At 47.9% G+C, this 124,239-nt stretch overlaps 1 protein-coding gene across 1 annotated transcript; it reads right to left on the bottom strand.

The window, feature by feature from the left end:
- Positions 1–11,135: 11,135 nt before the first annotated feature.
- Positions 11,136–102,705, bottom strand: LOC126539431 (very long chain fatty acid elongase 7-like). The gene is made up of 8 exons (XM_050186262.3): positions 100,860–102,705; positions 33,159–33,330; positions 22,352–22,542; positions 19,845–19,925; positions 16,893–16,949; positions 16,130–16,235; positions 15,070–15,206; positions 11,136–14,610 (listed from the first exon to the last, which is right to left on the bottom strand). The coding sequence occupies exons 2-8, from the start codon at positions 33,214–33,216 to the stop codon at positions 14,191–14,193; spliced, it is 1,050 nt and encodes a 349-aa protein (XP_050042219.1). The 5' UTR covers positions 33,217–33,330; positions 100,860–102,705; the 3' UTR covers positions 11,136–14,190.
- Positions 102,706–124,239: the final 21,534 nt, after the last annotated feature.

The raw sequence follows: 124,239 nt of genomic DNA, 5'->3' as shown, positions 1-124,239 counted from the left end.
ACATGATTGAGCCTGCACGGCCCCAAGGGCGGGCTAGAAGTATGGCCTAGCCCTGCTCGCGTGGCCAAACGCTCACGCAACCAGCGCGCCACATGCTGGAGGTCATCTGCTGCATATGCTAGGGTGAAGTACAAGCATGCAGGCTTCATGCAGGCCTGTCTTCCCACACGCCTAGTTTTGAAGTGCTGAAGTTTTGTGCTCTGAAGCTGTTACCAAGATGGGATTACCAAGTAGCACAGCTACAAGTTCTTCTAGTGTTGGAGGTCGCCTGATCTGAGTTTTGAAGACACAGCAAATTTGAACTGACGAAGTGAGCAGCAGCACAAAACGATCGCATTGCAACAGCAAGTGCTTGCGATTATCGAGAGAGATCTGGGCTGCTATATTGTATGTGTTCAAAAAGCTGACATTTGGTTTCACCTCACGCGATTGGCTTAGATTGGCCTAGGCCGTGATAGCGGCATGGCCTGGGACAATCGCATGAGACGAAACCAAACGTTGGCTTTTCGAATGCAAACAAGATGGTGGCCCCGTTCGTGTTTCTGCACTCATGACACCATGCCTGTTTAGTGAATGTTTACTACAATTTATACAACCTAAAGAACTACAAGCCTTACTTCATGTAATTGTATTAATAGTCTTTTGCTATCAATGGTTCATGTTCCAGGAGAAACTACGGCATTTTTCTTGGAGCAGAACAAATGAGAGATATTCCAAACAGTAGTCTGTCACTCTAGACATTTGTATTTTTTTATTTATTTATTTCATACTGCAGACTTAGTTCAGGTCCAAGCAGGGTGGTAAAACACAACAATAATAGAATGCATCAATCAATCAAGCAGGGTGGTAAGACACAACAGTAATACAAAGCATCAATCAATTGAAACAGGCAACGAGTTATTCCAGTCTGTTATAGTTCTGGGAAAAAAATACTTGAATACATCCATACATGCAAAATAAGGTGTTAGCGAATTCGGATGATGGTGTCAAATAAGCCTAGATGTTGAAGTAGACATATAGGATGCAGGATTATTTGATAAATCCTCATTAAAAAGCATGATAAGAAATCGAATTCTCAAGTTTTTCGTTTGCTGTTCAAGGATTTCGATGCCATTATTACGCATTATATTTTAGGGGGAGTCATATTGAGAGAATTTAGAATATATGAATCGCACAGCTTTCTTTTGTACCCTTCTGAGACATTTCATACAGTATTTTGTTTAGTAAACGAGTCCTGAACAACGCATGCAAATTCAAGTTTCGGTTTAAAAAATGAATAGTAAGCAAGCAGTTTTACGTAAGGTAGGGAATTCGTAAGTTTATGTCAAAAGAAATATAATTTACGCAAGGCCGAAGAGCAAATATCAGTGTGTAAATTTCATGATAAATTGTTAGTAATTGTGACACCCAAATACTTATGTTTTTTTTAGCATCTACCTTAGACGCATTAGTTTCTACTTTTGAGTACACCATTTGTTCCTGTTTGTTTATTCAGCAGATTCATGTAGCACTCAACATTACATTACATGTATGTGTGAAGCATGATTGACAGCACAGGTAACCACCATTTTATTATTTTTTCTCTTGCTTTGCTGTAGCTTTCGATCTTCATCATCACTCTGTGCCATTATTCGTCCGTATTACTCCTAATTGCAGACAGCAATAAATCTATACAACTGCCCCAATGCATTTGGTAAGAACATCTTTTGCTCCTTCAGCAATTCCCATAGTGCCTTTCGAGCACATTAATGTGAAGTTGGCATAGAAAGTGCTGAAAAAAAAAATGATCTGTAGCAACAGTGGCTACTAGTCGTAATGTTGCTTTTAATTCCAGGAAAAAAAATTGTTCGCGAAGTTCATGGTTGAGTTTCTTTGTTGACTGTCTCAAAGCTTCTTTGCTTTCACAAGAGAACCTCGTTGTTTTTATTGCATGGTGTTTTTCTAGTCTCTCTAATCACATGTATCAATAATATCCAGTTTTCTCATAAAAGTGAACTTCTGCATACTAGATAGCTTGAGAAATGATACAGGAAGATTAATTCCAGTGGCGGATGATTGCGGTGGCTGTGCATATCTCTTGGTTGGATTTCATAATTATAGGCACATTATTTCTGAAGATTCGGCTTCACTTTTCAGCAATGTATTAGTGGACACTACTAGACAGTGGTCCTTGTGGCTGTAAGGGTAAATCGGACCAGAACAAGTTGGACAGCTCATGCCCAGTATGGGCGAGTCAGTCTCCATGTCAAGGTCACCCCAATGGAGTATGTTTAGAACTTCCCAGAAGCCATTCCCGGTGTGATCATTGCTATGGATCATTCACATTATGGCAGTCTTCTTTTTATATAAATGTAATCTTCATGGCAAGAAATAATAGTAGACAAGTTATTTTATGTTTTCCTTCATGTGGAATGCTTTTTGGGCTTTGAAGGATTAGGAATGTACTGATAGGACATACTTTTCCTTTGTATCACTTTCTGTTAAATGATGGTAGAAACCATTTAAACTTTGGAAAGTCATCTCTGCCATCTCTGACGCCACAAACTTCAAAGAAGCTGTCACCAGTTAACTCCACTCCTCTCTTGTGATGTAAGTCATGCAACCCCCACTTAGCTGCCTCCAGGACGTTCGTTAATAAAATGGAGGCAGCCTCACCCTTTCCCTTTTGCAATAATACCCCCTCCCTTGCCACCGCAGCGCCGAATTTTCATGTGTGATAAACGTAGTTTCATTCATTCATTCTTGTAATGCCTTCAGGCCCTGCGAGTATGGAAAAAGTAAATAAAATATTTTGGCTATGTTACCAAGGAGTTGAATGCCTCATGATGTCACGACACATTGCTTGCTCCATTCCTGTGATTGTTGTGACTGCCACATGCAAGCACTGCCTGAAGAAACAAGCAAAGCACTTTTTTTTTTTTACAAATGTTTTTAAGAGCAACACTGTTGTACCTAACTTTATTGCTACACAATGTTTGCAAATTTTGCTCTGTGTAATGGCGTGATCATGAGACTGATGACGTCCGGTACAGCATTGCGAGATGACAAAATGTTTTTCAACTTTCAAACTCTCTCCATGTGGCCGTTTCCCAGTGAGAAATCTGGGGTAGAGATTTTGTAACTTTGAAAATGTATGTCAGTGCTCCTGTAAAGAGTTTAGTCTAGTGAAGTATGTTTCGAAATTGTGGTTTGCATTTGTTTGTTGGGAGAAGGTAGTTATTAACAGGAAATAAAAAGCAAGGGCAAAGTCTCTCTTCTTGAATTTTGTGCCTGAATTGCCTTGCTTGTATGTTAGCATGTCTTCATTTATTCCAAAGCATATTCATATGTTTGGACACATTTTCATTCAAAAAAACATTCTTAAAAGGCCCTTCACTAGGTCTGGCCATATTGAGCTGACTAGCGCAGTGCATATATTGTGTGCTAACGATCGTGTCAGCTAAGTGTTACATCCCTACACACCTCGGAAGGAGCTTAAATTTCAAAGCAAATGCCATTTGCCCTTCTCGCAGCACCGCACTCCCAGCCAGAAAGCTGAAGTCAGTCGGTCAAGTCTGCCTATCTACATGGTAGTGCCATAACGTCACACACAGTGACATCTAACTTCAAGAATTATTCAAGGCAACGTCAGTTATTTGTGTAATCGGTTGCTTCAATAGACAAATTGAAGTGAAGAGAAATAGTAAAACATACATACCGAATGTCTGCATGTTTTTGTTTTGCTTTGTACTTTAGCAAGAGAGATGTACTTCCATTTTGTCTGCTTGTTCCTACGTCGTGGACTCGTGTGCATAGAGACTGAAACTGTCATTTTCGACAATGTTCCGGCACCACAGTCGTGCTCTTTCATCCTCTTGCATCTGACACGGTGCTCGGGATTGTGGCACTGGCTTTTACCTTTAATCAGGTGTTTTCGTGCAGAGTGTGAAATCGTCCGCTGTGTGAAATGAGACAAATGCAACAGCTCGACACTGGAAGTTGCGCCACTCGGCAAAAACGAGAGAGAGAGAGAGAGAGAGAGAGAGAGAGAAGAGAAAGGAAAGAAGGCGGGACCCATGATGTATCCCGTCACACGATCCCCCGGCTCAAGTATGGGAGAACGCAGGGAAGGAATTGTTAGCGGTAATGCTCGCGTCCTGAAATCACGGATTCGCAGCACTTCAAATATTTCTATCTGTGCTGTTAATGAATTAATTTGAAAAATTCCTGCAGTAGAACACTCCTTAGAGGGCACCCAACAACTTCCACCATGTGACCAAAGTCTGCTATGTGGCCTGGTGAGGGGCCCTTTAAGATCCACTGAATTGAGGCTTTGGTTCCCTACAATGTAACATAATACACCTATATCAGTAAACATGCAACAAAGCAGCATCCATTATGAAATTACCTTTGTTACATTCGGTATTTGTTATAAGTACTTATTCGTTACGTGCCGATATTGATCAGAAATATTTGAGGTTTACTTTATTATGTATGATAACTCGTTGTTCAAGGTCTGACTTAATTAAAGCCAAACTGCAACGAAATTTCAGTATGGTTAAACTTGTTATAAATGAATAAGTGAGTTAGTATATACCACTGAAGCAATCTTGGAAAAGCGTGGGGCTGACAAGTGCATTTTTCATTGGCACGTTCTAAGGCACCTAGGCAGAAGACTGGAGCACCTTGTTGTTAGTGGCTACGGTGCAAGTCCCAGCATGCCAGCTCCAAGATTTTTCGGTGCACTATGGGCGCAACCTATTCTCAAAGGTGGTGTTTCTGTCTTTTAGTGTTGATGTAAAAAAATTGCTATTTGTGCAAGCTTTTCTTAATGTTTCCACTCGTATTTGAAATGCAAAATTCTGCTTAAAGGCTCCTTTATGTCTACACTATCTTGAAACTAGGTTTCTTAGTGGTTCAAAATTTCGCTGCAGCTTACTTCTAAGGGCAGACATGGGCCTTAGACCAAAATTCTAAAAAAGAATCTTTATTCTTTAAGGTATTGGTGCTGAGAACTTGTGCATATATCTAATGTTACATGTTTATTTTGAATATGATTATGGTAAGAGCTGCAAGACTTCACAGTTAAGCACCAGAAGAACACTTTCAAATTTCAACTTCAAGATCTTGCAACTCTTCTTCTAGGGTACACAAATCAATAAGGTTGGTCTTGCTGCATTTTTTGGATCATACAGAAGCCATTGATTCCATGTTTAACGAAATCTGAGGATCTGATATTTTGCCGAGAATTCATTGCAAAAAATTAAAAAAGCTTGCAGAATATTAGAGTGGAGATAAACAAAGATGGACTCCATATTCGAAATAAGCACATAAAATTATGTATATGTAGAAGTTGTCAGCACCATAGCTCGAAGAATAATGTTCTTAAAATTTGTTTGGTCTGGAACACTTGTCTCGCCTTAAGTAGTCTTGAGAAGGTGCTGTCAAAATCTCACGATATTGCGAGGCGCTAGTACAGGGACTTGAAGGCCATCTTCCATTTTTGCAGATTTTCTGGCATACCAAGACTGCTCACAGTAAGACGGAACATTTCTGGTATTTCAGATGTGCATGTAATTTACCGGCCGAGGTTAATTTCATGATCTATTCCCATGCCTTTATTCTCGTGTGGGCATCATGAACAAGCTGCCTTCTGCTACATTCCAAAAATTATATTACAAAAAGAAAAGGGGAAAGAAAACTGACTACATTATGGCATAGAGCTCATGCAACTCTTACTAATGAAGTCGCACATTCGAGTGGCCGTTTTTGAGCACTCTGGCTGGATTAATAGCTGTTACAGGCTTATAGCTATATTACGGGTATAGGTGGGTATAATAGTGATAATTAAGCCCAACTATTGCCATTTGAGCCCATTCATGCTCACTGGAGACAAGTCAGTGGGGAATATGGCGTAGGTTATAGGAATAGCAGGGGAGAGTTATTAGTAGCGTTTGCAGAACGGAATAATTTGCGGATAATGATACCTTCTTCCACAAGCAGGATAACCGAAAGTGGACGTGGAGGAGCCCGAATGGCGAGACTAGAAATGAAATAGACTTCATACTCTGCACTAACCCTGGCATCATACAAGATGTGGACGTGCTCGGCAAGGTGCGCTCCAGTGACCATAGGATGGTACTGTCTCGAATTAGCCTAGTCTTGGGGAGGGAATGGAAGAAACTGGTACATAAGAAGCCGATCAATTAGTTAGCGGTAAGAGGGAAAATAGAGAAATTCCGGATCAAGCTAGAGAACAGGTATTCGGTTTTAACTCAAGAAGAGGACCTTAGTTTTGAAGCAATTAACGACAGTATTGTGGGCACCATTGAGGAGTATGCAATAGAAGTCGGTGGTAACTTCGTTAGAATACTGGCAAGCTATCGCAGGAGATGAAAGATCTGATTAAGAAATGCCAATGTATGAAAGCCTCTAACCCTACAGCTAGAATAGAACTGGCAGAACTCTCCAAGTTAATCAACAAGCGTAAGACAGCTGACATAAGGAACTATAATATGGATAGAATTGAGCATGCTCTCAGGAATGGAGGAAGCCTAAAGGCAGTGAAGAAGAAACTAGGAATAGGCAAGACTCGGATGTATGCGTTCAGAGACAAAACCGGCAATATCATTACTAATAGGGATAAGATAGTTCAAGTGGCTGAGGAGTTCTATAGAAATTTATACAGTGCCAGTGGCACCCACGAAGATAATGGAAGAGGGAATAGTGTAGAGGAACTTGAAATCCCACAAGTAACGCCAGAAGAAGTAAAGAAAGCCTTGGGAGCTATGCAAAGGCGGAAGGCAGCTTGAGAGGATCAGGTTACAGCAGATTTGTTGAAGGAAGGCGGGCAGATGGTTCTAGAAAAACTGGCCACCTTGTATACGCAATGCCTCATGACCTCGAGCGTACCGGAATCTTGGAAGAAAGGCAATGTAATCTTAATCCATAAGAAAGGGGACGCCAAAGACTTGAAAAATTATAGACCGATCAGCTTACTGTCCGTTGCCTGCAAAGTATTTACTAAGGTAATCGCAAACAGAATCAGGAACACCTTAGACTTCTGTCAACCTAAGGACCAGGCAGGATTCCGTAAAGGCTACTCAACAATAGACCATATTCACACTATCAATCAGGTGATAGAGAAATGTGCGGAATATAACCAACCATTATATATAGCTTTCATTGATTAAGAGAAAGCGTTTGATTCAGTAGAAACCTCAGCAGTCATGGAGGCATTACCGAATCAGGGTGTAGATGAGCCGTATGTAGAAATACTGAAAGATATCTATAGCGGCTCCACAGCCACCGTAGTCCTCCATAAAGAAAGCAACAAAATCCCAATAAAGAAAGGCGTCAGGCAGGGAGATACGATCTCTCTAATGCTATTCACAGCGTGTTTACAGGAGGAATTCAGAGACGTGGATTGGGGATAAGAGTTAATAGAGAATACCTTATATCATAAAAAGCCAACAAACACTGACACCAAAGACAACATAGGGAAAATTAGTTTTGCTACTAAGCACAACTAATTTCCCCTATGTTGTCCTTGGTGTCAGTGTTTGTTGGCTTCTTATGATACGAGTAATAAAAATTGGGCCCCTCGGTTAACCCCCTTCTTTCTGGAGAATGCCTTAGTAACTTGCGATTTACTGATGATATTGCTTTGCTTAGTAACTCAGGGGACCAATTGCAATGCATGCTCACTGACCTGGAGAGGCAAAGCAGAAGGCTGGGTCTAAAAATTAATCTGCAGAAAACTAAAGTAATGTTTAACAGTCTCGGAAGAGAACAGCAGTTTACGATAGGTAGCGAGGCACTGGAAGTGGTAAGGGAATACATCTACTTAGGGCAGGTAGTGACAGCAGATCCGGATCATGAGGCTGAAATAATCGGAAGAATAAGAATGGGCTGGGGTGCGTTTGGCAGGCATTTTCAGATCGTGAACAGTAGGTTGCCATTATCCCTCAAGAGAAAAGTGTATAACAGCTGTGTCGTACCAGTACTCAAGTACGGGGCAGAAACCTGGAGGCTTATGAAAAGGGTTCTACTTAAATTGAGGACGACACAATGAACTATGGAAAGAAGAATGATGGGTGTAACGTTAAGGGATAAGAACAGATTGGGTGAGGGAACAAACGCGAGTTAATGACATCTTAGTTGAAATCAATAAAAAGAAGTGGGCATGGGCAGGCCATGTAATGAGGAGGGAAGATAACCGGTGGTCATTAAGAGGAAGCTTTAGCTCTGGCCCAACTCCGACACGGCCTATTCAAATGCATGTAAAACGCAAAAACGTTTTTCTGAGATAATCCCGACCGATTTTAATTAACTTTGTTGCATTTGAGAGAGAAAGGTAAATTCTAGTGACTGTTGGAAGCGGAATTTCGATACAGGGCCTGCATTTTGACAAAAAAATATTCAAATACTCGACCATTTGAAAAAAATAGAAGCAAGAATTTTACAAATTCATAGCTCTGCATCGAGAACAGATATCACGGTTCTGTAAACGGCATCCATTAGATCATTTAAAGTGGACAAATTCGATATGTCATTTTACATCGTACGTGAATTTGTTACATTGGGTACAATGGTTCTGCAAAAGCTGTATTTCCATAATACAAATTTTTTTTAGATTCATGTATAACATATCAATTTTGTCCGCTTTAGATGTACTGTTAGATGCGATTCACAGAATTGTATTATACTTTTTCGTTCTTGAGTGACAGAGTTGTAAACTTCATAGTTTCGTTTTCTGAAAATTTTAGATTTTTGATGATTTTTAATAAAATACTGACGACCTAACTAAAAAATTCGAAACGAACAGTCACTTTATTTTAAGTTTTTCTTTTAAATGCAACAAACCTCGTCAAGTTTGGTGCAGTGGTTGTCGAGAAAAACTAATTCTCCTTTTACATGTATTTAGATAGAAGCACTCGAGCTAAAGCTTCCTCTTAAGGGTTATGGACTAGATTCCAAGAGAATTGAAGTGTAGCAGGGGGCGGCAGAAAGTTAGGTGGACGGATAAGATAAAGAAGTTTGCATGGACACAATTAGGAGATGGCCGGGGTAGTTGGAGAAGTATGGGAGAGGCCTTTGCCCTGCAGTGGGCGTAACCAGGCTGATGATGATGCTCACAATGAAGCATAGTTGCTGCCTCACCTGACCTTGCTAGTACTTCTGAAGTGCTCAAAAAGACCATTTGTGTGTGCCACATATTTGAGATGACGCCAAATCAAACACTTGCAGCACTGCGAGACGTTGGTTCACCTGGTCCTGTGTGGTAATACATAGTGAAGTCAATATGTGTAAGCTCGATGTTGCTCTTAAAGCATCACTACAGTGTTTCCCTACTGCAGATTAAGGCCATTATAGTTGGACGTACTACAATGTTACGGTATATGCCCGTTAAGACGAGCCGGTAAAGCCAAACTTTTGCATATGAGAAACGGTGCGTGAACTGATTTATTATTTTTTTTTTATGTCCAATGCAAAAGGGTTCTGCTTAACACAAACAGCTAATTTGGTTAAGAGGAAGCTTTAGCTTGAGGCCAACTGACATGTAAAACACGCAACTGCTTTTATGAAAACTGCCAGACCAATTTGAACGAAACTTCTGGCACTTGAAGAGAGAAAAATAAGTTCTACCAGCTATAGCATGCAGAATTTTGATTTAGGACCTCAAATGTGTTACAAAATATGGAAGCACGAAGTTTACAAATTCGTAACTGCACCAGAAATAGGTATCACATTTCTGTAAACTGCATCCATTACAGCATCTAAAGCAGACAAATTTGATATACAAAATCTTGCTACAATGTTTACGATGGTTTTGCATCCTGCTTGCAAACAAATGGTGCATTCCCGAGTGGTGTATAATGCATGAATTTTGTCTGCTTTAGATGCGTTATTAGGTACAGTTTGCAGAATTGTGATCACACTTTTTATTACCGAGTTAGCGTTTTAAACTTTCTTTTAACACTTGCATCTGAAAAGACTAGCATATTATCATGGCCCCTTGGAGTTTGCATTAGCGGGAGTCTGCTGTATTCCAGGGGAATCCGATAGTGTGCTTGCTCAACCACCACAAGAATTGGTGTTTTGATTTGTTGCATTTAGTATTCGGAAATAGTTCATCTTGCTGTCTAATGTTGAGTGTAACAAGAAAGTGTTCCACTAACTTAGAATGTCACTGCAGGTAACTCATTTTTGATTTCAAATTTTTTATTATGTTAGCATTAGGAATGTCAAAGTGGAAGAAGGTGTGTGTGAAGCCGGTCTTGTGGTAGAGAGGGGATGGGAGAGCTTAGAAGAGCATGTGTGTGTGGTGCAACTGACTGATCTGCTCTGGATCGCCTGTTGCACTTTTCTCCTCAAAGAAGTAGGGTGTATGCCGAGCGAGCTCCTGAACAGTACTTTGCAATGTGGTGAACATAGTTGAAATCGTAGATCCGGCACCTCAAAGAGGTGCGAAGCAGTGCCAACACATTTAGTGCTGAATCGCCAGTTAATTCTGTGGCAATCTGAAATCGGCCAAATTGTATTGCTGCAAGTCGTAACGAAATGAGTCATTCTTGCATTGCGAATTTGTCATAGATGCATGAAGGGCGAAGTTTAGGCAAATGCTTGTACTGCCAGCAATTCCCCATTCTCGGCAAATGGTTATATCGTTTGTGGCCGTGTGCACTAGAATTGAACCTCTGTTGCAATGTTACTATAAATCTGTGGGTTCAAGTACAGCAAGGTCCACGCCTAGGAGGAATGCTGAATTTTTTGTCTCGGTGGCTGTGGCATTCTGCTGCTGTACGAAAGGCCACAGGTTCAACTCCTGACCATGGCAGCTGCAGGCTGTTGCATGTATGTTATAGAAACCCAAGTTCTCAGTCAATTGCCAGCCCTTCATTAGGGCATCTCTCATAGCCCTATGAATCGCTAGACGCCTGCAGATACATATTTTCATCATATACTACTGCCTTACAAGTTTTATTGATCACTTTAGGATTCAGCAATAATTGAGTGTTCTCTGTAAGAGTAGACTGCAGTGTTCACCAGCATTTATACTAATAGTGGTTGTATACTGTTGTTACCACAGAGTACCAAGTTTATAGCACTGTCTGCACCAACCAGTTCATTAGAAACCACACCAAACACAAAGGTTATCAAAAACAGTTTAATCTCTCTCAAGAAAAAAAAAGGGGGGTGGGGTAGGGGGGTGGGGGTAGGTTGGCCAGGTCAGCCCCCCCCTGCTTTGCTATTGCAACATTCTGCTTTTGTAACGGCCTTGCATACCCAGAGCTTGCCGAAGCAGGGGCCCCAGTTCTTTATACCGCGCACTACTGCATCACCTAAACAGTCTATGTAGGCAAGCGGCTTTAAAACCATGCTGCAAAGTACGCTAATGGTCATGGTCTACCTCCGACCACCTAAGAGCTGCAATCAACCACACTGCTTTACAAAAAATGAAGCAACCGTTAGTTCCCTTGCACGCAGGGCATCAACAGTCTACAACCAGAAACCAACATAGTTGGAATGGTATAGAAGGCCGAAGCTTGACAAGCACTGCTGAGAAAAACAGTTTTGGCCCAGCATATTGTTATCCCCCCTCCCCAACCCTTAGAACATTCCCAGAGGTCCCATCTCTCAATGTGTTCTCTCTCAAAAAATGGATAAACAACAAAACAGTTGCAGCCAAGTTTTGATTGCAGCAGTTTCGCTCACTCGAATGCATACAGGAATGCACTGTGATGCATAGTAACTCCAAAGCCTTGGCTCCTTCCATTTTGTTTATACACTGTGTACAAAACTATTCATTTGCTGAAGTTAAAAAAAAAAAGAAAAAAAAAACATGAATCTAATATAATAGACAAGACTGCAACGCTCACTCCCCCATTTCCACTTGCAAGTGTGTGTGTATGTAGAGCAGGCAAGTTCTTTTTTTACCTCCTTTCTCCTTTTTTTTTCAGCATTTGTATCTTTCACATACACACACACATTGCTTATGCAGTTGCACAAACCCCTGTCCAATGTTAAGGCCAGTGGCATCAGTGCGCTGGCCAATGTGTTACACCTGACAGTTACGCACGTATAAAATTAGTGCTAGAAGCTACACACAATCAAACTTGTAGAATGAACAAATAAAGAGAGGTAGGGGAAAGGGGGCAGGGAGGGTAATAGAACTAATTCAGTGAAAGCAGTCGTATGCAGAAAAAAAAAATAATAAAAAACTGAAATGGGCACAATTCGGAGGCACACAGGCTTCCCCAAGCAGTGCTAGGGGTTCCGTGGCCTCACCCTAGAGTGTCCCATCACGCCTACTCTCAATTCCCTCGTTAAGTACACGCAGATACATGACACCACATGTGAGTCAGTCATTTCTTGGCAGAGAGAGTGAGACAGCAGGAGATGTGTGCGGAGAGAGTTAAGTCCCACACAAGAAGTTGTTCTCCGATGACTCCCAACAACGAAGCATCACGCCTTTGGTCCTTCTGGCGGCGAGTTGAGGACGAAACAGCTCCGAAGTATGTGCGACGGCATTTAAAAAAAATGCGAACCATTTGGCGAAGAACCAAACACGACGAACACACACGCACATCTGACGCAGGAAACGACAACTGTGTGCCACGCTGACGCGCACTCACAACATCGCAGCACAGCAGGGGTGTGGGGGCTTGGGGGGTAAGCGCACAGGCAGAGTGCCGTACGTCTCGAGGGCCCCTTCCCATTTTTCACCTGCACCCCCTGCCCCACAAGTAGTTTTTTGTTTTTCTCAGCTCGCAGCAAGTCCCTCTTCCTGTCGAAGAGCGCGAGTGGGATACAGGTCTGCACTGCACAAATCGTTTTCCTGCCGTCCGCACGCACAGAGACGATCGTTGAAGAGAGCGAGAAAGTAACAGGAAGGACACTTGCTCCTCGGCCGTCATGCAAGTGAGTGCACTGACAGGGAGTTGTACGCAACCAGACAAATTAGAAAAAAAAAATGTGTATTTCACACCATGCACACCGCATCACGCACTTAAGAAAACACAACGAAGGCGCGGACGACAAGACGGAGACCTTGCAGAGGGGAGCGGGTAGGGTCTCGTTGCAGAGATGACACGGTGATCTTGTTCTCAAAGGCCTTGTTACATTTTTTTTTTTTTCTGCTTCAGTTGCATGCGCAGAGCCAGAACATGTGGCCCTTTCGCTCCTGCGAAGGTGCATCTCGGCGGGCATAGGGACGGAAGGGGGGGATGGGAGGCTGGCTTCACTTTTTTTTTTGCTTCCTGAGTGCTGGGGATTGCCACAGTTCTACACACTAGCCTAGGCAAAGCTTGTCATCCGTCACGTGGGTAGGGCAAGAAGACTACGCTAACGACAGGTGCTGGAACCCCTGCCAGAGTTAACCTGAAGGAGAGCAAGCTACAAGCTACCTTTAAGGACAACGCAGAATGACAGCTACAAGAGCTTATTTGCACGAGTGGCATGGTCCTGCAGCTGATGCACAGATCACCTGCCTTTTTTATTCACTTGTGTTCTGGCTTGCTAGAGTTCCTGTCAAGTGCAGCAGAAAAAAAAGAAACTCTGGTTTCTTTTTTTCACACAAGAAGCCTAGGGTGTTGATAAAAACGTGCGGCGCACACGTTGGAATGGCTCTGAATTTTGTGGCTGGGGTAAGGGGTGGGGACAAGCACTGCTGAAGTTGTGAGCTCATTTAGTTTTCCGGAACGACGAGGCAAAAAAAAAAAAAAAAAAAAAATGCAACAGCGCACAGTCTATCGGGTGATACGAGACTGGTATTTTCACACAAGAAACGGAACAGGGGAAAAAGAAAGAAAAAGGTGTCGGACATGCTAAAACAAGGAGCAACAGAAGTAGTTGAGTGCGTGCGACAGCCGCCTATTGTTTCCACAAGAGGTACACATCATCACTGCATGCAGAGGGAAGGGGGCCTTTCTGTGGCACAGTGTGTCTCTAAAGTGGCCAGTGTCTCTCAAAAAAAAAAAAAAAGAAAAAGGCACACCATCGCTCTGCCTCATCACCTCCTCATCCAGCTTCTCTCTTCTTGGGTGCTTTTTTGATTTTTTTTACGACGCGACAGTCGAAACAGCAGCAGGATGTGTGCATGTGAGGGTGAAGTTGGGAGAGGTGGGGGAATGCAGCCAATGGAGTGTGGGGTGGGCGAAGGTAAGGGGGGCAAACGCTGTGTGCTTGTGCGGCTGGCCTTCGCACGTATCACTCGTGCTTCTTGTCGTGCTCCTCGTTCTCCCAGTCGTGCAGGCCATTGATGTGGCAGTAGCCGTCCAAAAAGCCACCGTTCTTTTGCCGGCCGTTGGCTGTGTGCTTGACAAAGCCGTTGGTTCCGTTCTTGGCAGTGGCCTCTCCATTGAGCTTTCCGTTGACCTTGCCGTTGGCGTCTGTGGTGACGGGTGCTGCGCCGTTGGTGCGGCCGTTGGCAACCGCCTTTGAGCGACCCCTGCCGGTGGCAGCGCTCTTGAGCCTCTTGGCGAAGTAGGTGTTCTTGTAGAAGTCCCAGAAAAGGAACCAGAACATGATGGCGTGGAAACCGATCCACCACATGAAGCCGCGAGGGTAGTTGCAGTCGGGCCGGAACAGGAGTTGGAATGAGTGCACGAAGATGGCAATGAACTGCACCTGTAGGTAAGCAAGGTGGAACACAGGAGTGAGGCACTGGGCTAGGTTTAACACTGAAGTATTGCATGCAGGAATCAAAGCATTATGGATCTTCATCATGATGGACTCTGCTCATATTTTCAATAAGCTCTGGAACATGCATTGTCACAGTGGAATGGAACCCCAAAAAGCCCAAGTTGGTTAAAGAGTAGAGTAGTATACACACGTTTAGCACAGGTTGTCTACAAGTGGCAGAGATAATTATTCCTTTTAATATGGCCTCATCTGGAATGCTGATGCTACTCCAGTTAAAACTGGGGACATCACCCAAGTGTGTGCAAGGCAAGAAGTGGCAAAATGTCATGCTGCTTTTCAGCATCCATGCAAGAGAAGCAACACAGAGACCAGAGAGTGCCAAACACTTCTTGGCACAAACAGACTGGTTTCCTTTACTGTAGGTAGGCACAGCAGAGGGCGTACCATCTGAATGGTTGTCATATGCTGCTTCCACCAAAGGTACTTGGACATGTGGGGACCCACTGCTGCCAGTCCATAGTAGAAGTACATCAGGATGTGCACAAAGCTGTTTACAAAGGCAAAGAAAGTGCTGTGGCCACCTGTGGGAAGAAGAAAAAGAAGTTGCTCGTGAACAAAACAACCGACAAGGCTTATGATATTGGGGCCAAAGTGAAGCTCAAATACGAGAACTGCAGTGACTAGTTTCTTGCATGGGGGTTTTGTTTTTAAACCCCTTCTGTGCCACACTATTATACTGAATTCTGACCAATAATCTTCTTTCCTGCTGAATCTTTCATGAAACACAATGTAGAAGTATTTTAAGCATTATTTTATGTACTATTTCGACAGCACTATACTAAAAAAGAAGATGAAATTTATTGCCAGCATGAAAATGAATATTGCAAAAGATAAAGTATCACCAATGAGCCGAGTTCCTCCTTAACCCACTTTAACAGAAATGTGTGCAAGAAACCAGCTCGTCCTATGCATGGAAGAGTCTAAGTAAAGATTTCAGATATAATTAATATGTAAGCACATGGGCGAAAGTACCATCAACAGTCTCCTGACAACTGACAATCCCAAGTGCGCAGATGTGTTGTCACATGCTCTTTCTTTAATTTCACACTTTTTTCCATTGGACCACACATTTACTAGGTTACTTTAAACGCTATTAATAATTTCTCGACATCCTCCTCAACTTTTGCAATGATGTCGCAATGATTGGGTAAAGTTCATTAAAAGATAGCCAATTGTCAACTCACTTTGTAAACATTATTGCAAAATGAGAAGAATGAACTCGTAACTAGCATGAACAATGCCCATAAACATAGTGCAGTCTGCATAAAACCCTTCATTATTCCAAAATTCTTGGCAACATTCGGCTGGGACAGCTGGTCTATGACAAGCACAAGTCTTATTGCTCATTCTGACAGTCTTCAGAGCGTTGCTTGCCATGCATGAAATGGAGGATGCATTCCGAGTCGATGATGCTGTGCACTGAAAGTTTAAACAGCACACTCACCTGGTGTAAACTTGACACCCCACCACACACTCATGGGCATCATTCCATGGTGGATGACGTGCAGTGTTGAGATGTGTGTGAACTTCTTTCGTAGCACAAAGAATATCTGCAGAGCACAAGCAAACAATTGTACATTGCAAGCCTTCCGGGCAGAGCACCTTCCCAAAATTGATTTACCAGCTGAACATGCACGGCCGTTTTCAAAAGTTTATTAAAGCCGCAAGATCCATGATAAAACTAAATTGTGGATAACTTCAATTTTATTTGTAGCCTGGCTGCATACAGTTGAATTCAGGGATGCAGCATGGTGGATGTTCATGGTAACATTGTATTAACAGTAAAGTACAGATCACAAAACAATTCCCTCCCCCCTTTTGCCTGTCCATTAAAACAAAAATAAAAAATACTTGTGTCCTTTTTCATACTGTCCATTTTCTTAGTGGTTTACTTATGATGGGCAGTCAAGATTTATTCAGTGTTTTGTAAAAGTTTTGTTTGCAAGGTGACAGCAGTTATCACTGATAAACAGCACGAAAGTGCACAGGACCATTAGGTAGTTTTGATTGTCACGTCTGCTGGGTGGCTTAACAGGACAGTAATATGTTTTTGAACTGTACAGGCATACGCCGTCTACACAAGTAGACTGTTTCATAGAAGTGTTTAGCTGCAATGTATTACGATTTTGTAAATGCTTGGGAACGTGTCGCCAATTTAACCTAGTGAAACTCATCTTGAACAGCTTGACTTATGAAAATGTACTCACTGTGTCAATGAACTCAACAAATTTTGAAATGTAGTACCACCAGGAAAGATGAGTCATCTGAAATATGGAGAAAAAGAAACCCTAAATGAAATTGCACTTCAAGATACTAAAGCCACCTAACTCCACAGTGCCAAGTGAGCTACAACCTTAAACAACAATGAATATACATAAAGCCTTAGCAGTGGTTTACATGTGTAATTTTGCTCAATTGTAACACAGTATTTTCACATCATATTGAAGTGTCACAGGCTTACGGTAAAGTGACATGGGTTTGCAAAAGGTCCTTTTACTAGACCAGAAAGAACAGGCAGAGATGCAAGAGTGAAATGAGCATATGTACACAGAATCGCCTTTTCTTTTTTCACTGAAATGAATGCCACCACTACACTAAAGAAGAATCTAGTACCGAGCCTCAATCTAAAATCAAAAGCTTCTGCTAAAAGACCATGAAAAAAGCTATTGCCATTCTTTTTATCAACATAAAATGAGAAGGTTCTCAGCAATGTGCTAGCTTTCAAAAATTCCAGCTGAACCAGTCTCACAATGAATGTTGACGGTAAAGCAACTATAGCATTAAAGCAATGTATATATAGTGGCAATCTCGTTGCCAACCACAACGCCAAATTATACCAACGCAGTATATCTTGTGATCACTTCACCCCAGCTGGAACTTCAAACCATCGCTAGTATGGTGTGCTGGAATGGGACAGAGTGATTCGTACAGCAAAACAATGGAAGAACCGGGGGGGATGCTTCTGTGATGATGCCACCAGTATGGCGCTGCGATCGGCCGGCGTGCTTAGCGTGCGAAATTTAAACATGTGCAAAACTTTCTGCGTTTATAAATTAAAACGCTCTAAAAAAACTCATTTGAATTTATTATAATTTCAAAAAGAAAAATACGAACTATTAGGATACACCACTAATGCTGCCTAAGCTTGAACGTCTCCAGCCACAGGTCGTGTAGTGTTCCCGATTGTCTGCTCAGGGTTTTGGTTGCAGAAGATAAACACTCGTCTACTCGTTCTGTTCGGTAAGCATGAATATGTTTTTAGCATTCCGAAACACGCGAGGGTGAGAAGCCTGGAAGGAGCACCTGCACTGCGCCTAGCGGGTTGGACGGGGTTCTTTTCGTGTTGCATGAGCCAGAAAAGCGGTAACCAGGTGTCACTGAAGAAAAAAAAAAAAAAAAAAAAAAAAAACTGCTCTTCGACGAACGCAGTTGCCATCATTTGGATACGGAGCCCATAAAAGGGCACCGAAGGGCAAGAATACAGCCAATGTCATCAATGTGCCCCATTTGAAGCAGCCCGGGGTTGTTCTGATCGTTATGCAGGAACCTCAATGCACATAGACGCATACACAAAGGACATTTACAAACCCAACGCTTGCTGTGCACATAACGAATGTGTGCAAAACCACAGGAAGCAATCGGCGAGCTCCGCCATGTACACGCATGACCTCCGCGACAACCGTAACTGCTAATCCCAGAGGCCCTGCGTTGCACCATTCTTTTTCTTCTTGCCAGCAGTGACTCCAGGTTGCAGTGACAGAGGGTGCTGCAGTAGACTGGCGTGCTTCAGCAACTCTAGCCGTCATCACAAAAAAGAGGCACGTTTTGGTCGCTGGACGAAACATTGCCCTATTCCAAAGGTCTCTGTTGTGCATGGGGCATTACTGTTTTAGTATACTTAGTAGACTACACCACCCTTGTCATCTTGGCACATCCCCTTTAGGGGATTTAGGAGTGTCGAAGTTTTCTGTTCGGGCACATACTCGGTGGTACATACACGCTGGCACATATCCAGTGACCCAGGTTGGCTACTAGGCCTGACAGTAGCCAGAAGCAAGTTGCCTGTTTGGCCACATACACAGTAGTGCATGTCTGCTCAGCAAGACAGCCCAGTAGATACCAAGTGGCCCAAGCTAGAGTCACGGAGTTAACTTTCTTGCTTTTATTGTTAAATTAATGCTAATCGCACTAAGATATCTAGCCTTTATAAAGGTTTATCACTTAATTAAGGTTCAAGTTACAGGTGCGCTGTTGGCCACTAATTGAAGCCTTCCTATTGTAGCCAATAGCATTTTACTAATAAACGAGTGAGGATCTCCGAAATTACCAGCATGACTTTGGGGGCCATTTCATGGGAACCAGGGACTCCCACAGAGGTCTAAAAAAAAAATTAAATTATGGGGTTTTACGAGCCAAAACCACTTTCTGTTTATGAGGCACGCCGTAGTTGGAGACTCCGGAAATTTGGACCACCTGGGGTTCTTTAATGTGCACCTAAATCTAAGTACACAGGTGTTTTCGCTTTTCGCCCCCATGGAAATGTGGCCGCCGTGGTTGGGATTTGATCCCGCGACCTCGTGCTCAGCAGCCCAACACCATAGCCACTGAGCAACCACGGCGGGTCCCACAGAGTTCACGGTGCTTAAATTGAAACGATTAGTTTCATTCAAGAAAGCAAGTAATGCCATCACAGTTTCCTTAGAGGTTCATGCAAGCACAATAGAACATGACAGCTTAATAGAACTTCTTAGGCAAGTTGGTGGGGTTTACTAAATGTTATTTTCTTGGGCACTAGATTTAACATACGGAACGAAGGACGTGTGTGTCCTTCCTTTTGTATGTTCCACCTGGCACCCAAAAACATTGTTTAGTAAACATAGCAGCCCGTTGCATGCTGCTTCCAATAAATCGCCTGCATGTAGCGGTAATTCTTTCCACTGAACTCTCTTGTGGATGGACATATGAGGCATTCAGAGGGAAGTTTTAACCTGTGGGCTTTCATAGGCAACACCTTGCTTGATTCCCTTCAGGCGGCATAGCACATGCTATGGCTGTAACTACACTACATATCAGAACATTATCAGAATTAATCACTATCACATATTGTTGCCTGGAAAATAAAAGAAAAAAAGCTGTCACACGGAAGTCTCAGCGCTCACCAATATTGCTTCCCTACTCTCTGTGTAGTCAACGGGCTGGCACTTCCAGTTGTAGTGGCCAAACCAGCCGTAAATGCCCAGCTGCAAAGAATGACCAAAAAAGGCATGTCACAAAGGGCGGCATCACAGTGTCCTGAATTGGAAGTACACAACAAAGCAGTCTCAGTAATTAGATGCTCATGCACAAACTTGAACACAGCCTTGCCTCATCACCACAGGCAGCTCCCCAAGTACACTGCAGGATGATAGATCCTTCCAATTATCTCCAATTAACGTTGTCCAGCAGGAACCAAACCCACCCCTAGACTTGTTTAGTGTCATCCTCCCAATTTATTCCTCTGCCATCCTTCAACTAGGTGTGTTCAGAAAAGAACAGTCAGTGTTGGAGGGGGGGTCGTGACATAAAAAAAAATTATGTGGCATTCCTCCACACATTGGATCGGCCTTATTTTTCCATTACATGCCTTTGCTTCAGTATTAACGAAAATGTAGCTCACACAATTGCACATGTTTGGTCTTTGAGAGAGTTAAAAAAAAGAAATGTTCTGTTTTATACTTTTCATACCTACTTTACACAATTTCACTAATGTAAACAAAACTCGTCTGTGCAAGCCCGCAGCACAAACAAACAGGACAAAGGCTCTTGAACAAAAGGGCAGAAAATGGACCCTTTTGACAATTTTTCATGAGTCTTGTTATCTTGAGTTTCTTTTAAAATTATTTCTGTACATACTTCGCTACATGCTAAATGAGCAACAATAAGTATTTAGTCTCTTTTACAGACCATTATCTTTTATTCTGGTGGCAAAACTTGAAACATTGTAAAAACATCGTAAACTTGACAGTTTTGGCATTCTAATTTAAAAAAAATTATTTTCCATGTCACATGAACTTCCTCAGGTTACTTATATAAAAAAATTATGGGGTTTTACATGCCAAAACCACGACCTGATTATGAGGCCCGCCATAATGCGGGACTACGGAATAATTTGGATCACTTGGGGTTCCTTAATGTGCACCTAAACCTAAGTGCACGGGTGTTTTCATACTTCATCTCCATCGAAATGCGGCCACCGCGGCCGGGATTCAATCCCGCGACCTCGTGTTTAACAGCGCAACACCATAGCCACTAAGCTACCACGGCAGTTTACCTATTTACTGTCACCGGTTATCTATTTTATGAAGTATTATCTTGTTCTAAATACAACAATGCAACAGATTTCTGCTGGTGGTGAGTAGTAAAGGGACTATCACGACAGAGGCATGCAGAAACCAAGCTAACAAGAGGCATCATTTACTGCATTTTTAGTAATGATTATCAAAAGTTTTGTACAAGTCCTGGGGTCCTGACTTTATGATAACCAATAGGTTCTGCGGGAGACGTGCAAGAACTTCAGGAATGTTATGCATACATTAAAAACAAAAGCACGTTGTGCACTAATTTCTGTGAACCATATTAGCCACCGAGTCTAAATTTTTTTTTTTTTTACTGTGTTATTGTACGTACATTAGCAACTGACAACAAAACTCTTGCAGGCTTTTCACAGCACTGTGAAATTCCCAAGAAAAACCAACAGTTAGTGCAGCTTGCTTTTTATAAAAGTGTGCTTGATTGTAATTGTTATGCATAAACACTTATGTATTGGCAAGAAAGGTTTCATTTAGAATAATGTCGACAGCAAATTTTGCCTACTTTTCCACAAGAACAGTTGCATGGGACATTGACATCATAGATTATGGCTGAGCATATCGCAACAAAATGTCACTGTCGCCAAAACTCTTGGCTATGTAATGTCATCACAGTAATATGGTATCGGTATAAATATCACTTTTCTCTATAAGAGAAAAATACTGAAAATTGTTGCATTTCATACATTGTAGACACCAAAACATTAAGTTTTCTGTGCTTGTGTTCGTGCTTTTCATAAAAAACCATATTACTAAGCCGATTTGTGTTGTGTAAGCATTGGACCCCTTAACATCATTGTTCCATAACCGTGCAGGTGAGATAGTGCTTAAGGAACCGTGTATGTAAAGTTAGAGCTGGTATAATTCAGCGATTCCCTTCACTTCATTATATTCCTTTCTCATTTACTGCTCAGGATTGGCTGATCCTGGTAACATAGGCGAACTGCTGCTTGGATCACCGACGAAAAAAGGAAAAGAGCTGGAGTAGAACCACTACATCTTGGCCCAGGGCAGTCAGAGAGGAACAGGTGAGGTAGGTAGCCTTGTTGATTGTCTCACATCTCACATTACGACCCTGCCCTGTCCAGCACGCCATCTCCTCACTTAACTTAAAATGTCTCGATACGACAAGAAGCAGCATAGCAAATCCCCAACAGCGGTGCTGCTGTCTACTAGTTCACTTTGTAACTGTACCACAAAGATTTTTTTTTTTGACTGTGGTTTGTACATCAGCAACCGACAACAAAAGTCTTGCAGGCTTTTCATAGCACTGTTTCAAGGCAGTCTGTCGGGAATTGCACAACGGTTGGCCCACTGACCAGAAGGAATATGGCCAGGCTGACAGCAACCATGAAGAAGTTGTACCCGACCATGACCCAACGCAACTGCATCGGCTCCCGGTTCTTCATCAGGGATGGGCCCAGCACCTTGACAAAGTAGGCGTACGACAGGCAGATCGTCAGTGTCGGCCATGGGCTCTGCATGAAGAGCCATTCCTGCACCCTTGAGTCTGAAACAGAAAAAGATGGAATAGACGGATGAGAAGAGGCCAACAACAACTAAGATGTACTAACGTCAGCGAAAAACCCTGGCAGAATGCATTGACTAATGTTACTTCTGAGTGCGTAAGTATTGAGAATGGCTACGCCGTAATGACTGTGCAGTCATGCACATGAGAAGCACAGCCGTGTGCTGATTGTGTATATGTGTGCTCGTTGGTGTTAGTCTTTTTTTTCATACATTAGCAAGTGTAGTTATGCTGCTGTGCCAGGTAACCCCATTCTTCACTCTACTGATGCCTACATTGTAGCCATGTGCTAGTGCCACCATTTATGTCCGTGTGAATTACCCACAACAAACAACAGTGCACCATGATTAATTCATCAACTGAAGCTGCTATAGTGAACAAGTCATTAGTCTATACGACTGGGCAGAAATAGAACAGCACGCTTAACAGTCTTCCAGATGCTAGTATCAAGTGAAATATGTAGCCAAGTGAAGAAAGCTAGATAAAAAGCAAGGCTTTTAGACTACTTATTGACAAGGTTAACTGCCTGTACCTGATGCAAAATTAACATCAGGAGTCACACATCAGTTGTGCATTTCATAATGTCCTTTTATAGCTAATTTTCGCATGCCTAGGTATTGCTTACTGTAACTACAACACAAACTCTCATCCAATTTTTCACACGTTTGCACATTCTGAAGCAATGTTTGCATGAGACATGACGTGACACTAGGGAAATGTTTGCCGAGTTGGGCAACAATTTTCCTCAAATGAGAACAGCCGATGGTGGCGTGAGCAAAGGCTCTGTCCATGTTTGCATTGTGTGTTTGCCAACTACGCATATGGCAGCATCGTTCTACCAACACAGAGCTCTATATGCCAGCATAACTGGCACTAGGTTACCGAGTGGTTCCACAAGGTAAAACAGTCATCAGCGAGAATTATTACCCTCTGGTTAGTAATGGTAGTTACAGGGCTTAGCTATATGACTCTTCTCAGCTGACCTTTGACTGCTTTCAGAGGCATGTTATTTCTTCATTGACTGGTGACAAATAACACTGTGGTCTGTTTTCATGACCATGATGCAGCTTTACTTGACCACAGCATGACTGCAGATGCACTGGCCAGCTTACTGAAATGTGTCATTGATTGTCCCGTGTTACATGTTTTGTTCATAGTGGAAGCAACACTATCATGCTCAAATACTGTGCTGCACTGCATGCTCCAATGAATGTATAAGAAACTCCGATGTAGAGACCACAACTCCAGTGAAGCACACGGTGATGCATAGGAAAATCAACCACGACTCCTTTCTTGCCAGAGGTGCTCCTGCTAAAGCTTCCGTGATCATATATTGGCAGCCTCAATTTTCCACACGTGTAAACACAATGTTTCGTCATGGAAACTACCAGTCTGCAGTTCCAATATATCTCGGCCTCTTGAACGGCGCATGAGGTACTGCAAAACAGGTGAGATGAGCAAAAAGATCACACGAACGAAGTTTCCAGACAAAACAGACGTCTAAGGATGGCCGCAAGCCAGTGATCACTATTACTAGCGAAGAGAAATAATGGCGCCGGCTACAAGAACGGGCTCGCCCGATGCGGTAACACTTTCCGGTAACGCGCTGCCACATGACTGCGCCGTCGTCGTACGGGCACTGTCTAGACAGGAGGCTGTTTCACACCACGAGCAGTATGACGCTCGGATCAGCAGACCACCACGCGTGTCAGCTGCAGCCGTCGAGATACCGGCGGCCTTTCACAAACGCACCGCACATTACCTTATCCCGTATCGACGTTGCAGTAAGGAAACGCGACACAAGTGCCAGGGCACTTCTGCTGCTGCGCCGAGGAGGATCCCGTTACTTTGATAACGAAGCCGCGAGGTTTTGGTCGCCAGTGCAGCAAAAGGCGCGACCTTCGTCATGTGTGCAACGCGCCTACGAATCCGCTTTTTTGCTCTCATCATTTATAGTCGCGCGGCTGCTTTTCTTTGTCTGGTTCGCGGATGAAAGCGGAACCGGCCGGAGGTCAAAGTCGAGGCCAGCTGGAAGGAGGAGGTCGAGCACCCGCAGTACCTTATCCGCGCGGGACGCTTTGTCTGTGCGCAGTGACGCCCTCGTATCGCGAGATATTCACATGGGCGACGGGAATCGCTACCGGCGCGCGAACGGCTTCCCGTTAAAAACCACCATCGATTACAAAAAAGGAAGTTAATTGTCAACGCGAATTACGTGAAACGCGCTTCCCAGCGTTTCGGTCTGTCCGTGGAAATAATCGGCCAACAGTTACGATCGAGTAAATCGGTATACGGCACTATAGCGAGCTCATGCGTAGTACTATACTGCCCATATACGAACGGAGTCATCGCACTAGCAGGATCCCGGACACCTTCGCAATCCCCCCACACGTATGGTATCACACAGTATGCCCAACACCAGCAGAATTCCAGGCACCTACGGGATCCCGTACACAGACAGGATCCCACACACCGTCAGCGATTGAGGTGTCGTGCAGGAGCTACGGCAGCACCGATGGCGTCTTGCTAGTTCGCGTGCAATTAGCAACGTTCGTGTTAATGACAGTGGCGCACGGCGGGAGATACAGGGCATTCCCACCTCTGCTAAAAGCTGACATATGTATAAATAACTGTCCTCGTGTACACGCCGAACATACAGGTACTGCTCGTGGCAAGTACACATCAGGTGCACGTCTGCAGTGACGGCAGCAAACGGCTAAACGGACAGTTCGGCGCGCCCGCAATGGCGGGGCAGTTTGGGGCCGCGGGAATTGCCTCCGATATTGAGCATGCAAGGCAGAGTGAGAGAACTTTTTCAGAGCCAGGAGGTTCAAGATGAAATGGCCGAACGATCAAGCGCAGCGGGAGGCATTCATCGAAAGAACCATTCGAATGAAAAACGCTGGACACGTGCTTTGGAGCCGATAAGATGAGCTCTCGCAGAAACTGCAGCGCTAGTGTAGCGCAACAGTAACTTGACTAGCATTAGCGACATCGCATGTGCTGACAACTTCAAATACGCGCGGGCGCGAGAGAGATAAATGAAGTGACGTTTACGCCGCTTATGACGCGTTCCGGACGAGCTAACTCTAAACGTAACTTCCGAGATTCGGGAGGCGCACGTTGTGCTGGTTGAGCGCGCCGCCAGATCTCGGAGGCTATGCTCAGAGGTACATCGGAGCAGTTCAATATGCTTTTCGCCTGCCCCTATATGAATCAGCGGAAAAGGACCGTAAATCTAGGGAAATATGGCTGGACGTCTGTGCACAATGAGAAACGAAAGGGTTAAAAGAAAATAAATACGGCGAACAGTAACAATTAACCCAGCCGATTCGCTGCCCATTTTCAAACTATAGAGTTTTATTTCGCATAGCGATACGTGTGGGAAAGTGGCTCGATGATCAACATAACACATCTGGGCTAGATGGTGTTCGAAACTGAAATTCGAAGTTCTTGCACTCAGTCTCATATTGTTTTGCGCCTGATCACCAGCGCCTGTATATGTCAGGGCGACGTCACAAATTTCAGATAATTTTCTCGCATTTGGGCCGTTGTGGCGCGGCAGAAATTGTGGAACCTCATGTTCGGCCTTGGCAACCTTCAGAACACAACGTAGTCCGTAAGCTCAGCCTTGGGAACTTTCAGAACACAATGTAGTCCATCTTGCAGGCCAAAAAGTTAACTACAGGTCCAAAGGGACGCCGCATCGCCACCCGTCTGCCGTTCTTTTTTTTTCCGCACTGGTAAGAGTGACCTTATTGGCATTGAAGAAGTTTACTTATTTATTTATTTCCAATACTGTTAGTCCTTCCAGGCTGTTACAGGGTGGGAAGGGTGCATTCAATCAATACAGCACAGTTACAACTCTTTCACAAGTTTCTACTGAACAAATATTATCAAATACGCGTCGGTCAAGATTATTCCATTCTATAATTGTTTGAGGCAGAAACGAATATTTGTAAACGTCAATTCTTGGCACTAGATCCAAATTGGATCTATTGTGATACAGCTGGTAAAGATACTTAAGCCTGGCAATTTTTCGGCGAACAGCCAAAGTTGGTGGCTCTGCACGTGCAAGAAGTTCTGTTACTAATAATTAAATAAATGATTTAAATAATTAAACGAATAAAACTTTTTATCTTTAATGCCCTTTAACTAGACATAACCAATGTACCCAGCAGTTAAGCATTCTCCCACTTCTCTATGCCAGGAATGTAGCCATGTTAGTCGTGCATTATGGACTGCCGATAAGTACGTCAGAGTTGCACAATTTTATGCCAAGACACTGCATACTCTGCTGAAGTAATCTCGGTGGCGATGCGTCGTACATCTTCTAGTCAGTACTCAAGAGATTACGGAGTAATTAAATATCATTTTACCGCAGAATCGCCCACATCCTTTTTTTTTCTAGTAAGGATATCTGACTGACCATTTCAAAGCATGTGGAAAAGCTTGTCGCCGGTTGCAAGCATTAAAAGAAAAACGATTATTTTGCCATCGCTAACGAAAAGTACAGCACGTCGAGTGTGATATTGCCTTCAGTAAAGTGATCGCATGCAGCAATACTGGGCGCGCTCAACTGAACTGGATGGAGCCGCACTTAGTATGCAAGGGGCTCAGTTTACATGCAGCTCTATGCCCGACGTTTTTCCTTGTGACCGCTGGGCAGAACTGGCAAAAAAAAAAAAAAAAAAAAGGCGCGTTCGCGTGCAGGAATACTGAACACGCCTGGCTGATTTGCATTGACGTCATCGCCAAAATGGGGTCGAGAAGCTGCGTAAACAAGAAACCTCACAGCACCACAGACGCGCCATGGGCAGAGCGACAAATCGTTAACAGAGATAATCCGTTAAAAATAACCGCCATCGTCAAAAAAAAGCAAAGTATGATAATATGGTGCACTGATTTCATCCTGGCCGCCATGTTCGGGTACTAGAACGGTGAGAAGCCGCATCCGTGACGTCACGTGAAAATATACACCAAAAAACTTTTTTGCACATTTTAGGATGCCAGTTTTGTGGGACAACGATAATGGTCAACCTTGCGCGCATTTCCTTTCTGCAACCGAAACGTAAATTCGGACTAACTGGACTTGCTTAATAGTTTTAAATCACAGCACATTAGACAAGGGACGACCGTAGGAACAAGACACAGCGCCCTCCCTTACGAAAGTCGTCATACAAGTCTCATTGCCGAATTATGTTGCATTGAATAGACATTCTGTCGAAATACAATAGAATATCTATTGAAACAAATAAAATTCAACAGAACATCAATTGAATACAATAAAATGAAATCATAAGACAACATGCTTTCAATAACTACTTTTGTAAGGGAGTTGTGATTCTGCGCAGTGTAATCGTACGTGTGTTCGCGGGAAGCTCAACTGCTTCCAGATGGGTGACGAAGCGGATAAACAAACGAAATGGCGGGGCGACATTTCCCCCATGCAGCATGGCGAAGCATTCGTGCAGAGGGTGCAGGCGCTATGTCCTTACAAACAAATGGAAAACTCCCATTACGCGGCGTATAAACCGAGACAAAAAATTTTGCGTGGTTTTCTTCGCAGATGTAGCTATCTGGGAACGAAAGTACTCCTCCATTCAGCCGTAATGGCCATTGCCGAACTCCCTTCGCCAAAATCACGATTTAACTTTTTTGGCGCAAGGGAGACTGTGCGACATGGAGCGCAACTTCCTTGATGTCTTTAAAGACGAAGGAGTTAAATGAAGTTCACGGGTGCCCGTGCGACAGGGGCATCAAAATTACTTTCTCGTATTTGAGACGCTGTGGTACAGGGAACGTTTTTGAAATTCGCGAAGTTCAGCCTTTGACTCCTTAGAAAGCAATGCAGTCCATCTTTAGCGATAAATAATGAACTACTCCTTATTAACTACATTAGTAACTATTAATAAGCTAATGTAGAAGCGCAGCTTACTAACATTTATTTTCATGTTTAGTATTCTTTTTAACGCGCATCCAAGGCACGGTACACGAGCTTTTTCATTTTTCATTCCGCCCCCACTGGAGGCATCGAACCTCGTCTGTGACGATTATGTCGCGACACCTTTATCGGCCGTTTAGTAAAACACAGTCACAGTTCCGAGCGCTTTTAGGAGACATGGCGCCCCCGCAAGATGTCTCCACCGTCGCAGCTAGTCCCATTCGCGTCTTTCACTTTAAACTACGTCCACGCTAACCTGACGCACTTTTTCTCTTTGCCAGGGTGCTGCTCTGGACATTGTCACGTTCCGCCATATTGTCAAATTATGTAATGGTGGCACTTCGAGCCAGAGAGGCCGTAGCAGCCCTCTCAGCCAATCAGAGCTCACAAGATGGCGAAGTCGACAAGATGGCGGTATTTGTCCGTGTCCAGAACAGCATCCCGGCACATGTGGTATAACCGATACCTGACGGGCAAATTCGGCTTCACTTCAAAGCCTGCGTCGTTTTGGGTCGGTGTCATTCGCAGACTAGCGACATGGCAAAGTGGCACTCGCTGCAAAACGGACTCGACAGCGAACTCGCTTCACTCGATCCAACAACGGTGTGCACGCATAGCAACATTTGTAAGAGCTATAAAAAAAAAAAAAAAACACACACACACACAGCTCGGAACGATAGACGCCGGTATGTTTTTCGTACACGTGCCATTACCACGGCGTTTGTTTAAGCAATAGAAACAACAAAAAAGAATCGTTTCGCTATTCCCTTCAGCATCGGTAACCGTCGCGTCTGCGTGCCTGTTTGACGTGCGGTTGTCACTCCTGCCGCGGGATGCTTTCAGGAGGAAAAACGGCGCAATGCGCGATGTTGCTGTTAGCACAAAGCTGTATTAAGTTTCGGGACGACATAGCTGGGCTACGGTATTAAGTACCGTGGAGTGTCACAATATAAACCTGAATACGAAAGGCAATCATGGGGACACGTAATAAAGTCGCATGCAATACGATTAAAAAAAAAGAAATATTTAGCAGACGACATAGCGAGCCGGAGGCGCCAAAACTTCACGATGCCCTGCTCGCACGTGACCACCTTCTGAGTCACGTCACGACACATGCCTGAGAAACGAAATCGAAACTGCTTCGCAGAAAAGCTACTATAGTTACTATTGAGGGCGCTCTGAGGCGTGCTAGTTTTCTATGATATGGAGGGGCTGAAGGCCTTTATTTAACGAAAAAGTAAGAGAAAAGGATAAGGAAGGTCGTAAATGACACGTGAGTATATAGTTTTTTTTGGACTCCTGAAAACTTGAGCATCCGAATGCACTAAGCGAAGCGAATTGGACGTGCCAACGTCCAGAACAATATCTTCAGGATTTCAGGGTGCTCGGAGCCCTTATTTGAACTCTCCTTAGAGCTGTTTTCCGACCGACGTACGGGGAACTTGTTATCGGCTTATAGTTGGTCTAAATGGCGTAATTCACGCTAGTGAGCAGCAGTGCTTGAACAAAGAAATGTCTCGGGGTGCAGCCACTATTTCGAAGAAGCAGGCGCGTAGACAGGGAGGGTGACCCGGTGTGCCACGTGTGAACGATACACGCGCGATTTCGAAGTGCGTGTTTATACGTTCACCGGGCTGGTAGACGCAAACACTCGTGACCAGATTTTGCAAAACGAAGCGAACGGGAAGCAAGCGGGTAAGTGCGTTCGTTGTATGGCGAATTCGCTAAAGGCGCATATGTAATAGGCAAAACTGCTGCTGCCGCCGCCGCCGCGAAATACCGCGTATGTGCGAATTTAGTATTGCGTGTTTTGTTTTTCCCGGAGATGCGGTATTCGCACATGCGGACTTCGCATTCCCGTTTCAAGTGCACCGATCGCGTCGATTGCGATTTTCGCATTTACGGGCACCTAGCTAAATGCTTGAATCATTGTCGGTAAAGTGAAGCAAACCATAGAACGTTTTTCGTGCTTGAGCTCATTAATCTATCGAAGCAAATTAACAGAAATGGCATTTTGGATAGTCTTGACTAACTGCACAGACACGCACAACAATGAAGGAAGCAGCGTTGCTCCGTTCATTGTAGTACCGTGTATCCGTTTCCGCCGTTTCACCAACGAAGATAAAAATTACGCCGGCAGGCCGTCGTGACGCGTGTGGTAACCGGCGTTGTTATTGGTTCCCCCGTCCACGCCGCATGAGCGATTTCTCGAAACATCGAAAAATTGCAAAGCGCGAAGAGGTTTGGCAGCTCGCCCGCCGCCGAGTCTGCGTAAATCGCGCGTGGCGAAATCACCAAAATAGCGCCACACGAAACACGCATCGAAGCTTTTCACCAAGCACGTGCGCGGTTACTAAGCGCCAACCCTGCCGAGGTGACGCAAAGGTAGAGGTTTTGCGACAAAGCGCAATCGTAAAACGAAGAAAAAAATGAAAAACTGCAAACCGCAGCCGGCAAAGCGGATGTTCACCTGCGCCGAAGCGAGCCAGCTCCCTCCGCGCAAAATGCCAGTTCCGCAGCACACAACGGACGCGCGGGTGTCTCTCACGAAACGACTTGCGTCACACGCAAAGCGGCCGGCTTCACTTGCCGACAAAGTTAGCGGTGACTAACGAGCGCTGCAGCGAAACTGGCCCACAGGCACGGATCCGGCCTTTTCGCTCTTTTTTTTACGGCGCAACGATATTCGCAACACGTTTGCGGAACGAGTGCAATTTTTGATTTCCGATTTATAACATGGAGAGAGGGATCACTCGGACTGGTGCCAACGATTAATGCATATTCAAGCTGCCGTTATCTCACGAGAGCTCAATAGCAACGATTCAACAGCCACGCGCTAGCAGAACTGTTATCTCAAACCTGAACAAGGGGGAAAAACATCGGCTACGGACAAGAGCTATAACATGGGGGGCGTGAGATTTCTCCCTTATCCATTCAAAAGCTGGCCAAAAGCCCAACGCGCCGCCCTTGACTTTCTGGAAGCGCGGCACCTCTTAATACATGCGCGATCTTCTTCCACACATCGGGCTATCACGTTAAATGCTGCATGATCCGCGAGAGACGGCGTCTTGCACAATGTGCGCTCTCTCGCGAGCGTGCAGTAGTGGGCACGCGACACCGACGCAAATCGCCGAGTTCGCACGGACTCGACGCCGCATTAGGACCCAACCCACCTGCACGCACAAACGCCGCCACACAGCAGCTGCACATCGCCGAAGTGCTCACACCGGACGCGGCGACAAACATACCGCAGCACGTATTACATAGCCCGCTCGTGGTGGTGCCAAGTAGCCACAGCTTTCGAGAATGAATGGCGCTTCCGCGCGAAGCTACGCGCTGGACACTTACGCGGGAAGGAAACGGCCGAAACAGAAGGACCGTCGTTGGCGGAGGTACCGTTCCCTTAAAACGACATTAACGGTGCTGCAGGAATAAAAGGCGTATACGCTACCAATGCTCAGTCAACTGGCTGCAGAGATCGGCGAGCTAACCCACCCACAGGAGGAAAGGCGGAACACGATAAAGTATTATATATATAATAAAGGAGGTGAAACGAACAAGGAATCTGCAGCATTCGAGGGCATACTAAACGAGGTCACGGATTCCTCTCGTGCCCGCTCGCAAACTCGAGGGAAAGAACGAGCGGGAGACGGAAAAAAAAAAAAGAAAGACAAGGGTGCCATCCGCCCTCCGTAAGAGATCGACCGAGCTACTTAGGGTTAAGCGGGTAAGAGGATACGTCCACTTAACGCGAATTGAGACGGCACCACAACACTCGACCACGACCGACCAGGAGGGGGTGGAGAGTTCGGCCTTTTGGCGACGACGCCCGCTACTTACGTAACCTGGATGTGTATCGAAGCGAGCGAGCGGGCCCGTCGTGCGGGTCGGCGCGGCACACACGCGAGAGCATCGGAAACCACGGTGCTGCTAAAGCGAGGCAGGCCCGGGCATCGAAAAATAGCGGAGCCCAGACTCAAACCCTCCCATGTTTTTCGGGAATAAACGCACACGCCATGCACAGCGCGGCCTACCGCGGAGCCAGCCCTAAGGGGCGGTTGCTTGCCGCGAGAGATGGGAGCTCAGCGCAACCTTCGGTGACCGCGGCGCGGATGACGCTCCCGGCAGCAGCAGCAGCGGCGGCAGGATTTATTCCGAGCACCGCGCAATCCTCCTCTTAGCGCATCGCGAAGCTCGCTACAGTGCGAGGTTAAATGTACGAATACAGGCTTGTTTGTATGGTGGCTGGTACGAGTACCGGCTGTCTGCGTTCTTGTCGGAGTTAGCAGCGAAACACACGTCGCGCACGTTTATTTGTCCTCTGCCTCGTCAAAATCGAACCAAAGCGACTACTACAGTTTCGGGTACCCCTCCACTCCCAAGCCCCCTGGCCGCCCGGCTCTTTAACGAAGCGTCCTGCAAGGACGTCGTTTGCACGCGTCGAGATCAGCGGGCGTGGAGGGAGGGATGGGAGGAGGGTGCTCGCTTGGCCGTAAGTTTCGCGGTCCGCACTTTTTTTGTTGTTGTTGTTTGGTTCGTGTTTTGGTTTCCGTAGGCAGGGCCAGAGAAACCGGCATTAGGCCTAGGCGGTCGCGGTGCCCCGTGCCGAGGGATGCGCGCGAATGAATGGAAAAGGTCACGGAAACGGGCTTACCTCCGCTCTCCAAGGTTTTGTTGTAAAAATCCCGGATTTCGCTGAGCAGGTGGTACATTTTGGGGCGACACTGGATAGCCGACGCACAGTCCACAGTGTCAGAGGTGGATCTCGGGAGAGACCGGGTGGCACTTCACGAGTGTCGGGTCACGTGACCGAGCGGCGCCGCCACCTGGGAACGGTTGGGAGAAACAGAAGAGAGACCCGTTGCAGCAGACGACACCTGAACGGCCGCAGCGGCAGAAGCGAGGCGCGGCCGGCAAAGGGAGAAGAGGCGGGCGTGCCGGTGGCCGGGCTCGCTACCGCCGTCGGCGCGGTCTTTATTTTCTTATCTCGATTGTTTCTTTTCTTTCTTTATTTTTGCTTTCTCTTCTTCCTCTTTTGCTTCTCTAACTGCGCAGACAGGCCGCCGCCAGCCGCGCTTAGCGCTCAAACGTGCACGCACCTGGCTTGTGTTGGCGGCACAACGGGACGGTAGGGACACGAAAATCAATTCGGTGACGGCAACAGACGACAACGCGCTGTCGGCCAATATGAATCATCCTAATTCAGTTACAAATCGATCAAGAGAGACCGCTGCGTCGTGTTTGTGTGTGTGTGCGAGCACATGACACGGGGAAACAAAAGAGACGACAGAAGCGCGGATTGCGTTTTTCTTTTTTTTTTTTTCGTGCGTGTGTTTGCATAGCTTGCCTTCGTGCGCGTGGGACGTTCTCCTTGCGGGATCTACGGTCATTACTGCTACTGCCTCATAAAAAACAATAAAACAAAAATGGAAAATGGCCCTTCGGAGATGAGGTTCATTTCGAGAAAGGCGACAACACGGCAGCTAGTAAGGAAACTATTAACGATACGGGGAAGAGGAAATACTGGCTTAACGAGGTGTGTAATGTGGTAGAGGGCACTTAGAAGTGCAGTTACGAGAAGAAAGAAATAGCTTCCAACGCGTTAACGTTCCGGTCAGCGAAAAGACAACTTATTCCGCGATGACATTTTTCTGTTTTTATGCGTTCTCAGCCCCTCGCAGGAGCACTTCCTTATCGTTCCTCTGTGCTTTAGGTGAAGACATCTTTAGACAACGCTTGCAGGCTATTGTCTGGGGGCGCGATTCGCGGGGGAAGGCCGACGCATTTATGTAGCACATAGTTGTCGCATTTCGCGCATGCTTCCAAACTGTACAGTCGTTAACAATGCGAGAGCGGCATACCGAGTTTGTTTTTTAAGCAAGTTATTCATGATGCGTGGATTCGAACCCGACATGTTGATATGTCACAAGTAACTTTCCCAGTTGAGCATTCGGTCAAATTTAAATACCTCAATTCGTGTTAACCACTATGGCATATTTTCCGATGAAGTAGAGTCGCGGATTCGGTGAGATGCAGAAATGTACATGTTATGACTAAGCGAACCGCCATCTGAGTGAAATTGGCACTAGTTGAACTTAAATGAACTGTCAAACGTAAAACGTGAGCAGACGATACTAAGACGATACTCTCTCTCTCTTAATAGAAGGCATTTAGGAATTATTGCTGCCTTTAAATGGAGCCGGTTGCACTTCTTTCACATAAAATTGCAGATACTGTAAATGTAATCTTCAGGAATAAAACAATCGCACAATACGTCCTAACATAAGTCCTATTTCGTTCCTTAAAGAAAAGAACTGTCTGCGACTACTAAAGACATGGAACACAGCGTCGTTACATCAGTCTTTCTGCAATCGCACAGGCGTGAAGAGAAGACATATCACGCTAGACGATATTTGTTTCATATTTCGTACTTGCGCACATGATCCGAGCTAGCAGAAACGTAAATGTCGCGTTATACAGATATCGCAGAAGCCGCCTACTTAATCGGCCGTTTTTGTTAATTTTTCTTCTATTCCTTTTTTCTTTCCTTATTTCATTTTTTTTTCGGAGAGATTAAACTGTCGGATCACTTTTATAAAGTTTATTCCCCCTCGGGGTACTTGGCACGGTTGCATAGGTCATGACAAAAAGCAGTTGTGCTGGCGACCTTTATATTTATTTATGATTTATTTACTTTTTTAGTACGTTCTAGCGTGCCGTTAACCTCGTACCGTATGTGTAGCATCTTTCAGCACCGCGGAAAAATGAAGCGCTGTTAAGTGTCGGTTGAACCAGCAATACACTTCCCCACCAATCTTCATTATTATTACTTTTTTTATCCAGTGCACATACCTCGTACAAGATTTCTGCTAAATCGCTGCGCCTCCATTACTGTTCCGCTTCAGTTACGCATTTGGGACATGCGCGACACCAATATATAGGGAGTCAATCAGCGAAAATTTTCGCTAATTAGTTAACGTGCACACTGCGATTTGTCTGTAAGTATTGTCCGTCTATTCAAGCATGGTCTGGTTGATATGACATAACTGCGCTAGTTACCGCAGTCTGAGTGTACAGCAGCCTGCCTTCCTCCAATAATAATAATAATAATAATAATAATAATAATAATAATAATAATAATATCTGGTGGTGTACAAGATTCCGTGATCGGAACCGGAAGCAGACGAAGATGAAGCAGGATAGCGAGACTGTCAAGGAAGAGAAGAGGAAGACAGCAGGCAGGAATAGAATATGGCGACTAAGGATGTGTTTCAATTTCCAATTGTAGCTAGCGTCGAATACATAGTATGCACGTACGTCATTCAACGATACTCCGCGGCTTCCGGTTTACGGCAGCGCCATGTTGGGGAACCTATAGGCCTATGCCAGCCTATGCGCGCGCCTGTTGATAAGGTACCCCAAGATGGCGGAAGGTAGTGCGGAAGCCGACGACAGCAGCGGATGTGACGACACGTGCATACTATTTATACAGTTTACGTTTCCTGCTAAGAACACATCTTCCAGCCGACAAAGGAACGCATTTGGAAGACATCTCTGCGATTCGACGCTACCCTGCGTCGTCGGTTGCCATGTGTGTTATCAAACGCACGCATAACAACCGCGACGCGTTTTCGGCTCCTAAATTAGTTCCGGTGCACGCAGCTTGCAAAAGCATAGCCTTCGAGATTTGCTTCTGACTCTCAGAGGCAACCGTCGCTGAGACGTGGGTTTGGACACCGCATGTGCGAACCTACACTTTAAAAATAGTTTACACCATCTGGGCCGTATCTTTATCACACGACGACAAGTGTCGTCTGTCTTTGTTGCGTTTCATTTCTTGAAACTTCTGTCCTCGCTACTTTCCTGCTAAGAACGGTACGCAACGCTGATAACGCGCATGCCGTTCGTGAACTGGAAGTATTGAGCGCGCAGCGTTAATGAAAGGAAAGACACACAAGAAATAATCATGAGCCATTCCACTCTGTCAAGGTGGATGACCAGCGAAGCTGTTTAGCACCCGACTCAGAGGCGTCATAGAATTTTGAACAAAGGTGCGAACATATTTGCTGTCCTGATCGGCGGTCATCGTGACGATGAGCACGCACACGCATTCTCGTATCACTTCTGTTATTAAATGCAACCCTCACGCAAGACAATGAATGGCTCATAGCCCCTTAGGCAATGGTTCATACCACTGTAAACTAAAAAAAAAAAAAAGATAACGCGGCCTTCTCATTACGACGACAGAAGAGAAATGAAATTCTACGCTGGAATGATGAGCGGCAACGGAGCCAGTTGAGGAAGCAGACGACGACGACAAACGCGAGAGCTAGTTCGGGGGTTGTTCGCAAACGACCGAAATGCCCTAGCCATACACAGCTTCATTGTAACAGATGACGATTATGTTTCTGGGACAAAAAGATACGCCCCAAAGGGTGTAAATTGTTTTGGGGGCTATATATCCCAAACACAACGTAGCTTGTGTTTCCAGCCAGCCGTCGCACTAAACCGCTGACCGCCGTGGAAACAAAATAGCTTTGAATGAAACCGTGGCAAGGTTTCGAAAAAAAAAAAAAAAGGTGGGAGTATCCATTCGGCGACAGTAACTGGTGCTCAAATCTATGCCCCAGGGATAGTGGCCTTTGAGTAACAAAAACAGATCTCGAAGGCTATGTTTTTGCGAAGTGCAGGTGCTGGAAGTAATTGTGGAGCCAGAAATACGTCATGGTCGCCACGTTTCAAACATTTCCTATTCGCAGGCAGTGCACGCAATTTTCAACTCTGCAAGAACGCTAGTTGCACAACAATACAGAACAGTTCGCCCTGTACAACAATGATTGTGAAGTGGTGTTGTTTGTACGAGAGACAGGGCTTTGGCCTGAACGAGTAAAAAGAAATGCTGCGCAGAACAATATACTAAGGCACAGAGCCGAGCTTTCAAAATGATTGAATGTTTAACTCACGTCATCTTTTGTTGAGGAAAAAAAAAGAAAAGAATGATCTGTCGATTGTTGCCGTGCTAATTTATTCGAAGAAACGAGAAATTTATTTAAAAAGGATAGTTGCGAGGTTGGCACAGTATATCTGGTGCGCAAACGTGGAAACCTGAAAGGTCAAATTAGGAGCACGTCTAAAAGAAACAAGAAATATATGTATTTCTTTTTTTTTTTCGGAACTGAATATCTCATGTTTTGTTTCGCCATCAAATTGTTTATTGCTTTGGACTTTCAAGCCGACATCGATCAATCAACCCATTCACTTGAGCTTTAGACACAATGTAGGAATAAGGAGAAGGTGCTGGTTTTGTAATCATCAACATAATGTCCTTCTTTTTTCAAATGGCAAAGGTTATTTGATTATGATTAAAGAAACTCACCCGAACTAGCAAAGCTGCAGAGACAAGTTCGTCCTCGTTTACTATGCAATATAAGGGAACTCAGCTATTCAACAGTTTTGAATCGATTAAATGACTGACTTAATAAAATGGGAATAGTAGAAGTAAATGTTTCACAGGCCGGGCTCCATCAAAAATGTGATCCCCGGGAAGGCCTAAAAAAAAATAAAAAAATGAGGAAACCGAAACCTTGCCACCAAAGTGATAATTTTGGGTACCTATTCACGTTCTTCAGCTTCCGGTTCCCTATGTTAGCGAAAACATCTTAAACTGCTAACGCCGAGGGAGTCCCTTTGTCCTTTGACAACGTCACCATAGTGGGCAACCTACCTAGTCGACAGCGGAGGTCGTACAAGACAGCGAACGAGGAGCTGTGGTAAGCTCCGCTCGCCTGCCATTACAAGTTTCTCAATGCATGCGTATCGCGTTTTTGCACGTGTGTGCGAATAGCGATTTTTGAGACCGAATCGGATACGAATCGAATAGTGCCAGAAGCGAATCGAATCGAATAATTTTCGGGTAGTTTTCGAATAATGAATAGCCGTTATCACAATTAATATAGAACGATGTTCACATCCCAGTATTCTTAAAGTTAGCAAGTTTCTGCCATTACATACACGTTATAAAGAGTTGTTTATTAAAAGCACAAATGAAGCACTAGGAGCAAACAAGTAGTTTCTTAGCATGCACAGGACTTCAGAGAGTGCAAATGATCACTGTAGAGCCTGTAAAGTATGGTTACCTAAGTGACGTAGCCTGTTTCACTCCGAAAGTTCTCATGTTTTATGTCTATTATACGACCGCGGGAGTGAAAATTTACCGCACTTTTGCTCCAGTTTTATGCTTATTTGGGCGCAGTCGAAGTTTTGGAGTATTCGAAAAGTGTTCGAAAAATATTCGAATTTACAAATAGTGACTGTTCGGTTCGTAGACAGAATCCAAATGGACACTATTCACTTCGTTATTCGAAAGTTTCGAATATTCGCACACGCCCACGTTTCCTTTTTTTTGTGTGTGTATGTGTGTAAGCTGCCAAAGTGCGGTACCACTGTTCAGTATACCGCACTGAGTATGTACGCAATCTGCTTTTGTCCATTTTTTTTTTTCACAGATAAACTTTCATTTGTAGTGTTCAAGCTCTACATGTGTACGATAAGTTCTTACGTCGTAATATGTATGCGTAAAGCTCGCTGGCACGCCATAGTTCTGATCCCCCTTCTCATTACTCGTTGTGTTCAGTGTATCCGGCTTAGTGCAACTTATAGACTACGGTCTTTTTTTAAAGCGAATCTCTCCTTACATACCCGCCCGTCCCCCCTCCCCTCACTCCCATTTCAACATAGCTTGTGAATGACGTAGCGCATAAGTATAAAAAATTGCAGGATATTAAACTTGTGACCTTTCGTATGCGTAAACATTGCACAAGGTTAAGGACTGTATAGGATGAAAGTAACCCGCCGTGGTTGCTCAGTGGCTGTGGTGTTGGGCTGCTGATCACGAGGTCGCGGGATCGGATCCCGGCCACGGCGGCCGCATTTCGATGGGGGCGAAATGCGAAAACACCCGTGTACTTAGATTTAGGTGCACTTTAAAGAACTCCAGGTGGTCGAAATTTCCGGAGTCCTCCACTACGGCGTGCCTCATAATCAGAAAGTGGTTTTGGCACGTAAAACCCCATAATTTAATAAGGATGAAAGTAAACGCAATTGTGCGCATCGCCGTCGGATGTATTTCATTTAATTACCAGCTGCACTAAGGCTTCGCTTCACATATGTTCCAATATGAGCGTTGGATTTGCATAATTTTTTTCATCTTTGCAAATACTTCCACACTGCGGAGCTCTCTGTTATTACAAATTGTAGAGCCCATGCAACCATGTACAATCGAGTGCAAAAGTCTGCGATACCACGGTCATATGGAAAAAAGAAATTAATTTCTTCTAGCACGGCTGTGCAACGTGAAATTATATTAAAACATGGCGGTGATCAAGCAGGCGCCCGTGAGCAGTGCACTTGATTTCAGCCTAGGCTGAAAAGAAAAATGACATTTAGCGGCAACTCTGGTCCTTAAGCGTTTGCACTAGTCTGTGCAGGCACACTGAGGAATTAGACTTGCAAAGCTGTAGCAAAGTGCATCGAGGTACATTCTCCTTGCGATGAGTACAGCGTATGCTCGACTGCCAGTAGAACTAAGACGCGCCGGTTTGCTTAGTCGGGTTCATCGATCGTCAGCGTATTAATGCTTTTTTTCCTTCTTCGAAGCATACAGAGCAGGCAACTGCCGGAAACATCTCACCGTGTAGGTTTAGTGATGACAATGCTGACGTTTACAAAGCTACTGCGTCAGTTCGCAGTACTTTGGCTAGTACGTCGAGCTGTCAAATTTCATTACTCTCACTAAATTCTTCGAAAAGGCTGCCAGGCGACGTAGAGGGAATGAAATCAGCAGGAACGCACGCAGAATCTTTAAAATGATTTCGCTTGGGTTCTTATTCCGCCCACGTAGCATCTGCTGATTAACCTGCTGGTAAGTTATTGCGATTAAAGCATTTATAAAGAAAAGAAAGACAAAGAATAAAAGCACAGTAGAAGGTCAGCGGATGAGTCAACGACTAGTTCCTCCATTCATAGCAGTGAGAAAGATCTCAAGGATCGCATGTCACTGAACTCCTTGCGCGGGCAGGGAATCACGATGGGTGCGCGCGTGCATGGCCTCCGTGATCTCACGTTGTGTTAATCTCGGAGGCCACGGTGGGTGTTGTGTCACAGACTCTCTGAAGGACTGGGATTCGTTGTCCCTGTAAATTATTAGTCCTTAATAGAGATATCACGTGGGCGGGGAAAATCGCTGGCTCACTCACAAATACGATCCTCCACTAACCCACTCAATCTGTACGAACAGACGCCCTTGCTCTCCATGATACCTCACTGTCGTAACCAAAGCGGGCTCGCTGACCCACTCACTCGCTTACCGACTCACTCGCTTACCCACTCAATCTCTAGACCGTTCACTCGCTTTCACTCGCTCACTCACTAATTCCGGTGACGCACGAAGTTGTAGGGCTCGCTCGCCCAATTACTCGCTTATCAGCTCACTCATTGATTGCACGTCCGCTGGCTCGCTCGCTCGCTCACTCACTCACTCACTCACTCACTCACTCACTCACTCACTCACTCACTCACTCACTCACTCACTCACTCACTCACTCACTCACTCACTCACTCACTCACTCACTCACTCACTCACTCAAAACAGTCTTTTTCGCCTCCCTTTTTCAGCGAGACGCTTCCTGAGAGCGGCATGATTCGCACGTTTCCGTGCTGGCTTCCGCGCTACTTCCTCCAAACCGGTGGTGGGGGAGAGGAAGAGAAAGAGGGGGAGAAAAAAAACCAAGAATGGGTAAGATGAGAACTTTAGAAGCGTGTGGTAGCCGTCGGTCTCGTCGTCTTCGGCTATGCCGGCCCGATTCGGCGTGGCACGGCGACCTCGGGCGACCCCGAAAAAAAAACGGCTCAGCGGTGCTCGGTGCGACGCTGCCGCGCGCCATGCCGTCTGGCAAACGCCGGGACGACACACTAACCCTTGCGGCAAACGGCGGTTGCTGCTTCTACGCGCGCTGCCTGCGACGAGCCGTTGCCGCTACAACGCGACGCCGACAGTATGCGCGTTCGTCTCGCTAGTTGTGTGCAGCGCAGCGAACGCTCGGGGAGCGTGCGGAGTTGGCATGCAGTCACAAGTGCGCGGCAGAAAATAGTGCCGAGTCTTTCGTGTGCGCAGTGAAATGAAATGTAATGAATGAATGAATGAATGAATGAATGAATGAATGAATGAATGAATGAATGACGGAACGACGGTAAATGTGTACGAAAGAAAATAATAAGAGAGCGAGGGAGTGAAAGAAATGTGCCGTTGTTCGCACTGCTGGCGACAGCGTTTGAAAACCAATATCGGGTGCCTTGCCTGCTCTAACGGGTGCGTTTACCATAGGTCAGAGTGTCACTACATACGGTCTTCCTAGCATAATGCACGCGCAGGGACCTGCATTAGAGGGGTCAAACTGTCTCGCAAGAACCCCTCTCCCATCCATCCGTCAACTCGTCGATTTGCGTACCGCCCTCCCCCCTCCCCCAACCTGCGAGGAGAGGCTATGGCCCACCTGCCACCCTGTTTGCGCACCTCTGTGCTTCATGCGTACATGGGTCAACGAAACTACGTCATGCTGTGTGTGTAGGTGCGGACAAAAGTAACTGGAACACGGGAGCTGTGGCGGAACTGCACCCCATTGCAGCCTCAGGGCTAGCAATTGGATCACGCATGTGTGCCGGGCGGCAATCATTGCCACTTCACACATTTCGATCCCTCTCTTTACCCGTGCACTGGAGGTCGTTCGCAGCTTCTGCGACTGAACACTCGTCAGCGTGATGTCGTTGATAGCACAGCTGTTTCTGTAGTTTGCACGCGCGCCTCTGGGACACAGCTGACGGGTGTAGCTATGCTATGAGCGACATCGCGTTAGCGACTGTTAGCAGCAAAAGCTGCGAACGACGCTCCATTCCACGGGTAAAGAGAGAGACATCGAAAGGTGTGAAGTGGCAATGAGCGCCTGCCTGCTCACATGCCTGATGCGACTTCTATAACTTACCTCCGAGGACGTACTGGGGTGCAGTTTGGCCGCAGCTCTCGTGTTCCAATTAATTTTGTCCACACCTGCACGTGCGGGTCACATACAATGCATCCAGCCACTACATATGTCTTTGTGAAACCAATGTGACTGCTTGTAATCTTAAACAAGTGTCCGTGTCAGTGCGATTGTTCAATGAGGCGTTGCATTCACCCGCGTGGGAAACTCCCGCGTGCATTACGCTGGGCCTGTCCGGAAGAATCCCAACTTTTTTATCTATTTGTTTATTTTCAGCCAGTCACCGACGAAGAGGCCAATCATTCCCGCTTACTCGACAACAGCAGTAAAATAAAGGCCGGCAGGTAGGTACCATTCGATCACTACGTGCACGTCAATAATATGCCAATAATTAGGCGCACAGCAACATCAACAGCGGCAAGTATAGAAATGAAAGATGGAAAATATAACGAGAAAAGCAAGCAAGTTACTAAAATGCCGAATATTAAAGAACACAATATTTGAACCTACAGCAAAGTGGCTTTTTGACGATGTATTCGCTTACGAAAAGAGAATATCTTAAGCGCTATTGTTGCGTCTTTCTTGAGAATCAGACGAGCAGTTGTGTTCACGCTGAGCGGTCGCGAGACGCCTGTTTCCTGCGTCTCCGTATGTTCTCCGTCTGTTCCTGCGGGCAGGCGACTGCAGCCCGCCAGCTGTCTCCTTCCAGATACTCGCTGTTTTGATTCGCGAACGCCGCGAAGCTCGCTTCAACGATGTAGCGCGCCGTCACATACGGCTAACCACGCCCACCAGTGACAATATAAACGCGCGCGAATGTACCCGATTCAACGCATGTCGTTTGATGGTTATTATCTTTCCAAGCATACGTTCCGGGGATGAATCTGTTTGCTTTCCTGCGTAGGCTTTTTTTAATAGGAAGCATTATTTCGCGGTCGATCCGCTGTGGTAGCTTACAGTGGCATGGCGTTGCGTCGCTGAGCTCGAGGTCCCGGGTTCGTTCCCGGCCGCGGCGGTCGCATTTCCTTCCGGACGAAATGCAAGAAACGTTCAAGCAGACGGGAGAAGCGTAACCGCGGTGTACTACGTTGTACGGCAGGCATTCACAAATCCTGACTGGGAGCTTACCACTGTCGTTGAAAAGAAAAGTGTACAGTCATTGCATTCTACCGCTGCTAACGTACGAGGCGGAAACTTGGAGGTTAACCAAAGAAGCTCGAGAACAAGTTAAGGACCGCGCAAGGAGCGATGGTACGAAAAAGGTTAAGCGTAACGTTAAGAGCCATAGAAAGCGGTGCGGATCAGGGAGCAAACGGGGACAGCCGATATTCTAGTTGAGATTTAGAGAGTAAAGAAAGAAAAAATGGAGCTGGGCAGGTCATGTAATGCGTAGTGCAGATAACCGGTGGACTATTGGAGTTACAGAATGGGTGCCAACTGAAGGGAAGCACAGGTCGAGGACGGCAGAAAGCTAAGTGGTGTAATGAAATGAGTAAGTTTGCAGGCGCAAGTTGGAATCAGCTAACGCAAGACAGGGGCAATCGGAGACCACTGGGAGAGCGTTCGTCCTGCAGTGGACATAGAAATAGTATGATGATGATGAAGATGGCGATGATGACGATGGTCACTGTACTTTGTTCTTCCAAAGCCGTGCATTGCCTCCCGGGTGTTGAGCATTTCAATCCCCGCTGTTGCAGTTATCGCGACATAAGAGTATGAACCTCATAAACCCCATCACATGTCTCTCGTGCCGCCTTGGACGTACGCTATGCATTTCTTCAGTCGCCGCGTTCACTAGTCAGCGTAGCCGGGGCCAGCTGCATATGCCTGCATGCAAAACAGGCCTTGTCAGCGGAGGCGGCCAAGGCTGCAGACACACAGGCGCAGCTGTGCGACTCTGTCGTACGAGGAAAGAAGGATGGGAGGAGAATAAGCTGGGCGAGCGTAACGACCCACGAGGCAAGGATGAACCGTTAGACAAAAGGAGGAGTCGGTTGCGAGCGTCTCGGAGCAATCTGGGCAGCTGTTGCCATTGTTAGAGATGGATACGGCAGCCACTTCGCAGGTGCTAAGAGGGTTCTCTCAAAGAGGAAGGCCCTGCAGGATTCCTCTGGCCGGCTGGCCGAAATGAACGCGCGCATGTCCAGAAGGAAGTGTTGGTGTGCAGAATCGTCTTGATGAACCACGGGAAGCGCAGGCGTTTCAAAGCAACGCACTCGGCTGGGCACCGACCTGGTGTGCTATAGGGAGTATTCGCGTGACCTAACGCTCACGATTTTGTTGTCCTGTTCGCGGCTTTCACTGCACGGCTGTGGATGAGCTAATCGATCGAGATAAAGCGCACATTTTCACCGTGCTGGATATATGGCGGCCACGATGACGTCAGTACCTGCCGCCATAAGTGGGCATGGTCTTAAGTAGCCTAACTTCACGAAACACAACAGCGAAGAAGGGAGGCACACGCACCAAGCGCTGCATAAAGGGCGTGTCTGAGTAACAAAAACGGATCTCGAAGGCTACGCTATTGCGGGCTGCGCGCACCGAAAGTGGTTGTGGAGCCTAAAACATGCCGCGGCCGCCATGCACTGTAGAATTACGCCATTTTTGTCGAATTCGCCATCTTGTGAGCTCTGGTTGGCTGGCAAGGTTGACTGCGCCGTCTGTGAGCGACTCAAAACGCCAGCATGGCGGAATACGAACGCGTTCACGCCAGTGTCGTCCGAGCAGACGACGCTTGTCTAGTTCGCGTTTAACCTTAGCGCTGCACACTTAGGATTATGGATCACGAAATTGCCCTATCAGCCATCCTGCTAAGTCGCATATACGTTGCAAGGCACGCTAGGTGACAGTACAGTGAATATATGCGAAGTGACAATACAAGCATTACAATGTGCTTCCAACAGTACCGTATATTAAAAACAGAAGAAATAGTTCTCACTATCAATAGAATGTCATTAACATCTGTATGACTTTACACAGAAAACTAGCATGTGCTTTGTAAGGTCGAACGACCATCGAAACTACTTGCTTTTGCGCACTGCCGAATGCCTAATAGCTTTCGCGCCGTCACGCTGTTCACGGGGCGGATATCACAGACATTATTGCTTACGTAAACACCTCTTTATTTTTCGTTTACTTTTTTTATCAGCTCGAAAATTGAAGCATCTGCTCTTTGCCATTTTGTGTGTGCTGCTCTCAGGAAAAAAAAAAAAAAAAAAAAAAACGTGCTTGTCGAGTCTCTTTGAGACTCGTTGCCCGTCGTTCGAGCGTAGAGCGTTAATTAGCTGCGTCAAGGTTTCCGTCACAAGTGAGCGTGACATATGTCCAGCACAACTTGGACTCGCGCCTAGCTGTCGCCTCACACACCACGTCACGGAGCTGCTTCCTATTTCCCATAAACTCATCAGTTTGTTATGACGCAGTGTTTATAGCATAGCTCTGTATGCTACCGCCATCGCCCCTGGCATGCGTTATGTGCGCATGCTCGGCAACCGGTGTGTAGGTATAGTGATCGCGTAGCTGGTGTGTGAACGCAGAGCAGTGGGCAGCACCGGCTATCATAAACTGGTGTAATGCTTGTCCTATATAGAACGATTGAATAACCCTCCCTGGTTCAACGATTCCAGCAGGAATCATTTCGGGAAATATATACGACCGTCGAGAAAAACAAACAGCAAAGCTATGCTCAGCAATGTGAGTGTCAGCAATGTAAAAAAAAAAAAAAAAAAACACATAATTTGTCGACTTTGCGCGGCAAGGAAATGTGGCTTTCGCTAATATTTCGCACGTGTACATGCCTATAGGCCTCCGCTCTTTATTTTCGTAGCCTGCTGCCTAATTCAGGTAAACTGCTTTGGGTGGCTCCAGAATGGTCTTCAAGCATTGTGTGGTTATATTTTACACCATTACGAGTGCTTATTGAGAAGTCTGAAGAAGAAAAGGGATGCTTGTATAAAACACAACCGCCGCGGTGGCTAATTTAAGCACGAAGTCGCGGGATCAAATCCCGGCCGCGGCGGCCGCATTTCTATGGAGGCGAAATGCAAAGAATGCCCGAGCCCTGTGTTTTGAGGGCAGGTTAAAGATGCCCTGGTGGTCAAAATTAATCCGGAGTTCCTCACCATACAGCGTGCCTCATAATCAAATCGTGGCTTTAAAGCACGTAAAACTTCATGCAGAAATTTAAAAAGAAATGCTTACAGCATATTGGGCTTTCGGTAGTTCACGAGAAATGCCTCCGAATAATTGCCAAAAACTGCAGCGGGATTATTGTTTTCCCGTCTTTTGTAATTCGTATCCACCTGATATGATATTCTTTCGCTTCGTCGAAAAAATTCGGATTAGAAAGGGCTTAAGCGTCTCTGCAGCACCTTCTATCTCCCAAATCGTTAACGGATGTCCGATCCCGCCAGATGGACTATTCCACGCGAGCTGCAGCCCGACTGTGCTGCAATGTCTAGTGGCGATCAAGCACACCGAGCCGTGTATTCAGTCAAAGGCACACAGCTCCACGTCCAACAGTCCCGACTCTATAGCTCGGACGGCGACAATTCGTATTGAGAAAACAGAAAAAAAAGTTTCCGTCCATCGACAATGTAGAGAACGAAGTTACAAAGGAAACGACTGCGGATTGTTCGGAGATAAGGCTGCGCAGCAGGAGAAAAAAAAGAAAGAACTTCTTGTTTCATAGAGAAACCATCTAGCGTAATGCTATGAACTATACTGAGGATAACTTTTATTTTATAAATCTCCTTCTACCTAGTGTATTTCCGCGAAACTCGCTCGATTAGCCATTGACGATTAGAAGGCAGTATACGAACAATGACCACACGATAAGAGATCACACGGTCCTTTTAAACACCGAATTTCAACCAAAGTTTGTGAAGGTTTTGTTGGGAATAGAAGCGAGATTTATTGTCTAGTGCGTAGCGCAATGATTTGAGAAAAAGAACGGACACGGATCGACGCACACGCAAGCGTCGCGTTTGTCGTGTATCAAGTTTTCTGCGCCAAGAACTAGAAGATGCGTCGTAATTGACAACAGAGGGGGTGAGGGCAGTGAGTTACAACTGGGAGCTGTTTCAAAACAAATCGTTCCAAACTGTCTCACCGGCGACGCACGTGCTGCCAGTGCTACCGGCATTTTCAAGCAAAATCGTGCCCATTGTACTCGTCAAGATGACTGTGGCGTGCGCGAGCGAGACCAAGCGTAATTAAAGCGAATGGATTTACAAACTATAAGAATCAAGCTGAAGCTAATTTTTCAGTCTTCTCGCTCGCAGAACGATCCTTCGCAGACAGCTTCCAGTTTATGCGGAGCAGTTCAGGCAATAAGTAAATAAATAAATAAATAAATAAATAAATAAATAAATAAATAAATAAATAAACCACGCTTTCGTTCTGTAGCTATAGCGGTAGTATGTCAAAGAGCATACGCATGAAGAGAAAACTCGGAAGCTATGTATACGTCCGTTCGCCCTCCCCACCTCCGAAACTCCTCTCTCCAGCTGGACGCATCACGTGGCTTCGCAAGGAAGCTGGGGAGTGTGCGTTGCGAACGTGTTCGCGTTTTCTGAGTGACAGTAAAGATTCGCTCTTTCTTCCCGGTATACGCATGGCGTTTCGCAATTGGCATAGAGGGGCTGTCACGGTATATGGACTGACGACAGCATGGTGCCATCACTCCTTTTGACATTCCTCTTTGTTACTTTTTTTTTCTTTCTTTCTTCCTACTGTCGTGCGCTTGGATGGCATGTTCCATCTTTTACTTTCTTCTTTTTTTTTCTTGTTTAGTCGATCTTTGCTGAGAAAGAGGGGTTCGGCTTCGTCACAGACGCGTGGCGGTGAGATAATATCAGCGAGGTTCCGCATTCAGTTCGTTCGCAACACGCAACGTTTGGCGCCTTGCCCGCAATATTTGTCGGGCGTAGAAATGAGCGGTATATATATATAACTCGCCAGTCGTAAATCTTCGCGCGTCGCCGTCGACGGCGTCTTCTATATGCCTCCGCGACGGAAGGCAGCAATTTGCACCGATTTTCACGCCTGCTTCACGCTCTATAGGCACCGTGCATCGACCAGATGGCGCTGCGACACCGCCTTTTTACTTGAAAGACAGTTGATTGAATGCAAAATAGAGGATGCAAAAAGCGCCAGGGAGTTTTACATAGACGGCTGCCTGAGAACAAGGGCGTATACAAGTACGAATATTTGCAACTGGGTGTTACTTGTGTGCGCTGTGGAAAACGTCCGGAGGCCACTCGGATCCCGCATATTGCGTTGGAATGCGAAGGTATCCAAAGAGTAGGAAAGCAGGGAACCTCCACCTTCCCGAAGCGCTTGGTTTCAAAACTGATGAAATCGTTAACTGGTCGAAGGTAGATATCTGCGACGGAGACGACTCAAACATTAGAAAAAAAAAGAAAAAGAAAGAAAGGCTGGAAATATATGGAACAGGGATCGTCACAGGCATAGGTATCTATACGAGATAAAACAGAGATCAGGCAGTGTTAGATTACGAAATTATGATGCGTGAGCAGCTCACACAGGTTATATGTAGCTATATTTGTCACCACCCCGACTTCGATGGGATACCGTTAGAACTCATCATCATCATCATCATCAGCAGCAGCAGCAGCAGCAGCAGCAGCAGCAGCAGCAGCAGTACCACCACCACCACGACCACCATCATCATAATCATCATTTGTCAGCCACATCCCGTAGCCGACAGCACCAAGGGCTGTGAAGAAAATTCAACGACGCACCAAACGACGGGAGGCATACGCTCTTCATCGCTCGTCTCAGCTCACGCCTGTTCGCGCTTTCTTATCTTGAGCTCTGCACTATGCCGTGTCAGGTGCACGGACCACGTGCTCTTCGACATTTGCAGATCGCGGACACTCTTGCCTCGTGACAAACGATCGGGGATGATTGCTGTCATCGGTTCGATTTGAAAACTTCAACATTACGGACACCCCTATACGTTTCGCGGCTTGAGGAACGCAGAACCACTACGTGTTCTCCACTTTCACCTGAGGGTTACGTCGGCAACCTTGTGCGACAACTCGGCGCCTCGTGCTGATACCAGCGTCAGATACTTGCGAACTTTAACAGCCTTCACGCAGTCAGCGCCATTCGATCTCTTCGTCGGCGCTCACAACAGGCTTCGAAATCGCCTCGTCTTGGCACGGAACCTCCGTCGTGTCCGTACCGTCATCGTACCGTCATCGTCCGTACCGCGGCTACCTCATTCTGATGGGGGCGAAAAGCAAGTACGCTGGTGGGTTTTAGATTTAGGTGCACGTCAGGGTTGGAGGTACTACGCGTCCCGTACGTTATGAGCGATTTCGGGAGTATTTAATAGCCTTGCCTGAGGAAGTGCATCCGGGTACCGGTGCAGCACCTATGTATTAGGATATATAATGAAAGTTAGAGCGATCAACATCTTCAGCGTACTGTTCCGCGCATGCGTGGACTCTTAATTGAACATAATGAAAGAAACTATAGCTCATCTATATTTTGCATCACTTATGTTGATAGATAGGTTGTAAAATGTTAGTAAATGTCCGTCCGACGTATTAACTGCCGCGGTTGCTAACATTTCACTACCTGTTCTTCTTTTTTTTAAGAGTGCAGCTTAAAAACAATTAATCGACACCCCGCATGTTAAAGAAATACATCTGTAAGGGAAACTACTACTAATGCTACTACTACTACAACTACTACTACTACTGCTGCTACTACTACTACTACTACTACTACTACCACTACTACTATTACCCAGACATGCGGTTGAAGCGGCTTATACAGAACTATAGCGTGTCCCGGAGTAGGCGATCGAGACCGGCATGTTTCGCGGGTCATTGGCAGAGCGTCCGAAATTGCTGCGGTCGGGGGGCGATGATCAGCGCGCTGCGTGGGCATCGTTAAACGCTTCCCGGTTGGCGCACTGTACAACGGCGCGCGCGAACCACTCGACGCTCCTCGAGAGCGCCGGCGTTTGCGCTTCGGCGCGTCCGCATTCATACGTGCATCAAAGTTCGCGCGCACCGACGCCGCCACGTACAGAGACCGTGACCCGGAAAAGTCCGCTCGCCGTCGCTCCCCGCTCGAACGCGTGCGCTTCCCCAATTGAGTGCCCGTACGTTCTCGTCCGGGCAAAGTTGCGTGCAGCGCGCGAACTATACGTGGCCTCCGAGATTAAGCGGTGGGTGCCGCCCGATCTCTGAGGCTATGCACTACGCGCACAGTATTCTGTACTAGCGTACTAGAGGAAACCCTAGCGCTGCAGTCATTCGGCTACCACGGGTAATTGTGGGAAGTATTCGCGGATTTGTTCGATATTCGTGCTTGTGGCTTCCGACGAGTTCACGCGGCTTTTGTCACTACGCTTCTCTATCCGGCTTTATTTGCCAGAATTTCGAAGCAATTCTGTATTCTTCTAAATGCGGAAGGCGACGAGACTCCGCGTAGATGCTTAATCACAGCGAATTGTTGCATTTATAAAGCAATGCTTTGTTGAAAATGAGCAGTTTGCAAAGTCACAAAGCCGTTTGAAGCCAGAAGGACTAAGCTTAGGCAAATCCGTGTATTAAGCATCATTCCCATCTAGTTAAGCCAATCCAGTAACGTAGCTATGGCTAAATCGCTATATTTGCAGCTCCCGTAGACGCTAGCGCCAGAGTTCCCTCTGGTATATTTTTTTTTCTTTTAAGAAACTCTGTGGCGCTACGAAACCCGCAGAGGTGCCGAAGCACACGGGTACGCTCTCCTCCCTACCTGCGCGACGCAAAGTAGTGCGCCCACGTCCTGACGCCTTTATCCGAGACTGACTTCTTTGAGTGTGTAGATAAGCTTGCCAGCCAGCAAAGTGGTCACAGGGGTTGCGTTTTCGCATCGCCGCAGTAGCTTTTGCCGGGATGTTTGAGATTAGTGAAATAGGACAGGTTTCCGAGCTCTCTCGCGGCTCACCAAAGTCGCCGTCATGATGACGTCGTTGTAGGCATGTTGACTAAAAACTTAGAAAGCGACACGACAGTCACGAAGTGCGCGCGGGAGACCCAAGGATAACAAAAAATAAATAAATAAAATGGTGTGTGGGAGGGGTGGGGGGGTGGAGGAGCGAGGACGTAGTTGTGAGAAAGCCACGTACGCATGCCAGCGGAGCACTTGTAACGGTTGAAACCGTTTCGTATACAGCCACTCCTGTTTCCGAAACACTGCACGGAACAGAATAGAGGGGAATGCGCTCGAGTCTCCGGGCGGCGCGCGCGTAAGGTGATGGCGGAAAGGTACTACGAAGGCGGAGTTCGTGCGCCTGATGGGAGGAGGGACGGGGGGGGGGGTTGTTGTTGAGGGGGGTAGCCGTTAGCCAGGCGCTCGCTTCAGTAACGGCTTTTATATCTGGGCTACGCTCGGGTACACACACACACACACACACACACACACAAACACACACACACACACACACACACACGTACGCACATGCGCGTACTAAGTCGTCGTATTTGTTGATGTTGTTCTGGCCTCGCCGAACACCGACGTCTGCTGGCCCACCTTCTCCAAGGTGGCGGCTTGGAATGTGGGCCACCGGGCCGGGAATGCCCCGCTTTTTTTTCGGGCGCGCGCTTCGCACGCAGGCATACGAACGGGCGTGCGTGCGCGGGAGAGGAAGAGATAGAGAGATGAGTGAAGAAGTTTATATAGAGGCAACAAAACGGAGTACGGATGGGAGAGAGTGGGAGAGGAGGGTAGATGGCGCGATCAGCCGCCGGGTTTTGTAGTTATTCCACATCCTGTGCGCCTCGACAAAACGGTGCAGCTGTCCGATGTTTGGCCGCGCACGTTGAGGCATGGTCAAGTGCGCAGGTGCGCGCGACAAAGTAGTGCGCAGCGTCTGAACGGAACTTAGCGCCATCATCGTGGTGCAATCTAAATTAAGCTCAGTGCAGCGCTAACCTCTGTCCCTCTCCTCCCACCGTACGCATTTGCGAGCTGTCAGTCTCATTACTTTGTGACAGTGTTTACTTACTCCGACGTTACCCGCCGCGGTAGCTTAGTGGTTATGGTGTTGTGCCGCAAAGCTCGAGGTCGCGGGATCAAATCCCGCGGGATGAAACCGACTGAGCGCATGCATATATACACGAGGTGCCAGAGACCAGCGCTTCTTCGACTGCGTATTTCTTACTGCTCAAAGGCAAATATTTCTGATCGAAGCAATTCGCTGTAGCACGAAGCCATCTGGTTGCTTGGTTGTTTGCTTGCCGTCGGCTTGGCGTTGCCAGAAGCACACGTCGTCGTCGTCGTCGCCGCGGAAGAACACAGTTCATTCGCGGCGCGCGCTCTTGGACGCCGCTGCACGAGTTTGGTGAGTCAAGGCGTACGCCGACTCTCTATTAGTCGTCGCGCGCTCAGTGGCCCAGTCTGTAGCTGCCGAGGAAACCGAAGCGGATAAGAGAGGGGAGACGCCGATGAAGACGCGAACAAAATAAAAGGTGTGCTGCTACCGAGCAGGAACCGGGTCTGCGTCGCCCGTGGCCGTATAAAAAGATCCGGCAGGTCGGATCTCTTTTCCTCCTCCTCTGCGAGGTGCGTAGCGCGAGGCTCACGTGTTGTGTGCGTGCGAGAGACGGTCTACAGCAGGCCGCCGCCGCCGCCGCTGCTGTGAACTTGACCTAGAGCCCCGAGCGCACGGGCGACTCGCACCGGCGCGGCACTTCGTCGAGGGTGGCGCGCGGAGCACCGGTCGGATGACGGGAGCACTTCCGTTGCATGACGCTTCTAGCGGACCCCCGAGAGTCTGCGCTCTCTTCGCGTGGCACAGCCACGTCACACCCACCATTGCGTGAGCTCGCAGCGGCGAAAAAGGGGACCCTCTCTTATGACGTCGTAAGTTGCAGCGTCACCACTTATGTCGTCAATACGCTTTTTGTAAGTCCCAGCACCTGTAGGTCACACTCATCGTCGACCGCGTGGCGTCACTGCTCAGGCCTTGCGGAGCTGTTGCTTCGCGGCGCGTCACAGTTGCGTTGAGGGGGCTAAATGAGGTCATACATTAGAATGTTACGTCACCTGACGTAATCATGTTCTGAACGTCCATCTTCCGATCCACCATACATTATTTCGACATCCCCAAATACAAGCAGAGCGCGGAATTAGTGGTCGCCCTTTAGGAGGGCGTAATCAGCACTACGCATGTCACGGTCTGCTTGTGACGCTAGGCTGGTTGCTTTCCTTTTTTTCGAGCAATCTGACATGTTGTCCCTGAATATCAAAACTTTTAACAATAGCATGTGCTAGGGTATTGTGCTCCGTAGTGTACATACTAGCGGAATAAATCTGTTTGCTTGACGTTCTTTAACGAGCCCCCATCTGGCTAGGCGAGTGTTTTCGCGAGGTGCTCAGTTACAGGTCGCCAAAGCCACTGCCACAGCTGGGGACGCAGAGACGACATCAGACTTAAGCGCTTTAATAAACACGTCGGAAGTGCACGCGCTACGGCAAGATTAACGCAGGGTGGAATTTCGTTGATGGTACGCCTCGAAGGCGAAAACTTAGGCTCAAGTATTTCCGAAGACAAAAGTATAAATGATCGAGAAAAACCTGAAGAGGCCGCCAAAGTATCACGCGATAAGCACCGTCGCGTACTTCCCGCTTTCTCGCGTGCTAGCCGAAGGCAGGCGTACATGGCGCGCAAAGCAATGATCTCAGCGCACGCAACGTCTTTTCTCGCTAGCTTTGAAAGCCGACCGTGCTGCTTGTGCACCATGTAAAAGGTGCACGGGAACCATGAAGTGCGCTTAAAGGTTCCTAAAGGGATACTGCAGGATCAACAACACTATATCAAGTATCAATTTAGAAAGTCTATTCCCGCTCGTTTAGCGGTAAAAGGTCGGCTATTAGCAGAGAAAGTGAATGCCCAACTTTATTTTTCTTTAGACGAAAGCGCTTGACGTCACTAAAGACGTGGACGGAGCATACTCAATCAACACGGATGTCAACCCCGAAGTGATCCTTTGTTCGCAGACACACACGCATTTTTATGGCATTCCGCTTACAAAGCGAACGTAATCTTTTTTTTTATTATTATTATGGGGTTTTACGTGCCAAAACCACTTTCTGATTATGAGGCACGCCGTAGTGGGGGACTCCGGAAATTTGGACCACCTGGGGATCTTTAACGTGCACCTAAATCTAAGTACACGGGTGTTTTCGCATTTCGCCCCCATCGAAATGCGGCCGCCGTGGCCGGGATTCGATCCCGCGACCTCGTGCTCAGCAGCCCAACACCATAGCCACTGAGCAACCACGGCGGGTGAAGCGAACGTAATCATCACGACATATAAAATCACAGACAACGGAACAAGACTCGCGCGGACTTCTGGCTGAAATCTATATGCACCGCGGAACCTTAATGTTCAATATACGTCAGATTTCCACACATTCTCTCGTATTTGGGCCCTTTTGTGCGTATAGGAAATGCTTTCCAAAACTTGTCAGGGTGAGAAATCGGTTCCTTTGGAACGCAACGTAGACCTTCTTTACCTATAAGCACAGTTAACTTATAGGCCGGAGTATAGACGCCGTCAAAATCCACGACGTCGCGACGTGGTCTTGCGGGAACGTCCGTGGTCGGCGCCGCTGTAGTCGTCTTTTGTCCTCGAGTCTTTTCTGGATTTATGAAGCCTCCTTTCAGAGTAGTTCTGCCCATTTCTGTATCGCAGAAGCGTAACTTAAAGTCTGTGTCGTCACCACCGCGAGCTGTTGCGGGAACTTAACGGTGGCGGCGCCACTTCTCCTTTGTGTCTTCCGGCTTCGCAAGCGTCCTGCCACGGTAAGAGCTTAAGCAGCTGAAGTCAATATTTATCTCTAGTGTCCCATTTGAAATATGGGACGTGCAGGCTACGCCCACAGATGAGTTGACATTACTCCCTTGCTTCCTAAGAGTTCGAAGGCAGCACCTATACGCCGACCTTTACATCACCGGCACCACTCAGCCAGCGTGTCTGGCCCCTCGCGTCCTCTCTCCAAGGATTCTGGTGTCTACGCGTCCACGCTTCCACCATCATGTTGCCCATACGATGTGTACACAGACAGCCGCGCAAACGGCCGACCTGTCTTCTTTCCTGCTTCCGAAATAACACAACCGCCGCCCGCTCGCCCTGCCGGCAGCGCAGGCTCTGTAATCGCTACGCGGCGCGGGACTCTTTTTTTTTTTTTCTTCTTTTCATCGCGCCGAAAGTACGGCGACGCGTACAAAGCAGGCCGCGCTCGCTATTACAGCCGTCCACAGCCGCCGTTGACGTCGTCGCCACTGCTGCGGGCGTTTCCGCAAAGGCGACGCAACCGACGCCAAAGCAAGCGAAAGAGGGAGGCGCAAACGGGCGCGTCTTTTACCTGCCAGCCTAGCTGCTCGACACCGGCACATTGCGCGCGCGGCATTCACTCTAACCCGCTTCGCACGGTCGCGTTATACTTGTTTTCCTAACCGGGAAGTGAGTGCGCGGGGTTCCCGCTTCTGCTGCTGCTCAGCGAAGAACGCTACCGCCGTCAGCCCGGCGGGAAGCCGACGGAACAAGAGCGTTTAAGTGCATAATGTAACAGAGCCCCGACGACTGCTGGCTCGAGGCTTAACCGCGCTTGCGGGTACCCACCGGGCGGGAGATTGCCAAATCGAGTGGGATGTATTTAAAGCAGCAACAGCGACGGCGGCGGTGTGCGCTTATTGCTGTAGGGCTTAAGGGCGCTGGGCAGCTCTGGAACGCCGTGCCGCGAATGGGCAAATGGCTTTCGCTGTCAGGTGAGGCCCAGATGGACGTATATACAACCCTTATCGGGATGGACTCCACGTTTTGTCGGCCGCGTAAACGAGGGGGAGGGAAAACGCAGGCAAAGGAGTTCAGGGCTGCGCTTGTGTTGAGAACCAAGAATGCACGCACGAACGGTCTTTCCAGCGAGCGAGCGAGCGTGTGTGTGTGCGCCTGTACGAGCGGAAAGTGGACTGAGCGGAAGATACAAAGTGGCTGGCGACGGCTGGTGACCCAGTAATGCGCGCCGATACGCGGTGCCGACGGTTTCGATTCCGTGCTGTTCGGTGTTCGGCGACTGCATGCCAATGAGTGCTGAGCCAAGAAGAACAGGGGAGGGCTTGCTTGCGCTGGAATAATCTTCTCAGCATCTTCATTGATTCAAGAGGAAGCGATCAGCTATGCTGCTGTGGTTTCCAGCGTGTGCCATTGCTTTGTGTTCGGACGGGATGCTTGGTGAAGGACATCCAAGCTCGCAGCCCAGATGTGTAGACTTTTCCCGTCTTGCGGAAGAATTCTTTGTAGCGGGGCTCTTAAATACAGCGCGCAGTGGGCTGAACCAGGTTAGGGTACGTTAGGTTAGGTTTCGAACAGATGTATAGCAGACGTGAAACAATAGCGCTTCGTCTGTTCCTTTGCCATCAACCCCTTTTCCCTCTTGCGTCCACAGTTATATTCAGTAACGCCGTTTTGTTTTGCTTCAAGTGCAGTCAGGCAAACATCGCCGGTCTCCGGCTCGGGAACTCTGTCCTGCACCGGTCACCGGATGTTATTCTTCAGCGAGCCGTTATAATTTGAATTTCACTTTCCTGCCTTCTCGCTTGAAGCAGCGCGACACCGCATGAAGCAGCAGGACCAGAGGCTACACGAGGACGTGTGTCTGCTCGCGCGCATGGACGCACACACAAGGCCGGTGCCTGACGACGTGTGCACTTCAACGTAGGCTGCCGTCAGCACTTCCGCTATGACCCACTGACTCCGGATATAATATGTAGCAATTGGCCTAGCGCTCTTTCCTATACTAGATGCCTGCCGACACGCCTCCAGCATCTCTTAAACCGTCTCCCTCGCCCTCTACCTTCAAACCGACGTCCTGTCACAAATCAAGAACGCGCGCGCACGCAACCACCACCACCGCCACCTTCCACGGTTCCTGGCTGCAGCCTTCAGATATGGTTGCCACCCGCACGCAACTGGAGCACGCTTCGCTTGGCGTCTGGCGCGAGCTCGTTATCGCCATCACGCATGGCTGCCGCCGCCGTCCTGAAGCTCACTTCCTTCCTTGCATCGCGTCTTTTTTTTTTTCTTAAGGAGCGCGGGATAAAGTGGCCCAGTCACGCCCTTCCTATGCGAACCTTCGTTCCATATAGGCGAAGAAGCAACCCGTTCTGGCCTACACCAAGAAAGCACGGTGTCGTTGTAAGGATATAGTCAAAGTATGTCACAGTATTGTCAGCATAGGTTAATCGCCCAATACGTACGTTTACGCGAATTCTACGAATACTGTCGGCTTGGTAGGCTCGTCGGACTGATTCGTGAAATGTCCGGTCGTCCAGTTCATGGCGGGTTGGGCTGAAGCAACGTCGGCGCGCGTTGGCTCGGCTCGGCTCGACCCGCTAGGCGAAATGCATGCAAAGCCGGTCGGGTCGGTTTGGATCAGCCCGGCTTCCGTCTCGACCACCTCGCGGCGAGTTCGCATGAACGGAGCTTATGTCGAATGCACCGGTGAACCGTTGCATTGGAGCCGTTGAATGTACCGGTCAAATGCACCGAAGCCGAGCGTCATTAAATTCGGTCAGTTCTTGGGACCACGGGTCACATTCTGTCGCGGAATAGTTCGGGAGTGTGCCTAAATTTTCCGCGACAGTTGCACTGTCCGTCACCTTCTCTGACCCTCAGTAGAGCTATTGTGTTTGGCTCTACCTTTGGGAGTCATACTCTACACCCTCAGCAACAACACCCAGTAGTCCCGGGGTACGCTAAAACGGCATAATCGTAGTAATATTCAGGTGCGAACCACTTATCGCTAACTGAATGTTCGGCGCTAGGTTAGGGTTTACATGATAGCCTCTTTCGGACTCGTCAAGCGTGCGAAAAACGACCGCCATATTACACTCACTATACGAAAAGCTATCGGTCTGTGCACTATAATGGAAAGTACTGCGTTCCTTTGCATTGCATGCTTTTCGTAGAGCCGCTGAAGCATACGTCGTCGCGTCTCCCAAGAGCCTTGGCGCGGCCGCACGCCTTCAGCACGCGCGGCGCTGCATGAAATTAGTGTGCGACACGCGGCATAACTGTACACAGGGTGCTCGAGTCAAGGTCACTGTGCGCTCGAAACAAGGCGCGCTGTGGGGCAGCGAGCGCATACGTGAAGCGCGTGAAGCTAACGAGGTGCGAGTAAAAAATTAGGGCAACGAGCAAGAAGCGGAAAAGTTGGCGAAAATCGGAAAGTGCGCGGCGCACTAACTGTGCACGTGCCACGCTTATGCGAGGTTAGCGGTCTTATTTCCACGTTATGTGCAAGCGTCGCAGTAAATGCACCAGTGGCGGTACTATCAAACAGGTAACTTCTTCCGATAACTCGCTGGGTAATGTGCGTATATACTCCTCAAAACAAGGCCAGCGATGCATCGACGTTGAGCGACTTCCAGGAGACGCGTAGCGAACATGTGCGAGGCAAGCAGTGTAATTCACACGGCCGGACCTCCTCCCTTTATTAGAGAGTTTTAGATTAGGGGGATTCATAGAACCGGAATCGTTTACAGACAGGTATAACTGTACAATACAGATATAAATGTTTTGATGAAGAGAGGGGAATATCAAGGAGAGTTAGGCAAAACGCTAGAATGATATATACATGCATATAATACATGGTTAGCTCACTAAACCAGGCTAGGTGACTATTTGTCGCCTCCCCGTTTCGAAGGGGATGCCAATAGAGGCCATCATCGTCGTCATCATCATGAAGCGTACAGTAATGCTTATTCCCAGGAGCTGTGGAGCGGTGTGCCAACACCGGGCCGTATAGATGCGGTGAACAATGAGGTGCAGTGCTCTTCAAAAGTTACCATGCCACGGTGCAGCAGGTATACAGTATATGGGGAACAGTGCCGGCGCGGACAGACTGAAGCCGTCCGGTCCTTCGACGATACTCCACGTTTCGCGAACGCGAAGAGCACGTCTTTTCCGCAAGGCATCGTAGCTTGCGCCGAAGCGCAGGACCTGGAAGCGCCGGACCTGACGTCATCGACACTATCGAGACGTCACAACGCAGAGCAAGATGTGCCGACGTCAAGCAGCGATAAGACTGGGGAGGACGACGTTGCTAATAGCAATAAAAAATGACAAACAGGATTGCTGCGCGTTCTTCTTCTTTCTCTTCATCTTTCTTTTTTTTTTTGCGGTCCCGCCGGAGCGATTGCAGGAACGCAGCGAGCCGACGTATAGTGACGTCATGACGTGTCCCCGTTCTGGGTACTGAAAGCGAAACTGTTTCGTGAACACAATTACTATAGTAAACTATTTAGGGAGTTTTGAGCCAGTATCTTTTCTAGTGTTTGGATTCTCATTTAAAGGAAATAAATAAATAAATAAATAAATAAACAAATAACAGAAAAGAAGAAGAAGAATAAGAAGAAATACAAGTAGAAAATATGGCTCCTTTAAGATCGACATCTTTAAAATCGTTAGGCTTGGGTATGACGTTCTGGTCCGTTCCCTGCTTCCTCGTAAAAATGCTTCTGATACCGGAGTTGAGCGAATGAGCTGGCGGTCATATAATTTCACTTCCTCCTTACCGTTATAGCCTCCATTGTGATATATATATGCGGATAGTGAAAAACCGGCTGCCATCGTTTCCACTCTTGGCCCCCCGCGCACTTATGTCCACGACTTTTCGAGAAGTCGATCCAAGCGCGGCCACTGACCAACAGGTTGGCCAACCATCGGCGCAGCGCTTCCAGAAGCCACAAGCTTCGACAGACCGCACAACTGGAGAAGGACCGACGACAAGGCCATTCCTTCTTTTTCATCGCTCCTTCATTGACTCTCTTGGTCTCGCGTGTGCGTACTTATTTCTGCAGACGCTTTCGTATGGGCAGGCAAAAAAAAGAAAAAAAAGAAAGAGTCGAAAAACAAGAACGACGTAGAGGAAGGTGCTGTCTTCTTCCCCGGACGGCGGAAGAACTGTAACGGTACCGTACGTATATTACGGTCCTCCGGGCCCCTTCGTCTATATGCGACCGTATTGTGCGCTCCCCCTTCCCTTTCTGGTTCGTTTATTTCATCTTTCTTTTTCGGACGTTTTCCCCCATAGATTTCCTCGTTCCGAGTTCACCACGCTCGTGCTTGTGGCTGCTATACAAAGGACGCGCGCAATACCTCGAAAGAAGAAGAGGCCCAGAACGGTTTCTTTGCTTCCACGCTGGGATGCCGTATATAAGGAGTCCCTTTTTTTTCTCGGGCGCTTGCTATACCGGGCGTCCGCTACTCACGCTTCGCCTCCGGCTCACTTTATTATTTAGTTATTTCTTTATCATTACTTTAGCAGGTGCACAAAAGGTGTATATACGCCGCTCGGTTTCGGTATCGTGGTGACGTTGACGTATGGTTAAGAAGTGTACTACCAGGCTGTGTGTGCGTGTGTGTGTGTGTGTGTTCGTTCGTTCGTTCGTTCGTTCGTTCGTTCGTTCGTTCGTTCGTTCGTTTCCCCGCTTGAGCCATGCGAGCGTGACGATTTCATCGGCGAGTCGTTGGCAGGTCTGCATGAGTTGTGGACGCCTCGTCGCGTTGAATGATTGCCTTTCCGCATGTACGCGTGTGTTAGGGGGAGAAACAAGAAGAGAGAGAAAAATAACCGACCCGCTTTTCGCAAATCTCGCCTGCATTCCCTTTGCACATTTCGAGTAGCGTCGACGAACGAGTTCCTTCTGTGTGCTCCCGCGGTTTCCTGCGCGAACTTCAATGGCTTGCTCGTTTCCAGCCTGCGTGTTCTCCCGTATCGTCGTGAGACTCAGTGGAACGACGTGTCAGGATTCCTCGCAGTCACGGGGCTTGGCTACGACCACCACCTAATACGTCACGCGTTGGGCCTCCGTGTCCGTACTCTGTTCCTTCTTCGCATTTATGTGAAGCGTACGGGATAGAGACGACGTATACACCTCAGAATAAAGGACGCGACCACCGTAGAAAAGGCCTGCGGAAGCTGTTGTACTGCGCAGTAGCTTCGTGACGTCACATACGCCGTATTGTTGTCGTATTCACACCTTCCGCTGTGCAGCTGGAGATAAGCCAACCGAGATAACCCGTAGCTCTTCGCCGCGCCGGCGGGACGACGTCATGACAGTCTCGATGACGTCAGTGCATGTCGAGTGTTCCAGAGAAGCGTGTAGCTGTTACCTGTGCGCGCTTTGTAGATATATCTTGTCTATAAATCCCGCATCCGGTGCAATGCGTAGTATAGGGCCTACACGTGGTGCTGCAGCTCTTGGGTAGGCTGCGTTCCCACAAGTGGCGAGGTTATTTAATCGGAGTGTAGATTTGGGGCGAGTCGATGTACACAGTACAGAGTGCAGCACAACCTATACGGTTCAGCGTGGTACAAGACAGGCATGGAGCAGCAGCGTTTTTTATGTCCAGTTCATATCTTTGTGCCTTTCTTGTTTCTGCGCTGTATCTTGACGTCATAAGGTATTTGAACTTTTTTTTTAAAGGAAATGAAGCCAGTGCCAGAGATTGTTAAATATTTTGAATACCATGTTGGTTGTGAAACCCTTGACGGAATGCGGATCACAACTCGAATATGCATATAGTTCTTAACTTTGGCCCGCCGCGCTGCTTCCGCGGCCGAGAAACCACTACGGAAAGCCTTGCCGTGGTATAATCCGATTTTCGCTCGTCTTCGGCCACTGCTGTAAGCACTCCGAATCATCTGTGGTCAATAACTCACTGCACGCAGAGCGACGAACGGCGCGAATGCCTTTGCGAGCGGCCGTATAGTAGCAAGAACAGGTCAACTTCTGAGGCATGCCGGACCCGGTCGGTACGTTACTGCGACCGCCGCCTTGACCTGGTAAGCGAGGTTGGTCACGGACGCTCTCCCTGCCGAATTCCCTGCAGAATTTATCTATGCAGTATGTTTGCGCATGTAAGTCCACATAATGTTTACAGGCTTATTAAAAGCCGTAGACTTCGCGTAGCCCAGCTGCAAACAACTGCTTCGAAATCTGTGTATGAAGAATAACGAGAACCGATGAAGTGGCTTTAATTTTTTGTTAGAGTGACGTGAAGCCAATGGCATAGGGGAAATTATTTGTCGCTACCGATTGGAGTGAAGAAATAAGGAAACGTGGTGCGAAAGTGGTCGAAAAGACAGCTTGCTGCCCGTGGGAGCCGAACCCACAACCTCCGCATTGCGCGTGCGGTGCACTACCGTCGAACAACAGTGGCGGCCGTGCTCCCGGCGACCTTCTTGGGCATCCGCGTACGTGTAATGGATCTAGCCGTGGGAGTGTTAGCCAGCGCCGCTGGCGGTCATGGCGGCAATTATTGCTTATTATTATTAGTAGTAGTTTACATCAGTTTAAAGAAAGTCATTTTGCGGTATGCTTTCCTTGGCTTCGTTGCGACTGCTTCAATACCTGTGCGCCACGAATGCGCAAAAATCGACTAGACTTACCAACTAACTTTTGTGCACATAGTATAGACTGTCTTTAGTCTTGACGCAGACGAACGTACGAGTCTATAGGAAGGCAAGTCAACTTAATGGCAGTATTTAGAATGCCTAGAGGTCGCCTATATCTATTTTTGGTTGGTTCTCGAATACTAACATAGATGGCGTACCGCCAGGTCACGCTCCTTTTTATGTTTTTTTCAGCCAACGCCGAGACCCAGCGCGATCGCGGAACGCTGGCCGTGCTCACACTGTATATTTCAGTGTTCACTTTCGTCGTAGCCTATATTTATACGGGGCTTTAATTGCTACGGCAGCAGCAGCACGGCATTTATGTTCTTTTTTCGGTATTCAAGCGCGCGCCTTCCTGAAAGCAATTTGCTGGCGCGGGGTATACGCGAGTGCCCCGACGCTGCGCTTCTCCCATGGTTTTTTTGCACAGCGGTGTTACAGCGGGCTAGGGGACGAGAGGCAGGGTCGAGCGAGCGAGCAAAGGGACGTGTTTTTCCTGAACGGACAAGCCATCACTCACATACATGCCTTGTTACATTTGCATGTGCCGCCGAGTACAGAAGGGACGCGCCTCTGCACGGGTGGCACCTCACTCCTCGCCCTTACACAAGTGGTTGCATACATTATAGGCGATTTTATTTAAAGCCTGCGCCCGCACCGATGCCGCGTCGTTTCGCGGCCTGGTCATGCGGAAACTTGCACGCGTATACCGGAAGAAGTTGGCGGGATTACGATCGGTCAGCGAAGGGGTATAAATAGCCGCCACATACGCGTTTCATGAGGACACGAGAGCTTCGGCGAAGATTACGATGCCTGTCCAGTGACGAAGAACAAAAGTGAAATGGCATATGGTTGTGTTCACAGAACAACGAGAGAGAGAGAGAGAGAGAGGAAAGGGGACGTGGACGTATAAAAGAGACAGCGAGGTTAGCCAGCAGACCGATTCCCGCTATACACGTGAGCACGCGCGCAGTCGATCTGAATCCGCCACGGAAGTTGTGTTCCGACTAGGCTGCGTTTACACACGATAGGTTATATTGCAGCCCCGTATATATCTCAGCCCTGAACTGCAGTTGCAGCGAGCGATGACACAAGTAGCGTGCGCCGGAACCGCAGGTGTCACCTATATAGCAACGTTTCCCCACCTGTCACGAAAGGTCGCCCAGCTCGACGTTTCATTGCTGCGAAAACGGCAGTGCAGCGTTCTGAATTCGCCCGAAAAGGTCGTGACGACGTACACGCCTGGGGATATCCTTCGGCGCAAGTGGTAGGTCGCGCATTGCAGGTTGCGCTCACAAAAACCTGACTCGACAACAGAGTTTGCTGGAACTCGTTGCGGTCCGGTCGAGGTCGCAGCGATATAGCGTGCGTCGAGCGATATAGGGCGCGAGCAGCGCGTTCGAGTCTTCGTTTGTGGCGTCGAACCGCCGTCCCGACTAGACCGCGTTTGTAGCCCGAGACACGTGCGGGAGGACCATCCGACCAGTCGTACGATTAGTGGTACCAACAACCGCGCGTCCAGCAAGTTTCCAGCAAGCTAGTCGTGCGACCTGAACCGACAACAGTATCCGACAAAATTCACGTTGCAGGTTGCGACGAGTTTATACAGCACCCCGATCGTACTTTTGCGAATAACCGTGTCCACCATTTCCCAACAAACCCAGCGCACAACCGTATATAGTACCAACAAGCACGCCCAATAAGTTGTAGAACAATCGCGCGTCTATAGCTGTACCAACAGCGTCCGTCAAGTTTCCAAGCAAACCCATCGCGCGGCTAGTCGTTGCCAGCAGCCACGTCCAAGTTTCCATTACTTGGACGTGGTTGACGAGCATAGTCGTGCCAACAACTGCGTCCAACAAGTTCCCAGCAGTTGAACATAAGCTGGTTACGACAGCTGAATCGGCAATCTTTCCGATGCTTAATATTGGTCCGACAAATTGGGCTTCGTTTCTTTCTTTGACGCATTTGCGTTTACAACCTTCGAAAGAGGGTCGAGCTAAATCATCATGTCCACACAGTGCGCGCTCCGTCCGACTGATCATCGTTTACACGAGGCGAAGCTCAGCCCGACAGCGCGATTCGAACATCGGATTCGCGCAAAGTCCCTGAATGGCTCGCGCAGTCACGCTAACCATATGTTCCGCGGTTTCTCGCAGTTTACCCGGATGACTTGTGCGGCCCGCGAAGCTTCACGAAAACTTGTGCATACAGCTTTCGCCATGGTCGCGCTGCGTAAAGAAGCGGTTTGCATATAACGTGCAGAACTGGCGTCTATGCAACGAATGCTGGCAACGCGCGTGTTACTCGAGCCGCAAAGAGGAGTTACTGTCGCTGCTCAAGGACGAAAATATACAGGACAAGCGCAACTATAGGCGCAGCTGTACTTCGCTTTAACTTCGCTCGCCATGCTGTAAGCGGCGGTTGACAGAGCGCGAAATTGCGTGCCGGTTATGCCGCGCGAAAGAAAGCAGTGTGTACAGTTCCGCATTCGCGCCTCTTTTGAAGGATGGCGTTCTCGTTTTGCGCGCATACCAAGATTAGACACGACTTAAAACTGTCGCTAAGCCTTTCTGTAACAGAGAGATGCGTTCCAGAGAAGCACGTCGCTCGAACTTCGGTGCAGCGAAGCGCGCTGAGCAAAGCGTGCGGCTCTCCGCGCAGTCGTCCGCTCGCGGTTCCTATAGTCACTCCGGAGCACATGCAGTGCACGGAATTAACCGGGAGCGAATGTTTACGTAGCGGGCCTGTTCGCCTACATCCATGCGATGAATGCGATGCAGCCGAAACGGGAAGCAAGTCAGCAACTTCATACACGGCACGTCTTCGGGAGACATAAATCGTCTCTTGTGTTGGCATTACGAGGCGCGCGAAGAAGCTCGGGGAATTCCACGTTCCCCTGCGAAGTTATAAGAGCCTCGAGAACGGGTGCTCTTCGTGCAGGAAAACTACGCACCTAATCATCACCTATATAGTTACGCGCCGTTAGGCAGGTCTCGCCTGTGCTTGCTTCCTGGAGCCGGACCATTTTATTACTGTACCGCGCGCAGCGCTTCTTAACGTTCACTCACTATAAGCTTCCTCTTTATGGGTTCTCTGCACGCTTAAGGTCTTGTCACGGCGTATCTCGCCGAAAGTGTAAGTTGTCGCGAGTCCGGAATGATTGCACGCTGTGACCTTGCCCGGGAAATTCGGCTGTCTAATAAAATAATTACGCTTAAACGTTACCGCTAAAACTAAACAGGCGCAAACGAAAGGTGTGCGCGGCTTCTTTGCAACCCTGGGCGCCGCCGAAATATATATATATATATATATATATATATATATATATATATATATATATATATATATATATATATATATATATATATATTTGTCAACAATCAGCATGAACGACATACGGCTCACGTTACCAACTGAGTGACTCCTTCTTTGCGGTATTGGGTATCGTACTATACATTTCCAAGTTATAATGGTGCAGGAAGGCTATCGACGACACCGCGACAACACTGCTTTGAGATAATTGGCAATGTTTTGCCTTTATTTGGCTCCGTTCTTTGACACTGTTGAACCGATGACGTAATCGAATTCGAATTTATGCTCTCTCTTACGTTAATGAGGTGCTCGGGAAGCTTCTGCGCGTGCTTTGGCCGCTTGAAAGTGAGTGGCCGACACTGTGACGCGGAGGAACACGCGATGGTAGGGACACGTGATTCACGTGCCAGTGTTCCTGATTGGCTTACACCAACTGTATATAGTTTCGGTTCGACTGTCACATTACTGGCAAGAGCGTGTACTGAAAAGCTAACTGCGAGTCGGCCTAGTTGGAACTGATTCATCTTAAAACTGGGAGCGCTGGCATGATGAGCGGCACTGGAGCGAGCTGTAGAATAAAACGACGACGAACGCGCGAGCAAGGGCACAAGCGCCTCTCTGTGACCACGCGACTTTTTCTACGTATCCGGCTTCGCCGCCGGATTTTCCGTTTATGAGTAATATAATGCTTTCGTATTTGTAACAGTAATAGAAGGTGGAGACGTGATACTGAGTCCGCTGAGTTGATCTTATGACTCATTTTTCTGACCGAAGGCATTGCGGACTAAGATGCGAAGAACTCGAGCGAGTTGCAGGCGCGAAGAAATGAATACAGCAAGAAAGAATGGAGAGGGTGAAAGAAACGGACCCGGAAGTGGAACCGCTGGCGCTCTCAGTTCTTTCTCTGCGTGACTCTACTTCCTCAATTCGCGCGCGCGGCAATCGTTGCAACACCACCGTCGGTCGGCCGAGCTGCGCGTATAGATGAACGGTAATGAAAGAAAGAATGAGAGAAAGAAAGAAAGAAGGAAAGGAAGAAACGGCCGTTGGGCGCTGGCTTCGATGGTCGAGGTTAATCGCAGCAGGCCTTATTTTGGTAACCCCAAAAAAGGAACCTGCGACACCCCTTGTAAAATGTCTCGCTTAGAAGCTGTGATGAAAGGAAGAAAGAAAGGAGGAATAGAAAACTGAGAAGCTTGCTGAAAATGGTGCTTTAGCGTTTGCGATACGCTATAGGCCCACTGTGCGCATGCGCAGATGGATACTCGCAGTATAATGGAGCGCGCTGTGTACAGTGCATTCACCGAAGCGCACATGCGGAGGAGGATGAGGAAGCCATGACGTCACGCGCTCATGTGTGAGTATTCTCGTCTTCGTCCTGTTTATTCCGTCGCACTGTCCGGGCGTTGTATCTTTGCAGCGCGATGTCTTTTTTTTTTCTGTTTTCAAGCACATTTTGCTGGTTGTATCGTATTCACCGGTCTATAGTTGGCAGCCTCTGTCTTATAGTGCGCAGTGGCGAACATCGGCTCATCACCAATATCCTTATGAGATTCCTTCCTTCGCTTATTTTTTTTTTTTCGATGCGAAACATTATTTGACTCATTATTGGCACTTCGCGGTAGGTAGGTAGGTTCCTGTCTCGCCTCGCTTTCAGGAAAATAAAATAATGTGTGACCAACGCGGGAATCGAACCTTTGCCGCCGAGCACCACAGCCGCGTGCTCTAACCATTGGACGTGATGAAGGATTAAAAAAAAATTTATAGACTTATTTCCACCAGTGTGCATGTGACTGATTCATATGCCTGTATTGTGAATTGTCTGCGTAATGATAAACAAGGCAATAAAGAAGGAGAAACATTCAGTGGTGATTTAGCAGTACATGCGAGAGGAAGGCGTTAGCATTACGTCGCCCCTCTTTGAGGTCCCGGAACCATGTTTTAAACCGCGTTCACCACATTGCAAAGGGTTCTTCAGGCGCTCACTGTATATATCAACCGACGGTGGCGTGCTCCGTACCACCGTCAATTATATTTCGTTCCTCGAAGACGCAGGGCGTGTGTCGAATGAGCCCCTGAGGCGCGTACACTTTTCACGCACACTCTTTTTTTCTTCCACCCTCCTAACGCATTAACAAAAATGGGCCACGGTCGCACGCATGCTTCCGTCGTTCCAAAGGCCAGCCAGCTCCTTGAGACACTCCACTACTGGGAATGCCCCGGAGCACTCTCCTTCTCCACACTTTTTCAAATCGCTCGAACATCCCCCTCATCCTTCCCTACACCTGGGACGAGCTGGACCGCGCCAACGCGAGAGCTGCGCCCTGCACTATGGCCAAAGCCAGCATCAAGCACATCAATGAGTCCACACGAATTGACTCACCGTTAAGACCAGCTGGGGACTCGGGACTCCAGCAGCTACGACGACTCGCACTGAGTCGTTACGAAATAACGTGTATCTGTCTCTCTCTCTCACTCTCTCTTTGAAACACTTAGCTTGCGCGCCCCGTGCCACTTTGTCGTCTTCGTTCCTTGCGACTGCTCGAGGCTTGCGTGCTAGATTTCACTACGTCGGCGCGCGCACTCCGTGAGGCCTTGTCGTCGTCTTCCTTCAATTGTGGCGGCTCGCTCTTTGAGGCGCCGTGTTATAGACTGAACTATATGTCTCCGGGACCGGCCCACTTAGCCCAGTTCCATTCTCGTAGGAGCTTACGCTATACGTAGAAATTGCGCGACGTTGTGCAGACTTCGTGATCGCCCAATTTATTTCGAGTTCTAACATTTCTTCGTCGAATTACAAATGATGCCATCGTCGTTTTAACGTGCACCACATGAAATATAGCCACGTGCGAGTACGATTGTATAACACGTACGTATAGGTCGCTGATGGCGTCACAATCCGTGTTTCTTTCGCTTGCTACGCGTGTCCACTATACCTATGTATAACCCAACACTCGCCATGTCGTAGACTCGCGTCGAACGGGCAGCGTAAAACTCGTGTCATTGCCGTCACAGGGTCGTCTACAACGCGGTTGTCGACCGGCTGCTGTCGTCACACGCACACACGTAGGCTCGCGACCACACACACGCGCACGCGCACACACCTGCTCAATTTACAAAAACACGTTGGTCCATCTGACATTATTTTGTGGAACCCCAAACAATGTTGGATAGCCAGGCAGTACTGCATGCAAAACGCTTCGCATAACATAGATTCCTACAATGCGTGGGTTCTTCACATTCTTTTTCTGTATTTACCGTTTTTTGTTAGATGCTGATGCTCTTTCGTATGCGGTCACAACGCACTGTACAGATAGCGATGTGGCCGCATGCCAAATAATATTGGTTGATCGATAACGTAGGATTATAGAATGACTGATTTCGATTAAGCTCTGGACGTTGCCAGCCATCGCGTCGTCAGGGCGATAAGTTGTTTGGCGACCGAAGGATGATGACGTTAATAGACGACTTACACGTCTCAACTAGCCTTCTCCCATCGCGCATTGATGTCATTCGCCGTCATAGCGCATTGCAGCCGTTTATGTGCATTCGATGAGCTAGAAATGCGACGCGACGCACCAGTGGTCGAACTCACGTAGACGAGGCTCGCGTCTTGTAGGAGCGCATGCTTCTGGCGTGTTTGTGTCTCGCTGTCCACACATCGAAGACCTCTTCAAGGAAGGAAATACCTCGCGCGCAGATCCGCTCAGCGCGAAATGACTTCCTTATTGGCATATATGTATACGGACCGCGGGCTATATAGATCGGCAAGTACGGAACTCGGGAGAAGTCGCGGCACCAGGTTTAATGACTAGAAGTCAAATCGGAGGTTCGGCCGAAGGTACAGTCAACAGCAAAAGTTTACGGTATGCGGTTTCCTTTTCAAATGTGAATTCCTGCACTACTGAGGCATGTCACTTCGTATTTAATGAATCACTGTGTAGGTGGCGAAGGCTATACTACATGTTGCAACATTTAATTCGAGGCTGTGTGACCACGCTTCGCGAGAATTCAGCTTCTTGGCAGATCCTGCATCCCGTAAACTTGTGCGGTTGACTGTACACTACGTATACAGGCGCAAAAAAAAAAAAAAAATAAGTTAAACTTCATTGCGCGTTGCTTTGTCAGGTTCGTTGCACGCTTGTGTCGTTCTTTTTCTGAATGCCAGCTCGCAAATCCTGTTCACAGTTGCCCATAGCAGTGCGCTTTCAAAGCGGAGATTACAAAGGAGGAAAAAAAGAAAAGGTATTCTGCATTGTACTAAGGATGACAAAGTGATTCGAAAACCTCCGGAGGTTAAACGCCGACCGCGCTGCGACGTGCATCCGAATGACGTGCCCTTTTGGATAATTGAATGTCGTGTTTTTGAACTTTCACCATGTTAGAAATCCAGCTGCTTAGCGATCTATACTGCTATCGCATAATGCGGATCGACGCATGCAGAGAGCGACAAGACTAACGAGACGTTGCACTTTAGCCTGAAGCCGCGTGCTGTGTCTGTCGCGCTTTAATCGTGATAGTGACGTGCGGCCTTTCTGGTTACAGTTAAAAACTGCTCTAATAATTTGACCTTTTCGAAGATCCCACGTTCCGTAGGCTTTTCACGCCGGCTGTATACTAGCACAGCGGCGTGCGATGCGCGATATTGAAATAACTAACCTAATATAAACGACGGCCTATGGCTTCGGAGAGCGATACACAGCGCCCTGAAGGGAATCGACCTTATCGTCACGCTTCACATAACTTTCACGGCGCTCTGTGGTTTTATGGGTTCGCCTTCGAATGCGGGTGCTTTTGCAAGGTGGCCAGATCACACACTCAGCAAAACTATCCACGAAACGGCCCTTAAAGTGACACTGTAGAGATAAGCATGTAGAACTCTATAAGTAAATTACCCTTCTTAGAAAGGAAAAAAAAAATGCATGCGCTATTCCACTCTGCGAAGGCGGATGACTAGCGAAGCTGTTGAAAACCACCACTACAACTGCTGATGGTGGTATGCAATGCTTTACGGTTTTGTAGTAATGGTAGTAGTGCTATGTTAAAGTAGCGGTAGGAATTGCATGGAGTAATCGTAATTTTGACGGCACGCCGTTGCCCTTAGCGGTGCTGCAACAACGTAGAAATCAGTTGCTATAGGCTGCTTATTTTATACATGAAAGGATAGGGCCGTCACACTCCACGTCGAAAGCTGCCATGGCGTCACCGCGGCAGCTTGCCGGGAAACGTTTTCGGAGGGCGCTGCGTGCTTCGTATTGCTATCACGAGCGCCTTATCATCAGTTACGTGCTTCCGATGGCTTTTTTTTTTAGCTTGTTCATTATTGACGTGTATGCTGTTCTGCATGTTTTATGCATGATTCCAAAGAAGGTCAGCACTGTTCGCTTCACATTGCTGAGTGCTTGCAGCCTCTGTATTATGAGGTAGATAAGCCATTGCATTTTTGCTTGTATAGGGGGGTACGAGCCATTGCTGCTGATGATAATTTTTTGTTAGAAGCCGACCACCGAGAGGCTAACAGTTTCGCTGTAAAACAAAACAACTACTAGGTTACCGTGAGATGAGGCTGGGTAAGTCAGAAAACACGTAAAAACGAGAGACTGGTGGCGCCGCCGCAGTGAATTTCCCGCAACAGCTCGCCATGACGTCACAGATTTTTTTGCGTCGTCTGCTGCTTGCATGGTTAATCGGTAATGATTAGCTACATTGAAGAGCATGGAAAACTGTGCGAGTCGGTATTGATCTGTGGCAAAATAAGCAGCAGCGCACTGAAAACGAAGATGAAGGAAGACGTAGCTAGACGCGACACAAGCGCTTGCGTCTTGTCTTGCTTTGTCTTTGTTTTCGACGCGCTGTTGCTTGTTTCGTCACGAATTGGCTACATTGTGTTCTTGGCTGAACTGAACTTAGCAGGTTTCGAGAACTTTTCCTGGCGCCGAAATTGGCCGGAATGCGAAAAGGTAATTTGAAAATCCCCGAGATTTTTTTCCTCTCTCGCTAGATTAAAAAAAATTTAAGTTTCGTCTTCGTTTGCCAATAATCGATCGCGTTGTTCCGATGGAACTGAAACAGTTTTGAACTAATATTCGACCAATCTCTTATCGGATTAAGCATGCTTAACTTTCGTACATCTCACGAGAACATGCAATACCGGCCGCTGTGGCTCACTGGCTGCGGCGTTCTGCTCAGCTCGAGGTTGCGGGTGCGAGTCCGCGCCGCGGCGGCCGCGTTTCGGTGAGTGTGAAATGCAAACAAGTCTCGTGTACTTCGATTTAGGTGCACGATAATAAAGAACCCCGGACGGGAAATAATACTTGCTACACTTACTAATAGAATACTATACTTCTCACGCAGCCCCAGTGTTGCTTTGGGGCGTTATAATCATGTAAACATAATTTAAACACCGGACATGCGTTTACAGAGCATGGAAAGAGAATCGGGCTAGCAATAGGCGGCCGTCCAGACATGGCGTCAATGACGTGTTTTGCCGCTCTGCGATCGCTTCCGGTGCATACCGTCAAGAAAAGCATGGCCTTCGAGATCTGTTATTGTTACTCGAAGATAGCCGTCGCTGGGGCACGCAGTTGGACACCACCGATCTTTCCCCATTGTCTCTCCTGAAAAAGGACATCATCACGCCGACTCGCTTGAAAAGCAAACTCCGCTAATCACTCGGTCAATGAATTTGCGTTCAATATAAAGTCGCGACGTGATCTGAATCGAGGATTGTGCGCTTAGAGCTAAATGCAGTTCTCGAGACAGTTATCACGTGCGAGTCGCCCGAGCGCCTTGAAGACCTTAAGAAAAAGCCTTGAACTCGATCCGCTAGGCCGTCACTGCTAATCGCTCCTTCATGGGCGGTGTCTTGCGGCTGACCTGATTAGATACCGCGGGTCGCGCCGTTGAGAACACGTGGGTGTACAATGCTCTTCTCGGGCTAATGTCGTTTTAACAATCTCGTCTCACGCATGCTCGCTCTTATAGTATCATGTCCAGCGCGTGCCCTTTGAAGGTTTGTCTTAAGTGGTATCGGCGTTTCCGGTTGTTCGTATGTTTACGCAGTTTCGTATTCAAGGAGATGTCGGCAGGAAGCCCGCGCGGCGTTGCGAAAGATAAGTTTTGAATGCCGTGCTCGCACGTTCGCGCGCGCACGCACGCAGATTAGTGGCGGACGCGAAATGATAGTGGTATAGAACGATTCGTTGAGATGCGATCGAGCGTTCCGTTTCTGAGGGTTGGCCTCGGAGTCTCTGCTGTCAGGTCGTTGGATGTCGTGGATTAGCCGCTTCCGTTTCTTCCAAGGGTTGACGTACGTGTCCTTGCACCACGCAAGAGCGAACCGTAATGTGGTTTTCTGAAGAAAGCGTGGCTTGCACGGTCGGAAGACCTGAGGTCTTCGGCTATTCTTATATGTCGATATTGAAATCGGCTCGGCTTTTAGTGCGCCCTGAACGTTTGATATAGCTGTGTATCGCGGTGCTATCTTATTCTTGAGTGCACTAATATACCATCGCCCTACAAGCTGTAGATTTTCCCTCGAAGTATTTCAGTTCGAAGTTTAACACCTTCTAGAAGCGCGAGCTTGAGTTCTTCCATGCGAATACGCACATGTATAACATCTGTTACACACACATCAAAGGGTGCGATAAATGCTTTGAGCATGTTTGACCCGCGTTCACAAAGAAAAAAAAAATGTTCTTACGCTATAGAGCTGTTGCACTGAAGCTTTGACATCTACTAGATGGCTAATGACAAAACTATACACAAGGGTGAGCGTAAGAACGGACAAAGAAGGGCTACATCAGTCCTATTTTCACGTGTCCATTGTTTGGCCGCGTTTTTACCCACAGCCCGAGTCTATAGTTCTGATGTTGGACCGTTAGAAGAAGCAGGTCGATTCTACGCTCTCACAATATTTGAAGTGGGGGTGGGGGGGTAGCGGTAAGGAAGCCCTTCTTGACAACAAGGCCCCGATAGCAACAACCGGTTGCCAACGCCAGACCACGACTCCCGTACGCAAACACTTGTTTGCATGTATGGGCTTTGCATCTATATCCGGGAATTTCACGGTCGCACACGTACAACACCGCGAGTATACCTGACGGAATCGATCTGTCCGCCCCGCGTAACTTAATTGTTCACGTGTTCCGAGCACGAATATGTAGATCAACGTGTCACGTTAATGTAGTACCGCACGCGGGCGGCAACAGCTTATGCGAGACCTCAGATAGAAAGTCGCACGAGGTCGGCGCTTGTTAGCGTGAGAGCGTACCTTACTTGATCCCGCTGCTTTTGTGGCGTTTAATTAAACCACATCGACGACGTCCCCGTCCTACTCTGCGGAAAGGGGTGGGGTGGGGGGCTTGAAGCCTCCGACGTGACAGTCATGAGAATAGCGCTGGTGGCTATTTCAGCTGTGCGCAATGATATCTATAAGGGCGGGGTGACGGTGGGCGGGGATGACTGAAATGCCGTCGAAGCAAGTTGCATGCGTCGTCCGCAGGTGCGTCGGTGGCACGTCGCGTAAAGATATAAATACCGTGAGGCACTTTGCTTACGTAGCACGTGACCTGCGCTTCCGATAGCTGCTGTCGCAATGCGCGGGCAAGCGCGTGTACTGCTAGTGCTGACATATATAGTACTGTATCTTTAACGAAAAAAGAAAGCGTGAAATGAAGGACCCGCGGGATCTTAAAACCCTATAGAAAAAAATACTATCAAGATTCAGAGCGCACTGAGGGCCGGTTTACGCTGGAGCCACACAGCCCGCCTGCCGCACGTGTGCGGTCGTGCGGCTCGAGCGTAAATAGGCCTGAAATAATAGGTGTGGTGTCGAATTCTACACCCCAGCGGCTGTTGCCTCTGAGTAACAGAAACATATTTCGAAGGCTATGCTTTCGCGGGCGGCATACACCGGAAGCGACTTTGGAGCAGAATACTTGTCACAGCCGCCTAGATTTAGAAACCAGTTAGTGTTATGTTTTTTTCGGGAGGTGTGTGTGTGTGTGTGTGTCGTGAGGCAGAATGTGTTCACGTGGGAGCTGGCCAGCGTGACGTTTCGGCACCTGCTCCGACACGCTCGGTCGTCTGCTACGCGGCTACTGGCTGCGCTGTCCGATGCAGCCATTCACTTCGGGAGACGAAGCGTGTACAGCATGCAACCTTGTAGTGTAGTGTAGGAAGTGCATACTACGTTAGTCTTCTATCGTGGCTGGAGGCCTTGAAAGGCAAGATCGAGCGACCAGCCATGTTGGCCCCGAAACAACTTTCGCTTCGCCAGTTCACACGCCAAATCGCTCGCACCCATCTGATCCCCGCTCGCCGCAGACAAATGTCCTTCTTTTGACTAAGAGATCGCGATGGCTGTTTGGTCGGTGATTTGGGCGAGAGCTACACCGGCGTTAACGTTATATACGAACTCGCAGGTACGGTCGGTTGTGCTTGCTCTCCGCGGCAAGGCCGATGAGTGTTCTTGAAACAGAAGAAAGAAATAGAAAGTGCATTCGGCGTCGCGTCTATCGGCATTGGCGATCTCGGAGACCTGCACCTGACTATATCGACGCCATCTCGTCGAGCCTTGACCGCGTGTAGACAATTGTAGACCGAATGCTAACTGCTGTCGCTTTCACGTCGCATGCAGGCGGGCGGATGAAAAAAGACGATGCGAAGATATTTCACGCTGCGTATTGGTCCTATTGGCTTGACGTGAGTGATACGTACGTGCAGTCGCGGCTATACCTAACCCGCACTATAAGAAACGTCCTTAGCGGCTTAATTAGCACAAACGCACGCTGTATAAATAGCAAAATGCCTTGGGACCAATCTACTGTATATGTGTGTGTGTGTGTGTGTGTGTTTGTAATGTGGAGAGAGAGAGAGAGAGAGAGATTCCGCGTACTCTTTACCTGCGAGGTGAGCGAACCGCATTCCATGGAAGGCTCGCGAATTGAGATCTGCGCGAGCACGCACGTGTTGCGCATTAGATATGCGTGTAGCATGTATATGCATGCATAGCATGCACAGGGGCACATGGTTCAGGGTTTCACGATAAATAAATGCTTGATGATATAGACATCGGTCTGTGCAGAGTGTTCCAGATACTGCGAGAAAGAAAGAGCGAAGGAAAGAAAGAAACGAAAATACTAGAGCGTTAGCGTCGCACCAACGTTCTGGGTCAAGAACGCCAGCGGAGAGAAAGCGAAAGCCAGCTCCGTATGAGAAACGTTGTTGGCGAGACCGGAGTCATTCACTTTTTTTTTCTCACTCTCACCCTCTAATCTCCGTGGCCTTGCCAGTTGCTGCGCGAAGGACTCACCGGGGCGCCCGGCTGAGTCCGGGACAACGAGAGACTATCGAACGAAAGAGTGAAGAAAAGCGGGGGACTAAAATAAAACGAAGACGAGAAAGAAAAAAGGCTTCCGGTTGCTAATCAAGTGAAAAGCTAATTCACATTTCAGAACACACACAGTTTTTTTCACGACGTGGCAGACACTGTAAGTAGTTGTCAGTGTGAGTGCGTAGCACGTGACGTAATGATCGGCAATAAATTTGTATCAGGGTGTCATCCGTCCGGTTCGTGTTGTCGCCTCCTCTGCATCCAACTTCTAGACCTTCCAGATGTCACACCAAAAGGCGGAACAGCGCTGTCTGTCTCGGGCGATTTTTATATATCACGTTTGAAGCAAAAGAAAGAAAAAAGTAGAGGGAACAAAAAGGACAGGTGGTATATATAAAAAAAGGAAGATAATTTAATTTCACAACAGGTGGAAACTCATTCGGCCGACATTTATATAGCCTTTCTGCGCAAGAAGAATACAAAGGGGCGAAAATACAGAGACATACGTGACGTCAATCGCAGAAGTCATCAGCGCAGGTACTCATAAGCGCGAAATACAGAAATGAACAGGTTTGTTTATTTTTTCGTGCGGCTAATAATAAATAACCCTTTTTTTCCGGCGAACAAACTCTTAGAGACATTCACAATAGCTACCTGCCCGTTAAGCCTATTTCTGTGTTCGACTTCTCGCGTCCCTTTGTAGCTTGGACCCTATCACCGGCTAAGGTACGCGGACGCGTAATCATCGCCGTGAATCGCCAGAGGCCGCTCCCGTCGCCTTATCGCGGCTTCTTTTTGTTTATGATCCTTTCCTGCAGGCGATCTCCTTTTCTTTTTGATCCATTATATTTCGCCTTGGGTGCTCCGAGAGGAGTCAGCTTTATTGAGGCCACCTGTCGTAACAACGTGAAACCAGGAAGCCATGTTTACCGCCAAGCGAACTGGGTCGTACGCTGTGTCGCACATCCCCCGATAGGGGAGAACGTGAATAAATAAATAAAAAGAAAGAGGCTTATTCGTTCGGCGAGACGCCACAATGAGTTAATGCCGCTCGCATGCCCGTGCATGGAAGTCCGGCGGCGAGCTTATTTCGGCTGTTCGCGAGGAGCGCTGGTTTGCTCTGACGTCGCACGGGTTGCATGACGTCACTTCCTCGAGGCGAACCGAAGGTAGCGTAAGCGTGGCGTTAGCGGTTTCCGTTCTGTTCATATGTAATGATGCGAGCTCGAAAGAAGAGTTTAATGATCGCACAAAGGCGTCAGCGCTGCGATTTGATTCGGCTATAACGAGACACTTGACGGCGGCTGTGCTTGGCCCACGGTGACCCGCGAAGATAAACGATTGGTATTAGCGTGTCGTACACTATGGAAGACGTAAACGGCAACAGCAGCGCTAGTGGCGATATCTTGTGGCGCTTTGGTTAACCAACAAGCGCAGAGAGAGAGAGAGAGAGAAAGAGAATAAACGCAGAACTTTCTCTATGATCACGGAGGCAATGTTTTGCCTGAATTTATTTAGCCATTAGGCTTAGAGGCCCTCCCTAATTACTTTACCTTTGTAGTAAACTTTTTAAAACAATGACGAATGAAAAACGTTTTCATCATCGTAATTTATTTTCATACGAAGGCGTTTGTGACTCACTCGTTATAAGCTTATTTAAGCGCGCATATTAGCTCGCGTAAACTGACGTGTCGGAAACTACTTAAATATTGAAAAAGCGGACTTGCCGGCTGCTGCTGCTGTGGTGGTGGTGATGGGGATCATCATCATCATGATGCGTTTGGTGAGAAATGTAAGCACATAGCGAAACAAAGTAAATTTTGGCCGTCGATCGACAGTGGCTATCAGAGTCGTCTAGCAACTGCGCTATAATATATATATATATATATATATATATATATATATATATATATATATATATATATATATATATATATATATATATATATATATATATATATATATATATATATATAGTGGATGAAAAAACAACTTGCCGCAGCTTCCCACCTGCGGCAAGTTGTTTTTTCATCCACTTTAATTACCATTAATTTATCGTTTCTTTATTTCATTTATTAAGCACAAGTAATTTCCCCTATGTTGTCCTTGGTGTCAGTGTTTGTTGGGTTCTTATGATATGACTAATAAAAATCAGAAGAATGCGGGAACAGAAAACACGCAAAAGACGCATTGTCGTAGTTACACTTATGAAGAGACACGTTGTTTTTCCTTGAAACAATAATCGGATATTCCCCCTGCTGTGTCGTCCGGGGTGTTATGTCTGCATCTGGGGTTCCTGTTCGTGTTTTCGTATTCGCCGACGGTGAGGAAGTGCAGAGAAAGCGTGGTCCTTTCGAGCGTTCCAGCCTCGGCCACAAAGCAGTAAACCACAGGGCGCTGCGTGGCTCTCTCAAAGGGTGTATGCAGCACTCCCTATAGAGTAAGATTTAAATGCCGTGCTAGACGCCGTGCGAACGGATAATAGCGCCGGATTTCCTCCTAGTCATCTTCGCATGAAGCTGCACACAGAATAGTGCGGCTGATAAAGACAGATGGGTCCGTGTTGAAGAAAAGAGAGAGAGAGAGAGAAATGAAAAGGAAAAAATATCGAGGAGGAAAGAGATGGAGAAAGGAAGAGTGGAACCGTAGAAAAGGAAGCGGCCTTCGGCATGTAAATATCGACCTTCGCACCACATATGCAAATGGGGGTGAGACGGCGCGTGTTCGATTGGCGATGCGGACACCTGTTCGGTCCCCGGAGAGTGCCGATTGTTTCTCGATTCACCACCGCGTCCGGTAGACGGAAGGGATGAGCGCTCGAGAACAGACCGATCGGCCGTGCAAGTACACAGGCAGGCGGACGTCCCCGTTGCGGAGGTCCATGCAAATCGTACCGCTGGATCGTATCTGCGCACTTTCGACCCGCGTGCCTTCCTCTTTCCTTTCGTCGCCGCTGCCACCGCTGGTCCAACGTATTCGTCCGCACGCGAGCCTTATTGACAGCCTGCCGAAACCGTTTGTTTCCCCGTATTCCTTCCTTCACAAGCCGCGCATCTGAGAAAACCGCGGCGACCTCGCCCTTGCGCGATCCTAATCTCGTTGTTGTCTCATCCGCATGCGATGGATGAGTCGTCGCTTCGGTGCGAACGGTGCGGGCCATATTTAATTTGTGCCTCTTCCGGTATATACGGGAATTTTATTGGGTCTCCTTTTTTTATCTTCCTCACTTTGTTATTACCCTGCGTGGAGTTCCACGAGGAGATCTTGTGACGCGCACTGCGGAAACTGCGGGCAAGACGGCAATGGTTGGGAAAAAAGAAAAACAAAGCACCCATTTCTTAGTTCTGGTCATTGAAATCACTCCACGGTGTTTCCTACCAAAAAAGAAAGAAAGAATAAAAAAAAGTGACCTCTGGAGCCAGTGTCTATAGGAACTGCAAGCATGGCGGTTCAGTCAGCACGAGAATGATTGTTAGTATACGAGGGCGAATCAGAAATTCATTGCCCTTATTTTTTTGAGCCAAATTAAGGCTGTAAATGCGAAGTCAACATACCTATTTCCCGCGGCGGACCTTTGTTGGATTGGCTCAGCCTTATCTGCCCGTAGCTCCGCGGCAAGGCGCTGCTGTCAATTGTTGAAGATGGCGGTTGTGCTTCACACGTCCACGGCGTACGAGCAACGAAGTGTGATTAGTTTTCTATGGAGGAAGGGACAAACGCCCATCGAAATCCACGGGGAAATGCAGCCCACGTATGGGGAAAGGTGTCTCGCCTTGAGAAGTGTGAAGTGGTAGTGCTGCGAGTTCGCAAAAGGCCGTGAAGACTTGCATGACAATGAGCGTTCGGGGAGGCCGCCTGCGTCGCTGACTGACGACAACTACTGGGAGAGTCTGGACCACCCACCATACAGTCCGGTAATCGACCCTAGTGATTTCCACGTTTTCAGTCCGCTGAAGAAGTTCCTGCCAGGACAGCGATTCGCGTGCAGCGATGAAGCCAATACAGCAGTCCGACGGTGGTTCCACAGTCAGCCGGGCGAATTATACTACAGGGGCATCTCAAATTTGGTGCTGCGATGGGACAAATGTCTGAACTGGTGTCGGGACGGTATGGAAAAATGGTGTAAATTACGTAGGATAGTACGTATATTTATAATTACCTGTATGTACCTTACTTTGGCCGATTAAAAATATGGGCACGGACTTTCTAATTCGCTCTCGTACATGGATTTTGCCTAAACTTCGTACTTCTGGCTTCAGATGACTTTGCGACTTTATAAGCTGATAATGTTCGACAAACCATTGCTTTATCAACGCGAAAGCTCTCTTTGGTTACGCTTGTTCGCAGCATCTTATCGCCTTTAGTGTTTAGCAAGATAGGACTGCTTCAAAATTTTCGCCAACAAAAGCAGCGAAAGCGTAGTATAAATAAATCCACAAGGACGTCCGTAGTCACAGATACGAAGATCACACAAGTTTATGTACTAATAATAATTCCAACCGAAGTTGTGCACAATCGCAACACCCGAGTTCGCTCTAGTAACTTCAGTAAGAAATCTCATGGATCCAGGTACAACCCGCCGCGCTTGCCGACCGACACCTAGATAACTTCCGGGCTTCCGCGTCACGTGACGTGACGTCATCTCAACAGGCCGGCGGCCCGTGAAATCAAAGCGGGGCACCGGGTACGGTTGGCGCGTTCATATTATCTACAAAGCACCCGTATAGAACAAGCCCGTGCGCCCCAAATACTCTATGTAATAACAGTCCCGTATGATGAAATGAATCGTATAGGCTTTCGTACGATACGGTACGATGATATGATGTTGTTGGACGTGAAGGGTGCGGGACGTCAGGATCTTTGCATAAATATTACTTGCGAGGGCAGCGTAGTTCTTCCAATAAATGACGTAATGTCACGCGATTAACAAAAACCGAAAGTCGTCACGGTCTCGGGCTGGGTTCTCCGTGTCTGTTATAAATCATTACACCGCCGCTCGCTCGTGAGGTCGAAGTGACGTAGCACTCGAAAAGATGGACACGCGAAATCGTTGTTTGTTTCGTATGGCCTTGTCGTGAGTGAGTGGTGTTGATGGCAAGCTGTCGTGACGTCACGTAAAGGAAGGTTCTCGGGACAATGTCACAGCCGTATGCATAATGCGTCAGTCCTTCGTAGATTTTTCGTCGTCCAGGGACTGAGGCGTCCTTTTTATTTCGACTTTTGAGGCGCGGCCAATCCAGCAGTGTGGCGATCTCTGGCTCGTTTCGGATAAATGCAAACCTGGTCCACCCACCGATGCGTGTATCAGTGAAGCAACGACATTACTGCCTGGATACGACACATTCGTGTTTGTGGGAAGCTCGGATCATTGTGGGAGGACGGGGTGGTTGGGGGACGGAGGGAATTGTCAGTATTCCCCTGGGAAGGGTGCTTCTTAAGGCTGACTATATGCCTATAGCCTTTGCGAGCTTTTTGCATGGCAGTCAGAAAGTTAAAAGAAGAAAGTGTAAGGGCAGGTGTCGAGTATTAAGCTTACTGCAGAGCTTTCACATCTGTGCCAATAAATGACTCGCTGCCGTATAAATTTTGATTGTAAGTGTAGTGAGCACATAATAGCAGCTAATATATAGTGAACATAGTAAAAATGTTTGTACATTTAAGCGTGCCTGGCCTGTCCCATGGCTAACGCCCTCACACTTCAGGCGTAAGATCGAATGTTTGATGGGGACGAATGAGTTTTTTTTTTTTTTTGCGACTTTTCGTGGCAAATAATCATGATGATAGCTGCGGCAGACGACACGAATTCCGCATGAAATGAACTTTAATAGCTATCGCTGATCAACTCTGGTGTCAGATATTTCTGTGTACATCAGGTGGTCAGAAATACGAACAGCTTGTTCACCCCCTTTAGCTAGTGCTGCAACCTGGCCGGTTTTCTAACGGCACAGCCGATTTTTCCATCGCGGTACCAGCTGCCGGTTTTACCACCGAACCTGCACGACATTTGCCGGTTTTTCTGTTCTGCTTAAGTCGGCACGGTTATGAGCTGCATCGCAAATGCGCTGTCGGAGCGTTCAATCATGCAGCAGACAACCGTATCGTCGCAAGTGCACTCATTCTTAATTCCTTCAACTTGTCACCGCCTTGTTATCCGAAGTTGTGAGACAGAACCGTCGATCCTTTCGTTTAAATGTAATATAGAAAAACCACAGGTTCAGAACTGACTGCTAGAGTGCGTGCATTGAATATTTCTCTCCGGTTTGGCAAAGGTACAGCATCACACATTCTGTCATCTATACGTTTTTCTGGTTTTTAATAGTTTATCAATATACTTTATGAATAGATCGTTTGCGACACCCTCATGAATATTTTAAAAGCGAACCAAATTTTATATGAAGCATTTCCGAAAGCTTTAACAATGCAGAGTTTGAATTCGGCATATCGCAACATTGTTTGCTTCCATTTCGTTGTATTTTTCATGCAGTAGGTACTTTTGATGCCCCCTCCCCCGTCTCTCTCTCTCTCTCTCTCTCTCTCTCTCCGTATTTTCTTTTTTTTTTCTGAGTGAAGGTAGCTACCCTCCCTTAACGGTGCAAAAATGTCACACCGTGTGGGTCTGGAATGTCTTCATTGTCAGCCTGAATCTGTTATTATTTCGATAGTGACAACTCGCAGTGTAGCGAGACAGCGTCGTCTTTGTCATCAACGGTGTTCCTTTTACTGCGCAGAATGCCCGGTTTGCGTTGTCATGCCACATCCCTCCGGCTCTTACTTTTACCTCGTGCGCAGACAAATGATCTAACAATTCAGCGGCCCGCAAACAATCACGCACGGCCGCAGCCAGGCACGAATTTATGCACTTCATCACGGAAGACTGAAAAGCTGGGGCGCGCCGCGCGTGAGCGAGTCTGCGAAAAGGCGATGTTATGCATAGATGTATATGCATCGCTTCCACGCGAACGCTGTAGCCGCGCACGGTGAGCTGGGAATTGCGTGCAGCACGCCCTCGATCCGAGAGTCTGTCACTGTGCGTTGTATCACTGCTCAAAAACCGGTGAAACGCCGTCAATATGTACTTCGAATCAACTAATCGGGAGAACGAGCTCCAAAGAGTAGTGCTCCCAATTTGTTCATCCGCGGCGGGGACATATGAGGCGACGTCTCTTCGCTATACTGTGAAGAACAGTAAGCAGACGACACCAGATCTTCTCCTGGAATTCCGCTAGAGAGCTTTGTTTAGTGTTCAGACACCTTTATTTTGGGGAAATGTAAAAGCAGACGACCACGCAGATAGAAGAAATCAGCGAACTCACTACATCAGGTACTGGCTATTGGACATGTGCCGTTTTCGTCTTGCGCGTTCTGTCTAGCCGTCTGTTATGGGCCGTGGTCAAGAATAGATCAGTTCTAAATATATGGTTCGTTTTGCCGTATTATTCGGTACCGATGTCTGCTAGCTTGGACGCGTGCTTCTTTCGGACGGCAGCAGATAAGAAAGAAATTACAGCACATATCGGTTCTACATTCTATTAACTAATTCGAATGACAACTGCAGCACGCGTCGCAGATTCATCAGCGCCGCGCAGTTGTAGCAATGGCGAACGGTTTGTCCTGCGCGCCGCAAAGTAGCGCCCGATTCGAACGACCGCGCGCACCATGGTGAGCCCATTAGACAAGCGTCCTTTAAACGTTCTGGATGTGGTTAAACAGTTGCTGATTTGGTAATGTGAACTACCGAGATTATCAACAAGTACTGACGCAGTTGGTCGGGCCTGTTCTTTGTTCCGACCTCAACTAAACTCGCTCGCTGTCTACACTGCACCGAACAGGACAGCTCTGGCTTAAAACGCGGATGAGGACAATTGGGGGAAAAAACGTGAAAAGTGCCCGCGTTGTTTATCCGCACGCGAACGTGCGCACGCTAGCAGCGGTAAAGGACGGGGGGTAATTCCGGCTGGTTTGTGAGGCTTGTTCGAAATGTGGTGAGCTTTTGTTCTTGTTACATTGTTTCTCGGACTGTGCGCGCGAAGGTAGGTGTATAATGTTACGTCAGAGTTGCGAAACAGCGAAACAACGAGTTAGCGTTGACCATAATGTCCCCGCCGAAGCTAGCGCTCACGCGCCACGGACAGTGTCGGGTTCGCATTATGAACGCATTCCTACGCCGCGTGCCCTTCCGCGTCGGCAAGTAGTCCGCCCCAAGTCTCGAACATAGTTGCGAACCTCCAGTGCACGTCTCAAAGCTTCCGCTGCAAGTCCTTATAAAGCAAAATACGCAGTTGCTGAGAGGGCTTGTATTTAAACGCTGTGAAGTGTGAGACTAAATCGTCTGCGAGATTGATTCAATTAATCATCCTATGGCCGCCATGTTGGAGGACCATCACGGTAAGAAGCTGCGTCCGTGACTTCACGTACAAGCTACTCTGCGGCGAGCCACCGCCTCACAAAAAAGCGTAGTGGAGCTCCTTTCAACAGCTTCGCTGTAAGATTGTTAACAGGCCTACTTCCTTTGAACTAATTGTGATCCACGGACTTCTAAAGGTGTCGTCTGTAGGAAGTGCACCGACAGTTGTCGGCAAGAACTGCGAGATCCACCTGTCCATAGGCTTGCTCCCAGAGATTGCGTAGACTTGATAGCAAAACGTCTATGGAGGATAGCTGCCTGGATGAACATTTGTGAAGGTCTTCCGCGCCATTTTCAGTGCTCTCCCCAGTCTAATCATCAGGGGCCCGAGTTCACGAGGCTTTGCGTTTGTAATTGAATCTTTTTCGTTGGCCGGCCGCCTTCGCTGACAACATGTCCAGCATCAGAATTGGCCGGAATTTCTCTCTTACGAACAATTCCAGCGCAAGAGCTATTTACGAATGTAAGTGTGTGCCTCGTGTCGAGACAGAGCGGCACGTGGGCACAAACGGGATGACACGCGGAATCTCGTTCGAAGAGAGGGTTTCGACGAGACGGAGGAGTTCAGGGAGTGGGGGGTGGGGAGGGGATCTCTCGGCGAGGCGTGCTCCACCGCACGGCTCCTCGTCGACTGTGCACCGCTCATTGTGTGCTAATGCACGCGATTGTCGCGACAGATAGGATTCTACCTCGTCTGTTTGTTCTTCTTTTTTTTCTTTTTCTGCGCGCCCATCCTGGCCGCGGTACTCAAACGCTGCCGCTCTTGTTGCTGCCGCGCGTTGTGTGTGCTTCCCCAGGTCTACACGGCGGATGTACCGAGGTCACGGCTTCCGCACGGTCGCCGTATAGCTCGTGCACCAGAACCGTTAACGCTTTCTTTCTTTCTTTCTTTCTTTCTTTCTTTCTTTCTTTCTTTCTTTCTTTTCTTTCTTTCTTTCTTTCTTTCTTTCTTAAAAATTCAGTCGGTAGACTTAGCGATTCCTCCAGCTCATGAACTGGTTCACTGCGACAAGTGGTGTAGCCTGGAAACTTTTTCGGCTGAAAGGGGAGGGGGGGAGGGGGTGTAACACGTGCCTACCTACCTGACTACGCCCATGACTGCGACAGCTACTGGTTATCGCAGCAGGAACCGCCACCTTCTCAAGGACAACTTCCTGTTTGCGATGCGGCGCAATATCGTCCCTTCACTCTTAAGCAAAATTACCCCCTTTGGGTCGTATCTTGCCGCACAACAGTAATCGTCATCTGTCTCGTCCGCATTTCCTTTCTTTGACGCTGCGAGCCCGGTACTTACAAGCCTCGAACGGCATGCGCGTTATCAGCATGACAGAGCATTCTGGACAGGAAAGTAGCGATCGCAGGGTTTTCAAGAGAGTAAACGCAAGCGAGACAGATTACGATTATCGTTGTGTGGCAAATGTACACCCCAAAGGGTGTACATTTGTTTAGGGGTGTTCGTCCGTCCGTTACAGTCTCGTGCGTGCGGCGGCCTCCGAGATACACGCACAGACGCCGCCACCGATCTCGGTATGGACGATAGGCGAAAGTCTTAGCGCAAGCGTCTAACTCGCCCTAAACCACGGTTGCTGTCGAAAGCTGACAGACGCCTTGCGAACGCTTGGACGATGCAAAGAGCCGAAGGAGGCAGCGACGCGAAAGCGCCAACTCCGCGTGCGCTGGCTTTTTATTTTACGATTCTAGCCCGACGCCCGCCATCTTGGTGTAGTTCAGGGGAGGCGCGCGGAGAGACAGGCTCGCGGATTTTGCATATCGCCCCCTAGACGAAAGTAACTCGACATCTCGGAGGTTCGCACGTCCGGCTTTCTCGCTGCACATTGGCGTGAAAAGGCGTGAGTTCGATACCCCGTTGCGGCGGCTATGGACAAGATTGGATTGGATTGACTTCGTGGTACCGAAAACCAACAGCAACTGAATGCTAAGACGAAAGACGGAAATGGCACTTCGAGGCAGAGGTCGTGTCGTGCACTCCCGTATGTATCACTCGTCTTATCGTTTCGTCTGTTACCACGAAAAGTTCCGTTATATGTTGGCCATGCGATTGGGGAAAACGAGGCCCGTAGGCTGCGACGGTGTAACAAAAAGGATCTGCGGACGCAGCGAGCTGCAGCTTTGAATTCAGGAGCGCTGTCGCAGTTAACGGGAGAACGTCGCTTCGGAGGTGCGCATTCAGTTGTGTACACCGCGAGAAGTCGTGGAGCGCTATATACTACCTCCTTGCGGCGACCGCCTAATTCGCTCGCCGCTTTTACCGACGAATAATCGTTTGGCGCAGTTCCAGCAATAAAAGGCTTCGCTCGGCTGCGACGGCCGTGTGAAGCTCTCGCTTAGGTGAGCTTTCGGCCGACGTCACCTGGACAAGTGAATGGTCTCGCGGTCCGCAGACCGCTTAATGCGGCGCCACCTCTTGCGTAATTAGTGTAAAAGAAACGTGCACTGAAAGAAAGCCGAAGTATCAGCGCCTAATATACGTCGCCTAACCGTCTTTTATTTATTTCTTTTCTTAATCGCCCCCCCCCCCTTTCTTGCATTCTTTCTCCGTGCCAATTTCTTACGCGGTTACGCTCATATATTCGCGGAAATGCTGGCCCAACCGCGCGCTTTGCGATGTCTTGACCTGTCAAATCGACGTCGCGTAAATACGCGTCGGGGAAAAAAAAAGCACGCCTGATGGAGGAACGGCCTTGAATAGTCAGAACGCGTAATACTAGATGCACCGGTAGCGTTGGTTTAGTGGTTACATAGAGTGGCGTTGTACCCCTGAGCCCGAAGTCGTGGGTTACACGCTCTGCCGCGAAGGCTGCATTTCCGTAAGGGCGAAATGACTATTCCTAATAGTTGGATTTGCAATGTGTAACTGAGAGCGTGACTATATAACACGGAAATGTCTGTCTGAAGTAACGCTTGGCTAGATTCGATGTATGAAAAGCAAGGAAACAGTCTGTACTACCGCATGCAGTTGGCTACGTGCGATCGGCACAATTTATGAAAAGTCATACAAGCGGATCGCTTGGACGTTGAGTGGACACGATTGCCTCTTTTTCATGCGAAAACCTTTTACAGATGCACGCATAGCGGCAGTAACCTTTCAATCAATCAATCAATCAATCAATCAATTTGTGTTAGCGTGGATACAACAGTAGTTGCACGTTGGAGAATACGTAGAATCAGGTCCTAACGTTAGAAACCACAGACTGGACCTCCTATATCAGTTCAATAAAAGGTTATATAGCAAACAATATCGGGGATATAGAAGACAATAACGTTCTCATTTAAAAACAGCATAAAAATTTTCAGTAGTTACACTTTTAAAAGTCTTCAAGAAACAGTTAAATTTAATGGGACGCGATGGCGACAAAGGTCTGCGCAAACGGCAACGACGCGGCGCTCTATACCTGCGGCATCTATCGATTAAACTCGCAAGCTCGAAAAAAAAAAACGAAAAAAAGAACCAGAGAGAAAGCTCTCTGGACGGAACGGTTCACCTGTCTGTCTTCCCTCCTCCTTTTTCTGATATCTCTCACCCTCCGCGTCGGCAGCGTTGTGGAAAGCGCTCTCTGCACTCGCGGCACGCTCCTCCGGTGCTTCGGTTTCCCATGCGATCTTGCTGCTTGCTCGTTCCAGGAAAGACGTGTGCCCTGCACACAGCTGCCAAGCCGTTAACTCATCGCCTAACTGCGCGCCTGCGATGAGTGTTGTGACGCATATACGGCGCGCCTGGCGATGCATCAGTCTAGGAGGAAACGTGTACGAAAGAAAAAAAAAAAAGCGGCTCACATTTGACAGATGGTCCAATAATAATGATAAAATTGTGACGAGTTTTCTCAGTCATGCCGAAATCACGATACGATCATGAGGCACGCCGTAATGCGGGGACTCCGGATTAATTTTGACCGCACGAGATTCTTCACCCTGCGCCCGTGCAATATGGACACGTATACGGGCCCGTTCTTGCATTTCGGCCGCTTGCAGATGCGACCGGGATTCGATCCCGCTCCTTCGGGCTTAGCAGCGCAACGCCAAACCCACTGTATATACGCCACCAATGCGGGTGGCAGATAGGACTCGCTTCCACAACTGCACTCTGTATACATCATAGAACCTCGTCCTGGTTCATCGATCGGTTGGTTGGTTGGGCCTCAGTGAAATTAGGGGGGGGGGGGGGGGGGGGGTAGAGATTACAGGATTTGATGGCATTCCGCAACTGCACGGCGAGACACGAAAGACAACGTATGTAGGCTCCGAATATACAGCGCACATCAAGCAAGGTAGACGAGCGTTATTGCATTTTCATGCATCTTCATGCATGTTTGCATGATTCAGTGCCCTTTGCTGTACTCTTCGTCTAGCTCTCTCTTTTCCTAGTTTCTTCTTTACTTCTATTTATTTTTCGCAATTATAGAGCCGGCTGATTTTTTTTATGAGCCTTCAACGTCTCCCCGTCGCAAGATTCATGAGATCGGCTTCTGTGAACTTGCGTCGTTGATTTGGCTACTAACCTGACCCCGGCCGACAGTCAGCTGACCTGAAGCGCTGACTGCCCGAAACGTATAGGGTTAGCTTTGTCCATCTACAGTGACTAACAAAAGCCGGTTTGACCTTGTAGTAGCCGCAGGCTGCTACACTTGCTTGACAGTGCCACAGGAACTGAGCCTGCGTTCGCAAAACTTCGTGCACCCTCTGTGGCAACATTTGCTGTGCCTGTTATACTATATGGGCTACCCGCGGGACGCACGTCAGAGCCTCTCTCTCCTGGAAATTATTTCCCCCACACAAGACCAGCACAGTTTGTTTCTGTTTTTTTTCTTGTCTGTGTCACCACTTATTGCGGCTGTCAGACGCGCATCTTCCCAATCGTCGAAGCGACTGAAAATGAAAACAGCGCCGCTGTGGGAAGAGAGAGCGAGAGAGGGAGAGAGAGAGAAGCGAAATAAATCGATGAGAAGATAACCAGCCTGTAAGCTTTGGTAAAACAGCCTAAAAACCACGCGCACCAACCGGCATCGACTTAATGACTCGCAAACTCCAGAGCTCAGAAGGCGATATCAAGGCGATGCCCAATGCCGTTTAGAACCAAGTAGGCCAGCGAAACAGCCGAAACAATCGAGCAAGCGGCCATTGAATGGTGAGCAGAGAAACGAGAGTGACCAAGGACGCAGTTCGAAATAACACCGCGGGAGCCGCACGTCGACGTTCTCCTCCGAAAAAAAAAATAATAATAACACGCTATAACAACAACAACAAGTATGCGCGGGAGTTTGAAGGTGAGGGGAGGGAGACCAGGCCACGGCCAGCCTTCCGATCTGACCTGTTTTCGTAGTCACGTGTTTGTGCGCGCGCGTGTGTTTGTTTGTTTGTTTGCGACTTTGGCCGGTTGTGAAACTTTGCACCGCCGCACGGACTTTCTTGAATGGGAGCTCACTTTGGGAGCCGTATACGTAGCCCTATGGACGCACGATCGCGCGGTCCAGACGACATCGGTCGCGACCACACACCTTGGGCGTCTCCGAGGGTCATGCGTTCTTCAAGGAAACTTCGTAGTGCTTGCTTCAAAGGTTAGCTAAAAAAAAGACACACACGCTTGCCTAGACAAAATCTTTTTTTTCTTTTTTTAGCTAAACGGTTCTTTCGATAGATGAAATGCCGATAGCGACGTCACACAGGAAGGAACACAGACAGGAAGCGCCTTGTCCTGTCTGTGTTCATTCCTGTGTGCCGTTACTATTGGCGCTTCATCTATTGGAAGCTATGCACCAACTAGCCAGCCCCACAACCTGTTTTACTGTAGACGGTTCTTATTTTCTTAGGTACCTTAGGGCGTGCTAACCATTCGCTATGCACACAATTTGTCCGATTGCCGATTATTAGATTATAAACACCAGGGATTTTCTCCGATTGTCGAGTGTATGGCTTATAAACACCAGGGGACGAATGTCGGAATTGCGATGCAGACTTCGAACATTTTGATGTTTTAAATTGTGTCGGACAGTAGGTAAACAAACAAATGTGTTACGTGTTCACCGGTACAGTGATAACGACGACGCGGCACGTAAGCATTGATAAGCAGGCGCGCATGCAACAATACGGGGCATATTCTCTTGATTAGCACGCTTCCACGTGACATGCGACGGCAGACAATAAGCAGCGACCGTTACGCAAGACAGGCGACGCGATTGAAACCCGCTCGCATGTCTCACGCTACTCGAAAGAGCCTTTGTCATTTGCATACCGGTCATCGGGGCACAATTTGGCCGCTGATGTTGCTCGCATACGAAACACGATGACATTTTATCTTATGTAAGGATACCTTAGAGAGCCCAAGTGGAAGGGGTGGCGGGGGTGATACGTGCAAAGCATGGCGTATAATCGTCAGTGAAAGCACCACACGTAAGCAATATTTCTTGCAATGAAATATTTCTACGCAATATTTTGAAATGATAGTCTCACAATAAATTTTAAATTATTATTACTCTTACATGAAAAGTAGTAGTCGTCACTATTATATCGTGACTAAATATGTTACATTTATTTCCATTTCAATAATATCTTTTTTTTTTCCTTTCGAGACGAGGAACCTTGTGGTCATTTGACAATAGACACCCTCTGCCGTACTGAAGCTGAAGTTTACGTTTAGGCTCCTTAGAAAATCACTCGGCGTAGACATTTGCATAAACTTCGCTTTATTCACTTCAGCAGTTCCTAGACTAGGAGTGCTAAACGTTTTTTATATATATGCAAATTTTGTAGTATTATAACAAGCGACTCTGCAGACAAAGGTTTGGTCACCCCCTTTCTTTCCCCCTCCATCTTTCGCTGACAGTTTGGCAGCAATGTTCAAGACCTTACTACAAAAGAATCATTCGTCGCCCTAGCGAAACAGTGTCGGGAAAACGTGTGCGTGTCTGTGCCTTCGCGGTTAGAATGACTTTAATGATATGCTCGATTGAAAGTTGCCGGCACGGCACAGCAGGTGTCGGCTGAGAAATGCGATATAAAGAACGATCAGAGCCAAACAAACGCCAAACCCACCTACCGACACAGACACACATACAGGTTAAGTTATTTACGAGGTCTCATTCAGATCTGTACTACTCAGAAAAAAAAAGGTAGAGCGGTATGAGTGACAGATTTGTAGAATGTGAGACACACACACATAGCCGGAGAGCTTGGGTTTTCACAAAGGAGTTTCACTTCGTCGGTGGCTGCATCTACGCGCGATTGTGTCGCGATCACGGCACGAACAGCTAGCTGTCATGCTTGTTCAAAGGCTCGAACTGAGTTATCGCTTTTGTTGAGAAGACCGCGCAGCCGTCGCGCTCTTCTACGCCTCACTTCGTTATGCGCGCTTCTTCGTTAAAACGACTCAAGAGAATTGTGTCAGCAACATCGCGCAAATTGTGTCAGTGATGGCTTCGCTGCAGGGGTCGCTGCGGGCGAGCGGCGTGCGAACGAAGAAGCGTTGCCTACTGCAGCTAAGCAATCGATTGCGATAGCCGCATCGATCTTTCATGTAATGGCAGGTCTTCGGTACGCAAGCAGTCCAGGTTCATGAACGAACGAACGAACGAACGAACGAACGAACGAACGAGATATATCTGCTGCGCATGTGCGTTGTCGTAAACGAAATGATGCTGCACCCGAGTGTTTTAGTGAAAACAACTTCGCATTGCTGGTCGTTCGCATAGCGTCGTTAGCATACATCGCTTCCATCTTCTTTCCGAGTCGTTTATTTCTCGTTGCTCGTGCAGTTTATCCTGCTACTGCAGTCGTTTCCTCCTCGCGACTGATTGTGCAGCCACGCTTTCTGTCAGCTTTGGTCGAGAGTCTCGTGTCGCGGGCTATATTTTGAGATTCAGTTTTGCACAATGTGACTTAATCGCGTAACTGTCTGTACGTATGCTATCGAGGGGAAAACCGCACCGCCGCTCAATTTGCTCCCGCTGTTCTCGAACATACATTTCATTTGTGATTTTCGAACGTGAACATTACGCTTACCTGCCAGCTCTTGCACCGGCCGGCGTATGTCTTTCAACCCACTTTGGTCCGCAGAACACAGTGCGGCAGGGCTACAAATCCAGCTTTTGCTCCCATAATTACTATATACTCTTGCGAACGAGGCCGCGCGCTGACCAGGACAGTCGTGCCTCGGTATTTAAAAGAATGGTCTCATTACTGAGCGCTGTTAGCTCGTCATGTGGTCCTACGCTCGTCCGTAAAATACTCGTCCTTCTGTTACTCTTTCTTTTCTTTTTCTAGCGTGTCTCAGGCCACGGAGGGGCTGGGAAGCGTCCGCAATTAATATGCCGCCGAGAGGACAGAGAGGGCCCCTAATTAAAATTGTTTAAATGAACAGGGAAATGGCGCGGCAAAATGCGCCCACGCATGCCGGCGCCATACCCGCGAGTCTCTCAAGGCGAGCCTACAGTCGTTCTCCGCTGAGGCCCGTCTCGGGGGTTTCCTATACGCGTGTAGACCACCATCGCCACTGGCAGCTCGCCTCGCGAGTAACGGCGAGAGCAGCAGCAGCCAAGCAGCAGCAGCAGCAGCAGCAGCAGCACACCGTTATCTGATGAGGTCGTCGCCTTCGAAGTTGGCCTACATATATGTATTTTTTCGGTCTCCTACTCTTTCCAGGCAGCCGCTCTGTGGAGGAACCGCGAGTGCTAAGTACCGGCGATGCGTATTCAAGCGGGCAGTCAGGCAGGCAGGTTGCCTTTTCGCGGAAACAAGCGCTCTCCCATGCGGACGCGACGGCTGCCGGTGCCGTAGGGAACCGGACATTATAGATATATATATGACAAGCGAGCGAGAGTACCGCCGGGCAGGGAAGGGTCCCACACGTGGTCAACGATACCCTTCCCCTATACAACGCTGGGCGGCAGCCATTTTCGTGCCGCTTCTGTATCGCCGTAGTTGAGTCACGTTGCGAGGTAGGCGAGGGTGCCGCCGCGGTGTCGCGAATATGTAAGGTACCTGCATATGTGCGTGTGAATGCGAGGACCTCGACGAAGCCGGGAGGACGCTCTGGATTGCGAACGGCTATCTCCTGTTCGTCACTGGCGGTCGGCCATTTTCCTTCCGTTGTGGCGCTGTCTCGGTATAGTGGTCCGCGTGTCGTCGACGCGTTTAACTGGCGACGAGGTGCCGGCAGAGCCTCGTACGAACGGCATGGGCCACCGTTAAAGGCGACAGCTGATTGTCGCCACCACGCTACAGTTGGAATATGACGTGGACGTCCGCAGATCGTAGTATTCTTTACGATTAGATCTGGAACGTGTCACATTGACAATTTTTCCCCCGATAAAGTTAAACAAATATTGCAGTTTTGTTGACTTTAATTGTAATTTCTGAAGATATTGCCCGTGACATTCGCGAATGCTTTTTCCACTCGTTGACTATGCAGCGCTGCCATAACTGCTGGCGCTTCTACTGAATTTAATTGAGTACTTTATTCAAGCGTTCATGTTCACACTTAGGAGGGGAGAAGAAAACGCGGCAACGCTTGAAGGGGCTCTCCCACCTGGGACGACATTTGCACACGAGCCGTGCCTGCAGAACACAGCGAATGCCTTTTAGTAACCCGAGCATGAAAGGCACGAATACAGCTGGGTTATATTCTGCAGACTTCTCAGTTGCCCGATTGGTGACGCTGATAATAGTCATTGTTGAATATCCCTTTCTAAGGCGACGACCTGGTCCTCCGGATTGGCTGCAAGCCAATTGTTGCCCTGACTCTATTCGAAATCGCCTTATTGGGTTCGCTGGAGAACGGGCCGTACTATATCTACGTTACACGACCCCCTGTCAGGAACTTGGGGTCCTGGAAAAGACTATATCGGGAACAACAGGTGCCGTCCTCCTTTCTGTTATTCGCCTTCGACGGCCAACCACTTTCCTGTTGTCATTCGCTGACCGTCTACACGTGTACCTGAGCCGTTCTAACGATCGCCGAAGCGGGCAGGGCGTTCAGAGAACGATTTGCCAAACTCCATCGCCGGCCCCAACCTATGTGCCCCGAAAACCGGCTTCATCGAAGAGAAAAAACGCTCGTACGACCGGCTGCGTCCACGTCCGGGCGGCTAACGATGCCGTGAATACAGGGCGGCGGCTAAGGCTTCGGCTAAGGCTTAAGGAGGCCGACTGAATGGGGCAACGTGTGCGTACACGGTCAGCGTGCAGGTCACACGCATCGTATACGTCATCGTGAGGAAGTGATTCTAGACTTCACGACTAGGCCGCGCCGTGCGTTTTTTCTCTCTTCCGGGACTGCTGCCGGTTGCAGGAGCGCGCTCGCGGAAGTACCTTCCGGATTGCTCGGAACAGGCGGGTATCTCTGCACGTGGCTACAATGACTGTAGAAACGGGTACGTCTTCCTGTGGCTTCCTTGTCCTTCCGTCAGAGATGAAGGGTAACGCACGCGTATATGAACAACTGAGCAAGGTTAGTCTTCTTTTTATTTTTATTTGTTTATCTATTTATTTTTTTACTTTCGAACGTACGGCGACTCAGATGACTACACCGTATTGTGGAAGGAAAAAAAAATGTCATCCGCCCGCTTGTGCAGCACGAAGCTGCAAAGGAAACTCAGGCGGGTTTCCTTGAAAATTCGTCTTGCTCGGGGAATCGAACCCGGGACCAACGCCTTTCCGTAGCGGCCGCGCTTTCTTAGATGGGTGGATGACAATTGACTCTCTTTCGTGAACCTTTCTCTATACCTTGCGTGCTTCCGCGGAACTGATTTGCCACTACATCGAATTATAGAGAAAAAGGTTACACAAGCCAGCAAGCTTCGAGAAATCTTCCCTGCGCTATAACACGGCACAAAATACGAGACAATGCTTTGAAATCCGTGATGTCACCGTCTACTGTTCCGGCGTCTGAGTCTCCGGCGCGAAATTCGAGAGAGGGACGTTGGGCCTTTCTTTTTTTGTCCTTGCCAAATGCACTGCGATTATGTTTTAAATGAGTATATTTTGCCAACCTAGACTTATTTAACTTTGCTCCTTAGTTGCTCTTTAAAGGGATCTCAAGAGGAATGCAATTGTAGCTGTGTCAGTAAATTACCCTTCTACAACACTAAAAAAGTAAAAAAAAAAGAAGAAAGGTCAGAAAGAACGCAAAAAGAAAAGGCGGGTGGCGACGCCGCATTGAAGTTCTCGCACCAGCTCACTGTGACGTCATAGATTTTGACAGCGCTTTTTCGGGCTTAGCTTTCTCCTTTTTTTTTTTTTTTGGTGTAGACAGATTGCATTGTATTTTAAGGTAGCCAGGTAGCAAACACTGAGCTTAGCAAGTTTCGAGAATTTTTACTTAAGCCACGACGGCCTAAGTACGATTTAAAAAGAAAAATCTGTGACGTCACACCGGCGGCGCTGGGGTTCCGAAGCGAAATGCTACGAGAAAAACAACGCGCGCACGCGGGAAGACAGTCGAGGAGCACTTGCGTCCTTGTAACGCGTGCTGTATAGGACGTCCCTTCCTCGTTTGCACGCTCTAGCTCTTCTGGCGACGCGAATTTGTTATCTCTTTATATTCCCAGCCCTTAGTGTCACGGTTGGCTGGGACGAGCGCGCGGAGGACGCCCTGGGTGGGAGTGTGCGAACGTTCGCCGCGGTACGTCCTCATTTTTTTTTTTTTTTCTGATCGGCCGCAATGTGCGGCGTATGCAGTTTTTTTTTTTCGGAACCGTCGTGGCACCAATGAACTTCGGGACGGTGCGTTCGCGTCGCAGTATCGCGACGCTCGGAAACTTGAGCGAGTTCTCGCGCGTGTCCTTCAGAGGGGGACCGACGCACTCCAGATTGTATCGCTGATTTAAAAAAAAAAAAAGAACACCTTCGCATGAAACTCTACGGGCAAACTGACCGTCAGTGTTTTGTACCGCAGGGTGGAACACAACGACAGAGCAAGGACGAAACGCAGGAGAGTGGTCTATACGAACGTCGACGAACTCGGTGGACGGGCACGCGGGGTGTCGGGATTTCGCGAGCATCGAATACACGAGGACAACATTACGAGGCTTCTCGCGTTAACCTTGACCGAAGGCGCGAAACTGCCAGTGTGGTGCCGCCGTGAAACAAATCATCATCGACGCGATAAAATAATAATAATAAATAAATAAATATCTCTGGTCGCCGTTGACTGTTCTAAAACAACAAGTGTGAGTCGGCCCGGTGCGTGAGCGAATGAATAAGTATGAGCTTGCGTGCAGTTTTATGGGTTAGCCCTGCAGATTGATTCCGTCACTCCTCCGCTCGAACGGTTCACGCAGTCGTTATGGTGTGAAAACATGGGCGAGGTGACATTATAGGTGACGGGCTATCAAGTTGTACAACGATAGCGAGTGCGCGTTTGCTGATCGCTTCGACAATGCGCGTATAGATCCGCCACACACATACAGTCCTCGATCCGTTCGAAGCAACTGCGCATTGCGCAACGCAGTCGCGACGACCTCTGGGCGAAACTTTCCGAGCTGGAATATTTAAGAAACGCGGGTCAATTCGATGTCTGACGCTTCGTCCTTCGGGCGAGGCACTTCAATTCGATCCAGCTTGAGCGGACCGTTTCCGTTTCTACTGCAGCACGCATGATTCCCGGTGAAATCGACAAGCACGAATGTGTGAGGACTGCTTATTAATCGGCACTAGACCAACGTCAACACTGACTCGAATGCGGTACCGTTTAGCTGGAGCACGGTCCGATGAATCGGTTTCCTTCGGCGACGAGGCGCGACGCGTCCCGCGTCTATAGGGTGCCGAGGGCCATTCCTCGAAAGTGAGCCTTAGAAATCGATTACGCACCACGACGTTAACGCTTACGACGTTAACCTTCCGCGTGGAGTTTGACCTGCGTTCGAATCGCGAACGTACTCCTTAAGGCCCAATGCTGCAGGAATTACATCGCTCGAGGCTCCGTCGAACGTTGAGATACGCGCCGAAGCTACTTGTCGTTCCCGGCGCTGCGATTGCTTATACGTTGCGCCGGTGGTCTCGTGAAAAAAAGAAAAACTTGCCGGGCCGTCGTCACGCTTCAGCGCGGACACGTGAGTGGAAACGCGTCGAACATTCCGAGCACGTTCACAAACACTGGCATGTTCGCGAGCGAACAGAACCTTTAATTCGACGCGCGCTGGAAGAAACCACGTGCCATCGCACTGCCTGAAGATAATTTGCCCGAGACTTAGCAATTCAGTTAAACGTCCCGAAGGCTTTGGGCAACCCTGTCGCATGGAGGTAGACATTAAAGAAAAAAAAAAAAGTCGTGGTGCCGATAATGTCGAAACCTATCCGTCGCTATGTGAAACCAGTTTGCTTTGTGTGCATATTTTTTTCTTGTGACTCTAAATTTCATTATCTTGTTGAGAGGCATTTACATTTGGTATGTTCTTGCATTGTAAAAAAATTAATAATACTTACTAAGTACTTTTCCGTCCGTCAACCATATGTTAGACTTCGAGCCTTCTTGCGCGGCGCAGATGTATTCGGTTTACTGCCTGGATTCATTGAGACCGCTTACTCAACGCACCATGGCATGGTTCGGGCGTTTACGAGACCTCGGAAATCTCGACGTCTTCCTTGCAAAGCGTGATGCACCTTCTCAAATGAGTGGCACTTACTTTGCAGCATTGAAATGGGAGTGAAAGCTTGTGGAAACCGGAGTCAATTTCTAACTATATCGTATTATAGGGGTAAAAGAAAAAAAGTACCTACGCAGGTTACATTTTCTTGTGCCTCTTCCGATGTTGGCCCGTGTTTTAGCGCTACGAACGAGGTGTGTCAACCTCGGAGCTTGTCTATTCCTAGACATTCGATTGAGTTTCTTCTGCCTCTTCTAATGTTGCGCCGTGTTAGGCTACGATGACTAATGCGGCGAGAACGTTGCAGCTGTGTTTGACGCGTCTGAGAATACGCGTGCTTTGATCGCACACTGCAGCCGTTCTCCGCATCTTTTCCGCGTGCGATACATTGCGCTCGGAACATCAAAAGCGCGGACCATGCATCGTTTTAGTCGAAACGGCTCCCTTCCACATCGGGGCCGCTCGGCTAGCTTAAGCTAATATTTCTCTAAAGCAGGACCTCACACAGGCATACATAGCCCACCCTGACAACATCCACAGACACCTACATATGATCGAAATTTAAGTCAAATTATGGGGTTTTACGTGCCAAAACCACGATCTGATGAGTAGGATTCGCTTGTTTTTGTACTGTCTTGCTGAAACATATTTACTGCTTGTTCTTTGTTTTGTTTTTTCCACTCTTTTTGATATTACGCAGGTTATTGTATATACTATCCAATCTCCAGCGCAACATAACTCGGCGCTTAGAAAGTAGCCTTCCCTAAAGGTCGCCTGACGATAGGAATAAAGCTGCCACTGCCCATTCATACGTGAGCAGCGGGGCGTCCATATCGCCGCATTTTCGTACAACGAAAGGGACAAAGGGGCATAGAAAATACGGAAATGACCGCATAGTGACGCGTTTTTCAGTCGTATCCGGAAGTACCAAGAAAGTTCCAGAGGTGGCAGGGAGCCCCTTCCTTGCTGGATCGATCACGCGAGTACCAAGAGTACACGAAGATGAAAACGAACAAAAAAAAGTGCTTAGCAATTGGTAGCTTTGTCGGCTCGTGGTAATAGGAACTTTGAACATGTCTATCAGTGACGGTCAATCAGGATTCCCACAGTCCGTAAGAGAAATGTTGCATTGTTTCGATCGCGACTAGGTCACGCGTATAGTGGGGATCTTTTTAAGTGGAGTGAAAAAGTAATAAAGAAAAAATTGTGCAGATTTCACGCACTGTGGGAATCTTTGTTATGCGAAGGATTTCGCGGGCACCTTACTATCCAGCATTATTTGGGGTTCTGCAAAACGATATCAGGTGGACAAACTTGTTCCTGCAAGTTCAATAGTTGTGTGTGTGTGGGTCGCGAGCGTACGGTATGTGTGGTAACAGAAGCACGACGACAAGCACGTTGTGGTCGATTGTACGACGCATTGGCATGATTGCCACGCCGTCCGTTCGACGCGAGCCTATGACACGGGGATTGTTGGTACACAGGTACCAGGTAGTGGACACGCGTAGCAAGCGAAATAAACACGGATTAGACGTCATCAGTGACCCTACGTGTTATACAATCGACGATGGCATTTGTGCTTCCGCGAAGAAATGTTAGAACTTGAAATAAATTGGCCGATCGTGAAGACTGTACAAGGTTGCGCAATTTATACGTAGCGTAGGTAGCTACTAGGAAAGTGCTGGGCAAGGTGGACCAGTCCCGGAGGTAGTGCAGTTTAACACGACGCCTCAAAGCGCGAGCTGCCACAAGGAAAGAAGGCGACAAGGTGGTACGGGGCGCATGCGCCGAGTATTTCAAAGAACTGCTTGGTTTTGGAACGAGAGATAAAAAAAAGAACAATACAGCGATCGTCGTCCAATGGCTACATCACCTGGCTGCCGGGCTCGACGGCACAGGTTCGATTACCGCGTCTGTCACGCGTTGTTTTAATTTTCTCTTAAGGCGACGCGTCGGACAAGAAGCGGCCTACGCACCGCAAAGTGCCAACAATGAGGCAAAGAATATACTTCGCATTCGATAGGGTCAACCCGCCCGAAATAAACCGCGCTGATGCATTGTCCGGTCACATATATTTTTTCTATCGCCGACCGCCAGGTAGAGGGTAGATTAAGAACGCGTGCCGGCACTCGCGAGGAAACCCATATGCAAATAAGAGTCAGTGGGTCGTGCTACCACTCACCGATAGCCGAAGTCAGTGGCGCGTCGTCGTCGACTAGGTTGCGAAGGAGAAGAGGAGGTCCTCCCCGTCGGTCGTCGTCGGATCCCCGTCGAGTCCGGCTCTTGCGGAAAGGCGACGGAGTTGGCTTGACGCGATGGAATCCCGCACGGTCGACGTCGGCAAACAGAACGCAGAGGGAACGAAAGAAGATGGCTTCGACGAAGCGGGGAGAAGGAAGTGAGAAGGCCGGAGGAAGAAGAAGAAAACAAACACGAAGCTCAAATCGACCACGAGTTTGGGAGAGGATGCTCGGACGGGCGAGAGAAAAGTCGACTCGTCGTTGCTTCGACCGCTGCGCTTTTTCTTTCACGCTATCGGGGCGTGAGGCGGTTAAACGAAGTCCCGTGTCTCTCCTGCCTGCCTTTGCTTCTCGTAGAACTTCTCGGGCCCCCACTTGTGCTTTGCAGCCGCCGGGAGTATGTCAAAGAAAGAATGCTCGGTTGCGCTGCTGTTCCGGTGGTACTCTCGGCGGTTGAAGCCTGATTGGCTCTCAACTTTGTCGCCCCCTATCCTCTCGGCGAGTTTTCGCGAGAAGGGGCACAGGTTCTTGCGATGAAATGGAGGAAGGACAGCTCACGTTCACTGAAGACGCCGCTGTGCTTCTCCGTAGAGTGTAGTTATTCCAATCACACTGGTCTCGACGGTGCGGACTACGCAGGCGGCTCAGAAGCTCGCGATTGGCTCGCGGTAACCGAAGACCCTTTTTTTTTCTTTCTTCTTTCGTGCGAGCAAGCTTAGGTAAAGAAAACACGGACACGAGGTTGACCCTACTCTCGTTTTCTCCTCTGATCAGTTTTAGATAGAGGGAGTGAGCGTAGATAACCCGATGCTGCTGCCTCTACTTAGAAGGAGGTAAGCGTTGCTCAAGAACTACGGGCGCTTCTTCCAGAAGACCCGTTTCTCAGGTTCTGGAATTTTTGGGTACTAAGAGGCGAGGAGCCGGTGCCTCTTCCTCGTTACTCTATCTGCCTTTCGAGGATGATTATTGACGCGTTGCACTATCACTAAGAAGCAGCAAGCTTCGCTGAGGAGGGGAGATAGACGAGGAATTCGAGAACCTGTCTTTCTTTTCTTGGCCTTCACTTTTCACAGCAGTGAGTGACTTGTTCTTTTTTTAAGCCGGCCGCGTCGACTCCTTCGTGGGGTAACGGGGGGGTGGGGGGGTGAGGGGGGATTCCCTAGCTGGCCGATAAGCTCGGCGTCTTCGGTAGCCAACCGAACGCGTACGTCCAGGCAGGAAGGCACCGGTGGACACAGGAGTAGTCTGGACGAAGAAACGAGTAAGTCCTCGCCTCTTGCGTCCGCTAGTCGAGTCGAGAACCTTGCCGAACTGCCGCCGGTTCACACAGCGCACAAACAGATCGTCGCCCGAAGAGAGTTGCCGTCGGACACGTAGGTACGGAGACGGCGAAGGTGTAAGCGATGACGAAGAGTCGAACGTGGCGCGCACACAAAGGCTCCGAGCGCTTCCCTGGGGGACGGTGGGCCCCGGAGAAGAACAGAAGATGTTGGTCGGATGATGTTGGCGGAGCTATCACGCGCACCACACCAGGAATCAAACTCGGGGTTGCCAAAGAAAAATAAAATGAACGCAAAAAAAATAAAAAAATTAGCTCCCGTGGGAGTGGACGGAGTTTGGAATCGTTTGCGACGTGGTCGCAACTTTCGTGCGATCGCGTCTTCGCTTAGAAGTGGGACGCGCGGCTATTTAAACTCCGACCGGTGCGCGGGCGAGCTGGAGGAGAGTCGTAGAGAGTGAGGGGGAGAAACGGTGCGCGAATTGGTCCCTAGATGGCGCTGTACGCCCAATGACGTCACGAAGGGGGGAGAAAGAGAGCGAGCGGGTTAGCTTTTGCGTCGTGCTTGACGTAGCGAACGCGTTGGCTGTTTGTGCTTTCTCTTCACACGGAGCGGCTGTGTGCCGAGCAATGGCTTCTTTTTGCCTGTGATGGAGCTGCCGGTAACGGATGAACGGATCCTTGCGCAGTTCAGATGTTCAACGCTTCGAAGAGATTTTGACGCTCTTCCCGAGCATCATCGATGTGCAGGGGTGGTCGGGAAGGATCTGATATTGGCCAACGAAGCGTATTCGTTTTCTGTGGCTGGTCAGGTAGAATATAGTGGGACTTGAAAATTGCAAATGTTGTTCGTGCGTAAATGCTTTTGCTGCCACTGGACGGCCACCTTTGCTAATAATGATTTCGCTATCAAAGCCACGGCTGGTGTTTTGGTTGCCCCTAGGAACAGCTCTAGCTTGCCAACAGCTTCGGAAATGAGAGCCGTGATTCTGGAACAGACGACGTAACACTTTAGAAACGCTTTGCCACAAATAGCTACCGTTTCTAATGCCATAGAGTTTTCGGGGGAAAATTACCAGAAGGAACTGTGCTGCTAGTGTCTACGGAAGCTGCAAGCATGGTGATTCAACTACTAACGTGCACGAATGACGGGCGTTGCCTGATATTTCTGTCTTCGAACAACTACCACACTTCGCAAGTTAGTTCTTTAAAGGCGATATTGAGTTATAATCAACACATTAGGAGGGCGAGTAAGAAACAATAGGTCGAGCCCTTAAATTTATTTTCCAGACTTGGTAGAGAAGGGGCCCACTGTTCTAGAAACGTAGTTGAGTGTTTGAATGTTAGAAATGTAGTTGAGTTTCTTACTTGCCCTCCTATGTTTTCATTTTCCTGTTAGCCTAACAATGTGTTCATTAGATCTCAACCAACTCGCCCAGCAACAAGTTCTATTGATATATAAACGCAGCAATTCTCAATGAATATGCATGCGCGCAGACACTTAGTGGCAAGATGCCTTTAGAAAAAAATATGTAGCGTGAAAATTTATAAATATAAAGCGCAATAAATAAATCAAGAAAGGAAACACCTCAAGAATGTCTGAAGCCCGCAAGTAAGAAGTTAAGGCAAATCCATGTACCGCCCGTCATTCCCGTGGTACATGAGCGATCTCAGCGCTAGATATTCCTCAAGAGATTTCAATAGGAAACTCCATCGCTGGAGTTCTCCCACACTGCGGCATTCTATTCAACGAGTGACGTGTGTAAATACATTGCCCTAGAAGCCATCACCAGATAACGTGGCCGAGGAAAAACACAGCGGAGATCAGTCGCTGTTTTTAATTGAAGTGTATGTAGATACGATGAGCGAAAGGCGAAATGAAAGTGGGTGGTAAAGCAACTTGTCGCCGGTGGATGCCGAACCCACAACGTGCCACGACTTAGAGGGCAACGCGCGCGTATTGCGTAGGCTGTGGGTTCGTCTCCCGCCGCCCGCAAGTAGTTCTTTTTTTTTTTCGTCCGCTTTCGTCTCCCTTTCGCTTATCATTTTTACACCTCAGTTAAAGAACTACAAATAATTTCCCCTATGCTTTCCTTGCCTTCACGTGGTCGTGGCTAACAAAAATCGGGCCCCTCGGTTTCCCGTCTTCTCGTTTGTTTCGCATCGAAGCTTTTTGATAACGTGCGCTCGTTACATGCTGATGTTTCGAACTTGGGGCTCATTCAAGGTGGTATGAAGGTTTTCTTAACGTGTTGCTAATGTGTACACCGGGTTACACATGAGGCGGCCTGCGAAAAAAAAAAAAATGTCGATGCATGGTGCGTATATGATGACCTCTCCGACCTTGTCGATGCGACTGTTCGGAAGTTACCGTGAGGCATGTTCACCACGTTCCCGTGCTGTCGTATCGCGCTGTCTTTTCCAGAAATTTTTGCGTGTCTTGGTGGGAAAGAGCAGCAGTAGTCAGAACGAAGCTCGCGAAGCGGTACCTGTCTGCTGTCCATACTTGACACTGCACCTCCACCTGGACCTGGCTTACGCCTTGTAACCTCACAGGATACCCTGGTTTAATTACCACGCCTGGGTCATCCTGGAGCCATAAGGCCCCGGCCTGCTCAGCGTGCTGCCGTTTTGGTCAGGATGTCGCACCCGCGACCACCGTTTTACCGGGGCACTCTGTGAAGACCGAGTTAACGTGGCGACAGCTGTTTTAGGGACGCGAATCGCCGATAGATCGCCAACACGAGGCGCTGGAAACGCTTATATTTTCGTTCTGCGATAAGATAGCGTCAGGATTCTTCAAAGAGGGCGTATTTGACTCTGAGAGAAGTCACCGTATACTGTGAATAAAGAAAAAGAAAGAAGAGAGAAAGGATATCGTTAATGTATAATCATGAATATCCCAAAAGGATGAAGGCCGCACTGCGCGAAAACCATTCGAACAATTTGACGTCGTTTGGCTGCCAGGATGGCTCGCGGTGGTGGTCAGACATTTTTGTTTCATGCACGACATACAAAAAGTAGAAACGTTGACGCATGCCGCGGTTTCTCACAACTGATCTGAACCGTGGAAACAGGGAAGTAATTCGACTGATAATAATGCATTCTTTGAACTGAGACAATGTCGAGAGACAAGATACTCCTGTAGAGGCTGAATGAGACAGTCAACACGACGCGTAAGTTTTAGCGATTTCAACAACCAGTTTTTTTTATTATTTTGTAGAAAATAGGTGACGACTTCCCCGGGTTCAGCTGCTCTGGCGCGAAACCGGCTGCAACCGAAGCGCACACTCATCGACGACGTCCTCTCCGGGGTCGCTCTTCTCAACTTTTTCGTCCCCTCGGGCTCCCCGAGCAGCGAGCCTTCCGAAGCGAGTAGGGACGACGCGGCAGGTCTCACCTGTTCATCGCCGCCGTACGCCCATCGGGGTGCACGGCCTTCAGGCAGAGGGCGCGATGGGGGAGGAGGAGAAGGAAGGAGGAGGCATCTTCCTCGCGTTGTTTTTGCCACCCAATTAACGAGCATAACAAACGTTTAATCGTTTATCTCATTCTCTCTCTCTAACTTCGTTTTTCGGCCGATAAGAGAGCGGCATCACGCTTATTTTTCTTGAGGAACAGCAGAAAGCGTCTGGCACCGCTGAAAAAAGGAAAAAAAAGAGGGGGGGGGGGGGGGAGGGAAGGAACATTCGGCACTGGAATGGTGCGCTCGGTGGTTTAGTATGGTGGCGCGATCACACCGTTCTCGGGGCATAACCTTTAACGCTGCGGTGCTCGGAGCTCCTCCTGTGGCAACGGTAAATTGATTCGCGATCGGCTCACTCGAATACGTGAGGCAATTTCAGAAATATGCGATATCATGTCTGACAAAATCTGGATCGGTTTTACGCCAAGTGCTCGCCACCGATAGAGAGTCACTGATTCGACGTTATGCGCGACATCGCATTGCCACAAAGTGGCTTGTATGACGTAATTAAGTGGAGCCACTGTCCGTCTCGTTATAATTATCCGGTTTTCTTGGCGCCTCCCATAGAATGATTCACCGTGAAAAAAAAGAAAAAATCATGCGAGGAGTTGAAGGGCTATTTTTGCGTCCGTGAACCGGTGATGGTAGTCTGATTTGCAGAGCACACGTAAACAATCAACACGCTTGCGTCCGATGCCCTCGATTGTCGGCGGCAGCATTTGTGAGGTTTGTGTGGAAGATCTTTCGTCTGCGATGTAAACTATTGCGTTTGAGGTCCTTGAGATTCGCGAAGGCCCTTAATTTGTACAATCAACCCCCCCCCCCCCCCCCCCCCCCCGCCCTCCTCCTTGTTGATATCTTTCGCCCTGCTGCGTAGCGCTCTGCTAGTTTTTGCACTGATTGATCGGCATTCAGAGCTCAATCACTTGTCAGCCTGACGAACAGTGTATGTTGTCACATATTAGAGACGATAATCAGGTCGCCGTTAAAGATGTGCTTAGGAACGAGCCGAGACACGTTCTCGGACTCTCGCGTTATCAAAGATAACGTATTCTCTGAAATATTTCTTCACGCGCCGCATGTCCAGGACAAATGCGGAACACAAATGTATGATATATTCGTAGACGCCGGCGTGGGGTTCCGCGTTCCGACGACCTGATCGTGCGCTTCGACGCAGGCTGCGTTGCTGGCAGTTCGGTGACTGACATCCAGTACTGACCATGCCACCGCACGAAAACCGTTGCGGATTTCCCCTTAACAGCTTCGCTGTGAGGTTTGCTCGTGTCACACCTTCAAAACTAAAATTAAATACAGCATGCAGCGTCATTCTCACCGGACAAGGAGCACTACAATAATTCGTTATCTTGATATTGCTCAAGAATGTGAACGGCCCACGAGGACCCTTCTTTTTTGAGCCAGGAGTGCCCATTTTGAAGAGCTACTATGCGAAGTAGTGACTACTTCCGTCTATCACCCGCCGTGGTTGCTCAGTGGCTATGGTGTTAGGCTGCTGAGCACGAGGTCGCGGGATCGAATCCTGGCCACGGCGGCCGCATTTCGATGGGGGCGAAATGCGAAAACACCCGTGTACTTAGATTTAGGTGCACGTTAAAGAACCCCAGGTGGTCAAAATTTCCGGAGTCCCCCACTACGGCGTGCCTCATAATCAGAAAGTGGTTTTGGCACGTAAAACCCCATATATTATTATTACTATTATTACTTCCGTCTATATGATTCGGAGTGGTTACAAGCGAAGGCCGACCAGTCCAGCTTAAGCCCTGCACTGATGCACAGACGTACGCCACTGCGTATGTTTGCTGCAGGCGATATCGCGCGTGATGTCGATATCATTGTATTGTGCTTCGGGTGGCGCTGATAAATATTTGACGCAATGTGTCATTGTGAATTGGCTTACTCTTTGTGCAATGAGAAGGAGCGAACAAATGAAAGGTAGCGGGGATGCCAGGAGTCAGTCCAGGGGCGGCTTGCACGAACATTTCATAAGGACTAAGCGACCGTCTGCAATAACGCTGATAATTTTTCTTACGTCGGCATCTGCAGTGCACATAAACACTTGACTTTCTGTTCTCTCAATAATTTTCTCTCCTTTCCCTTCCCCCAAGTGCAGAGTAGACAACAAGTGTGCTTGCAAGAACATTTAATAACGAAATATTAACTAATTTAAGAACGCGTTCTTAAAGGTTCCACGGACAACGCCTAATCCGCACAAGAACGCGTTTTTTTATTTATTTATTTATTTATTTATTTATTTATTTATTTATTTATTTATTTCAAAATACTGCAGGCAGCAATGCTGCCCTAGTAGGAAAGGTTTACATCAAGTGCAATACCAAAGATTTCACAAAGGAACCTACATTTGCACAATCAACAACAGACGCTGGCAGACAATTCCACTCTTCAATTGTGAAGAGTGGAATTCGTTATTATTTTCGTTATTAGATGTTCGTGCAAGCCACCCCTGTTGTCTACTCTGCGCTTGGGGGAAGGGAAAGGAGAGGAAAATATTGAGAGAAGAACGGAAAGTCAAGTGTTTATGTCCACTGGAGATGCCGACGTAAAGAAAATTATCAGTGCTATCGCAGACGGTCGCTTTAGTACGGTGTGAGCGCCATTTCATTATTCAGATTACTGTCATCATCATTCCGGTTGCCTTGAGAAATGGCAGTAGCACTCTTGCGGCCATCTGCAGCTGTGACGCGTGAAACCGTAGTCCCAAGATTTTGTTCAACAAGAAAGGTGTTCCGTCTAGCTGGCTTTAGAACGGCGCGGAGGGCAAGCTTTTCATCTTCGAATGACTGGCCCGCGGTATCCCCCTTTTCGGGGATACGATCGCTTTCGCCGGAATTGGCACCGCGAGGTGTCGACGTATACGCACGACGAGCGACGATGTGCCAAGTTCGCTGTCGTCTCACAAGTGCCGGTGTCGGCCGCACACTTCGGCGCGTCGGCGGTGTCGATCGAGTCATGTGACATCTCACGAAAATGGTCGTATCCTCGGAAGCGGTCACCCGAGAATATCCCGCTTGGCAGTGGCACAGAAAGTTTTCTACGGTTTCTTCACAACCATCGGGCGAATTTCTACAAAAAAATAATTAATCTGCACGAGTGGCAGAAAAAAAAAAAAGATGAAAACCAGAAAACGAAGCAGTGTCAAACTTTCTTTCCAGTCCCAATGTAATGTTTACGAAAAGAAAGCGCACGCTCTATAATTGTACGCCATTGTTTCATCAGCAGAGCTCAATAGCCTCAGCCGCATTGTATGAGTGTTATGCAAACGAATATTTACGTCACATGCCGAGGTTCGGAAAAAATTATTGCTGTACGGCACTGTATGGCAGTCTAAGAGGTTGCGTTTCGAAACGCGCGCAAATGTTCGAAAACAAGAAAAAAAAAAAGGGAATGTTTATTCAACCAATACACGCATGCTTGTGCTGCAGGCGCTTATGCACTAAATGCTTTTGACTTGCCTATGGTATATATATATATATATATATATATATATATATATATATATATATATATATATATATATATATATATATATATATATATAAACGAGAAGAAAGGGGGTTAACCGAGGGGCCGGTTTTTATTAATCATATAAGAAGCCAACAAACAATGGAACTGAAGACAAGATAGGGGCAATTACTGGTACTTCATAATTGAATTAAGTAAAGGATAAATTAACGAAAATTAAAGTGATGGATAAAAAAACAACTTGCCGCATGTAGGGAAGGATCCCATGTCTTCGCATTACGCGTGCGATGGGTTCATTGACCAGTTGCCTTCACCCAGAAAGGATCACGTACTCGTGACGCCTGGGGCAGTAAGGATGTCTCACAAACGCCGCCGAGGTTTGTGAGTGGTGGCGCTGGCTGACACTCCCAGGGTTAGTTTTAGTAGTAAAGTAACATAAATGCCCATAAACATAAATTATCGGCGCCGATAATCTCCAGTACAATATATATGTAGAAAGGTATATGTAGGGATAAAGCAGGCATAGAGTTGCTTAGGTTAATTACTAGAGAGAACTCTGGCGCTGCAGTCGTTGTACCACCACGAGAATGATGGGAAGTACGTGGACTTGTCTGATTTTCGTGCTTGTGGATTCAGACGTTCTTGTGGCTTTGTACATTACACTATATAAATATTATTGTCGTAACTTTCAGCGCAATCTATACTCTTCGAAGTGCAGAAGACGACGCAAACACGCACAATTGCCATTAATTGCAACGATTGAACTTGTCCAGGTGGCGAAATCAAAACGCGCCAAGCGTCCCACGGCACTGGCATGCCCGCGATATATTCATAAGGGCGTTTCATTGGCTTGTCGATACGTGCGTCCGTGGCTTGATGGTTTCAATATCAAGCTTCAGTGCTTGACTTCCTGTGTTCGAATCTTGCCGCCGGACAACTTTAATGATGTTCATTTAAGTATTTATTACGCAGTACGTTGTTGAAAATGACGAGTTTACAAAGCCACAAAGCCGTTTGAAGCCGAAAGGACGAAGTTTGGGCAAATCCGTGTACTTCCCATAATTCCCGTGCCGGAACCGCTCTCATTGCAGCTCCCGTAGACGCTAGCGCCAGAGTTGCCTCTAGTAATTATTGCGTGAAACACTATGAGGGCAGGCATTGCCAAATCCTGGCTAGAAGCTCACCACTGTCGGTGAAAAGACAAGTGTGCAGTCATTGCATTCTTCCGGCGATAACAAATGAGGCATAAACTTGGCGGTTAACAAAGAAGCTGGAGAAAAGAATTAAGAAGCGCGCAAAGAGCGATGGAAAAAAAAATGTTAGGCGTGACGCTAAGATACAGGGAGAACGCGGTGGATCAAAGAGCAAACGGGGGATAGCCGATATTCTAGTTGATATGAAGAGAAAAAAATACAGCTGGGTTGGCCATATAATGAGTAAGGCAGTTAACCGGTGGACCATTCGAATTACAGAATAGGGGTCAAGGCAAAAAAAGCGCACTCTAGGACGGCAGAAAATTAGGTGGCGTGATGAAATTAGGAAAATTGCAGGCGCAATAACTTATAGTGCAAGACGGGGCTAATTGGAGGTCGCTGGCAGCTAGAGGCCTTCTTCCTACAGTGGACCCAAATAGTATAGGCTCATGGTGATGATGACGATGATGATGATACAAAGTTTATATTTGCGCCGAATCAAAGTACCAGCGAACGGGCCTATATAAATTAGTGAAAGTATGCGCACCCCCGTTCTGCATAAGAAAAAAAAAAAAGAACAATCCTACATAAAACTAGAACATATGTCAGCTCACAGGTATATCTAAAGCGCACCGCCTTGATAATAAAATGGTGAATTATATTGTCACGGTGCACCGAAAACAGGACACGAGGACGTGGACTTCTCCGTGTGTCGTTGTGTCCTGGATTTTGTAAGACGTGTTACAAAATGGGCCTGTTTAAGAGATCATGCGTAGAGCCGCTTATGTTCTGAAAAAAAAAAAAAAAAAAAAATAGAGGTCGGGACTTCCCCGGAGTTTGTAAGGTGCACCGGCCGCCCCCGTAAGACGCTATCGGTTGGACCGGAATGACGTCAAGCCTCTGCAGGGTTCGAATGCTCTAGGACTAAGGCGTAGTTCCTTCGCGTGTTCGAGAAGTGTACAATTGACTTATATTTATTATTATTTTTAATTGATTTTCTTTCCTATTTCATATGGATAAGGCACTGGAAACGTTCTACAGAAGTTGCATCCAAAAACTGTAGCCTCGTGGCCCGAAGTAGATTGAAAAACAGGATGCGAGGGCTTGTGCCCCTGGCAATATTTTTTTTTTTGTCAACACGCACATATCCGGCGTTTATCTTACATATCTTGACTTTTGTAGACATTTTGTCGCGAAAAAGACCTTCAACGACTTTTTTTGTTTTGTTTGAACTTAAGGTAGAGCATCTTTAAGGAAGGCGTCGTCAGGAGGCAAGAAAAGGGGGAATTGATAAGGACAATACAGGGGAACACACAAAAACGTAAGAGCCAGCAGAATAAATAATAAATGAATAAATCAAGAACAAAACAAGAAAGGCCCCGCGGACCATTCTCGCTGAGACCCTTAATTCTGTTGCTACCGTGAATATTTCAAGAAATGAAATGTGCGAAAGTTATTGAAAATGTGGTTTCCTCTCCTACAAATCCTGCAAGAAAAAAAAAAAGAAAGAAAATATGAAACCAGTTAAAAGATAAAATAGAGAATACCTGACGAATGGGATAGCAGAACATCTGCTGCCCACTCATTTGTAGGTATAACTGAAACGTAGTTTTCCGGCAGTTCATTTGAATAGTCTCACCTATGGGTGTGACTGTTGACATCCGTACACATGGCAACCTCAATGTAACAGTTCATGTGACTGACAATTCTTTCTTGTCTGAAACTTCCTCGAATTTACAGACTTCCGCCTGCAGTTCCGCAACACAACGCCAGGTTTCTTCGGTGATTGTTCTACTTTGCAGTGGGCCAAGAAGCCTGCCAATCTGGCGATTCTTATTAAGCTTCACGGCCGAAATTGCACGCGTATTTTGTAGATGATTGTTTTTTCGCGTTAGAACACTAACCCTCTATACGTACATAATCCCTCAAATAGAGCAATGTAAACGGAGTAAGAATTATATATGCTCATGAAATCAGGGACAGCATATATGTTGTAGAAATAATTGCCGCCATAAATATTTGCGCAACTTTCGGGAATAACCGACGCAACTGAGCATTTACACGGTATCATCAAACAGCAGATTTACGCGCCAGCGATGCACACAATGCAATGCCTCGTTCACTGCAGTACCGCTCGTTCTGGCCTCCGCAGTGCATGAACAGACGCCACTGCTCTCAGAGCACAAAGCCTCGCACTAATTGCCCAAGCACTGTTGTTCCGCGATTGCTCATTGGTTAGCGCGCTCGACTCCGCAAATAAACATTGTTTCCAGTGGCGTAGTAACGGGAGGGGGGGGGGGTGCCACGCTTGCCAGATACCATTTAGGGGGGGGGGGGGGGGGGAGGGTGTCATATTTATTTATTTATTTGTCTATTATATGTCTATTATATGTTATATGTCTGAAGACCCCCTTCTTTCCGCCGGCTTGACTGGACGTGAATGGTAAAGAATGGATCTAAAGCGGCTGTGCTGGTGTTTAAACATCACCCCCCACCCCACCCCTCCTCGTTCAGCGACAGTCCCTGGCATCCGTTCTAGCGCACCTTGACACTAGACCATTGTCCCTCGAAACGATTTTCACATGCCGCCGACAGAAGACATCGCAGCTGAAGGCGACGAAGGGACTACTTCGGTTTTTGAAAGAGACGGGCTTGGAAAAGCGGCTGTGACAGTGATATCACGTACCACGCAAGAGTGATGGACTCTAACGGACGATGTGTCTGCCGTGCTATGTGCTCTCTCTCTCTCTCCTTTCCCCATCTTTCATCCCCCCCATCCCGCTCCCATGTGTAGGGTAGCAAACCGGTTAAGCTAAACTGGCTAACCTCCCTGCCTTTCCTTCTCCACTTTTTCCTTCGTTCCTGTCCACACCCGGGGAGGGGGGGAGGGGGGTGACAGAAGGCCTAAGGGACCTGGGTGCCAGACGACCTAGTTATGCCACTGATAGTTTCACTGACATGATTTCCAACCTCGGTAGAGACGGTTGTGGATGAAGTTTTTTTTTTTTCTTCACGCTGTAGTTATGGCGAAGCTGGCGATGACGATGTGGCCTAACGACGACAAAAACCGTCGTTGAGTGTCGTCGATGACCAGAACGACCGTCCTCAGCATAAAAGAACGGACGGACAAGGCTAAGAAAATTTCGAGCTCTCCTGCTTTCCTTCTTTTTGTGTGTGTATGTATAGCGATCTCTGTAGAGAGATTCCAGCGCACAGTATAAACCTTACAACCTGTGTAAAAAATAATGAATGAATAAATAAATAAATAAATAAATAAATAAATAAATAAATAAATAAACAAACAAATAAATAAATAAATAAATAAATAAATAAATATACTTCAATGAGGCAATGAAGAACTGCCTCATTTATTTGAAAGTCATTGGACTGAAAAGCGAGTGAGTAATGTGTCCTGCTTTCTTTCTCTATGTGTATAGTGATTTCCATAGAGAGCTTTCAGCGTGCAGCGTGAACCTACAACCTGCGTATTTCAAATTGGACTTTGTGGACCGTGTTCAGCGATGCAAATCCTGCCATTTGCAGCAAAAGAAGAAAAAGAAAAGAAAGCTGATGAATTTGGATGTGGAGCGCATTGACTTTTATATAATCACCGTGTTTTTTGTAGATAAACCCGCTGGGGGAACTATGCTTCTGGTCGCGCTCTTCGAACATCTGCGTTCTAGGGAAATTCCCCAAAGATTTCAACACGATTAGCCGAGAGCCAGCATCGGGCCTCGATGGTGCCGCACTCACACGGGGTTTTTCCGTCTCTCCTTTAACGGCATTCGAACAACAACAACAACAGCGTTCAATCAGACCGTTGGTCGCCGGGTGTTGCTGCTCTCCCAGCTCAGATATGCATCGTGGCGCGCGCATAATGACATCTGCCCATGATAACTTGTCATGCTCCTTTGGTGGGGCGGCTTTTGAGAACGTGCACGGCCTGACTCGTGTTCCATGTTCTGTTCCAGCGGCAACTCTACCGAAGCACTGAAGAAGTTCAAAAGGCGAAACGCAAGAATGATGCAGCTTAACGGGATTAAAAGCATTCGTCTTAAGACAGCTTCCAGCTATAAAGGAAACTTGTACGGCTTGCTTAATTCAGAGACTACGTTTTGTCGTTTAGGAAGATATTTCTAAAATTCTAACATTTTCCTTTCAAACTCAAATGAAGCAGATTAAGTTTTCTTGAAATATCAACGGCAGGTAGGCAGCCAACCTAACCTGACCTGCAGCGAATCTATGTGTGGACGTGCTGGTAAACGTACTTGGGGAGCATCTTGGCTTCTAAGTTGGCGCACCGTGGTGTCTACGTCACCCACTGGGAGGGAGCTCGCCTGCTGTCGCTGAAATGCTTTGTAACCTAACCTGAAGTGCTTTGTAACCGAACCTTCCTGACTGAGTCAGAGCTGGGCGATGGGAAAGATGCCTGATATGTACGTTCCCCTACAATTCTTGATTTAAAAAAAATTACGCGCACATCAGATTATCCTGTTACACGCGCATTGTTTAAATGAAGCGTCGTAAAGAATGAGGGAATTGTCATCAAGTATTTATTGTTATCCCACTGCGGTTAAAGATTAGGTTATATGATGCATTCTTTTGCTGCGCTAAGCTGTATACGTATCGAAACACCCCTGTAACGTCACGGTTACTTATGACGTCACGGCTGCCTTTAACCTTGGGGTTCATTGTGATATTATACGGTCACTTGTAAGATCACGGCTGCCGGCCGGTGCACAATGTGACGACAGTGCAAAGTCAAGTGAAGAGCAACCTTGAGTACTGCTTCTGTAAACACTCGTTTGGCGTTGCTATGTTACGCGTTTTGCTGCGCTACCTGGCGTTGCTATGTCACGTGTTATGTCTCATTGCAGCGAAGCCGCTTAGCACAGTCATTGACCTGGGGCGGCTTAGTCGGCGTACCTTTATTGTAAGCAACGTTGCATATCACTAGTGTCGGTGGCAATGCATAGTAATTCTACGGGAACCGATCAATTCACCGAAAGCGGCGCTACGCCTCTAACATCTTCGCAAGTATTGCTTAATCGAACTTCCAAACAGACACCGAGTTTAAAGAATGCACTGGAACTCTGTGAAAACAGTTGAAACCGGACACTTCGTCCCTAAGAACACCTTATGTTGAAAGAATGCTTATGAAACGTATTCCTCCTCCTACACTTACGCTGGACTCATTTGGATTTGGACGCGTGACTTAACATTTGATATGCGGAGATTTCAGAGGTCTCGCACCGGTTAAAACCCGTCCTTTATTCTAGTAGAAAAAATAAACAATCAGTAGCTGGCCCGTATGACATTGACATCTACTCAGTGGGCGTCATGCAAAAGCCACAGTGCGAAGTTTAGTTAAATTTTTGTTTTTCACTCTATGATACCCTTAGCTTCGGGAGTCGACAACTCGAAATGGGGTTTTCAGGTTCGTCAAGTTCGCATTTATAGTTTGAAAATTTCCGCTGATGTTGCCTCTGTTTTGGTTGAGTTGAGCCTTTGGCAATGTTTCAAAATATCGTTGGTGTTGTTCCATTAACGGAAGGGGATGCCCTGCAATATATGTACTGAAGGCTAGATTATACTGTTTTCTATTAGGTTTATTACTATTATTCTTTTTGGTCGTCATACAGTATTGCGAGCAACAGCCTTTTCCACGTATCGTTTTTCTTTATGTTACAGAGGAAAACAACAGAAACCGGGAAATTCTCTTAGGCTGCACGTCGGTTTTGTGCATACTACGTAAGTGCAACGAAATGAGCCCGCTCGGTAAGTCTTAAATATAGTGCAATGACTCCTTAGAAAGTAAAAATAAAAAAAAGCGTGGACCCGTATGCACAAAAGTTCTCTTTCGCAAAAGCGTTTTCTCATTGGCCACTGCCTGGGCATCCTCCACTGGTGACAGAGAACGGCGTTTAACGAGTTGATTACGTCGGCAGGGACGGTATAGTTACATCATAACAATTTTCTGAACACGAACCCTTGGCATTGAAGCACGCATTCACAGCAACGCGTGGGGCAGACTGGCCAGTTTATTTTTTTTCTTTATGCACGATATTTAAGGGGTGTCTGCGCCTTCATGTGGCTGCAGCCGCTTCCTTTCGCATCCTATAGATATGATATCATGTTGATATGATTAATAAAAATCGGGCCCCTCGGTTAAGCCCCTTTCTTCTCGTTTATTAGATAGCGAGGGTCTCGAATCCGAAGACATTGATGCCTTCAAGTAGCACGTGTGGGTTTATTGACCAGTTGCCTTCACCTAAAGAGATCACGTACTCGTGACGCCTGCGGCAGAAAGGATGTTCCACGTCCACCGCCACGGTTTGTGAGTGGTGGCGCTGGCTAACACTCCCAGGGTTAGTTCTAGTAGTAACACATAAATACTCCAGAAAGCAAATAGGAAGACGGCGCCGCGGTAGCTCAATTGCTAAGAGCATCGCACGCATAATGCGAATACGTGGGATCGTTTTCCACCTGCGGCAAGTAGTTTTTTTCATCCACTTTCAATTCCATTAATTTATAATTTATTTCAGTTAGCAAGTACAAGTAATTTTCCCTGCGTTGTCCTTGGTGTCTTTGTTTGTTGGCTTCTTATGTTATGATCAATAAAAATAGGGCCCCTCGGTAAACTCCCTTTCTTCTCGCACGTGTACATCGTTCACTCTACGCTATACCATCGTCAGCCACACTCTCTCCCTTTCCCTTTTCCCTACGCAGAGTAGCAGGCCCCCACTACGGCGTGCCTCACAATATAGAGTTTTAGCTGGGCGTCCGCAACCACCCACGTACGCAGCGCGCGAGGTTGTGCTTACGTAGCGAAGCGCGCGCGCATGGAACGGCAGTGGTTGACCGGACGCAAAAGTTGAGATGGGTATTGCTGACTTGCACGTGCAGGAGCCGGTATGTGTGCTAATCAGCGCCGCCATATATGCCCCCTCCTGAAAATGTATAGCCAATATCAGCCGCCAAGAAGTCAAACCACAAGCCGTTAGTCTCGTATCTTCGGCAAGAGCCACATCTAAAAATGCGCTCTCGTGGACACGCGAGAACGTCCCTCACACCCTGCAGCGGACGAAACGCAGCCAAATTTCTTCCTCTATGACGCAGCTTTTGAAAATCTGCGGTCGCACGCAAGAGACCGTGCGTGCGTGCTCCTGCCTACTGCGCAAGCGCACTGTCGCCTCCGCGGGCTGCTGCGGACGCCCGACTGAAACTGTCTAATCATGTCGTGGTTTCGGAACGCAAAACCACAAGATTTAATGTAATGTTGTCGGCACGTAAACGGGCACATAAGAGAGCTATTGCTTAGTTTTGCCAGTCATCTACGAAGATTCCGGCCACCGTTCGCTTAAAAAGACAAACGAAGAAAATATCACCCGGTGCTTTTTTATCTAGTTGACTATCGATTAAGGTTCCCTCTATATATAGTTCTTGAGCCGCAACTGGCCGAGCTCCAGCGTTCTTATTGCCTTTTATTTTTTAACTTCTGTCCCGTTTCGTCTGCGCGTTGATCCGGAAGCTCGCGGTATACCAAACGTGCCTGACATCACGTCCTGCCGGTGAGCAACCTTTCGGTCGCGTATCGCTCGTCGCTATAGGCTCGATTCTCGGCGTCGCGGGATCGGTCGGTAGCGGAAGGTGCAGAAAGCGAAAGTGTGTCAGCGGTGCGTGTTTTGGCGTTATTGCTTAAACGCGTTCAAGGCTACGTTGCGGAGGCCCACGGCGGCGTCGCCTTCGACCGAAAGAAAGCATTCCGGGGGACTCGGCGCGACCTTGCCTCCGGCCTCTACTTCGCGCTCGACTCGGGTGAGTTCACGTCCGAGTTGGCGTTACGCTCCGAACTTCAGGAGCGTAGGAAGGCTAGGCAAGTTGCTATCAGTATTAATGGTTGAAAGGGGAAAACTTAGCAAAAAAAAAAAAAAAAAGAGTGATAGAGAGAATTGACTCGCTAACCCGGCCCTGCGAAAGCGGATGTCCAGCGAAACTGGTGAAAACCACTACTACAGCTACTGAGGGGGGTACCTAATGCTTTATGGTTTTAGAGTAATGGTAGTAACTGTAATTTTCACAGCACGCCGCCGCTGGTCGTATTGCCGTTTCTTTTCCCTTTGCCGCTCCCCGGATTCAAGCTGCTTCTCGGGAGTCCTAAAGCCCCTCCATCCACGCGCCACCGCCGCTTTCTTCCGGTCGGCGAAAACGTGTATGGAGGGGCTTTAGGGAGTCCTAGCTATGCGTTGCCTACTCATAGCAGTGCTACAACAGAGAAGTCAGTTGCTATAGGCTGGTTATTTTATATATGAAAGCCTAGTGACGTCACTCCATACGTGGCAAAAGAATAATCTTCACCGGAAAACGTATGCAAGGAGCGCTACGTGCTTCGCATTGTTATCAGGAGCGCCTTATCAATGATGTGGTTTGCATGCTTGTGCTGCGCTTGTTTTTTAGTGAAACGAATGCTGTGCTGTATATTTTACGCGTGATAACAAAGAATGCATGTACTTTTCGCTTCAACCGCTGAAGCTTTTAGTAAATTTTTTTTTTATGTTGCTGAAGGTATTTTTATTCATGAGGACGCGCCGCGAGAAATTCCGCCCAACTAGAGTGAGTGAGTGAGTGAGTGTCAACTTTATTATTAGAAGGGCTAAGGGATAAGGGAGGCTAAGCTACGTAGGCTTCCAGGTTGTGCTTCACGATGGCGCTTTCCGCTCGCGCCAGGACCCGTGTTTGGATGTCTCGGTCGGTGCTGGAGAGAAGGGCCTCCCATTGTTCGACGGGGGGGGGGGGGGGGGCGAGACGAGGTCGGTGGGCGGGGGATCTTCCGGGCAGCCCCAGAGGATGTGGTTCAAGGAGGCAACGTCGCCGCACAGGCAGCAGCGTGGATCAATGACACCAGGGTGGATGTGCGAATACACTAGGGGGCACGGAAAGGTGCGGGTCTGGAGGCGACGCCAGGAGATCTCGGACCGCTTGGGAAGACTGCAATGTGGGGGTGGGTAGGCGTACCGTTCGAGGTGATAGTGTTGGGTAATGTCGTGGTAGGTGACCAGGGACTCCGGCACCGGGGCGTCCGACGCGGAGGGGCCCACCCCTCGTTCGACGAATCCTCGAGCGTGTTGGTGAACCGACTCGTTGCCGGGGTGACCCGAGTGGGCGGTGACCAAGACCTCCGACCAACTAAAAAAAAATTAAATTATGGGGTTTTACGTGCCAAAACCACTTTCTGATTTTGAGGCACGCCGTAGTGGAGGACTCCGGAAATTTCGACCACCTGGGGTTCTTTAACGTGCACCTAAATCTAAGCACACGGGTGTTTTCGCATTTCGCCTCCGATCAACTAGAGGCTAACAGCTAAAGCTAACAGGAAATGGACAAGTCGTGCGTTGCTCTAATTAAATTCTCGCGTTTTACGCGTAAGAACCACGTTCCGATTAAGAGGTGCGCGCCGTAGTGAGTGAGTGAGTGAGTGAGAAAACTTTATTTAGAATCTGAACGATTCGCGTCCGGTGAGTTAGTGGGCTGGGGCACCCGCCGAAGTTACGGCCAAGAGTTCTTGCCTCTCGGCGGCTGCCTTGGCCCACTGGACTGCCCAGAGTTGGTCCTCCAGGTTCGAGCTGAGCAGCGCGGCCTGCCACGTGCGCGGAGGCTGTCGATGCAGGCTTCGCTCGCATTGTCCTGTATTAGCCCCTGACATTCCCATAGCATGTGTTCTAGCGTGGCTCTGGTGTCACACACTTTGCATCTATCTGTTGTGTATATGTCTGGATAAATAGCGTGCATTAGTATCGGGCTCTTCTATGATTTGGTTTGTAGTTGTCGCCACTGGACAGCTTGCAATCTAGTCAGTTGTGGATGGGGTGGTGGATAAGTGCACCTTTGCATCCTGTAATGGTTGGTGATGTCGTTGAACTATACTTCTGAGGGCCCTTTCGAGGGTCTACGTTCGTCCCCGCTCGGAAAGTCAGTCCTCGAGCTACGTTTTGTGCCGCCGCGTTAGGGTTGTCCTCTCCCGTTGAGTCGTTGGTGTGGGCTGGTATCCATAGGATTTGGACGCATCTGTCTTCCCTTGTTGTTTTGCCTTTTCTGAGTATGTTTAGCGCCTCAGCTGAGATCCAGCCGCTCGCGAAGTTGCGTACTGCCGTCTGGGAATCGCTGATTATATAGTATGCGTTCGTTTGTGCTATGGCTAAATCTATAGCCGCTTCCTCCGCCGTTTCGATGCGTGTCGTGTTTATAGTCAAACTTGTGCAGCATTGTCTATTGTGGTTAAGTACTGCTGCGACAAAGCTGCGTTTGTGTTGGTATAACCTGCAGCGTTTACAAAGACCGCGTCCTTGTTCCTTCCGTACTTCTTCGCCATGTTCTTTGCCCTGCTTTTTCTCCTGTCCTCGTGGTGTACAGGATGCATATTCTTGGGCAAGGGGTTTTCCTTGAGTTTGGCCCTTATTTCGTTGGGTATGTCCCGTTTGTCTCCGTGTTGTATGTGGTAGCGGATCCCTAATTTATCTAGGATGTGTCTGCCCGCCGTCGTCTTGGAGAGGGGTTCGTATTGCGTTATACGTTGCGCTTCTATTAGCTCCTCCAGCCTGTTGTGCAGTCCCAGCTCTAGGAGTTCCGCCGTGTTCGTGCTTAGCATGAGTCCAATCGCCTGTTTGTATATCTTCCTAACAGGCCGTCTAGCTTCTTCTTTTCTACGGCGCACCATCTGTGGTATGCCGCCACATACGTGATCTGACTTATGACGAACGCCTGGATGATTCTCATACTGCTTGCTTCTTTCATTCCCTCGTGCCTTTTGGTGATTCTCTTGATCAATCGCATCGTCTGAGAAACTTTGGCTTCGATTTTGCGAATAGTTTCTCCGTTGGTGCCCTTGGCTTCTATGATCATTCCCAACACCCTTATCTTCTCGACTTTGGGTATGGGTTGTCCATCTTGGGTCATGAGTTGTATGTCTTTGTAGGTTTGTGTGTTGTAGTTCTTGGGAGGTCTCCCCTTTAGCGTTGGTATGTACAGTAACAGCTCAGATTTTTCGGCCGAGCATGTTGGACCGGTGCCTTCTAGGTATTTCTCGACTGCTTCAACAGCTCCTTGTAATCTCTGTTCAGTCGATCCATCAATGCCATCGTTCATCCATAGCGTGATGTCGTCTGCATAGATTGTGTGGTTAAGTCCTTCGATTTTTTGTAATTTGCTAGGAAGACCACTCAGAGCCAGATTAAAGAGCATAGGCGATGTAACCGATCCCTGCTCTGTGCCTGCGCTGCCAATAGGCACTTTCTTGGACCCTCGGATTAATTTTGACCACCTGGAATTACTTAACGTGCACCCAATGCACGATACGCGAGCGTTTTTTCAGAAATTCCAGAAATGCGCCTGCACCCGTGTTCTGGGCTGCCTGCTTTCTTCGAAATGGCGATAGTACAGTGGTCCGCGGAGCAGCCCGTAAGCGCTTAGCGCAGCGTGCTTCGTCATGGCGCACGTTGCCCTAGCTTCGTAACTGTTATTTTTTTTTTTCATGTTTCTTTATCCGTGATGGAGCGATGGCTGCTCGGTGAGCCAGTGTGTTATCGCTCCCCGAAGAAAGCAGACGGCGGAAAGCAGGGCGCGAGGGAGGTGGGGGTTATGCGCATTGCTCAAATGGCGACACCCTCTCTACTATTTTTTTTTTCTCGAGAGCGTTGCTGTAGCTACGGCTTGCGTGTTGCAGCTCATGTTGAGCGCGATAGCACAAACTCGTGTCCAACCCCCCAGAATGGCAGTGCGAAGGTTACACAACGGGTATGTGTCCTTAAGCATATTAAAGCGGTAGCACCCCGTTCTTAACCGACACCTCCGCGTCGACCACGGCCGCTTGACGGTTAACCAGCGCAACGAAATTGCATCCAGGATACTGTATGGATATATACTGCGGAGTTTCAACTGGGGTGCAGCGATTACAAGATTTACTGTGTCGATGTATCATTTCATTTGGCACTGTGGTCCGCAGCGAATAAGAAGAAGGAAGCGTTTAATTGTGGCGATGCTTTGTCTCCGTCGCCAATTGGCAACGAGATTGCCACTTCGTGTGCCTGCAGTGGCAATATGGTGTGTCACTACATTGCTTTAATGCTAATTGTTCAATGTTATAATCTCATGTTCAGTGACATGACACACCAACTCGATCAGTTCTCGCTTCCACTGAGCTCCAGGCTTTGCTGGTTCTGTTTTTTGCGTGGTCTGACGAAGCGATATCGCACTAAACGTTTTAACGCCTTTGAAAGTGTATAGGGGGTGCTGTTCCTATGTAAATCATATAGGAACAAACATAATTATGGTACTGGTACAGGGCATATAGGATTTTCCAATTCGGTTGGCTCCTCTCGCGGATAAATAAATACCCTCACCCTTAAGGGGCAAGAGCAAATCGTTGATGAATAGAAATGAGGTTTTGTATCTTGACGACCTCTTGTGACAAGCGAACACGACGAAAGCTGCGACAGATGACAGGAAAACAGCATTGCGTAAGCTTGCATAGCTATGAGGAGCACCTTGATATAGCGTGCAACGGGACGGCACAACAGAAACGAAGACGAACACAGTTGCGCAGCTGTTCGTCTTCCTTTCGGTTGTGCCGTCCCGTTGCGCGTTACGTCAGGATGGTCCTCCTGCCACAATACCAACTAGCCCAAGTCTTTTATTGCATAGCTATGTCGCTGTCAAACTGTCCTGTCAGATACTTCGAGGCGAGCTATAAGTGGTCATAATTAGTACTCTCTTTATTAAAACTATGGCTTCTCTTGTTCCAGATGTAGTTTGAGCTCGCTATATCGTGTGCAACTTTTATTGCGATAGCAATTATATGGACACTCCAGACGCATTTCTGCCGTCGGCGTCGCTGTGACGTCCCCCGGAAAGTCCGAGCACGATAACATCGTCGCCGCGCGGCGTATGCTGTACGCGCGAGTGACCTCGAACGCTTGTTCGAGGTCACCCGAGGATCGCGGATCAGTCTCGCGCGCGCAAGAGAGGAAAGCGGGTTGGAAGCCCCGCCGGGGAGAGGGGGCGCGCTATTCCGGCGGCTGCTGCATACGGCCAGGCCGCGCGGGCGCCTTATCTTGAAAGCGATCTGCGATGTGGACAAAGTTCGCCGAGTGCTGGTAGTTTCGTATGCAGTGTGCTTTCGACGCTTCTAGTTCGCTTTGAAGCGGCAGGCAACATGAAGGTCAATTCGCTCCCTGCTGCTGCCGCACTTCCTCACCCCAACGTTTTGACAGCGAATTTCCGCGGCCATCGATTGAGGTGTGTTGATGTTTACCTGTGTGCGCGTGACACCGTGCTTGTTAATTTAGTACGCGAATGTTTACATGCTTATCTGGCCGACAAAGCTACTATCCTTACTTCGTATAGCTGTCTGCTAATTTGCGATCGCAATCGATGCTTCGCCTTTCGGGCGAAACTGCGATCTCTTTCGTAGCCTTAAGGGACAACTGCAACGAAATTTCACTTTGCCTAAGTATGTACTACCACGTAAGTATATGCTACCACTGAATCAATTTTTTCAAAGTTGGAGGTCTGGTCTGCAGCAGCCTCTAGAAAGCACCTAAGTAGACGACACGTGCACCCGGCCGTTGTCGCTTTGACGTAAGTCTCAGCATTCCGGTTCCGAGATTACTGATGGACTTCGAGAACTCCAGAAGAAACAGGAAAGAAATACATAATACTGATAGAGCACAAGAGAACGGGACAGCGAGGACCTCGCTGTCCTGTTCTCTGTTTGCTTTTATTTTTTTCGTTTCCTCCGAAGCGCTGGAAGTGCATCAGGTATTTGAAATCCAACTAGCCCAGCATTCTGTCGTAACCCTCCGAGATTTTTCAGCGTCCGCGGGTACCGCCTT

Source organism: Dermacentor andersoni, chromosome 11, assembly GCF_023375885.2.
Source record: "Dermacentor andersoni chromosome 11, qqDerAnde1_hic_scaffold, whole genome shotgun sequence".
Lineage (NCBI taxonomy): Eukaryota > Metazoa > Arthropoda > Arachnida > Ixodida > Ixodidae > Dermacentor > Dermacentor andersoni.
This window is presented reverse-complemented; position numbering and strand designations above follow the sequence as displayed.

Bases quoted from the DNA above. Each gene is read 5' to 3' on its own strand.
- LOC126539431 (XM_050186262.3), bottom strand. From the start codon at position 33,216: ATGTACCACCTGCTCAGCGAAATCCGGGATTTTTACAACAAAACCTTG. The intron at 19,926-22,351 runs GTCAGTGGGCCA...CATTCTTTGCAG, and splicing joins GCCTGGCCATATTCCTTCTG to CTGGGCATTTACGGCTGGTT. The intron at 15,207-16,129 runs GTGAGTGTGCTG...TTCTTCCCACAG, and splicing joins GGGTGTCAAGTTTACACCAG to GTGGCCACAGCACTTTCTTT.